At 47.9% G+C, this 125,556-nt stretch overlaps 1 protein-coding gene across 1 annotated transcript; it reads left to right on the plus strand.

The window, feature by feature from the left end:
- Window positions 1–15,520: 15,520 nt before the first annotated feature.
- ADAMTS16 (ADAM metallopeptidase with thrombospondin type 1 motif 16) lies at window positions 15,521–103,709 on the plus strand. The gene is made up of 23 exons (XM_040977319.1): window positions 15,521–15,580; window positions 15,663–15,786; window positions 19,467–19,792; window positions 40,622–40,874; window positions 41,963–42,162; window positions 42,952–43,035; window positions 45,148–45,307; window positions 46,529–46,634; window positions 51,492–51,629; window positions 59,642–59,795; window positions 67,143–67,238; window positions 70,275–70,423; window positions 71,369–71,541; window positions 72,701–72,831; window positions 74,558–74,681; window positions 74,917–75,161; window positions 75,814–75,958; window positions 87,184–87,310; window positions 97,231–97,432; window positions 97,547–97,741; window positions 98,501–98,725; window positions 102,381–102,528; window positions 102,926–103,709. Exons 1-23 carry the CDS (start codon window positions 15,521–15,523, stop codon window positions 103,039–103,041), a joined length of 3,681 nt encoding a protein of 1,226 aa, XP_040833253.1. The 3' UTR covers window positions 103,042–103,709.
- The last annotated feature ends 21,847 nt before the right edge of the window (window positions 103,710–125,556 follow it).

Below are 125,556 nucleotides of genomic sequence, written 5' to 3' on the forward strand. Positions count from 1 at the left end.
TGGTCAAGATGAGGAAGATGGCAATCATTCCTCAACTTACCCTCCAGACGGAGGGGGAACCTTGCCCAGAAGTGGTAGGGGAAATGCTGGGTGTTATGCCAAAAAGCCATGTGCAAACAAGTAACACACATTTGCAGAGGGCTAATGTTTTCGTTGGCGACCCAAGCTGCATTTTTTAACGCACTGAAGGGAAGCCAGGCTGTACTATGGCAATTCCTTTGCACTTCCTCATTCCTTAGCAGAAAAGAGACCACAAGCTAAGCCATGTGTTCAGCCTGGGAAGCCACAGCTAATGGCCCCCGCCCTGCCAACATCCCTCCCAGGTGGCTAGGGTGCTCATTCACAGAGCACCGCCAGTTGAGGGGCATGGGGCAGGTGGACACCATCAGGAAAACCACCTGCTCTTCTGCCAATAGCCCCGGGCTGTCAGCAGCACATCCAGGTCAGCCACAGCTGGAGTGAACTGGGACGGGACCAGATGTCAGCCCCATTGCCTGGCGGCCATGGAGGCCAGCCTTGGTGGAGAGCACAGTTCTCAGAAAGCCGTCCAGTCAGCAGTCAGGAGCAATGCGCCAATCAGACTCCTCCACAGGGAGCAGGATACCAGACCCCTCCACTGGGGCCAGGGCAAAGTTCTATGGCTCCAACAGGGAGAAACTGTGGGCAGAGGGCTCGAAAGCCATTCTTTTGGGTTTTGAGCCCTCTCCCACAGGAAGTAGGGACTTCTATCCATGCAGTTAGATCCTTGCCCAGTGCCTGAGCTGAGAAAAAGAACAAGGGAACATGGCAAGAGACTTCAGTTCGGGGCATCAGGGGAACCCTGTGGACAGGGCAGTCTGACATGGGAACCTGAAGGGTTTCCTGCTGCCTCCGCTGCTCCGCCCCTCCCCTCTCCTTGCAGTGTTTCTGGGCATCTTCTGGAGTGAGGAGGCCTGAACCTGCTCAGGGAGGACGTCACAGCACTCTGAGCAATGGCCCCTGCCAGCTTTTGGACAGATGAGCTAGATTTGTATTCAGTGCTGTGGCATTTGGTGTGGATGAGCAGGCTGCGAGGAGTGCGCCTTCAGCAAGAGTCTTCTATGGCAGCAGTCCCTGGCTCCTACACAGCCCAGCGTATGAGCGAGCCACAGGCCTTTGCCATCTCTGGGCTGCCCAGGGGCTCCCCATATGCTGCAGTCCAGTCTGGAAAACAGGGTGACCCTCCACTTCCACTGGGAAATCCTAGAGCTTTCTGCCTTGCAGTTTGCACTCAGGGCGCCTCTACACTGCATCTAGCAGTTTTAGTTTTTCTTGCAGACTCTACAAATGGGTAGATTATCCAATTCCCCTTTCTTAAGCCAGGAAAGTGAGGCTCCATGATGGTTAAGTGCCACACCTGAGTTCACAGAGTTCGAGAGTGGTTAGAGGTGTTGATTGCCCACAGTGGGCAAAGGGCTCTCAACACCATAGCTGTGCACCCAATGCCACCCCATATGACTGGTACACACCCTGGCATCATCATTTTGGCTAACAAGGAGTTCTGGGCCATAAGTATGGCATAGCAATTAACATACTGCTGGGGAATTGGGCTTCCTGCAAGGCATGCCTGGGAGGCAGCAGGTGATGGCCCAAGTACCCAAGTCTCTGCCATCCCCAGTACAAGCACTGGGTGGAGTTCCCGGCTCTTGGTTCTAGCCCAGGCTAGCCTTAATGGTTGCAAGCATTGGGGGGGGGGGGTGAACCAAGAAACAAAAGGTCACTCTCTTTGTCTCAGCCATTAAAATAAAATGGAAATAAATATTCAAAACATGAAGTCTCAGGGGACTCAATGGCTTAGACAAGAGTAGTGATGCAGAGTCAGCTGACAGCATATCAGACAAATGAATGAATCTGAATGAACCCTGTCCTCTGACATCTCAGAGAGCAGGCTGGCAAATCGAAAGCTCCACAAGTTACAGTCCGATCAGTAGATCTGTGCCCATCACAAGTGACCAAGGCAGGTTCCTACTTGAAAGCATCACATCCTATCTCCTGTACCCAGGCCTGGGTGAGCAGGAGTGGCAGGGTGGTGTAGACACCTCAAGTCCACCCTCCCCAGCACATCCTTCACACATATTCACGTGCTCCCCAGCGTCCATGGGGAGATGCTGGGGAGCACATGGAGAACATGGAGAACAGGGGCTATGGTTAGAGCATCAAGAACCCAGCAGCTCCAGCCAGGGTGCCTAGCCTACTGGTCCACCGACTTTGTCACCTCACAGATGCAGGGGACTCTACATGCTGAGAAATTCTCTGCAACACCACGAGAATTCTGCTTCCTCTTGCCAGGACGAATTTCTTAAGAAGGATTCTGTCAGTGGCTACAACCTCCCAGAAGACCTTGAAAATAAATCATTTGTAACTGCATCCTCCCTCATCTGGGGCCTGAGTCGGGGGCTCTGTGACGCGCTCATATGTTCACCATCAACCTCCTTGGGTTTGGGTTTTTTCATTCTTCCACTTCTCCCCACCCCCTTAAAAGTTTCTATAAGATTAATTTAAATAGATCAAGAATTTTAATGCATGTAGTTTTCTACCAAGTTCTTTGATTTTTTTTATTTGGTTCATGCTTATTACTTCACATCATGTGTATTTTAAATACTTTTCCATGTTTAAAAAACTGCCAAAAAATCCTGCTGGAATTCAGTTTTGAAAGAGGAGCAGAAACAGGATCCAGTTCTGCCAAGCAGCCACGTGCCAATGTGCACTGCCAACCCTGGCACCCAGGGAGTCAGGCCTTGCCCTGCTCACACCATGCCTGCCAGCCCAGCGCTGCCAGGGCCTGGCCTCAGGGATGACCCAATGCCTCCTGCCTCAGAGAAACTTTTCCAGAGAATTCCTTCTCCTACATGAAAAAAAGCATCCTTGTGACGAAGATGTCTGCATCCCAGAACTTTGTTCCCCCTGTAGTTGAATCTGGGTTTAAAAAAGGACTCCCTCCCCATCCTGCCAGCCTTCATTGGCAAGCCATGCGCGTGGTTCTCCTCTGGGAACAAGGAGTCCATGAGCAGAGGCAGGTGGCTTTTCTGTCTCAAATCACTGATTTAAAAAAAAGGTTTCCATCCCTTCCAGCTGAGAATCACACCCTTTCGTGTCTGTGTGGCTGTCCTGGGATGGCCAGGTGCAAGCGTTTAGCATTTGCTCCTCATTTAGCTGCATGAACACAAGTATGTCCTGGAATCTTCCTGAACATTGATGCACCTGTAAAATTGCAAAACTGTGAATATGGCTCATCCTCCTGCATCCCAGCAGGAGAACAAAATCCTCTGCTAACATCTAAGAGGGTGAATGTGACAGCTTTACCCACATACAAGGTTTAGGCGGGAGACTATGTGGAGAGGGTAATTGAGACTAAATCCTTTAAGGTACAATTTCTGGAGGTCAATTATGCCTCAATAAACCCATTTGAAAAATTGAAACCAGAAGCCATGGCAGCCCAGCAGACAATAACACAATGATGGCTTGGATCTTGGTTTCTAACACCATTCTTCCAGCAAATGGATGCAGGGTTCTGGGGAGAAATGAAAGGCTCAATCCAGATGAGCCAAAAGTCAGTAAATAGACAGAAAACAGGAAGATGCAGACATGGTTGGGGATTAGGGCAGCCTTGTCTGAAAGTCCTCTGAATGGCCAAAGCTAAAACAGCCTGAGTGACAACACAAATAACAGAACATGGTATCAGAACCCAAAAACATCCATGAGTCACATATAGGCATAAACAAACAATTGAGTAAACAAAAGGAAGGAAAACAGACAACTCTCCCATGCAAAGCAATTCTCAATGATGTATATCATTGATATAATCATTGTTTATACAACATTGTATATATAATCACTTCACCATTAGAGAAATCAAGCTTAACCACCCATCCCTGAGGGAACTGGCAATGTATTTCCAAGGAGTGCAGCACAGAGGGTAGAGCAGAGAGCAACATTGGAGAGGAGACATTTGCCAGATGACAGAGTTACAGCGTCCATGGAACATCACACTGATAATATGACTGCATGGATTCAAACATCTATTTTTAAGAAAACAAACTTATCTTTTGATCTTTTCCACAGTCTTTGGAAGTACCCATGTGCAGCAATGGTATGATGGCTGTGAAGGGCTTGTCACCCTTCTCAAAATCCATGGATGGCTGTGGCTAAGACCCAGTCCAGAAAAGGCGATCCCAGAGCAACAGCATTCTATGAAGCACCCAGCCAGGACTCTGCAAAACCACCCAGGTCATCAGGGAAGATAAGGAACATGATCCGGACAAGAGCTATCCATCGAGACATGACACCCAAATATAACACAGAATCCTCCGTGGGATCCTAAAACAACAAATGACCATTGGATCTTTGAAGACCTAATAGTACCACACTGTGTATGCAGAACCAGTTTCCTCATGCACTGATTTGTGGATGGCCCATAGGTAACCTCCATCTTTGGCTTGCTGCGGGTAAAACCGCAATGGATGTGGCAGTGCAGGTAATGTGTCACCATACTAATCTCAACTCTTTGGAATAAACACTCAAAAGTAAGATTATTGGATTATGTGTAACTAAAGGTTTATCTATTTTTTAAATTTAGAGGAAACTCCATATTGCTTTCCGTAATGACTGTACTAGTTTACATTCCCACTAGTGGTATGGAAGTCCGTATTCTCATTAATATTTACAATTCCATTTTTTAGTAGCCATTCTAACAGATGTGGGGCAAGATTCCACTGTTTATAATTAGTGATGTTGAATATCTTTACATATATCTGCTGTGTGTTTGCATGAATTCCTTGGAGAAATATCTATTACACTTCTTTGTCCACTTCCTAACTGGATTTCTATTTTTAGTATTGAGCTGCAGGAGTTTCGTGTGCTCTGGACGTTAACTTCCTGACAGACACAGGGCGAGTACATGTTTTCTCCATTCCATTGGCTTGTGCCTCCATGTTTGTAGATTCTTTGCTATGCACAAGCTTTTTAGTTTGCTGCAAATAGATTTACCTACTTTTTATTTCTTGCCTGTATTTTCATGTCAAATCCATGAAGTCCCTTCCAAGCCCAATGTCAGAAGCTTTTCCTCAATCTTTCTTCTAGAGCTCATGGTTTCAGCCCTTCCATTTGAAGCTTCCCTATCTTTTGAGTTGTTCTTTTCCTTGCATAATGTCAGATCAGAACCCAGTTTCCTTCTTTTGTTTGTGGATGCTTAATGTCTCCAACATCCTTTAGTGAAAGCTTTTGTCCGTTGTGCATTCTGTGATGCTTGTTGAAGATCGGTTGGTTGATCATGAATGGGTAGTTTTGTTTCTGAATTTTCTATTCCATTTCATTGGTAATGCCAGTGCCACATTGTCTCAGTTACAGTAGCTCTGTAATCTATTTTAGAACCAAGAAGTCTGATGACTCCAGCTTTGTTCTTTTACAACTGTTTCTAATCTAGTTTCAATCAATAGTTGGAATGCTTTTCTGTTCACTTAAAGCTTTAATGCCAACGTATATCATTTTGTTGTTTCTTCCCAATATCATCAGTTTTGTTTTTCTAACTTTTAACTTATTAAAGTTCTTCACTAAGTCTTTCTGTTATCGCTTATGTTTATTTCTCATGATAACTTTGAATAGGGACAATGGAACTCATCTAGGTGATTGGAATATATGCATGGCTCTTTCTGGCAAAGGAGTAGAAGAATCTAGGTTATCATCTCAGGAAGGGTTGAGGGAGAGACATGGAGGTCTGATGTTCCCTCAAAACATCACAGACAGTCTCTTATTTTAATGAGAGGTGCCGGTTTTCCACGGAGAGCAATTGATTCTCAAGGACAAGTCCACAGTGAGAGGGCAGGAGGGCCTGAACCGGAACATCCCAGACTGCACTTGCGCCCCTAAGAGCAAGAGCAATAAGGCTTCTTTCTCCTATGAAATTTCCTCCTATGTACTTCACCTCCCATTTCCTACTATCATTAGGATTTAAATATCTGCTTTTGTGAAATAGAACAAAAATAAACCAGACTATAAACTCCAAGTTCCATTTCTGTGCTTGCCACTCCTAAATGGTAAACCAGTGCTTTCTGGTTGTAGATTCCTGGGGTTTACTCTGTGAATGGGAAGGAAAAGCCACACTCCTGAGAGGAAGTAGCCTTGGTAACAGGTGATGCCCCATAGCCACATCCAAGTCTGGAAGTCTCATGGGGCTGCTTAAACTTACCTCAGGAGCAAGTGACAGCTCTCAATGTGAGAAACACGCTCCCCTCTGAGCCTAGACATAGCAGTCAAAGTATTCCATGTGTCAAATTCAGATCCATTCTTTGGGTGATGAAACTCCTCTGTGTCTGCCAACGGTTTTCCTCAGACAGAGAACTGGTGATAAAGGATGACAAAGGATGTTCCTCCCTGTGAACAAAGAGAAAGACATAGACCAAGTGCCTAGAGCAAGCCTGTGTCCAGCATCTGAAGTCCAACACCAGTATTGGATCAGAAGGAAGAGGAGACTGAGACTGGATATGAAACAAAAGCAGTCATAAACTACCATAGTCAGATATGTCTGTTGACTTGCACAATCTGGCCAAACACTCGTTTATGTATTGGCACATTCAAACTCCATAGCAGTCTCATAAAAAGAACTACAAACCTTTTTTCTTGTATTTTTTTTTATTTTACTTTAAAGGCAGAGGGAAGGAGGGAGAGAAGGAAGAAAGGGGGGGAAAGAGAGTGCATGCATCCACCGGTCGCTATCTAAATGCCTGTAACACTTGAGGTTGGGACAGACAGAAGTCAGGAGCTAGGAACTTAATCCACATCCAGAAAGTAGGATCTGGCATCTGCTTCTGATTTGCTCTGGACTGCCTGCCTGTGGCTCCAGAACACATCTGTCACTTTGCCACTCTGGATTTAGACACCATCTGCTGAAAACAGGAAATCACCGGACTTAGAATCCGTCCTTAAAATAATAAGAATGCAGAAATACAATTTAGCCAGAAAACTTAAGAAAGGCTTTCGTATCTGGCAAGCAAGATGACACAAGTGACCATCACCGAGGAGGTTCTGGGACCCTTTGGATATACAGGGTCAATCAGCAGGAAATGCTCAGGCTTTGTGCAGCGAAGAGGACATCAGGACAGTCACAGGAGGCAAGCTCGGAGCGTGTTAGAAGGAACACAAGCACATTACAGAGGAAAAATGGAAGATGCAAAAGGGAGACCACTAAGATGCTCAATGGGATGGTGACTGAAAGCAGAGAGCAAGGGAGGAGAGGCTGAGCCTGGATGGAAGAAGACGCTGATAAAAAGGAGGAGCCCTTGTCCATGAGAGAGCCTGAGCCAGGGCACTGCAGGCAGCACTACCCTCGCTCCAACAGGGTGTGCCTGAAGCTCACTTCACAGACATTCGCATTGAGCTCCCAGCATGGATTGGCAGACCCAGGGGACACAGCACATCTGTGTCCATATGGGAACAACTCACGTGACATCATTAGTCTGATATTGTGGAGAGCTCTACCGAAGGCATAAGCTGTGTATTCCTGAAAGTTCAAAGACATGTCTGGACCATGTCCCAAGTCAGAGCAGATGACCAGCTTCCAAACGCTGTTGTCAGCATTTGGTGTTAACGTCTCCTGGCCAGCTCTCAGCTCACATGTGAACACTAACAAGTGTCTTGTGTTTGTGTTGCTTTGATGTTGTTAAATGGAGATAGATCATTAGATTAACACATACCGTTCAAAGTCTATTATCCTGCAAGTTCCCCACTGAGCCACAGAGGCTTCTGCAAATCTGATTTGAAAGATTGGTTTGAAGTGAAGCTGTGGCAACCTTCCCAGTGCCATGTGCTTTTCTGTGCCTCTGACCTGGCTTTCACCTCCTAGAAGCACCTGGGCAACGCGAGCGGAACCACCAAGTCCAAGCCGGGGAGTAGCTTAAGATTACATCTCCAGATTCCACACGCCACCATGAAGAAATGAGATGGCAACCTGGATTCACATCTGTATCCGTAGATAAATGTGCAGGTTTAGGTCAAAATTATTTAGCCACAAAAGCTGCAGATGCAGTCACTGTCCTTGACTTGAGAGAGAGGATTCTAGAAGCTACTCAAATGAAAACAGACAAATAAATAACAGATCGAAGGAAAGTGTTATCCAGAGTCTACCCTTCTGTCCCTTTAAGAAAGACTGGCTCTTCTGCATTTCGGGAAGTCCACTTTAGGGGTCCAGTGCTATAGAAAATAGCACATGTTGGTGGACATCTGAAAGCAGGATGGACATAGTGGGTTATTTAGAGAGAACAGAATGTGAAAGAAAAGGAAGCAACATAGTGGCTCAATTGGCCAACCCCCCTTCAAATGCTGGGATCCCATAGGGTGCCAGTTTGTATCCTGACTGTTCCACTTTCCATCCAGTTCCCTGCTTGTGGCCTGGGAAAGCAGTGGAGGACAGCCCAAAGCCTTGGTATCCTGCATCCACGTGCAAGACCAAGAAGAAGCACCTGGCTCCTGGCTTTGAATCTGCTCAGCTCTGGCTGTTGAGGCCACTTGGGGAGTGAACCAGCAGATAGACAATCTTTATGTATGTCTCTCCTTTTTCTGTACATCTTCTTTCCAACAGAAATAAATAAATCTTTTTTTAAAAAGTAAAGCAAAGCAAGAGGCAGAATTCATGGGTGATCCTCTAGATGTCAGCTGGAGAGCAATGCATAGACAAGGAGGAGGATTCCCTGTCATTTCACTAACCGGTCACGGAGACCATGTCAACCAGCCCTTCTCAGATCTACTTCCTCTCAGCACACCTCAAGGAAAAAGCATGTTGTCTGCCTTTTGAGTAGCAAATATTCATTGTATACTTAGAATACCATGCTAGTAGATGCTGTAAGATGCATAAAATTAGAGAAGTCAACTTTTCATTAAGGATTTTACCAAATTGGTTGAGTCAGTTAACCAGTAAGCATCTACAGTGGAATGTGAATGCCAAGGGAACGGGGGTACTCATCATGTAATTTTATTTTCTGTGCTTTCCTCAGATGCTTTGATATTTGCAGCCTTATTAACTTGGAAAGACTGCCCTTCCTGGAAAAAGTTGTGCCAAAAAACAGTTAAGGCCTGGCATGTAAGTACCCCTTTCACGTGTAGACCCATCCACCAACCCTTTATTTGGCAGAGTCAGAGCCATTAGTTTCCTGCAATGATCCCACAGGACAAAGGGCCAGATCACTCCTCTGGGCCCCCCAGCTGGCCGGATCTATAAGCCATCCTACACCCAGCCACCCTGGCCCAGGCTGCTCCTTCCTATGGAGACCACAATCAACACTGACCCACCATGTTCCTCATGGCCTGTGCCTCCTGATGGACCAACCCTAGTGCTTTTCTCTGTGGTCCTCCACAGCACAGCATGCTCTCTGCTCTGAGACCTACAAATAACACCTGTCAAAGACAGTGGTCTCCCGGTGTGCTGTCCCCATCACACCTGAATCATACTCATCACACAACGAACTTCAAACCAAAGGCAGCAATGATGAAGAAACAGAGATGAAATACACAAGTCAGCTTCACAGCTTCAAGGAGGGTGCAGCAGCCAGTCCATAAAACAGCAGGTGTCGCAAAGGTGGAGAGGAGAGTTCTACGCCAACATCACCTGGACAGCCATGCTGAAGTCAGTGGAATTCAAAGCAAGAACAGAGGAGACCTGAGCTGTGGAAGGCTTTTTGTTAGACGAGAGAATAACACTACTTAAGAAGAATTCAAAGACCAGCGATTTTGGTCTAACCTAAGTTATCTTTAGGTTCCAACAGGAAATTCTGATACCCAGTGACCAAAGGATATTTTTATGATATATTTGTACTAAGTGTGGCAAAAAAGTGAATATCATCAGTTTATAAAGGCTCATAAACAGCATTAAGACCATACACAAAGTTCCAATAGCCACAGAGCGTTAAGACAAGGGCCAAAGGTAAGTTGCTGAAGATACATGAACGGGCAGCCCAAATGTAAAACGCTTGCTGCTGTGGTCGACACGGTGTCAGAAGCAGGGTATGGCTGATCCTTTACCAGGGCACCTTCCTCTTGGCCTGGAGGTGAAGGAACTTCTCCTTTACTCCCACAGGAGTGCTTCCCAGGTGCTTTCCCTCTCCGTATCACAGAATTCCTGCAAGTCATCATGGGGTAGGTGTGCCCTCATTTCCCTTCTGAGTGAGTTCTTGAAGACCAGGGTCCCGTTTGTGGTCTGGTGGGTTGCCCTGGCTTCCTCCTAGACCTGCTTGTTCTCAGGCTCCGGGCTCCCTAAACTGGAAGACTCACCACAGCCTCCCTCCTCTTGCCTAAATAGGTCAGTGAAATGCATATCTCCGCAGACATCCCCTAGAGGGGTGTGTACTTTGTCCCCCAAAGTCCTGATAAACTTTTAAAATGTTACTGATTCACGCTGATTTCATTTGAATGGTGGGGTTCAGTGGGGGAGAGAGTGATGCTTATAGTAGCTAGGAATGGGTGGGGTTAAGCTCAGAACTCAGTCTGGATACCCCTGTTGATGACAGAGGCCAAGGTATTGGATTAAGCATCCATCACCTCCAGGCATGTACATTTGCAACAAGCTGGAATCAGGAGCAGAGCCTGCCCTTGAACCCAGGCACTTCGGAATGGGTTGCCAGAGTCCCAGGCAGCACAGTGAGGGTAACACCACTCAGAACATCAGTGGTACTGCACGGGTTAGTTTCCCGGGTGTCCATATGTGGCTTTTTGAAAGTAGCCTTCTTGGCAATTTGGGTTCTGCATGTCTTTAGTAGTCATTGTTTTCAATCGTGCCACCCCGTATTTTATTCTTGAAACTGATATCACGCCTCCATTGGTACCTCCACGCTGACTTCATCTATTCTAACTTATACTCCAACACCTTTTGTTGGTGATATACGATGAGAGTTGCTCAGTTTAAAAGAACACCGATTTACCCTCTGTTGTCATGCATTTCTTCCTCTCATTATTTTGTTTAAATAAAATATTTTGCTGCAAAATATTTTTCAAATATTTGTCACAAGTACATTCCCATTTTGCTGGGTAGCACATTTTTCTTGTTCCATAACTTAATCTTCTTGATTGTTAATTATTATTTGTTCCATTACTGCTTTTAGTGTCTGTAAATCAATTTTAAGGTCTAGCATAGGTGATCCAGTTGGATCCCTGTGTTTTGTTAAGATCTTTTTTGGGTGATATTAGACTTGCAAATCAATTTATGCTTCTCATTTCTCAGCTCATGTTCAATTGAGATCTCTGATTAAAAGAATTCTCCCTTCTTCACTGGAAATCTGTAGACAACCCCAGATGCTGTCCTTGTGTGCATTTACAGCACCAGCCATTCAGAAAAGTCATGTTGTATGGCTGACTTTAAGATCCACTCTACTTACTTGAAACACTGAGTGGGAGAGACACATGGAGAGAGGATCTTCCACTTACAGGCTCAATCCCCAAACAGCTACACTGGCTAGTACTGGGCAAGGCTCAAGTCTGAAACCATGAGCTTCATCTGGGTCACCATGGGGATCCAGGGGCACAAGCACTGGGCCACACTTGACTGCGTCACCAGGTGCATTAGCAGGGAGCTGGACTGGGAATTGGGCACCCGGGACTTGAACTGGCAAACCTAAGAGGCCCTTGTGTTGCAGCTCACAGCTTGATCCATTGCACAGCACTGGCCCGGTGACTCCCTTTTTATCTGCCCTTTGAGTCTGTGCTCTCTGATGACAATTTTGACATGGTTGATGCCACCAGTACCACTGCTCTGATAGGATTAGCAAAAGAGCTCATAATTCTCAGCCAAAGGCATTTTAGCTTTTGAGATCATATTAAAAATAACCAACATGCTGACCAGGTGGAACAAAGCATTGTTGAACTTCTAAAGCTTGAAAGGGATTTTAGAGCAGTTGTATTTTGGACTGTATCCACTTTCTGTGTCTGCAATCAGAAGGACATCAGTTTTCACTCTCACTGTCAGGTGTGTGGAAAGAGAACAGAGACGGCTTTTGTTTTCTGAAGACTCCACTCTGCCTGTGCTGTTAGAAATTTCCCGAGTCAATTAAGGTAATCTCAGCCACATCAGGATGTGTATGGCTCTGGGCACATGTGGGTCTAGGCCACAGACAGATGCTAATGGTGATGTGCCTTTGAATGATCCGCTTGGTGCCCTGGCTTGGGTTTCTGTGTTTGCTTGGGGATCCCCATGCTGTCCCCTGCCCTCTCCCTGAGTCCATCTCTGCTCCCACAACAGACTTCCTTCTCACGCTTCCACCACTGAAGTCCCAGCTCAAGGTCCTGCAGTGTCCAACGTTTGATGCGTTGTGGCCCTGGCCTGCAGGTGACTGCTTCTCACTCTGTCCTAATACAGTGGAGAAAGAGCAGGGGAAGGAGGGAGAACAGCGCCAACCTCTGCCATTCCCTTTCTTTTTGTAAGGGCACCTGCTCTATTAATTTAGGGTCTCACCCTTATGACTGCATTTACCCTTTGCCTCCACCTCACAGGCCCTAAATTTTGGGGTACATATTCTATCCTTAGCATTCTACCCATGGCTCCCAAAATGTGTGCCTTTCTCGCAAGCAACACTCATTCATTCCATTGCAACAGCCTCCAAAGTCTATGCTCATTCCAGCATCAAGTCTGAACTCCCAAGCCTCAGATCCTCTGAACAGGACAGGACTGGGTCTCAAGGTGTGACTCAGTCCTCTACAACTGCCCCAGTGGAGACAGACAGGCTAAGTACTTCAAGAATATGATGGCAGTGCAAACAAGATGGATGTTCCCATTCCAAAGGGGGCTTTCAGGAGGAAGACAGCATGGATCCCAAGAATGTCCAAAACCTCATATGACTCTGTGCTCTGCCCTCTGGTCCTGGGCCCTTAGCAACATGTGATAAAACCTTCTGGGGCCCTGGGAATTGGGAGCCACCTGAATGGCTTTGGGGGCTTTTCCTCAGAAGCTGAGGTGTTTTGTTTATTTGTTTGTCCTCAGATCAATCCCTGCTTTTTAGCCCATGTCCTGCCCAGACTGTTACCTGTGTCTCTACTTCCCAAAGGATGGCAGGGGAGAACCTTAGCAGGAAGTAGAAGACAAGTCCAGCATGTCCTGGAAATCAACTCCAAACTCCTCTGTGAGCAACGCAGGGGCCAAGAGCAGCAGGTCTCCGTGCAGTCCACATGGCTGCAGCTCATCACGGGTAAGGGTGGATGACCAATGCTTCTGCTCACCAGTCAGGGCCAGTAGAGCCCTACACAGCCCCCACCGGACACTGGTCTCCAGGTCTTAGGGATGGGCACAGAAGGCCACGTTTCCTCAGAATCCCCAAATTTTACTTTATTTATTCTCTCTGAGATGGGTGGACTCCAGTGGCAAAGTCAGCAGGCTTCAGAAGGACATGAGAGGGTGGGAGGCTCCTGCATGGAAGCCTGGAGCTGGCATGGATGAGGGCTCCCTCCTGTGCAAGTCTGTTCTCACTCTTAGGTCAGTACAGCAGCTTTGCAGGGCAGGCAGGTTCACCCTAGCCCCTCCTCTCCATGCTGCCCCTCTCCTGAGGTTCACCCTAGCCCCTCCTCTCCCTGCCGCCCCTCTCCTGAGGTTCACCCTAGCCCCTCCTCTCCATGCTGCCCCTCTCCTGAGGCCTAGGGGCAGCTTGAGGTGCTGTGCCATGTTTTGTGGCCTTCCATACGCTCAGCCTGCCGACTCCCTGGCCTCAGCTCCGTGTGTCCCCATCCCGGAGGCTGGAGTTTGCCTTGGTGTTCATCTGCATTATCTGGGGCTGTTGAACCTGGGTTCAGTGGCCAGCTGAAGGAGCTGGAGTGCCTGTGGTCCTCCTCCTCCAGCAAGCAGAGGAAATCATTAAACACAATCTGCTCTTGTTCTTTCAACACAATCCCAAGAATTCTTCTACATCCATCTCTCTTTCATTGCATTTGTCTGAAATAAAAACACCATAGAGCCCAGCATGTCTATGTGATAGCAAGACCCGGAAAATCGGATTCCTTCTCCTGTCACATGGGATACGAGCACCTGCATGTTTATACATGATAGATGAGACCCCCATATATCAAAGCTCATGGTGCCCTGTGGTGGAGGGAATAGGAAAGTCGGTCTTGCCTGTATGACACTCTGGATTTCAGCTGTGCTCCAGTCCCAACGTCACCTGTTCCAGGCAAGGGTAACACCCCAAAAGACAATCAGAGGCAGCCCCTTGCCAGCCCCCGGGGAAGGGGACATGACAGCGAGTTTAAAGCCGCCTCCAATATAGGCCTTCACAAAGAAGTACTTGCAGTCTTGAGAAGTGGTTTCCCAAAATGAATGTCAGGGTGTGTATGTGTGCATGCGCGTTACCATACCGAGTCTGCTGATGTACAGCGGGCATGTCCCTCAGTCTTGTCCAGTCTTGCCGCTTCTGAACGGATAAAAGCAAAAGGCCCAGGGTGAGCTCCTGGGGCCACCTACAGTTCAGGCTGCCTGCACAAAAGGAGGCCAGAGACCTCTCAGAGTCTGTGGTGCAGATCTCCTGAGCTGGGCAAACAGGCAACTTCGGGTCATACTGGCATGGGAACAGGAGTTCAGCTGCATCTGGCCACAGCATGACGGGTCTGGGAGGTAGGGTGAAGCCAGAGCAGGGCTCCATCAGGGCGCTCACATAGCCCACTGGGCACGTGAAAACGTGCAGGACCAATGGCTGTGCATGCACGCTGTCACTCCTAGCTGCTACTTCCACGCACAGTCAGACCTTGCTCTGTTACCTCGGGGTCAAGCGCTGCCGAACCCTGGGGCCCAAGGCACAAGTCCAGGCTCCCTACACCCCAGAACTCTCATCCCTTCTCAAGCCCAACAGCCTGGGACATTCCTCCATACCCACCCAGGTCCCCGCGAACCGCAGGGTCCTGGCGCCCTCTTGTCTGCACCCAGCTATCTTCTTGGGTGGGAGGACAACTCCAGCGTGATGTGGGCAGGCGCTGCGCATCCCATTTATACGGCCCCGCGCCTTTGGCTGCCAAGGGGAGGTCCATAATCACCAGAACAATGCAAACTCCGGTGGCCAACAAGGCGCCCAGCCTGGCCTCCCTAGCCCCTGCTCTGCCCACCCTCTCCTGCCTCCTCCCAGGACGGCACCCCAAACTAACACCGCAGACACTTGGTCCTCCAGTTGCTGTCCTTGGCTCTGCCGCCCCCGACCCCTCCTCCTCTCCTGTCCTCTGGGCCCCGCTCTATCCTCTCACCCCCTCCTGCCCTCTGCCCTCCCTCCTGCAAGCTCCCACAGTTCGGGCGGGTACTGGGTCGCCGCCCCCGCCGCCACGGCTGCCACTCCGCCCCCCGCGCCGCGCAGAGCCGCTGTAATAACCCGGGCGCGGGCAGCGGAGCCACTGTGGGGAAGCCTGAGCTCCCGGTTGGGTCGGTGCCTCCTGCTCACCTGCACCCTGCCCGGCCAGGGATCATCACCCTTCCGAGCGTCCCTACATAACACCCTGCCTGCCCGGCTCAGGACCGCAGCGCGAGCAGCCGGTACAGGGCGCACGGGGCAGCGGGGCCATGCGGACCTGGGGCTGCGCGGCGCTCTGGATGCTGCTGCTGGCTCAGGTGGGTGGGCAGGTGAGTCTCCCGCGCTCCCGGCCACCGCGCGCCACGTGGCCTCCCGCGGCTCCGGGTCCGCAGCCCCGCCGCCTCACCCAAGCATGGCCCCCTTTTCCTGCAGGCACCTGCGTGCGCCGTGGGACCCGCACCGGCGGCGCCTGGGAACCCGAGCGTCCCGCACCGTCCTCCTCCAGCCGAGCGCCCGGACCGAGCGGAAGAGGGCGGTAAGTCTGTGAGCTGCGGAGTTCTAATCCTTGCAACTTCACGCTCGTGAAGCCCAGCAGCTGCGGTGAGCGACACCTGGAGCCTCCTGGCCCGGTAACCCGCCCGTCTCCACCGTCGGAGCGGGCACCTGAGTGAATCCGATCAGGAATGCAAGCCACCGCTGGCCGGTTGTTACCGTAACTTAGGAAAGGGGCAGGGGTGCACTTTAAGTCTTTAACCTGAGGAGCTCAGTAAGAATCAAACCCCTTGTAGGAGCCAGTGATCTCAGCTTCCCCCAGGCCCTCCCGCTGCTATCCTATAAGATTGGAACCAGGGGTAAAGGATTTTGGGGTTTTTTTCCTGCCTGCTTCCCATCTTTGTATCAAAGCTAATAAACACCACTAGAATATGGTTGCTGCCCAGGCGGCCGAGCAGCGTGCCGTGGCCTGGGCAGAGCTCAGGTCCCCCGCCGTGATTACGAGTCTGTGGCGCGGCGTGGTTTCACCTGCGCACCTGGTGGGCCCCGTGTTCAGCCGAGGTTTCAGGTGGAGGAGCAAGCAGGTGTGTGACTTTGTCTGTAAGCCGACTTTTGATCGAACTCATCCGGATTTCATCTTTTCCAGTAACACATTCCCATCTCCAATTTTAGCAGTATTGACCTTGAGAGAAATAGCTAGGTCTGACAGATTCTAAGTATTTTCATAAAATCTAGAAAGGATGAAACATTTAAAATTCTTCAATTAGTGTCATCTTGATAAAATAGTGTAAAACGCTTTTCAGGTGTTGCTGGGTCAGCGTAGCTCAGATGCTCTGCCGCAGAACCTGCGGGGTGACCACCAGAGAGCGCCAGAAGCAAATGATAGAAAAGCTTGGCTGTTCTGGGGCACGTAGGACAAAGCACACGGAGAGCTTCCCCTGCGGGGTTGCCCGTCCCCGCCGCTATTCCCTACAGTGCATTCTGCAGTGGAGCTATTCATATCGGAAGCTGATTGTCTTCGTCTGTCTTCAAAGGTTTTTGTCTGTTTATTTGTTTTACTTTTAGCTTCATAAAATCATGAACATTCCAGAGGGACTTGTTTTCTCTGCAAAGCCAAGCCACGGTTTGCAACCCCAGTGTGTTTTTCTCTTCCACCCAAAGGCATGCTTCCTTCTCCCATAAGCACAGTGGAAAGCTGCTCTGACCACTTGGCTCTGGAGCCGGGGCCCCCAAGCACTGTGTTTCCATTGACAAGTCAGTTGGTGGATTTGGTGGAGGGTGGGATCCGTCCTTGCTGACATTCTGGCTTAGCCAACAGCTCAGCCCTCACCATCCAGGAAAGGGTGAGTGGAGCACGGAGCCGGCAGGTGAAAGCCCCCCTCCTCCGTCCACAGAACGGCCTGTAGGATGCACGGTGGAACTCTGGGATCAGCTCTCATTTGGATGTCTGGGTATTCGTGATGAAAGTGTGTTTGCAATCGCTGCTTTGACCATAATTTTTGTTTAACACGTGGTACAAGCTGTGTTTACACTTTGTGGCAGTCAGAAGCAATAGGAAAAAGATCTCCTTTTCTTTTTGAGGCAATAATGGATAACTAGATTGAGATAAATTCAGGCACAAAGAACACCAATGTCCCCTTGGCGGCTCAACGCAGCTTTTCCAATTCTGTACGAGATGTGTCTTTCCTCCAGATGGACCTGGACACTGGACACACGTTTCTGTCCAGTCAGGCTCTGAATAAAGGCACCGAGCACAGAGCTGTGTGACACAGTGCGGAGTGCCCTGTCCTCTGCTGTGGTGGCCAGCTGCTGCACATGCACAGCTGGGCCTGCATGCAATCATTTCCAGGGCAGGAGCTTCTAGACTTAATGCCCCTGGTCATGAAAACCGCTGGCATCCCATAACTCAGGGTCATGAAAAACCGCCGGGACCACGTAATGCAGGGTAATGACTTCAGCAGCCAACTGTGACATTTTCTCCTGGGGGAAAAAAAAAAAAACCCTCACATAGGACCAAGCTCTTATTTAGAGAGATAAAGGGATCTCAAAAACGAGAAATCACACTTTAAAAAGTGATTTGGGGAATTCCAACCACTTGAAGTTAGCATTTTCAGCATATGGCAGTTTAATCTCTACTACCTGCCATAGGGTTGGTATGTGGCGAGACGCTGTTCATCTTTTGAATTCTCTGGTGGGGACTTTTTTCACACTCAGGTATGCCTAACTTGCAGTGCCTAGCATTCTCAGGATGACTCCCGGAACTAAGCCAGCCTCATTCCCCCGCACAGCCTTGGTGCTTGCTTGGGGATCAGCCCCGTGCTTTGTACAAGTTTAACAGTAGCTTCCAGCCACACCACTCTCCAGTTCCTTTTCTGTGACAACACAAAATACCTCCAGACTGCCAAGTAAAGTTCCAAGGTAGGACAGTGACACCAGAGTTCTAAGAGTCTGCAGCACATGGGCTAACGTCGTGCATAGCAGTTTGCATTTTATAGAGCTCTGAAGGAGTGTGCGGCTTCCCAGCACCAAAAAAAAAAAAAAAAAAAAAAAAAAATTATAAGATTTAAGGAGATAGAAATGCTACAGATAGTGGTTGGATCCTCAAATACTGTGTACATGTATCTCACCAGCTGTTACAGGCAGAGTCAACCTGCAGGTGGGATCGCTCTCTTTCTGTCTCTCAAATAAGTGCAAGTTAAAACAAAGAATCAGATAACTCCAGCTTAAGAATGGCAGCAGAGAAGCCCTGGCCCTTTTGCTAGCCCACTCCTGCTCAAAGTCTTCCATACACACTGACAAGCAACTTCCACTGAACTCTCGACAGCATAGATTGTATTATTGATAGTGGTGATGAATCAATCTCGATTAAAAATATGAAAATCAATTATGGTTCTCCAGAAGAAGTGGAAATTTCTTTGAAAGGACAGCTGCAGTGTTTACAGCAGGCCATCTGTGCCCGCTCCCGAGGCCCTTGTTGGAGCTTTCAGGGTTCTCCATGCACATTTTGCAGAAAGCGCTGGATCTCTGGATGCAGAGCTGGAATCCTGCCTGCGCCCTCAGTCCATGGACCTGTACACATGACACGAAGGCTACTAGGTCCTTGGGATTTTGTTCTATTTTAAAATAAAATAGCTACACTTTAGACCAGGGTACTTTAAATTCTGATGGGAAGAAGAGAATGCAAGACTTTTGCATGCAGAGCTGACCATGTCCCAGCAGCCAGTGCGGAGGGAAGCGTGGAGCCAGGCGGGGGGAGCCGTGCGCTCCTGAGCACTCCGCAGTGAGCATCCAGGGTCAATGTGTGCTCATCATAGTTTTAACTGTTTTCTGAACATTCACCTTGTCAATTCAATGAAGGTCTTGGTGGAAACCATTTGACTAAAGCGCTGCTTTAGAATTATAAGCATGATTGCATATCCTAACAAACTGTGCAATAGAAACCCTAAAGTCTAGCTTTAGTTTTATTTTGTCTGTCTTCCCTCCGAAGTTCCTTCATAGAATTTGTTGAGCTGGTCATCACACACTACAAAAGTAGCAGTGGCTTTAGCCAAAGGCCACTTTTAAGATTTTCCCTTTGATTGCACATGTCTCACAGATTGAATTTAAGAATGAGAAGGTGTTGACTTTTCCTGCAACATTGTAAGCAACAATGTCATGGTGTAAGAGGTTCCCATTGTGAGGCTTCTTGTTTGTTGCTCAGCCACTCTCTTCTCTGCATTGCAGAGTATGCCCTGGTGTGGGCCTACGAGGTGAACCCCATGGGAGACTACGTGTCCCATGAGCTCACGCATCGCCAGCGGCAGAGGAGGGCAGTGGCCCCAGGAGGGGGTGACTCTCTCCACCTCCGGCTGAAGGGCTCTGGGCACGATTTCCACTTGGATTTGAAAAGTTCTAGTCACCTTGTGGCCCCTGGATTTACTGTGCAGACATTTGGGAAGGAAGGCACCAGGTCTGTGCAGACCTTCCCGTCAGAAGACTTCTGTTTCTACCAAGGCTCCTCACGGTCCCACAGAAATTCCTCCGTGGCCCTTTCCACCTGCCAAGGCTTGGTGAGTACAAGCGTGTGATGGGAGGCATGTGCTGGGATTCCCCTCCAAGCATCTCTGTGTGCCCTTCTGTTATTATAGGGCAGGTTTCCGTGGTCTGTAAAAGCAGAACAAAATGTGCTGGCTGGGCTGTGTGCTTTGGCTCATTTGCAATGGTGTGCCGAGTCGCTTCCCTGAGGACAGTTCAGGGTGAAACCTGCACAGTGGGACTGTGGCCTGAGCTTGGGAGATGTTCTCACTTTAACTTACTGGGCCATGTGCTGCAACCTGAAAAAAAATGTCATTATTTTGAATTGAGTGCCAGTACTTGATGCATTGGTTATGTTGGATATTTGATCAGATGCTCGAAAGATATTGAGTACTTCCCTTTTGTCTTTCTGGATAGCAGGTTTAGCGGGTAGGGCATTCATTTACAGTAGGACAATGCTGGCTTTTACCAGACTCATGAGGCTATGGTGCACATGCCATTTTTGGGATATCTGATCTCTACACTGCATGGCCGCTCCGCTCTGCTTTGCAGGGACTTTTGGTGAGGAGCACTTGCCAACTTGTCTCTCCACCTGCACCTCTCAGGTTTACAAAGGCATCATCTCTGTGGCCCACCTTGATTGATTGATTGATTGATTGAGATCCCCTTAGATACCTAGCACAGATTAGTCACGGAGATGCCCAGGAATGAAGATGCGTTTCTGGGGTTTGAGCCGTGAGAAAGGCTGGATCCTCGGCTGTTTCTGGACAGTGAGCTCGGTCAGTCCGAAATGTCCTCCCCTCTTGGAAAGGAGGGTTCAAGCCCGTGTCCTAAGTGTTTCTGTGTGTTGTGTGTGCAAGACTATTGGCTACTGAAAGGACACTCCTAGCCAAGTCCCTAAAATGCAAAATACATGCAAATATCTTATATTTTTAAAAATACTAACATCCTGCTTTTAGAGAGAATTTGATATGAGCTGATCTCATCTCTCCTCTCATTTACACAAGCTCTTGGTTTGTGAGTGGCCACGGTGAACGTTGCCAGGGAGAGGGTGTTGGTAGTTTGGCATGCTTGTTAAGCATGAAGACAGTGCAGCTGATTCTGTCCACAGACTCCCAAGAAAAATAGGTCTTTCTTAATTAATGGACTAGAACGCTTCACGTAATGCACAAAATGAAGATATCTTTGCTTGGCTTCCCTCCACAAGGGCTTACCCAGAGATGGAAGCCAGCTGTGTGACGAGCATGCCAGGCCGTGCCAAGTGGATGGATGTTCCCATTGACCTAGTGGGAATGCAGGCTCACTGGTGATGCGTTGATCTGTGGGAACTTGAGCTCTCCCAGGAAAGGCGAGGTTGGTCCTGGTATCTGTCCCATGGATCAAGTTCACTGGCAGCAGTGTGGCTGTCTTTGAATTTGGTGGTAGTTAATAGTACAAGTTGTAAGAGGATAGTTGCATAACAGAAAGGGGGAGATTAAAAAAGTTTCTTCAGATAATAAACACGACTCTGGGATCATTGGAATAGACTTACACACACCTGCAGCAGGAATCTTCCAAGTGGACCAGCTCCATCTTCACTACCGTTGTCTCTACAGGTGCTTGTTACAAAGTGACCTCAGTTCAACTCAGTGTAACTTCACATTCATTATGTAGGTTTGCTTGAAGATATCTAAGAGGTGTTATTTTAAATGAGTCTTTGTTGAGACATAATTCATGTAACAGAGTTTCTCTATGCTGGAATGTGATGTTCTTAGTAGACACAAAGGGTTGTCTGAGCGTCACAGAATACAGTTGGAGGCTTGTAGACATCTCAAACAGAGTCTTCCTGGAGTTGGTCTTGCGGCCAAGCTCCTGCCCACTCCTAGACACCCACTAAGGGACTTTCTTTCTCTCTCCATAGATTTGCTTTGTCTGTGTATTTATTATAAATAGTGGTGTACAAGAGGTATTCTTCTGTGACTAGCTTCTTTCAGTTAGCACAGTTTGTTTAAGCCTCATCCATGATGAAGCACAGAGGTTCTTTATTCCCTCTCAATTTCTAAAAGAATCTCAATGGTGTCCTCCTGCATGTATTATTTATGTATCTATGTATCAGCTGATGGGAGGTAGTTGGACACAGTAATAGTGTTATTACTGCAAAAACACTGTTATGGACATCTGTATACAAGCTTCAAGTGGACATGTGTTTTCATTTTTTTTGTTCTTATTCCTTAGAGTGTAATTACCAGATGATATGAAAACTATACTCCACAGATTTGTAGACTTTTCCCACAGTAACTGCACCATCATGCATTCCTCCAGCGCTGGCTCTGGTTTCTCCACATTCCTGCCATCCTTGCTAACATCTGTTCCCTTAGCATAGCCATCCTAGTGAAAATGAAGAGGCATCACACTGCGCCTTTGATTTGCTTGGTGTGGATTCTTTATTTGTGGTGTAGGTCATGGTGTCTTGATGGCCAATTTGTCTGAGAAAATTCCTCACACATATTAGTTACATGAAATGACTTTGTTACTTACAAATAGGCAAGAAGCTATCAAGTTATATATTTCCAGGAACAGTTTTGTTTTTTTTTTGTTTTTTTTTTAAGAAATGGGGACTCTAGATTTTATTAATAAGCTACTTTGGGAAAATCCACTGAATAAAACTTCTAAAAAAGTTTCATTTGGAAATGTTTTCTTTTGCATATAAACCTAATGAATTCTCCCAAAAGATTTCCTGTTAAGTTCTGTACTTGGATTAACACTGTTGGTGAAGAAGAAAAAGACCATTTGTCATCTGATTCTGTTTTAAAATTTACATGCAGCATAGCTCATCCTGCATAAATTGTGATACTTCTTAAGGTTTTAACTTATAAGATCAGTATTACTTCTTCTAAAAATTCATTCATTCCTCTGGCTTCAAAAATGCTGTAAGCTTTGTAAATGCTGGGATTCTCAGTTACGCTGAAGAGTTATCTCACTTGGTGGGGACTTACTCGGGGCCTTTTTTTGTGCTGGGTTTTATTTCCAGCCACAAGCTTCAGGGATTCCCTGGAAAATCAAGTCACCAAGAGGTTTTTCTAAAGCTCCCAATAAATCCTGGGAAGCTGTCTGGAATACTGCCAAATGTCCACTTGATTTTGAAAAATGTTCTTGCACCAAGAAAATAAAATGGGAGTTAAAAAAAAGTCAATATTGAAGATGGCCAGAAGAGATAATTGGGAGATTTGAAAGAAAAGTGTCATTCTCTGAAAGAAGCGACGTGGCCTGAACAGATGAAAAAGTTGGTCTTGGGAGGCATATGGGAAGCTTGCAGTAAAGTCAGGAATTTGGAGAGAATGCTGACATGTGGAGATGATTAGAAAATGTAAAAGGTAGTCGTGGAAAACTAACTGAAAATATTGTCAGTTTCATAACTTGAACATTGATAGAAATGACTATATCTTATCAATGGCAGCACCAAAGCTAAATTTTCTGATAACCCTTTGCATTTGAAATTGACACAGATCTTTCCATTAATTTTCATTAATTGTAAAGCCCCCCAAAACAGACTAGAAAAGTTTAGCTATAAAAGCTATGTTTGTTTGTTTGTTTGTTTTCTGCTTCTCACAGTTTAGAAGTCATGAAACAAAGTCCAAAGGGTGGAGTGGCTTACAGCAGCACAAAGCTCAGCATTCGGGCAGGTGTAGCCATCTCCTCTTCAGACTGACTGCCCGGCAGTGTCCTCAGGGAAATGCAGTGGACAGTATAAGGAGGAGCCACAGGGGAGAGTCAGAGTAGCAGGTTTGACAGTTGCTCACTGCTCCTGGCAATCCCATGTCAGTAAGCAGAGACTCTGCCATCCATACAGGACAGGTGCCATGGAACCCTCGGTATGGTCAGTGTAGTATATGCCATCAGGGTCATTTAAGTGACACTCATCTCCAAAGCCAGTGTACCAGGAGTATCTACACAGCAAAATTCAAACCCCGAAGAGCCAAGGGATTCCTGGGAGGAGCAGGAAAAAACCCTACTGTCCATTGCCACTGAGGGGTGACCCGTTCTGCACAAGGGTGCCTGAATCCCACTTTTTAAAAAGGAGAGTGACTACTCAGATGAACATCTACCCCAAAGAGATTGAAAGATACCAAATCATAACCAGGTTCTGGAAACTAGACTCTGACCTTTCCCAAGCTTCAGCTGGAGCCTGATTGAGCCTGCCGACCCACACTTACCACTTTGTCCAAGTGTTAGCTTCACCAGGAGTACAACTCAGAACCACCCACCTAAATATCTGATGCACATGTTCCCATGTTCCTAATATACCTCTCCCAGCATGTATAACAGAGTAGTCAGGAGCTATAAACCTCACCTGCTATCTAAAAAGAAAGAATTCCTATGGTAAGTTTAGGTTGACAGAAGAGAACCAAAAAATGGAAAAGCAAATACTAAGTACCACTAGAGCACAGGGCATGAGGCAGCTCCTGTCCCAGGGCTGAGGAGCAGAGGAGAGAGGCTGGAAGTCTGACTGTTGTGACGTGCGGAGCAGGTGCTCAGAAGTATGTGTACAAGGAGTGCCAGGACTGTGAGGGGTCTTCAAATAAACTGCAAGCCAGAATCACCTGCAGCCACTGGAGCAAGCCACCCTCAAGGCCAACAGGAGTGAGAAACAGGAAGTCCACAGGGGACAGACAGGAACTGCAGAGAAGACAGGAAGTGAGGGAGCATATAGGAAGGATGCAGTGGACAGACAGGAAGTTCCCAGGGGACAGACAGGAACTGCAGAGAAGACAGGAAGTGAGGGAGCATATAGGAAGGATGCAGTGGAAAGACAGGAAGTTCTCAGGAACAGACAGGAACTGCAGAGAAGACAGGAAGTGAGGGAGCATATAGGAAGGATGCAGTGGAAAGACAGGAAGTTCCCAGGGGACAGACAGGAACTGCAGAGAAGACAGGAAGTGAGGGAGCATATAGGAAGGATGCAGTGGACAGACAGGAAGTTCTCAGGGACAGACAGGAACTGCAGAGAAGACAGGAAGTGAGGGAGCATATAGGAAGGACACAGTGGACAGGCAGTGCAGAGAAGATAGACAGGAAGGACTCAGTCAGGAAGCCCACAGGGGATACACAAGAGGTGGGGAATACTTTCTTCACACCCTTCTCTATCTGATGGGTCCATGTTTGTGCTATGGCGAAGGATGAGTAGGGATGAAGTGACAGCAAGAATGAGTTTTGTAGAATTCTGACTGAAACATCATAAATCAGGGCTTAGCAGGGGACTTTGGAGTGAGGAGATAAATAACAACCTACCTACCATGCTGAATATTGAAACGCAGTAGGGATGCTTAACTTTTTATTCATTAGCACTTAAAATAGTGCCTGGTAGATAGTAAAAGCCCTCCAGAAGATTTTCTTAAGTGAATGACTGAATTTTAATGAAGAAATAAGAATTTTGTTGCTTATGAAAAAAAAAAAAAACATCATTTGCACAGCCGCTGGTTTGGAGGCCAGGAAGGGAGTTCCAAGGCTAAAGGAAGGATGTTGTGGCTGGGTCTAGGCAAAGGAGCCACCTGTTTCCGGGGTGAGGTTGATGGATGCAGGCTTCTCACTGGGTCGGGATGGAGCATTCAGACCCAGCCCATGCACATCTTCCTCCCCCAGTGGCATACCATTCTTACCAGGTCTTAAGGTTTCATATAACATCGGGCCTCCTGTGTGGTCAGTGTTTCCTCAGATGGCGTGAATGTGTGTTTCATGATGCATCTAGGAATGCATTGGCACACAGCAGCCTGCATGTGCTTGACTAACTCACTCCTGACAGCCTGTGTATCACATTCCTACACTCAGCAGAGCCCTGTCTTTGCTCACTGCGGCCAAGCTGTGCTCAGCTCCCTGGACACCTAGTGCCCTGAGACTCTGAGTGGAGCTGGCCACTATCGTGGCATTGGCTCCTCTGATGATTCTTCTTTCTCCAGTTATTCAGGATATTTGCCTTTTTCTGGATGGGTTCTTTGGTGTGAGTCAGCATCTACCCTTAGTCATTGTGTTAACTTGGAGTGGGGAAGTAAGAATACCATGTATCCTAAAAGCATTACCCAGGTAAAGTCTAGTATTTAAACATAGTATCAAAATCAGGGCTAATTTGTATTCTCTGTTACTCTCAGTGAAATTATAAGAAGCTAAATTAAAATACCTGGTTTGAACAATGGCAGCTTGGAGAAGCGCAGCCTATCTGTACCTTTCACCTTTTATTAACTATAAATGCATAGTCAGCAGGACATGCATCGTCATCACATAAAATGTTAGCAGTATTGAAATAAAAATTAATCTAAACCAGGAAAACACTGTAAAAACTGACATGTTGATTACTCATCAGCTTATATAGACCATACATAGTCCAGTTGCCTTTAGTTTTTTAATTCTATTCAATTAACATGAAGCTTCAATAGTTTAATCAAATGTGATACGACTGATTGCCCTAATTTCCTGATTCTGACAAATTTTTTGTCTATCCATTAAGATATTAGAGATTTGAAGCAAGACATGTAAAGAAAAAGCATGTTTAAGCAATTTTTAAATCCTTCCCATCTGGAAGAAAAACCTTTCCCAATAACCTTGGAGTCGTTTCACTTAGTCATGATTTAAAATTGCATGTGAGTGTATTATCTTTTCTTCTGAGATAAAAAATAAAAATGGCTTATTCCTTAGATGTGGTAAATCAAAAGCAGTTCTCAGTCTTGGTTTGGTTTGTCTTCATTTAAGTTCACGTTGGGCCCAGCAGAATTACAGAATCTGACCTTTTGTGTCACCCAGCACAGACTCTTTCCAGTCCAACTCTCCAGCTTCAGCAAGTGTGACTCCTAATGTTGTCATTCATTAACAATTTCCTTTCTTTAGCAGTACAAGTTTGGGTTATTATGAGGATAAGCAAACTTTCTGGAGCAAGAATTTGCTTTCTCTTCTCCTTAACAAGCTTCCCTGGTTTAACTTGTGTTCTGCTTATCTCGCTGTGTGGGCAACACCCTGTGTCACGGCCCCTATGGTCCCAGCAGCACATGGCAGTGTTCAGGCCCGTGGAGCCCACTTGACACATTGTGGATGGGGGTGGAGCGCAGGCAGAAGGAGGGCAAGTGGATGGAAGGAGATGTCCACTCTAGTCACACCCACCCTACAGAGTGGGTGCAGGGACTGCACTAAGCCCTGTCGACAGAGGATTGGCATCATCTGCATTGAGGGCAGAAAGCATACATTAAGGAAAACTTACAACCAGGCTTTTATATTACAAATAAAACATTATAATTTTACTTTTAAATATACATTTTCTTTCTTCTCTTTTTTTATTTTATTGTTTATCACTCACTTTAATGGGCACTGGGGTTCCCCCTTCCTTAGTCCCTTCCCCTCCACACTGACATCCCCTCCAGTTTTACAATGGGTGTCTTTTGGGAACATGCACAAGTCCATCATGCTGCCCCTGAGGTGTCTCCCAACAATGCAGGCATGGACAGTGTTGGAGAATCCAACATCCAACTGTCAGGATATTATCAGCCATCGCTGTGAGTCCATCCTTGTACCGCATGCATGGTGACACACTTCTCTCTGTTTCTACCTATGAACACATTAATTTCTGCTGCCCTTACATTATGCATCCCTTTAAATACAGAGCCAGCGTACACAGGCTGCTCCACTTCCCATCCAACTCCCTGTTTATGACCTAGGAAGGCAGTTGAGGACGGCCCAAAGCCTTGGGACCCTGCACGCACCCGGGAGACCTGGAGGAAGTTCCTGGCTCCTGGCTTCACATCAGTGCTACACCAGCCATTGTGGTCACTTGGGGAGCGAATCATCGGTCAGAAGATCTTCCTCTCTGTCTCTTCTCTTCTCTGTATATCTGACTTTGCAATAAAAAATAAATAAATAAGTCTTAGGGAAAAAAAAAAAAGAACAGTTCAAGTAACTAAGTGGGTGTTCCCAGTCCTTGGCCTCTGCACCTACTCTTTGAGCATAGAAACTTGGCAGTTTTGTTCCTGGGCCTCTTGTACCTCTGTCTTCTTTAACACCAAGCTTATAACAAGGATGAGTTACCTCATGTATATTAGCATCACAAAGAAGAGATTTTCTTACCTCTCAGAATCCTCCATGAAAAGTGATGCAGTAAAGGATAAAGCCACCACCTTGACATCACCATGCTATAGGGGCGCCAGTTCAAGTCCTGGTCGCTCCTCTTCCAATCCAGCCTCCTGCTGATATGCTTGGGAAAGCAGGGGGAGATGATCCGAATTCCTGGATCCCTGCATTCACATGGGAGATCTGGAAGTAACTCCTGGCTCCTGGCTCCCGGCTCCTTGTCAATCCTGGACATTGTGTTCATCTTGAGAGTGAATCATCAGATGGAAGTGCTCTCTCTTTCTGCCTCCATAACTCTGCCCATCATAGAAATCTTTGGGGAAAAAGAGAAGCGCTGCTGCAAACTTGTTTGTACCAACATTTAGGAAAGACAAGTTGGCACTTGACCTTGTCATGTGTTTACTATAGTTGGGTAAGAAATTACAGAGTAAACAATCTGAAATCAAACTCCAGAACAGAAGGAGTCAGCATGCATTTTGGAGCATCTACAACCTAACCACTGCAGGAATTATCCTTGAAAGCAAACAAACTGAAGAGCACATGCTCTCCATGAAAACAACACAATGGGTTAGACATTCATGTGAGGATCACAATACAAGGGTGCAGGGCCTGGTCTCCCAAGGGTTAACTCCTCAGCTTAGCTTATCTCTCAAAGGGTAACAGGATGCACAATCTTGGCCCGATACATTTAGTTCCTGGCTTGACCACAAGTTCCTGCTTCCCTGCTCCTCCTTTATCAAGATGCCCCCTGGGGACCTTAGGAGTTGCTTGAGCATTGGAAAAATACTGGGAAAAACTAGGCAGAATATAAAAAAAACAGGTTGAAGTTCACATAAATGGCATGACCCAGTGCATGTTGCCCTCTTTATAACCGTAGTCCCTCCACTCGACTCGGGGTGCACGGTGACACAGGTGTTGCTGACATAAGGGCTTAAGATGAGTAACCTAACCAGAAAGCTCAATGAAGTTGCATGCCTTTGGGGTCACACAGGGCTTGATCGAATTGCACACTCTCCTTGGATGGTTGCCCTCCTGCACTCCAGTTGCCACCAAAGGTAGCTAAATTGGGCTGGAGAGGGCTGTATGTAAAGCCCTTCACCCAGGTTTGATGCAGAGAAACTGGGTGAGTGTTTGTTCCCCTGAGCCTCTCCAAGTATTCCTAAGCTATGGAACACAAATGAAATGTGTCCAGAAAAGAAGTTTGCAGCTTGTCATGCAAGCAAGTTCAATCAGTTAAGGTGCCAAGAAGAAAGCTTACGTTGACCTTCATGGAAGTTTCATAGATGGAATAAGGAAAGACTCCAAATGAATGTATTTTTTTAACACTAGACCTTTGGAATGACTTGTTGGAAGCAATTAGGAAGCTAGAGAGACATCGGGACTTTGAAATGTAAAGATTTATACCATTTTTAGAACCATTACCTTTGCCCTCGTTTTTGGAAACAAGCTGTTCCTCCAACACCTGGGAGATCACTTTATGCTAACCAGGGAATGATCAACGAGGAGAGAGCCAGAATAGTTAACATTTTGACTTTGTATTCCCCTGCAGCAGCCAAATGAGCCATAAACGGTCTTTATTTGCAGAGGCTATCTAACTGAAGCTAGGGGAATTCTAAGCAGCCCCTGTGTGGGTCATCATTAGGTAATAAAATACAGGGTGATGGACTGCAGAATGAAGAGCCAAAAGAGTAACAAGGCATTTATAGCACAGTTCTAGGTCTCATTGCAAAGGAGGAGTGTATGCGGAGGACTTGAGAGGGTGAGCGGTGATCTTTGAGAAAGCTCCCATAATCGCAGTGCCAAGGTAGCATATGTGTGTATTTGTACAAGTGAAAATCTCTTCTTTAGAAGGCTAGTAATACAATTTATACTTTTTACCAGTAAGTATCATTATTCTAAATTTATAGCATAATTACATGTTCACCACTTTTAAACTTTTGAGGATGTCATGTCCATCATCATTTCCCATGTCTCCTCCAGTTACCCAATGTGTAACCCACTGGGAAATAGCATGTAGGTTTCTGGATTCTAGTAAAACGGGGCTTGCTGATCCTCAATTGCTGAAGCTTTTCGCTACTGCCCTTCTGAAAGGATGAGTAATATGTTTTGTTTTTGGTGGAATTTTTCTAAGGATTTCCTGTGCCTACCTATTTGAAATGGTTGCAAGCCTAACCCCAGGCTGTGGAGAGACTTCAACGGGAAAGCAATTTCCTTGGAATCTGTGTTCTAATTTATTTACTGAATCATGCAAGTTTTTACTTTTATCTAAACTTGTTAAGGCTCCTTTCATTGATTCAAAACTTAAAAGCAAGCAAACACCAGCCTGATTCCTGTGTGCCATGAATGAGAACAGAGCAGGCTGGTTCCAGGGCGACCAGGAAGGTGAGAGCCCCAGGAGCATGTGCTCTCAGGTGCAGAGAACTTGGCACTTTTGTCTACAGATGTGAAGGAAGACAGTGAGAAAAATGTGTTCTCATAGAGTGCAATTTCTGAAGTAAAACTATCTTGAAATTCTTTTCTTAATAATTGTATTACTGAGTTATAGCCCTTGGTGGTGCATATATTAGTCTAATGCACAGTTGTACATATATAACTTAATGGCCATCCCTGTGGTACAAAGGCCATGTCTCAAATTTATTCCACTTAACTTAAAAGAGAATCCTTGTACTTGGTACTGATTTTTGTATTTATCAAGTTAGCATCACAAAATATTATACCTAATATCAATTTTATGCAAGGTAAGACAATTTCAGTTTTACCAAGTCCTGAGAAAGTCTGTTAATATAGGACAGAAGGCAATAGGACTGTATTTCTCCACAAAGGGGGATGTCTTTCCTGCTCTCTGATAGTGGTTGTGGGAAGAGAGGAGGGGAAAGAAGGGGAGGGAGAGAGGAGAGCAGGGGATGGGAGGGGAGGGAGAGAAAGGGAAGGGAAGGCAAGGAAATGAAGGGAAGGGAGAGAAGGGGAGGGGAAGGGATGGGAAAGAGGGGAGAGGAGGGGAAAGGAAGAGAGGGGAAGGAGGAGGAAGGGAGGGGTGGAGGAAAAAGAAGGGAGGGAGTGGAGGGGATGAACGAAAGAGGGGAGGGGAAAGGAGGGGAAGGAAGGGAAGGGAATGGGGCGAAGAGGAAGGCACAGAGGATGGTTGTGCAGGCCTGGCCTCCATGACATACAGCATGTCTGGGTATGAACCTTATTAAACAGGCACATTGTCATGCCCTACCCAGGACCTGCTGAGTCAGAATAGCTGGGGTCAGGAGGAGCTTCTCAGATGATTCTTGTGACAGGAAGTTTTGTAGTGACCAATGGGCCTGTGGAAAGTGGCCGGATCTCTAGGAAGTCCTCCGAGTGTGTCAAGCCTCACCTACAGGACAGTTCCCATTGTGTGCCTATAGCTAGAAACTCACACCTGAACACACATCATCACCTTCCCTTTCAGGTGCCCAGATGGGTGGCAGTGTGCAGGCTACGGGGAGTCAGCTGATTTCAAATCTCAAGCTGCTTTTACAGATTCTTCTACATAACCCTGCAACATTCCCCCTAAATCAGAAAAGGAGGGAGTTGGGTGCAAGCCACACTTGGGGCTGGAGGCAGGCTGTTGCTTCTAGTCTGTGTCTTTTTGTGAGATGTCTGACCCTCCCATCAGCCTTCCAGTCTGCTAGCCGACTTCGTCATCTGCCACAGACACTTCCTAGAATGATAGCACAACCCAGCTGTGTGCTGAAGAGGCCGAACAAGAATGGCCATAGTGGGGGCCACTATTCTTGAACCTGTGACGTGCTGGTCTCATTCCCAGAGCCTGACTTGGTTTTATTTTCTAATTTATTTCTAATGCTATTGAGAATAAATTTACCAAAACCAATCAGTTCAGTTTAGTTTAAGTTAGTGCCATTCAATACTTTTATAATAAGTACATAGAGTTGACCAATGATCTCAACAACCCAATTATAGATCAGTTCTGTCACCTCAGTAAGAACCCTCGTGCCATCTATGGTCATTCACTGTTCCTATGCCAGCCAAGCAGACGCACTCTGCCTTCTGTGTTTTCTGGACATCTCATAGGAATGGAGTCACACGTTATTGGGTGGTTCCTTCCCTCAGCTTCCTATTCCGGGGCTCATTCATGTTGTAGTGTTAGTTAAAATGTTATGCCATTCCTTTGCTGAGGGCTATTCTGCTGTATGGGTGCACCACATTTCCTTCACCCATTTGTCCATTGATGGGTGCTTGGCTTGTTCAAGCCTTAATTTCTTTTCCTACAGAAATACAGCTGCTCATCTCCCAAGGACAATGGGTTATAATGTGATCTGAAGTACTTGGGAAAAGGAATGGACGTGGGTGGTGGTCACTAGATGAATGCAGTCATTGTGAATATGACGGTGGAAACATGTGACTGTCCTGGAGCTTGTCTCCGAGAAAGTACTATTCTGAAAGACCAGATCTTAATACGATGGTCAGTCAGAAAGAGAAGGATCTCCAGGGACCAAATGAAATGGAGAAAACAGCTGATCTGTGAGCTAAGTGTCAACTGGATGAACTCAGCACAGATTTTACCTCAGGCCAGCAGCCGGGCTCAGAGGCAAGGGGAGCGTTGGCTTGGACACTGGGGTGGGTTGAGTGAGTATGGAAAATCATGGATGATTTCAGCAATGGCGTGTAGACTTAGGTGACAATACCCTGGAGACCCATGGCCTCTGATGAGAAACACATGTGCTCCCCCGGCTTCCTCCTGGCTCTGCCTTGCTGCAGTGGATGACCGCTTGGCCAAGTCAGCCCAGGCAATACTGTAACTCCCACACCGTCCTGGTCTTTTGACATCACGCACAGACTTCTGCACAGTTTTCTCACCTCTCATCAACGTTCCCATGCACTGCCTTCATGCTTAAAACACACGCTATGGTTTTGATGAATGGCTCTGAAATATTTTTCTACCTATAAAGTGTGTATAATTAATCTGCACCATAACCGTGTGAAATAGCTGTTTGTGAGCACTGAGACTAGATCTCAGGACACAGGGAGAGAAAGAGAGCTAACCCCCACATGATGGCCTAGGAATTTACACCACACAGCTGGCTGCTGCCAGGCTTGGCATATGCCACAGGGCTTAAATCTCATCTCTGCTCCACTATGAAGAGTGGCATGGCGGAAAGTGTGTCTGTGCCACATTATTCCAAACTGGAGGATGAGAAAAGCTGAAGCAATCAGAGGAGGACATGGGGGTTGCCAGGAAGAAAGGCAAGTGTGAGAGAAGCCCTGAGGCCAAAACAAGGCTGGCTGTCCCTAGAATGGCCGGAGTAGAGTGGCTCCAGGAGAGGTGCCAGGACAAGCGGCTGGGCAGGTCCCCCATGCCAAAGAGCCCAGGAGAGCGTGGTGCTGACAGTTGCTTGTGTGTCAAGACACGGAAATCACTCTACAGCTTGAAGCCTGGAGTGACCTGGCTTGTGCTCTTCCTGCTCGAAGTACCAGGACCAGGAACTCTTTGGCAGGAGCTCAGGATAAGGTCATCACTGCTGTTTCCAGCACATAAGCATGAAGACAGACAGGAAGCTGAGACAGGGTTTCACCCCAAACACTCCAGGAAGAGGTGCAGGCACACCAGGGGGTGATTCACCCAGCCTGGACCCCTTTTATCTAAAACTAAATCTTAGATTTACTGGAATTCCCCAGTTTAACAATAATACTGGTTTTGCTGTCGACTAGTCCATTTATTCTGAATCTATTTTTTAACAAGTTTGGTTTCTAAACATCAGTTATTACACTTTGTTTTAATGCTCAGGGTTAATGCTTAACTTGTTTATTTTCCTCATTTTTAATCAGCAATGCATTCAGGATGTAGAATTTCCCCATGTTCAACGTGAATACTTTTCACCCTTTTACCAGAGATATTTCTCATTTTATATTGTAATTAGCTCAGGCAGAAACTTTTCTCATCCAGATGTCAAAAGCTGAAGCCATTTTTCTTAGGATTGTATGTCTTTTCTTTGCATACTGCTATCAGCCAAGAAGTGATTGGACACTGTAGCTAACGTGTTGCTAAGATTTCCTAATGTGTGAACAGAGGACACAACCAACATATTGAGCCACCTGCTTTCAAATAATGACTATGAGGAAAGTGGATGAGTTTATGACTTGTCGGTCCCTGAGCAGACCCTAAAATCTGCGGCCATACTGCTTTTCTCCCAGATCTAATTGTTTCACTGACTAATCCATGTTTGGAAATTACTGATAAAAATAAAACCCTTGACAATCTATATTTTGCACCTGGGAGAACCACCAAAGAAGTCTATTTTCCATTTATACAAAAATATTATCAAGAATGACCAAAATGTATTAATCACAAAGAAAGATTTGAAGTCAGACAAACATGAATAAAATGCACATATGAAAAGTGTCTCGGAAGGCTCAGCGCTATGGCCTAGCAGCTAACTCCTCTCTCTGCAAGTGCCGGGATCCCATGTGGGCGCCGGTGTCCTGGCTGCCCCACTTCCCATCCAGCTCCCTGCTTGTGGCCTGGGAAGGCATTCAAGGATGGCTCCAAGCCTTGGGACCCTGCACCTGCATGGGAGACCTAGAAGAAGCTCCTAGCTCCTGGCTTCGGATTGGCTCAGCGCCAGTCATTGCGGCCCCGTGGGGAGTGAATCAGCAGATGGAAGATCTTCCTCTCTGTCTCTTCTCCTCTTTGTATATATGACTTTCCAATAAAAACAAACAAGTCTTTTTTAAAAAGAGTAAATGATACAGCAAGGCAAGGGGTCTTGATAATTAATATTCCAGTTAATTAACTTGGTGCTAAAAATCTAAAAATATGAGAACTGCCCAGATTTTAACCACAAGGCCTGAAAGGTGTATCCTTGAAGCTTCAGTGATGTCTTTAAGACAATTTAATACATAAATAAAAGAGCTGCAGTTTCTGACAGGGGACACGACGTAGGTTCAGGAAACGGCTGCGAGTCACAGCCGTGAAGTTCGGAAGTGCCAGGACTGAACACCACACATTGTTCGGTTGTACTTTGAAAGCCTCCTTCAGCTTTTCTGCTGATGCTTGTCTCTTGCCAGATTGGCTGATGGCTCAGGTGTCACAGATATCTCTTGCTGTTTGTGGGCAGGTATCAGGAGAGCAGGCAGTTGGTGTGTCACCCACGTGAGTCACTGCCAAGGTCACGAATTGACAGAGTTCAACAAGCAAACCGACTTGTTGGAGTTTCTCCGTTGAGGAAGGACACGTTTGGTCTCCTTAATACAAGCCTTGTATGTCTGTGATGAATCCTGCCTGTCTTTCCCCAAGCCCTGATGTGGCCTTTTCCTTTATCCTTTCCACGTACCAGCAGCAGGTGTTCAGATGTTAGAGATGTGACTTGCATCACTGTGATAGCTCTCCTGGGTAGAATATGATAATACAAATCGTATCATAACTGATAAGATTGAACTCCAGCCAGAAGCTTTGTCTAAGCCAAAATGTCCAAAGCTTTAGTCCTTTGAACCTGTGGATAAGCAATAGGAGAGTGACTGGAGTCACCTTTAATTCTGAATGAATGACTGAAGTAAGAATCCTACATTAATGTGGGTTTAAGAAGATGGATAATTCCTGTGACCAGCACATTGGTCCCACTGCCCTTAAAGGCAGAGAATTAAAGTGCAGGCCCTATCCAGGAGTAGTAGAGAGGAATTAGAAAACAAAAGCCCCTAAAGGAAGAGGGATCTTCTGATTCACTTAACTTCTTAGCAGATGTTAGCTGAATTTTAATTTTCAAAATATCACATTTTCATGTAATTATCCAACAAGACTTGGTGTGTTTCTGGGCACACATGCTAAGGGAGGAACTGTGCCTTCTTACAGTTTTGTGTTGGAGACAAAAGGGGTGAACTGGCTCTGCTACCAGGTCCATGTTTGACACTAAGGTATACAAGAACAGTTTGATTAAACAGGTTTTTTCTTGTTTGTTTATTTTTGATGAAAGTTGTGGTTGTCCAATGTTCCATAAATATAACTAAAAAGACCTAGAATTATCGGATTATTTTCCATATGATCACACTTCAGATAAAAAACAGAAATGAAACGCCTTGGGAGTTGTAAGGGATAATCAAGTCCCATGACTTCTTCACAGTGTTTATTGATGGCCGACTCACATTGTCTTCATGACAGTGTGTGGAGTCTGTTACCAGGGACAAGCCTGGAGCCATTTCAATGGAAAGCTGTCATGCTCCAGGATGCAGGAGGAAGGTGGAGAAAGCGAACTTGTGACTTCAAAGTTGAAGAATGTGCTGAGATTCGTCCTGGCCCTTCCTGAGTCACTGACTGTGACTTGAGGCCATTTGTGAATCTATAGTCCACGGAAATTTCCCAGTGTAAAAAAAACACAGAATTAACCATGAGAGAGACGCAAGTCCCCAGAGAGCTACGCATAGTACCTTAAGGATGTTGGTTTGTCTTTTCTTTCTTTTTTTTTTTTTTTAAATATATTTCTTTTGAAAGTTACGAACAAGGAGGGAATGAGAGAGAGAGAGCAAGTTTCCACATGCTGGTTACATCTTCAAATGCCACAAACATCAGCACTGGGTCAGGCAGGAGCCAGGAACTTCACCCAGGTTTTCCAGATGGATGGGAAGTACCTGTGTACTTGGGCCAGCTGCTGTTGCTTTTCTCAGGTCCTTGGCAGGAAACTGGATTGGAAGTCCAGCATCCAGGACAGGAGCCTACTCCCCCATGGGCTCCTGGGCTGGAATTACAGCCAGCAGCTGTGTTTGCCATGCCATAGTGCCAGCCCCAGATGTTGGCTTTTCTGAAATCTGGTCCACAATCTGTGGATCCTGCAGTTAACTGTGGATCATGGGCAGGTGTGCTCTGGACGTCACGATGGCTCAGCAAGTGAATCCTCTGCACTGCCAGTATTACACACGGGTCCTGGTTCAAGTTCTAGCTGCTTCACTTCTGATTCAGCCCCCCACTTACGGAGTAGGAAAGCAGCACAGGATGGTTCAAGTCCTCGGGCCCCTGAATCCCCAAGGGAGACCCAGTAGAAGTTCCTGTCTCCTGGCTTTGGATCAACTCAGCTCTGACCATTGTGGCCATTTGGGGAGTGAACCAGCAGATGGAAGATAACTTTCTCTAAGTATCTCTCTATACCCTCTATTAATTTGCCTTTCAAATAAAAAAATAAATAAATCTTTAAAAATATTAGTTTACAACAACTACTCCTGATTAAGTAAAACAAAAACTTTGATAAGGAAAAAAAAGTCTTTTAAATAAGTTGCCAACTACAAGCTCATGGTAAGTGGCCATTGTGATAGCTATAGGTACTTCCTACACAATGAAATAAAGCAATGATCTTTCTACTTTTACTTGAGAAACTCTTCTTTAGAACAGCATAAAACGGTGATTGGGAAGTGGTTAAGAACATGCTTCCATTAGCAAGCTAAGAGAGCAGAGCAGAGCAGAGCAGGGAAGGAAGGACAAGACGGAGGAGGGATGTGTCCTTGTGTTCCTGGAATGGTATCTATCAAGTATATGAAATCTGTTCTCCATATTAATAACTTTAGAAACCTTTTGAAGAAAAGCTCAGTGAATCATGGCAAGTCACGCAGCTGGCTGGAAAACGCTGCCCTGTGGGACTCCTGCGGCCCTCTTCTCATCTGTGGAGGGGCTGGCTGGAGAGGTGCTGAATAGCTTTTATTCCGGATTCTTAAGGGGCTCTTAGAAGGGCTTTGAAAAGCAAGGATTATTTGTGCATCAGAAAAGTGTTTTGAAAACAAAGTTTTTTCCTTCTTTAGTTTGTTTCATTGGTGTTTAAAAAAAACTATTTGGCAAGTACACAAAATTAAAGGCATTGATGAGGATTTATGCTGGTACTGACTTAGTTCAAATGCAAAAAGGAGGAAACCAAACTTACTTTAGCTATTATTTCATTCCAAACTTAGCTATTCATGGTAGAACTATAAAATGTGCCCCTCCTTTAATTGGTAGCTTTAGAAGGTCAGAAACACGGCCCAGTCTTTCCTGTAGAACAGAGGAGGGAAGGTTGCCTGTCTCCCTCCTCCTCTTCTACCTAGGACATAAATTCCAAGCATTTCACATTCTCATTGCTGGTGGTATCCGGGCCCCAGGAGGTCCACCCCCACGATGCTGACAGCTTTTCTGATAGCTTACCCTCCCTTCCCTCCTGCCAGCAGCAATGGACAAGGCAGTGGCCGATGGGATGACCAGCCTTTCTGCCTTTCTTTGCCATTTGCCTTTCCTAGCCCTCCTTTCTCCCAGGGTTGCCTTTGGCTACGTGCCCAGGTCTCAGACATGCTTCTCTAAGGAATCATCCTACAGTACACAAAGACTCCCCCTCCACAGCCCGAGGCCTCAGCAAGCATGCAAGCCTTGCATCCAGGGACGTCTCCCCCTCAGGTCACCAAGGAGAGTCAGGGGGGCTCCTGCAAACACAGCCAGATTGCAGCAAGTGACTCCCAGGAATTAATGAGTGTCTAACTCATTAATACACTAAGTTATCCAAATGCCTTTGAAGAAGCTTGGCACAACCTTGACAGTTGGGGTCTAAATGATCCTTGGATGTTCTTTTGTCCTCCATATGATATCATTTCGGCATTGACAAGGTTTTAAAGGTCCAGCTGTAACTCTGCACCCCAGCAGTGCCACTTAACGGATGGATGAACACAGACTTTTAATACTTGAATCATGCAGAAAGCTGTAAAACTGAAGTGTAATTTCCCAATTTGCACCTCTTCTCCTTGATTTTCTCTCCTGGAAAACAATCTGCCATCAATAATTTTTCATCAACCTTCCTGGAACATTCTGTGTGGACATACAATTTTTAAGGTGGATATGATCGGAATTCCACTGCATACTCTGTTATTGACCTTAAGAATGTAACACTTTCAGAAAGCTTTGCAAAAACACTGAGCTTCAGGTCCTATGGTTATGTTCGTTTTGTTCAGCCCTGACATTATTTGCAAGCCACATGACCCTGAAAATGTGACTTCAGCAGCCCCCTTCTCTCTCTGAACCCACCAGTAATTCTTGCTTCCTGCAATCACTGAGGATGGTAAATATGTTGTATATGGAAAATATGGACCACAGTCTCAGGAACTAAAAAAATAATAATAGTACCTGTGATTATATGGATATATAACTGGTCAATATTTAATGATCTCCCACTCTATGGCTATACTCTAAAAAACTACCAGAGTTCATTTCCATTGCTGCTGCTTTTTATTTCATGTATTAATTGCTGTTTTTTATTATAATTAATGTTATAATCTATAGTCACATGTATTGATCAATATGGAAGCAGTGCTGACAGATGTTTCAGCAGGGATCCAGACAAGTTAGATTCTTAGAACTCAGCTGTGCCCTGGCCCGTGCCCATGAGAGTGGGCTCAGCTGTGCCCTGGCCCTTGCCCCTGAGAGTGAGCTCAGTTGTGCCCTGTCCCTTGCCCCTGAGAGTGAGCTCAGCTGTGCCCTGGCCCGTGCCCCTGAGAGTGAGCTCAGCTGTGCCCTGGCCCTTGCCCCTGAGAGTGGGCTCAGCTGTGCCCTGGCCCTTGCCCCTGAGAGTGGGCTCAGCTGTGCCCTAGCCCTTGCCCCTGAGAGTGGGCTCAGCTGTGCCCTAGCCCTTGCCCATGAGAGTGGGCTCAGCTGTGCCCTGGCCTTTGCCCCTGAGAGTGGGCTCAGCTGTGCCCTGGCCTTTGCCCCTGAGAGTGGGCTCAGCTGTGCCCTGGCCCGTGCCCCTGAGAGTGGGCTCAGCTGTGCCCTGGCCCGTGCCCCTGAGAGTGGGCTCAGCTGTGCCCTGGCCTTGCCCCTGAGAGTGGGCTCAGCTGTGCCCTGGCTCTTGCCCCTGAGAGTGGGTTCAGCTGTAGACATGGCCCGTGCCCCTGAGAGTGGGTTCAGCTGTACCCCTGGCCATGCCCCTGAGGGTGGGTTCAGCTGTACCCCTGGCCATGCCCCTGAGGGTGGGCTCAGCTGTGCCCTGGCCTGTGCCCCTGAGGGTGGGCTCAGCTATATCCCTGGCCAATGCCCCTGAGGGTGGGCTCAGCTGTGCCCTGGCCATGCCCCTAAGGGTGGGCTCAGCTCTACCCCTGGCCGTGCCCCTTTGGATGGGCTCAGCTGTACCCCTGGCCTGTGCCCCCTGAGGGAGGGCTCAACTTGTTTGTCCTCATGTTTACCCACAGTCTTACTATCCAGCTTTAAAATGCTTTCATTCTAAAACATTTTTTAAAAAGACACACAATTTTGCCTAACAATGTTTTCTTAAATGCTGTTTTTGCTCTTGGTCTGTTATGCTGTGCGGATATTTTGGGCAGTTTTATAAAGCCCTTTATTTCTGTTTCTTTCTATGTCTTACTTGGAAAGACCTTCCTGGTTCCTGATATAAATTTACTCATGCTCTCTCGTGCTTTAATTTTGTAAAACTATACTTCTCCAGAAAGTATCTCATTTTATTCTCGTGTGAAAGTTCTTTCAGGAATCTGTTAGGGCTCTTGCCTTGTATCTGCACCTGGCCCTCCCAGCCCCGATCCTCACAGCTGTGGCCCCTGCTTGTGCTGTGCCTTTCGGTTTAAGTGAACTCAGGCTGGTAGGTTGCCAGGTCTCTTCATTCCAGAAGCCCCACTGGAGTGCTCAGCAGAAGTGTCTGGGAGGCCTTTCCTGCTTGCCCATGCAGCCTCCAGGTCCAGTCTGAGCCCTTTCGCAGCGAAGGAGCGAATGAGGAGTCAGGCGGGCTGGGGAACAGCTGCCCCCCAAGCAAGAGTGTAACCCTGTCTCCCTTGCTCTGTGCTCCCCCCAGTCAGGCATGATCCGGACAGAAGATGCAGATTACTTCCTCAAGCCTGTGCCTCCGCACCTGGCCGGCCAGGCCAGCAGCTCTGCCGAGGGCGGCCCTCCCTCCCACGTGCTGTACAAGAGATCCTTGGCCCCAGCTCCCAGGGCCAGCCAGGTGCTGCTGAGCACCAGCGCCTGGGAGCGGCCCAGTCCGCCCTCACGCAGCCTTCACCTGGGGCTCCCCGGAAAGCGGCATTTCTGTGGAAGACGCAAGAAATGTATGTAAGGGCGATTTTCTGTGTGTGCCGAATGATCTGGATGGTTTTCTAAGCCAGTGGGAGATACTTAGTTCGCTGGTTCTCCAGCCCATGCTGGCTGGTAAGTTGAGACTTGGGGTCACTGCTAAGTTCCAGTAGTGACCTGAGAGGGGCCACTGACCGAGTTCAGTGCCCAGCACCCTGCGTGGTGGGTGACAGACAGACAGCACTAAACCTTTTTTTCCCCGTCAAGGTCTGTTCCCTGGGCGGATTGAATGACTCTGCTCAGAGGCACAGAGGGCCTTGGCCCCTCTGCTCAGTAGTCCTGTATTTTGGAGGTCCTGCTGAGGTCATTTATTTAGATGCAATGTGCTTTACCACATCAAAAGGGCAGAGTAGGCATGACTTAGCTGATCTACCATGTATCACCAGGATCTCATGAAAGTTTATTTGTGTTTTATGATGTGTGTTTTCTGCGCTTGGCCCCCAGGCATTCCTGGGCTGTACCTGCCTCCAAGGAGCCTGTCACCCCCAGTGCCCTTGCAGAGCAGTGGGCGTGATGCAGCTCAGGAATTTGGTGATCAAGAGAGTGTGGGAAATCATTTGGTAGCTTAACAAGCAAAGATTAAAGACCAATCAGTTATCAGTGCTCATGTGGTGCCTGAACTGTGTGCTCAAGAGTACAGAGTCTAAGTTGGTGGAACGAGAACAGTGGGCCACCATCACTGCAGGCTGCAGTGTTGCATTCCTAGGCTCCAAGAGGATAGGATATTTTCTGTTCTCTAATTGAATTAAGTAAATATGTATGGTGCTTACGAGGAATCGGAGCTGAAGGGGATCTTCTTCAGACATCTGATGATCCACTTGAAATAATGCGCAAGTGGGAATCAGCTCCAAAAACGGTCAGGCCGGCAGAAATCTTCAACACCAAGACGGTGCCAGCCACTGTTGTCCTTTCCTGTAGTCATCAGCTTCATTGCTTTCTCGTGAACTTATATGACTTGGATCGGGAGCACTGGGTTTTGAGGCCAAGCCTCTGAGGATGCGTCAGCCCACTGGTTCTGTGTGATGGCATTTGCTGTAACTTGCTTTCTGTCTGTCTCCCATAGATATGCCCCAGCCTCCCAGAGAAGACCTGTTCATCCTGCCTGATGAATATAACTCTTGCTTTCGGCATAAACGCTCTCTCCTGAAGTCCCATAAAAATGAAGAACTGAATGTGGAGACATTGGTGGTGGTTGACAAGAGGATGATGCAAAACCATGGCCATGAAAATATCACCACCTATGTGCTCACAATACTTAACATGGTAGGGCCAGCCTCCCTCTGGAGCCGCCTGTGTCACTGCCCAGAATTGAATGTGTGCACACGCGTGGGCCAGCCTCCTCACTGGAGCCGCCTGTGTCACTGCCCAGAATTGAATGTGTGCACACGCGTGGGCCAGCCTCCTCACTGGAGCCGCCTGTGTCACTGCCCAGAATTGAATGTGTGTACACGCGTGGGCCAGCCTCCTCACTGGAGCCGCCTGTGTCACTGCCCAGAATTGAATGTGTGTACACGCGTGGGCCAGCCTCCTCACTGGAGCCGCCTGTGTCACTGCCCAGAATTGAATGTGTGTACACGCGTGGGCCAGCCTCCTCACTGGAGCCGCCTGTGTCACTGCCCAGAATTGAATGTGAGCACACGTGTGGGCCAGCCTCCTCACTGGAGCCGCCTGTGTCACTGCCTAGAACTGAATGTGTGCACGCGTGGGCCAGCCTCCTTCTGGAGCCGCCTGTGTCACTGCCTAGAATTGAATGTGTGCACGCGTGTGTGCCTGTTTCACATTCTACTTTTCATCTGCAGATTCAGATCTCAGCTGAAAAATATTTTATCAGTGATAATTTTGGCTTTACTATGTCCAAACCAAAAGAGCCATTTTTAGACATTTAAAGAATGAGAGAATAACAATCTGACCACTTCTGTGAATTCCTGTGAGCTCGTGAGATGCTCTAAGTAAGCGGTCCTCCACCCCTGAAGGGCAAGGGGACCCCTGGCCTCAGCAGTGGGCAAGGTAAACGTCGTCACACAAGGCTGAAGTGAGTTCTGTCCGTTTCAGGTGTCGGCGTTATTCAAGGATGGGACAATAGGAGGAAACATCAACATTGCAATTGTAGGCCTGATTCTTTTGGAAGATGAACAGGTATTCTGTCCTGGAAACCAATAGTTTTGCATTTTTCCCTTTAATGTGTTTACTCCTGATTCTCCTTTTTTGGGAGACAAAATGATTTCAAATTTTGTGACTCATGCTATGAATTTATTTTTCATTTTAAAAAATTATATTCCATCAAAGATAGTAAGAAATTGCTTTTTGGTGGCTTATACAGAAGTAGGGATGGAAAAGTGGCCTTCCTTCTGTGTGTGGGAAGCATACCAAAAACCCTAACGTATCTTCCGTCACCACCAGGTGCAAGATGCTTGCTGCTACTTATGTGTTTGTGGTTAGAACCACGTGTTGGCCCTGCACCCGTGTCCTGTTGCCTCCCACTCCTCGAGCAGATGGCACTGGCCCTGCACCCGTGTCCTGTTGCCTCCCACTCCTCGAGCAGATGGCACTGGCCCTGCACCCGTGTCCTGTTGCCTCCCACTCCTCGAGCAGATGGCACTGGCCCTGCATCCCTGTCCTGTTGCCTCCTACTCCTTAAACAGATGGCACTGGCCCTCAGAGCCTTCCTTCTCAGATTTTATTTTTGTAGGCATTTTAGAATGTTGATCATGTCGCTCTCTCTGCAGACCAAGACCCAATTATGATCTTGGTGGCAGGAGTTGCCTCCATTTTAGACCTCCCAGGGTGGGGGTGGCAGAAACACCCCTCAGTGCACAAGGAGGGTGAGTGTGGACCACTCGCTGCAACAGGAATGGGGGCGGTGGGCAGCCCTAGCTGTGAAGGTTTCCCCTTCTGTGCAGCCCGCAGCTGATCACCAGTGGTGGGCGGTGGACTCTGGTTGGGCGCCTACGTTCTCTTCCACCCTGGCTAACATCTTCTGAGGGCCCTATCAGCCAGAGACTTCTTCTTTATAACAAAGCACTCATAGATAGTAATTGAACTCTTTCGTAAGAATTAGGACAGGCTTAGACACTGGCTGTGGGATGCCTCTCGTTCTGCGTGCAGGTGGAATTGGGCACATGCAGGACTCTTCCTCGCCTCACTGGTCAGGGGACTCTTCACTCATTGTGTTTTGTGTGAGTGTGTGGTTGGGACAGGGTGCCTCGCAAGTAGGACATCTCAGGTGACAGGTTAATCATTCCTTGTATTAAAATGCTCTCACCCTGGAATTCATCCAAGCTGCAAAGAATAAGCGAGGTTACCGTTTGATCGTACACCTGTGTTAGCTTTAATTAATGCAGTTTTCCTGGAGATTTCCAGCTGCGGAATGTAAGGCATGCTTGGTGTTTAAATCCAGCCTTCGGCTTAGGTGTATCTGACTCTCTGGAACTGACAGAATCAACATTTAAGGAGAATGCACGCTGAGCGGGAGTCAAACATTTAAGTAGACACACTAGCAGAAAATACCTTTAATGAAGTGAGGCTCTGAAGTTGAGCCGTTCCACTCTTCTCTGACAATGCATGGACAAGTCCAGCATTCCTGCCAGCAAGGCCTGGACAACACAGCCTGGGCCTTTCTGGTGGTGTTCTGCCACTCTCCAAACCCCTGTGTTCCCAAGGGCTCTGAGATTCTACTTTCTGCTACGTCACTTCACAGTTGCTCAGTCAGAGCTTGGTCTGTAAAGATGAAGTTTGGGATTTTCTTTGTTGGTTCCTTCTAGTTGGCTTTCACTTTCTAGAGATAAAGTTTTACAAACTGGATGGAAACTTACTTAACACTGGATAACAAATATTGAGAGAAGCATTCATTGAAAGTTGCAGTTGTCCAGTTTGATTCTGCAAGGAACGTGTCTAGATATATTTATGTTCATGCAAAACCATCTATGAATGATTGTTGCTTTATTTAATTTGAAACTTTTTACTTAAAAACAGATTGTATGAATAAAATGTCATTATTGAGTCATTGAACATCCAGTCGGAGTCAGATGCATCCCAATTGTTTATGCAGAGGGCTGGGGAAGGCATGAATGTGTCCACATGTACTGATGATATACCCTCCACTGAATTTTCACCCATAAACGCACATATCAGCTTATGCGCTTCAAGTCCATGGCTGTCCTTGAAGTTCGTCAGGGACAGTTCCTGTGATGACAATGCCTTGTAACATGCTTTTATTCCCTTCCCATGGGGGCCGCGGTCTGTTCACAGCCAGGACTGGTGATAACTCATCACGCAGACCACACTTTGAGTAGCTTCTGTCAGTGGCAATCTGGATTGATGGGGAAAGACGGGACGCGACATGATCATGCCATCTTGCTGACTGGCCTAGACATATGTTCCTGGAAGAATGCGCCTTGTGACACCTTGGGTAAAAGCCTTCAGGGAGTTTTAAGGGCTGCGTGTGGGATGTGCCCCTCTAATGGGTGGCATTTTTTCTGTTGTTCAATAATAACAAAAAGATTTGTAAAGCACAGACTCACACCCCTGCGTGAACTTTAAGCATGAGAGTTAACTTTGTTCATCAGAAGTGAATACTGAGCAAGGAAAACATCCACACAATTCAAGAATTCCTATTTCAAAGAACATGCAGATAATTCTTTTGTTCAATTTTTTCTAGCATTTGTGAGAATGGGATAGATGGGATCAAGTGTGTCTCACTGTGTGGCAAAATAGTACAAGCATTAATGTGCAGAAATATTATAACATTTCCCATTTTGTCATCTCCCTGTAAATGTCTCACCCCTGGTGTTCAGGATGTTGAAGAGCTGTGCACAACTGAGAGGCAACACGCAGTGTTTTCTCGAGTGGTCAGTGTAAAACATTTTCGTACTTCCCAGTACCCAGATAGCCATTTTTCCCCTTTTTATTTCTCTACAAGTTCTTGGGAATTTTTTTTTATCATAAAAGCTTTCCTTTAGGAATCCATTAGCAGAGGTCAGTCTTGTTGTACAGGACCAAGTTAACATAGCACCCTGGATGCTTGATCTTGGAAGGCCTGATGGCAAGGCTGGCTCTTGGCTGGCCTCTGTGCATCCAGAACCCCAGGCTCAAAGAAGTGCCTTGTCTGCCTAAATAGCCTGTGCAAGCAGCAAAATTGAACCTTATCACCTGTTTCCTTCCAAGAGACTGGAGGTTGGGGGACACTGGGCAAACGAGGCCTATGTGGTCAGCCTGCAGTGAAAACCCTGGACAGGGAGTCTCTTGGAAACATCTGTGATAGCCAGCATCCCATGCTCATTGTCACAACTTATGTGGGGAAGTGAGTCAGCCCTGCATGACTCAGCTGGGAGAAGTTACCTAGCAGTTTCTGCCTACTTTCCCTGGGTCTCCTCATGTGTGTTCTCCATTGGCTGACTTTTCTCCATTGAATTGTGGCTGGGGGTCTCACCAATACTCACAGTTAAAAACGTGACGTTGGACATGAGCTTGAAATCTCTCAAAATGACCATAAATCATGCCTGGGACACTGGTCAGTGTTCACAGTGACAAATGTGGCTAGTTTCACTCTAGCTTAGAAACTGAATCTGCAATTCCCTCTTGATTGTATTGCATCAACACTACATGTCCTCTTGGTCTTTATTTCCCATAGGATTTGCACCCATAAGTGGAATGTGTAGTAAATATCGCAGCTGCACCATTAATGAAGATACAGGTCTTGGGCTAGCTTTCACCATCGCTCATGAGTCGGGACACAAGTAAGTAAAACTCTGCAGAGGGTGGGTCCCAGGTCCCCTCTGATGGGCGTGATCACATGGACCCCCAAGTCAGGTCTACAGAGGTAGCTCATGTATTTTGAACGAAAGAATCGGGATCACCAAATGTTGCTTTGTGGACCATTGTTACAGCCACAGCAGCCCAAGTGTTTGCTCTGTTCTGCTGTTCCATCTCTCTGGGCTCAGTGGTGCCTGCAGCTGCTCCTCTGCCTGCCTGTGCCAGTGCTTGGTGATGAGGGCTGGGCTCCTTCCCAGTGAGCAGCCATCAAGGGGCTCAGAAGAAGGTTGGACTGAAGACTCCAACCTGCCCCCCAAGTGGCAATTGTTGTGACTCTCAAGTTTGGGTTCTTATGCATTTTTTTTTTGTAGTTTGTGGACATGGTGTTTGATTGGTTTTCTACATGAGTTAGGAGATTATGGGCATTGGCAAGGGATGGAGCTTGGCAGAGAGCAGTTTGCTCCCCACTTTTCACCCGTGACTTTGGCATTATTGGTCCTGAATTGAGCAAGCAGCACAGAATGGCACTCAGCATGGGCCACGCCAGTCTTGGCAGGTAGCTGTCAGCAGTGGGCAGACTGATGTTGACATACTGTTTTCATGAAAAGCTCACATTTGTACCTGTAAAATAAAAATCTCTTAGCAATGATTTTTTGAAGCTTAGATAAGATTCCTTAGGTTAATAATTCTATAAGCTATGTTACTTACAGCACTGCTTTAAAAAATGCTTTCACAGAGCCCACTTACAGTCTAAGACTTCCCGCAGGTGCCCGGACTAACATGAAAATCAACAGCAATAATGCACACATTGTGTGCCAGACTGAACCTGGACTTGAAATTTCTCTTAGAAAATGTACAATTAGGGGTTATGATTTTTCTGCTGCTTGTTACTTTCATCCTGGTTTCAGTGGCAAAGGGAAAACAAATGCCATGATTGTGATTTGTGTTTTCCAAAACCAACTTCTCCATCTCTATTGAATGATGTGCTGAGATGGTAAGCCCCTGTCCTCTGTACCTGTTCGAAGAATCTGTGTGTGTGTGTGCACGTGTGTGTGTGCGTGCGTGTGTGTGTGTGCGTGTGCACGTGCCTGCACTAAGCAGAGTCCCACTGGGGCTCTGCAGGTCTTGCCTCTGTGAACTGATGACCCCTACGTGAATCTTTTTATCCCATTACTGATCCGTTTGCCATTACAGGTTGATTGACCATTTTATTGCTTAGAAAATTACACCTACACTTTATAAATCTTTCAGTTAAAACGTGATTGTATTTTTAATAGTCTGCTAGAGTCAAAACTTTAAGAACTCTCATTATTGTAACGACATGAGACTTTTCTGCCCTCTGAACCATACCTGACTTTAATTAAACAATGAAGGCAAGAAATATTTCAGTCACCAGGGGCTGAGCCAGTCAGCATTTGATAAGCAGTTGAGATATGAGTATTGGCAGCACCAACCATTGCAGGTGGCAAGCTTAGCTGAAGTTAACAAATGCAAGCGTTTGCACTTACTTTTCTTGGAAGTCAATTATTAATGTTTCCTTTCCTCACTCAGAGTATAGATGTAAAAATAATTTCCTCCAAAGAAGAGAAATCATGTGTTTTTACTTGCGCTGTACGTGGGCAGTGTTTAAAAAGGAGCTCCACAAGGAGAGCGGCCTTGCGGCTCAAGGCTTGGCCCGTAGAAACGACGTGAGCCTTGCCGAGCAGCTGTCTTGATGTTAGACACCAAAGACTGGGGGCTGTGACTCAGCAGCAGTCAAGTGGGGGAGACAGGACATGAAGTCATAAAGCACAGGGACACCATGCCGGCAGCCATGGCTGGCACAGGAGACGGGTTCCCTCATACGTTCGCTAGTGGCGTCACAACTGTGTTAATTGGTGTGAATGCTGTGATGTTTGCCTCGTGTGATGACTTCTTTCTCAGAATGTATCCCCTGTTGTGCAAAACGTGACTCTGTGTGCACAAAATGTTACCGTGTCTGAGAATGGTTGTAACGACAATGGCAGAGGTGACTGTGGTACCTCTTGTTAGGGGAGCACTTTTGAAAGGTTTGTCGTGTGATCACACATGTAGTTCCAACAGAGAAGCCCACCCAGAGCAAGCCCTTGTGTTGCCATCAGTGGCTTGGGTCAGGCTGAGTATTCAGCAGATGTACAAAAATGGAATACAAAGAATGAGTGAGCTAGGGTGTGAGTGAATATTTCATGCCGGTATTGGCGATACCAAGTGCTTGCATACAGAAAGGTTGTGACATATACAACCCAGAAATAAGACACCAAGAATTTTAGGTGACTTGAAGGCAAACATTTGCTCAGTTCAAGCATTCAGTAAGTACTGTGTCTTGAAGAGGGAATTGTCGATTCATGGGTCAGGCATTGTAACATAAACTGCATGCCTTTCTTTTACAACTAGGCCCTGGCTATCATGGTTTATAGGAAAAAAATTATTACCTCACTTTCTAGATTAAAAAAAAAAAACAAGACTCCATGGATAAAGAATTTCCTTGTATCAAAGAGCTCATGAATGATAGAACCAAGATGCAACTAAGGTCGTCCTGTCCGTAACACCTGCTCACTCCTGCCCTGCTTGCATGGCCCTCTCTCTCCCTCTCTGTCCCTCACACTCTCTCCTCTCTCTGTCTCTGTCTCCCTCTCATGGTCTCTTTCCCTCCCTCCCTGTCTCTCCCTCTTTCCCTCTCTCTCACACTCTCTCCTCTCTCTGTCTCTGTCTCCCTCTCATGGGCTCTTTCCCTCCCTCCCTCACACTCCCTCTCTGTCCCTCACACTCTCTCCTCTCTCTGTCTCTGTCTCCCTCTCATGGGCTCTTTCCCTCCCTCCCTCACACTCCCTCTCTGTCCCTCACACTCTCTCCTCTCTCTGTCTCTGTCTCCCTCTCATGGGCTCTTTCTCTCCCTCTCTCTCCCTCTCTGTCCCTCACACTCTCTCCTCTCTCTGTCTCTGTCTCCCTCTCATGGTCCCTGTCTCTCCCTCCCTGTCTCTCCCTCTTTCCCTCTCTCTCACACTCTCTCCTCTCTCTGTCTCTGTCTCCCTCTCATGGGCTCTTTCTCTCCCTCTCTCTCCCTCTCTGTCCCTCACACTCTCTCCTCTCTCTGTCTCTGTCTCCCTCTCATGGTCTCTTTCCCTCCCTCCCTGTCTCTCCCTCTTTCCCTCTCTCTCACACTCTCTTCCTCTATCTCCCTCCCTGTCTGTCTCTCCCTCTCTCACTTTCCCTCTTTCCCTCTCTCCTTGTATCTCTCTACCCCCCTCTCTCTCACTCTCTCATGGTCTCTTTCTCTCCCTTCCTGTCTCTCTCTCTCTCTCTCTTCCTCTCTCATTCTCTCCTCCTCTCTCTCATTCTCACTCTCTTCCTCTTTCTCTTTCTCCCTCTCCCTCCCTCCCTCCATTTCTCTCCTTCTCTCCCCCCCCCTTTCCCTCTCTCTTCCTCTCTCTGCCTCTTCCTATCACACTGCCTTTCCAATAATGAATAAATCATAAAGCTCAAGTACATGTGGAGGCTTTTCTCAGCTGTTGATTTCACTGGCATGTGTGGGGCAATGAGCTCTAAGAAGAGCATCTTCCCTCAGCAGTTTGTACATTAGCAAAATGTGGAGAGGAAAAGGCCCGTTATCTCCACATATGGGAAATGATCACCTTAAATAAGGTGCTGTGGTGCAAAGGAACCAAAATTGTGTGGCACGTGTGAATTGAACACTAAGTTACACTTTGTAGTTGCCGATACTGGCCTTACTTTTCAGATGTGTTCTGTCCATTCTTTCATGACTTTATTCATGTCACTGTTGCCGTAGTCTCCATATGACACTCTGTGGGCATTCGTTATCTTGCAACTGTGACTGTGGGAAGATAGAAGCTGAAATTTGACAGGCACCAGAATCCCCCAGGATTGTCTAGGATACCCCCAAGGCTGGATAATCTCCCAGGATGCCCTCTGGAGGGCCCTGGCTGTGCCACCTCATTAGCAAAGCTTGAGACCTGAAACTTGAAGGAACCACTGAGGTCACATGAGATGAAAAGTTGGAGACCAGAACATCCTTGGTTCCAGGACACTGAGCCTCTGAAGACCATAGTACGTCTTGCTTGCAGGTGGGTCCCAGACAGGCCAGAGACAGCGGCTTAGTGTTCCTTCTAGCTCTCTGTCTCCACAGCAGCTTGCCATCTGGGATTTCAGCTTGACTCATTTTCACAGTCATGACAGCTTTCCTCTGCCATATGGTGGCCCTGGCCTTGACTAATCATCTTTAATAGAACTTCAGAGAATGGGTGGAGACTGCAGTGACCACATCTATATCGCCCTTGGTACCCATCAGGAATTTTGCAGAAACTCAACCATCCTCGCAGGCCAGATTTCCTTGGCTCCACCCTTGCATCACGCTCAGGTTACACTGCTGCCTGGGTCTCGCCTGGGCCCTCACACTGGCTCTGGTCTTGACACTGAAGCCCTGGACAGCTGCATGTTATCTCTCTTTTCTCTGAGAAAAGAGAATGGAAATTCTTTATGTTAGATAAGGAGTTGATATATTATCAAGATTCCAGTGAGTTCTCCTCTCCACCCCACTTTTATGTAGTTAGAGCATCTGCCTCAGCAGGCTTCTGGGCAGTGCTTGGGTTAGGGAGCAATGCACACCTACAGTTTGTTGGATGGACTCTGGAAGCAGTCAGAAGCACTGAACACTCTCCACAATGTTGTGGAGGCTTTGATTTTCATCCTAAATGCAGAGGTAGGAGAGTCCTCACAAGCTCAACTTGGATTAGAGAGTGTTAGATCCTTTAATTTGCTCTTCATTGACAAGCAAACATCCCCCTCTCTCTTTCTCTCCCTCCTAGTTTTGGCATGGTCCATGATGGAGAAGGAAATGCATGCAGAAAGTCTGAGGGCAACATCATGTCTCCTACATTGGCAGGACGCAACGGGGTCTTCTCGTGGTCACCCTGCAGCCGCCAGTATCTACACAGATTTTTAAGGTATGAATTACTTGAGCTTGTGGTGTGAGTCCCTAAGGCATCGTGTGCTCTCCGCCCATGCTGGCTTCCTCAGATGGGGCCCCTTCAAAGATACTTCGAGGCAGATATTAGATCAAACACTTGTTAAATATCCCAGAGTGAGCAGGACTGCTGACTCAATCCCCTGTTCACCTGCAGGCTAAAAAAAAAATACACTGTGCTAACCAGCCCAGAGTGTCCAGTTGCACAAAAATCACCCACAGGCAACTCTGTTGTGTTGTTTTTAAAATAACGTTCTCGTTAGGTGAAAAAATTATACACACATACACACACATACACACACATATGTAAGCCTTAACCCAGCTCTAAGTCTGTTGACTTTGAATCCAATTGTTTAGAAAATATTATAACAACAGAATCCATTTAAGGGTACAGAATAGGAGATAGTAGGGTTTGGCTCTTGAAAAAGAGGCAATCTGTTTATTTATAAATTTCCAAGGAAAAAGGAATGCTGCTAATCAGCCTGACTCTACACTGCATTCTGATGGCTTCGATTTACAATCTGCCTTAAACCTGAACCCAGATCTTTGTGAGCCTCGTCAGACGTCAGTGCCGATTGCAGAGACAGGACCTGGCTTCTGGAAGGCATACACAGCACAGGTTCCCTCCTTCCAGGGGCTCTGTGCACTGATCCCGGGACACTGGAAAAGCCATTCATTTAGAATAGTAGCCCTATACATGCATAAGAAAATTGCGTGGTACAGATTCTGAAAGGATGAAATTATTTGTTTAGAAAGCAGTAGTTATTTTTCAGAGACAACTAACTGATCTGTAAGAAATAGCTTGTCACTGGCCCCGGTGCAGTAATGTAGTGGCTAAAGTCTTTGCCTTGCCTGCTCTAGAATCCCATGTGGGTGCCTGTTTGTGTCCTGGCTGGGCCACTTCCCATCCAGCTCCCTGATTATGGCCTGGAAAATCAGAAGAGGATGGCCCAAAAATCTTGAGCCTCTGCCCTCATGTGGGAAACCCAGAAGAAGCTTCTGGCTCCTGTCTTCAAATTGACTCAGCTCTTGCCATTGTGGCCTCTTGGGGAGTGAACCAGCAGACTGAAGGCCTTTTTCTGTCTCTCCTACTCTCTGTATATTTGACTTTCCAATAAAAATTAATTTAAAAAATAATAATAATTTTTAAAAGGAAAGAAATGGCAAGGTGCAATATAAATTGGACCTGTAGCTGTACTTGACAAACCATACCCTGGCTCCGCTCAGTGCCTCAACATTCCTTCTCTTCCATCCTGAACATGGTCTGCAGGGAATGAGGGGCAGCACCTGCTACAGACTGGCTTTGCATCTTTGTTCCTCATGGAAGACAAACCAATTCCTCCCTTTGCTCCTTAGAGTATATGATAGTATTGTTGGCCCCAGCACAGATGCCTACTCTTATAAAAAGACTTATTTTATTTGAAAGGCAGAGTTACAGGAGGACAGCAAGAGAGAGAGAGACAGAGAGCATTTCCAGCTACTGACCCCTGTCCCCTCCACCCCTCCCCATGAAGGCAAGTTGTAGGTAGGCCGAAGCCAGGAGCCAAGATTCCACTCGATGGGTAGAAGGAGTGCAGACGTCTGAGCCATTGTCTGCCGCCTTCCCAGGTGCAGTATCAGGAAACTGCACTGGAAGTGTTGAGTAACTGGAGCTCACACACTCTGAAACGGGGTGTGGGTGTCCCCCGCAGCAGCTAAATCCACTGGAGAGACCACCTCTTGCTGGGGATGAGAGACGCATGCACTCCTGGGGCAGACACGTGGGCTTGTGCTCTCGCTCCAGCAGGCACCCTGACTCACCACACTCTCCACTGCAACAGGCATGAAAACTGTGCTTGGAGTGCTGCCAGATCCAAAGGAGAGGCCACAGTGGTTGCTTCCCAATGGTATTAACTCGCAGTGCTTCTGGAAAATCATATTTCTGAGGTTTAGTGAAGAAAGCAGGGAAATTGTTCTTCCCATTTCACTAGCAGATTCTAGGAAAAAGCTGGCAGACACAACTGCCTGACCTCAAACACTGGTACAGAACTAACAACTCATTGGAGTAAGAGCAAAAGTTAGATGGCAAGGAAAAGGAAATGAAAACCAGAGAAAAGGATACAAATCAATACGGACACTAAGGAGCTACCTAGTTGTGCTATAGAGGCTTGAAATTTGACAAAAATAAATGAAATATGTTCCTAGTGTTAGGAAGCAGAGCAAATGCCAGCCATTCACAGAAAGCAGAATGACCTAAAGAGACGTCTTGTGACCTAAAATCAGTGTCCAAGGATCTGTATATTTGTGCAACATGATGAGTTTGGACATGTGCACACAATGGTGAATCCACCTCCATCTGGCAGACTTAGAGAAAAAGGGGATTTGCAACCTGTTAAAAATCTCTAGTTTCAGTGGCCAGCTCTGCATTTTCTGGGTCTTTGAAACTTACATATTCTGTCCGTTTAAAAAGAGTTCTTTTTATGAAAGCAACAGTAAGAGCAAGTGAGAGAAGAGAGAGATCTTCCATTTGCTGGTTTAGTCCCCAGTGGCTACACTGGCTATAACTGGGGTGGTCTGAAGCTGGGAGCCAGGAGCTTCTGCTAGGTCTCCTAACACTTGGGCTAGCCTCTACTGCTTTCCCAGGCACCTTATCAGGGAACTGCATGGGAAGTAGCACAGCTGGGACTGGGATGCCAGACTCGCAGACAATCTTAGCCCACAGCAATGGACCATACTTACACGTCTTGCAGTGAAACTGAGAGTGAGTCATTGCAGAAGGCACCAAGAGCACAGTGGCCCATCTGTGCCCGGCTCTGCAGGTGCCACAGGGTGCACAGCCGGCATCTCTGACTTGTTTTACTGAGTCCCTTCTTTTGAGTTCTGCATTCTTGTCTTTGTTTTCTGTTTCTTTCTTTCTTCTTTTTGTGTTTTATTTTTAAGTTTATCTTTGTCCTCTTCTTTTTTCAGTTGCAACACGTAGGTAGCCTTGTTCCTGGGGCGGCGTTGAAGCAGGGCCACAAGTTCCTTTCATTTTACCCCTGCCCACTGTAGGTGTGCTGCCCTGCAGAGTCCCCAGACCCACCTGCCTAACTGCCTCTCCTTGCAGTTCCCTGAACACCTGTAGCCTTTCTCATGAGCGAGCATCTTGTTCATCAGCCATTGGACTCTCCATGCCTTTACCTTGGTCCTTCCCATGAAACATTAAGTCAACATATTTTCCCACTTAACAGGGATGGGGAACGTTTAGCCCCAACCTCGAAGAAACCACGTAAGATCATTTGATCTGGCTCTGTCAAGACAACTACTGGCTGGAGTCAAAATCATTTTTAAGTTGGTAATTTTGTACGACCTACAAAGTGTGTTGTAATAAGCAAATGACTGTTTAGATCCAAAAATAGTCCCCCAGCCCTGAAATAAAGACTATTTTCTGTGTTTTAACCTACCTAGAATGAGGGAAAATTTTATGAACAATATCTGTTTCCTGGTAGTATACACTTGATCTTGCTGTCTTTCCTCTCTATTACCAAAAATGGTAATAGTAACAGTATTCAAACACTGCCCTAGCACATGTCGAACCTTGTTGAGCCCTAGCTACATTCTCAAGGAGTCAGATTGAGATGTGTGGGAATGTTCTCTGCTGGGTCTTACGGCTGTTTTGGTATTGCTGAGCATGTATGTGTGTAACTGTGCTTTCAATAATAAGCAAACGCATTTCCCTTATATGTACAATATTCTTACTTGTATTAAAAAAGAAAATTTAGAATTTTCTGAATCCTAATCCCTTTCTATATTTTCCCAGCTTCTTTTTCAGCAGAGTGAACAAACCTTTGTTACTGTTGTTGTAGTGGTGTTGGTGCTGTTGGTGCTGTTGTTTTTCTAATGGTGCTGTGGTTGTTACTATTGTTGCTGTTGTAATAGTGTTGTTGCTGTTGTAAGGGTGTTGTTGTTGCTGTTGTAATAGTGTTGTTACTGTTGTAAGGGTGGTGTTGTTACTGTTTTTGTAATGGTATTTTTGTTGCTGTTGTTACTATTGCTTTTGTAATGGTGTTTGGTTTCTGTTGTTGCTATTGTTATTGCTGTTGTGATGGTTTTGTTGCTGTTGTTACTGTTGTTGTTGCTATGGTTGGTGTTGGTGTAATGAATTTGAGGAAGGCATGTAAGCACTCTCTCCGTGTAAACTGCTCTGACAGTTTGGAAAGTGAGAAGGTACAAATGTGGATGTGTGGTGAGAACCAACATCATGGAAATCCCAAAGTTTTGAGATGCAAAGAATTATGGAGAGCCTCATAGAGAAAACAGTTACATGCTTGGAGAAGAATTATTCTGAGCACATTGAAAATGGGTTGTAATCTTCCAATCAGAATATGATACTAGAAATGATGACTAAGTTTCTGGAATCGAAAGCAACTTTTGTTCTATGATCCTAGGGTGGCTAAAAAAAAAAAAAAACCAGACTGAAGTAAACTAACTTGGCTTGGTGCTAATGACTAAGACACTTCTATGAAATTTCAGTAGTAAACCTTTATTTTCGGAAACTCTTGGAATTTCCTTTGACAACATGACAATGAACAAATATGTAAGGTTTTATATGCCCACTTATCTGATCGAAAAATTAAATTTCTTCATGAAAATCTCATCAAGGTCACTGTTTACTTGAAGATCAGTTGCAATTAGTGCAATCATGTATTAAGCCTTGATTTCTTTCAGCGATGTGATAAATCTGACACTGTCTTCCCTGACACATTTTCTGACTTCCTAATTCCCAACTACTCAGTCAACTGGTTGTACTCTCCACCGGTTAGGTGGCTGTTTGGCTTTGTCCCCAACAGTGAGTAATGACTCTTCAAATGTCCCTGCCCTCATCCATTATCTGGCTAGCAGTTGGTATATGGAGAGCACAATTGGCTGAGGCTGTCAGCACCACTTTTCTCTATTCTTGGTAGTCAAGAAGGACAGACACTCATTTGCAGTGAATTCATCAAGTTAGTCAATAAGGTTGTGTGTCATTCCATATTAATAGACAAAGCCACATTACAACATGACTCATGCCTTCATGTGGGAGGCCTATCCATTGGGAAATGTTAGCTCATGAATCTGAGTTTAGTAACAGCATGGACTCATCTTCAATTTACTTTTAAAACCTTCAATCCTGTCCTACAGCACAGTGGCTGTGCCTCCCTCTGACTACATGAACTCTAATTTGTCCATGCACAAGGACGGGGACCAGCACCGGAAACTGGCAGTCAGAAAGCCTCATGTGAGCCAAGGGCCTCTGCAGAGTGTGCTTGCCTGGCATTGGTTGCTGTGTTTCAAGTCACATCTTGCTCTGCTGTGTGGTGTTCATGGCCGACTGTTGATGTCACAGTGCCCAGGGATGTGACTTTGTAAGTGGTAGTCTGTCACATGCATTGCAGCATCGCTGTTGTCAGTGTTTAATTTTGTTCGTTCGCATGTAGTGGCACTTCACTGGTGGTTTCATGTGTGCTTCCCTAACGACTTATCAGGCTGTTTTATTTACATTTTGTTATCTGTATCTGTGTTGTTTGATAAGGTGCCTATTGAGAGATTGACATTTTTGATCTATTTATTTTGTTATGGTTGATATTTAAGTGGTATCTAGGTATTTCATATTATATTCCTTTATCAGAGCCATCTTTTTACAAATATTATTTCTGCATCTGCAGGTTTCCTATTCATTTTCTTATTGATGTATTCCACAGAGTGAAAGATTTTACTTTTGAGGCAATTCAGTTTGTCAGTTCTTTCTTTTGTGCATTTAATATTGTGTCTAAAAAGCCATTGCCATACTCAGAGTCATCTAGATTTTCTCGTATGTTCTTTTCTAGATCTATAGGTTTGAGTTTTATATTTATACATATGATTCCTTTTGAGTAAATGATCTGTGTCTATATTCCTTTTCCGTTGCAAATCTCTTTCCAATTAGTCAAACATAGTTTGATGAAAGAACTATAATCTTTCCATTCTACTGCCTTTGCTCTATCAGACCATATTTGCTAAATGTGGATCTATTTTGTGACTCCATTGTTTTGTTTGTTAATACTGTGCTGTTTTATCTTCTGTCAGCCTGATTTCAGCTTTATTGTTTTTCTTCAGTACTTTCTGGATTATTCTGCATTTTCTGCTTTTTCTAATCACCTCAGAACCCATTTTCCTATGTGTGAAGGATGATGTGCTTGACTTTTGATTGCAGCTTCATTACAGCTCTGAATCGAGACGGGAAAGCTGGCTGTTTGACAACACTGATTCTTCTTATCCATCGACACTGGCTACCTCTCCATTTATTTAGCCTTTCTTTGATTTGTTTCATCAACGATGCTTAATTTTACTCCTAAATATTTGTGGGTGTACTTTGCCAGATTTAGACTTATCTGTACCTCTTTATATGAGTTATTTTTGTGAGATTTTAAATAAATTGCACTTCTTGTTGTGACTATATACAATGGCAGTTGGCATTTGAATGGTGTTCTGTTATCCTGCAACCAAGCTGTAATTGTTTATTAATTCAAGAACTTTCTTCATGTATTCTTTTGAATTTCCTACATGTATAGCATGTCATATGAGAGTATTATTTCTTATTTCTCAATGTGTACCTCTTATTTCCTTCACTTGGCTTAATAGATTAGTTAGGCAATGTCAGTTAGTACAATGTTAGTTAGTACAATTAGTTAGTACAATGTTAAAAAGAAGTGGTGAGTGGAGATAGCTTGTCTTGTTTGTGATCTCTGTGGCAAATTTCTAGTTTTTCCTCATTAAATATGATGGATTTTTAAAGTTTATACTCATTTTTATTGGGAATAAAGATTTACAGAGATAAGGAAAGAGAAGGAGAAAGATCTTCCAAACACAGGTTCGCTCCCCAAATGGCTGCAGTGGACAGAAATGAGCCTATCTGAAGCCAGGGGCCCATGCAGGTGAAGGATCTCAAGGCTCCATGACATCTTCCACTGCTGTCCCAGGCCACAGAAAGGGAGATGGATGGAAAGTGAAGCAGTTTGTAAAAGGGCTGGCACCCATTGGAATGCTGGTGCTTGAAGGCAGAAGGTTAGCCTGTGGAGTCACCAGCCCCAGTGTATGTTGTTAGCTGTAGGTTTTTGTAGAAACTGTTTTTCAAATTGTAGGAATTTCTTACATTCTAATTTTTTCTGGGAGATCTCATTACAAATAGGTGTTGGATTTTGTCAAATACTTCATCTATTTATGTGACCAGGTGACTTTCTTTAGCTAGTGGTATAATTGTACAGATGCCGCCAAACTAGAAGAAAATGAAATGAGAGGGATGGAAGGACATGATGAAGGAGGGAGAATAAGAGGAAAGCAAATATGGAAAGGAGGAAAGGAAGGAAGGAAGGGAAGGGGAGGGGAGGGGGGGAGGAAAGGAAGGAAGGAAGGAAGGGGGGGAAGGAGGGGAGGGGAGGGGTGGGGAGGGGAGGGGAGGGAGGGAAGGGAAGGGAGGGAAAGAGGAAGGAAGGAGGAAGGAAGGAGGAAGGAAGGAAGGAAGGAAGGAAGGAAGGAAGGAAGGAAGGAAGGAAGGAAGGAAGGAAGGAAGGAAGGAAGGAAGGAAGGAAGGAAGGAACTAATATTGGAGATGGACTATTTTTATTTTGGTTTTACAGTGTTCATTTCCAACTTTTGATTGTTTCTGGCAAGAAGTATACAGAAAAGGATCTGGAATACAGGTTTTTCTCACTTTGGACATCTGGTTGTAATTGTTAACTTTCACTTTTCCCCATGATAAGTTGGAAGGATAGAATGAAGAGCAAATTGTGTTGCCTGAAAAGGGCTAAAATGTATAAAGAACCATTTCAGAAAATGTGGCCCCTGTATTCAATGCAATTAAGGTGAATGTCACATTTGGACATCACAAGAAAAATCTACCTTCTCCCCAGGCAGGATATGCTATAAAATTTCCTAAGTGGAAAAGGCATAATGAAGGGTAACACATCCTTTGAGACCTCGGCAGTCACTGGTCACCCCAACTGCTCTCTGTTTCAGCACTGCTCAAGCTGTGTGTCTGGTTGACCAGCCCAAGCCTGTGAAGGAATACAAGTACCCTGAGAAGCTGCCGGGACAGCTGTATGATGCAGACACACAGTGCAAGTGGCAGTTTGGAGAGAAGGCCAAGCTGTGCATGCTGGACTTTAAGAAGGCGAGTGCTTATTGGCAAACAATCAGGGCACAGGATTCATGAAATCGTTTCATTGAGTGTAACCGACAGTGATATATTGTGCATTTATTGGGTACCTACCAAATGTCAAATCCTGTATTGGGGTTGGTCATATATAACAGGAAACACATGTTTTACCGTGTGCAGCGAGGATGATGGTAGAGGCCGTTGTGGATATCAGTTTTCATTTGAGAACTAACTTGGCCTGTGAGGTCAGATCATTGTCTCTGATTTATCATGTGGGAGCTCAGCTTATGACAGCATTAGTTGGCAAATTAATACTCTACATTCTTTTTCAAATAGTGTTAATAAAACAATGTGCCGTCTCTGTCCTCCTGTTATAATTTATTATAAAGCAGCAGCCTATCTAGGGCTTCTGAATATTGAACTCCCAAAGAAAGTATTTATAGCCCCTCACAGGAGGCAGTGTGTGCTCATCAGCCCACAGACATCGCCAGTCGTTTCCTACATAAACTCCTCGTAGAACACGAAGACATCTGCTTTTGCTAGTCAGGGGAAATCCAGATTTAGGAACTGGGCCTGCTGAACCACACGAAAAGCTGCCCATAAATTAAATGAAAGTAACTATTTTTGAGGTTTCTCTTATTCTAGTTTTTAATGAAATCAAGAGAAAAATAGACCATCTATACCATGGGCTATATGCAGTGGAGTATTTCTGAAAGCCCTGGGAATTCTCCCAACTTCTATTTAACGTGATAATCTTCTTTCTTTTACATTCGAGGAGAGTTTCCCCAAAGATCAATTACAGCTGTGGGCCAGAACTGGCCTCTTATCTCCTCCATGGGTAATCTCAGCTTGGAACAAGAACAATAAGTCAGTCTCCATCTGCCCATATTCGTGCTGTTACCTTTTTCATGGACAGAAGAAGTGAATTACCTAAGAGAGAGAGAGAGAGAGAGAGAGAGAGAGAGATGCTGTCTCCTGATTGTGAAGAAAAGGGGGCAGAAAGTAAAGTTTTCTTTAACAGTGAGTGTGTCTAGATCAGACCTCCGGCTTCCACATTGTTTGGTGTTGCAGCCATGGACCATGTTGGAAAATGCAGATAACAGTGAGTTAAGGACAGAATGTCTTGTCGTTGAGTACACCCAGTGAGGGGCATTCATTTTAAGCATAAAGTTTGATTTCAAAAGCCTTGTTCACCCATGTTTCCAGCACCCTAACCAAGACACAGCTATTTTCAGAACATATTCTATGTTTATTCCAAACCCTCTCCCCAGAGAAAGATTTCTTCCGCTGTTAGGATTTCTATCATCATATTGACACTTGGCCTTGTCTTGAGACTCACAATTAGCTGAATCCATGTGTTATAGCTCAGCTGTATAGCATTTCACCCTTAGGTTTGATAGCAGCTCTTGGTTTGCCCAGATACCCTCCAACAAACTGAGCAACTTTCTAATGCCAAGGTTCCGAGATATTTTATCACATGTTGAATTTTGTCAATTTGTGAATACTGTTATATTGTTTTGTCCTCTTGGTGTCCATGTGATGTACTGTTTTTGTTGGCTTTTGAATGCTGAACCTTTGTTCCTGGGGTCGCCCCACACAGCCGTAGCCTATGCTTCATTTTGGTGTTCTGCATGTTTGATGTAGATTCTACATGTTGTGTTCCGAGCGTTGGTCTTGTTCTCGTGTCACCCCAGGCCGTGCTGTCCGTCCTGTCGACCTCGTGCCTGTTCTGTGATACTCTGGATGTTGAAAGAGGTAGTGGAAGATGGGGCTTGTTTCTCTATGAGATGTTTCTGATCTTTCACCGATGGCTGTTATCTGTGCAAAGTTTTCTAGTGACTGCTTCAGCCATGCTAACAGAAATCCTTAGCTTAACTGATGGAATCCACCGGAAAAGGTGTCCCACGTGAGTCTTTGCTTGAGGAACATTGTTGGATATCTTCCAAATATCATCTGCCATGCTCTCACTTGTTCTTTAATTATTGGAAAATATGTCCTTTATATATCTTCCGTTTTTTCCTAATGGTGGCAATTTTTATTTTAATGTTTCCTCCTTGATCAACCCGCCTAGGAATTTATCAGATCAATTAAGCCTTTTAAAGATATCTAGGGTTGACAGTATTAACATTTTATTTTTGCTGGATTTATCAAATTTTGTTTTGTCTTTATTATACCTCAGAACTTACTGAGACTTTTTTTTTTATAACTTTAAAAAGGATAGACTTGGATCACTTATTGAAAGACTTCTTTCTTTTCCTAAAATAAACATTAAATTTGCTCAAAGCTGTTAGTTCCCTTTTAAATACTACATTAGCCTGAAAAATTTTACATGAAGTTCTTAATATTATCAGTTATGAAATATTTTTCGAAGTAACTGATTATTTCTTCTTTAACTCATGTGTTATTTAAAAGTGTATTAATTTGGAGCTAGCACAGTAGCCTAGTGGCTAAAGACTCCACCTTGCACACACTGGGATCCCATATGGGTGCTGGTTCTAATCCTGTTGGCCCTACTTCCCCTCCAGCTCCCTGCTTTTGACCTGGGAAAGCAGTCGAGGACGGCCCAAAACCTTGGGACCCTGTACCCATGTGGGATATCCAAAAGAAGCTCCTAGCTCCTGGCTTCAGATCAGCTCAGCTCCAACCACTGCAGCTTCTTGAGGAGTGAATCAGCAGACAGAAGATCTTCCTCTCTGTCTCTGTTCTTCTCTGCATATCTGCCTTCCCAATGAAAATAAGTAAATTTTTTTAAAGTATTAATTTCAAATAGTTAGTGACTTTCAGGGTACCTTAATTTTGATTTCTAGTGTAGTACAATTTTGTTCAGAGGGTATACTCCTGCAGGCTTTGGAGATTTAGTGAGATATATGATCCATCTTTTCAAAGTTCATCAGAAGTGTATATGATGAACACCTATGAGTGGATGTAAAGAGTTTTTTTCCACATTAAGGTACATTTTCATATAAATCCATCTTACATGAGCTTTCTGAAGCAGCCTCCTGTTTTATGGATTAGCAGATGGTCTAGCTTGGTGAGTATTGGCATTGCCAGTCGATGGAGTGCCACAGCGGTTGGGCACTGTTCATTTGATACTATCTCTGTGACTTCTGCCTCTTCCCCGATGCGTGCTGCCTGCTGGGGTGATCCCGTGGATTTAAGTAGAAATGTCTCCAAACTTGACTGTGTGTGCATGTTCACATCCCCTTCGGCTTTTGCTGGTGTCTGCATGTTCTGTTGGGTTTTTTAAGATTGATTTATTTCACTTGAAAAAGTTAGAGGAAGAGATACATAGAGAGAAATATCTCTTATCTGCTGGTTCACTCCCCAAATGACCACAGCAGCCAGAACTAAGTTACTCTAAAGCTGGGAGCCAGACCCCCCTCCTCTGGGTCTCCCACATGGCTACAGGAGCCCCAGCCAGCATCCACTGTGTCCCAGACCATCAGCAAGGAGCTGGATTGGAAGTGGAACAGCCAGGACTAGACCCAGTGACATAGGCAGAGAATCGGCCTGCTTCTGCACTGGCCGTGCAGAGCTGGTTGTGAAAGGTGCGTTGTTAAGTGCATGTACATTTATGCTTCTTAGGTCTTCTGATGATTATTTTATGTACCACCTTTTGTTATAGCGACCGTATCACTTTTCTTAGCCTCTACTTTTTCTGATATTAATATAGTCCTGTTATTTTTCATTTATTTGTAAATGTGCTTGTACTTTTTGTAAGATTTAATTTGTAACTTTTCAATTCGCTGTGCCTTTTGTTGTAAAGATATTTTTATTTTGTTTTGTTTTGCTGCCTAATTGAACAGTTTTGAACCCTAACCCAGAATGTTCAGGCCATTTAATTACTGGTAGACTTTAACCTGTGTTTTGCCATTTGATTTCTGTTAGTTTCCTGACTTTCCTTTTCATTTCTTTTTTTATGTCTTCTTTTGGATTGAACTTCAAGCAAATCACCCAGACCCAGATCAGGCGTTGTAGTTACCTTCCTGTGCTTCCTAACCTATATCATAAAATATGTGACACTTATGCATTTATATAAATAAATAGAGTTAGTTAAAAAATGATGTGCTAATCTGGGTGATAGATGAATGGCATTTTAGAACAACAAACCTGTTTTAGAAGTCTTATGCTATTTTTCATTTGAAAAGTTAGCAAATAACACAGATGCAAACTCATCCTTCTTTTGGGCAAATGAAAGTGTCTTTGGTATATATGTAGATATGCATGCATATTTGCATATAAATTCACATAAACCTATAATAATGATCTCTGTCCACTGATATATAATGTCAGCAGCGTTATTGATCAGAGTTTCCCGTTGCTTGGTAAATGAGTGATTGTGATATGTTCTATATCCTGCTACAGCATCGTTAGCAGTTGTCTCCTTAGCCTGCGTTTCTGAAAACCTGACAGAACAGGTTGAACCTGATGGAGCCCTAGTCATGTTACTGATGTGCCTCAGTGCATCTCCAAGCCAGCCTTTTGAAATACTGGTTTCACTGGAGGCATTATTCGGTGATGTGAAACAACCAAGTTGAGCTTGATGAGCAGAGTTCTTTAAGTATGTGCTGGAGTAGTAGATGAGGATCTTCATTAGCCATGGCAGCCCTTGGTTATAAAGATCAAAGCAAGGCAGAGCTGTCCACACAAAAGGCTTTGACTCTTTTTCTATCCAGCTTGAACATATTCTGCTTCCTCAACACGGCTGCTGACCTGACTCTGCAGACTGAAATATAAATGACCAGAATTACTTTGAAATTTGATCATCTCAGTCATTCTGGCCATTGCTGCTGACTTGGGAGCTGCCACCCCACCCTCACAGACCCAGCGAGTCTTCCCTTCCAACCCTGGACTCCAGAACCGTGATTTAATGGGATCTTTGTTCTAAGAGGACTTAGAAGTTTCAATAAGGATATAATGACATCCATCAGCAATCTTTAATACAGCTGTTGCAGTGTGTCCAGAAGTTATTTAAGCCAGTGTGTGATAAAAGTGAGCAGATCTGTTACGTTCAAGCTATTCATTTGTGATTCAGTGTTTGATCATCTAACTCCTTAAAGCATTGGAGTTTTTGCATGTCCAGAACTGAGTGCTGTGTTTCTATAGCTGATAGCTACAGCTGTCGAGGACCAAGGTCTCGAATGCTTTTTGATGTGTTGAAAAGACAGCAACATGAATTGTTTGAAAGTTCAAGGTTCTCCTGACTCCGGGATTTCTGCTCCCCTGGAGGACTAGAATTGTGGGTTGAGCAGGTAGTAGAAGGAGGCTGCTATACACAGTTGGCATGAGCCAGGGCACAGACTGAGTTACGGAACTGTATGCTTCAGTTCTGAGCTGGCATCAGCATGCCACATCTCTGGGACATTTACAGCCTAAAGTGTAGTAGCTCTGGGTGGTAGTCTAGATCAAAACAATTGTCCTCCTAAGTCATCTTAAACTTTCCCATGATTACAGTCCCCTAGTATCTATTAGTTTCATAATACATCAAAATTGCCCTGCTCATGCTATCATTGGTTTCCAGTGGGACAACTTTGCACAATGTTCAACTTACTAAGAAGACATTTACTGAAGAGCACTTAGGCACCAAACTCAAGCCAAGCAGTGATGATGAGTCCATTACAATCATCCAAGGGTCCCGCATGTGGTATAATGGTGAAGTTGCTGCCTGAGGTGCCCACAGCCTATGTTGGCATGGCTGGGTTCATGCTGAGGAAGCAGAACCAATTGGGATCCCAGCTTCTTGCAGCTGTGCCTTGAGAGGCAGCAAGTGATGTCTAGCGTTGGAGTCACTGTATCCCTCATGGAGAGCCAGACTGCATTCCCTGTTCCTAGCTGTGGCCTGGATCAGCCCCTGCTGTCTCAGGAATTTAGGAAGTGAACCAGTGGATGGTCCTCTCTGCCTTCCAAATATATAAAAACAACAGCATGTTAGAACAGCTCTTACCATGCACATATTGTCTTGGAAAGTCTCAGAAAAAGCCTTGTGAACAAATACCCTAGTTTCTAAAAAGCAACCACAGACCAGAGGCATGAATGCAGCCCGTGGCCTGCGGTTATGCTGGCCTCTCCTCCAGCCCTGGAAGTGGCAAAGGAAGTGCACAGTGGTTCAGTGCCAGCTAAGTGCCAGATCCTGGCCTGGGCACATTACCTACAACCACTTAGCCCTAGAGCACAACACTGCTTGGTGGTGTCACTTGCACAGTGAGGCTGCCAGGCTGTGCAGCCTGCAGCCATGTCTGTAGGAGCTGCCCATCTTCCTTGGAAGCCCAAGCTCTCTGCCAGACCAGTCTCTCCGGGTGACGAAACCGCAGTTGCAGCTTCATCTTTACCGCGGCGTATCTGCTGAGTCGGAGCTATGTCCCATCCTTCCAGCAAATCTCTCTGAGCCATCACTCCAGTGCAGGTACACCTGCTTCCTCCCTTCCTCCTGTCTGGGACTGATCCACTATGTCACCATCAGGTACTCAGCTTAGGTCCACCTACCCTGCTTTCAAGGAAGAAACAGTTATATCCTTGTAGTCTGTCAACTGAAGTCCTCTAAAGAGTCTGGACTAACCATGTTTGTTTTTTTAATTTGTAAAGCATAATTTTGCTATATTTATTATTAGTAAATATAAATAACTAAGACTTCAGGGCTAGCATTAAATGAAACGTGCCTTCTGATTCCTCATCTATCATATGCATCTGCTGCAAAGTAGATATTCGCTCTTGATTAAAAATACTCCCAATGAAACTATTCAATATAACTTGACACTAGAATGCTGGATTTTATGTCATTCTCTATACCTACAATGTCAGGACACACTCAGCAGAATGCTGGGCTTGTGACTGTTGTTGAGGGACTAACTTAGATGGGAACAGTGGTTGGAAGAATGTAGGGGAGGATGGAAGGGGGCATCCCTGAGCCTAAGGATCTGTCTGTACCATGAAAAATAATTTATTTTTAAAAAATGCACCTTAGGGATATGATCTATTATTTACTTATCTATTTATCTGAAAAGACAGTGAAAGAGGAAGACAGAAAGATCTTCCATATACTGGTTCACTTTCCAAATGGCCATGACAGGCAGCCTGAGCCACACCAAGACCAGGAAGCCAGAAGCACCTCTGGGTCGCTCTCCCATGTGGCAGCAGGGACTCAGACACTCAACCACCACTTACTTTATCTCAAAGTATGCATTAGCAGGAAACCGATTGGAAAGTAGAGGTTGGAGATAAACCCATTTACTTGAAAATGGGATGTGGGCATCTCAAACATGAACTTAAATACAACATCACAGCTCCCTTCCCCACTGTCAGTGCTCATCATAGGTGTGTGGGCCATGTGGGCACTGATTGCCTTTCATTTCTACCCCTCTTCAGGACATCTGTAAGGCTCTATGGTGCCATCAGATTGGCAGAAAATGTGAGACCAAATTCATGCCAGCTGCAGAGGGAACCCTCTGTGGGCCGAACATGGTAAGTAACTAACATTTGTGCAACCTCAGACTCAGGTCTTAGCTTTTTTTTTCAGGTGTCTTCCCTCCTCTTATATTGGTGTTTTTCATACCTGTATTTCTTATATACTTATACCATTGTCAAAACTTTGTGCTTATTCTGTATGTTTCCTATGAAGAGAGCTCCTTTGGCCATTATTGTGAAAATGTAATTGAAGGGCTGTCTGGAATCCATAGATACAGAAACCAGTCCATCTGGGAACATGAATCTGCAGACTGCAGTTACCCTCGTAAGCACCAGCATCCCCCGGGCTATGAGAGAATCAGAGCTCCATTTGAGGATGCCACCGTAGACAGTAAGAACCGCTCACTGCTCCCTTGGGAAAAGGAGAGAACTACAGTAGAAAAAAGAAGTGCATCAGATATACTATGTAGCAGAGTATAGCAATTTTGTCATTAAAATGAAACAACAAATGATCTCATCACTCAAGGATAATATTCCAATACTTTAAAATTTTCTCAGAATGCAGAATACCATTGGTGAAGACAGCAGCCATTTGAGCCATTTGTTAATGTATTTAATTAAGTGATTCTAATGGTTAAGGAAGAGGATTGCGTGTCTATAGGACCTCAAATGCAGCACACCCAAACATCTGGGAAAGGATACTTTTTTCTAAGACCAATAAGGAAAGAAACTATAAGAAAAAATAACATACTTTCAGTCTTTCAACACTCAAACACACTCAAAACCAGTCTCCCCAGTTGACGAAATGATTGTGGGTGGTTGCTGTGGTCAGTGGGGATGGTAAAGCTGACGGGGCACTTTTCAGTCAGCAGAAAGCCTGGTTAGCCTGGAACTGCCAATGCAGCATGAAGACTACGTTCCATGCACTGGAAAGCATTCTTGTGTACATACTAAAAGCTGTCATGGGACAGTCTTGCCAGAAGCTCAGCCAGGAAGCTAGCCAAGAGCCTAGACTCAACTGTTTGGTGGCAGGCAATCCAGGCACACCTGTGCAAACAGCCAGCCAGGTTGAGGGAGCGGCAGACCCAGCCAGAAGCAAAAGTGGTTGGAGGACAATGGAAGAGTGAGAGACAAAAGAGCCAGGTGAGCCAGGCTCTGGTTGGATATCTGACGGTACTGATACAATAGAGATGTTGTGACTTGATGTCCTTCATTTCAGGGACACTTAGCAAAGCAGTTTTGAAATAATGATGTAACATCTGGAAGTCATAACTGGGAAAAGTGACGGTGGACAGGGTGTGGGGCAAGTGAGACTGGATCCGACCGGAGACTGTAGAAGGCATGTGTTGGTTTCATGGGGGTCCTGTCCTATTTACTTGTGCTTGTCTTTACTGTTTGAGTGTGTGTGGGTTTTAAGGTCAGTGAAAGCTGTTGACGTCTCACTGTTTCTTTTTTTGAGTCTGTGGACTTCACAGATAATAGCAGCAAAGCAGCAGCGACGTTGTGTTTGTCAGTTCGACCTAAGACTCTTTGGGGAGCTGACACTCTCCTTGGAGGACAGTGTAGCTCTCAGTTACCTGGCTCCTGTCTGCAGCTCCACATCTGCTACTGACTTTCCTGAAAGCATTTTCCTTAAAAAAATTTATTTTTATTGGAAATACAGATGTACAGAGAAAAGACAAGACATAAAGAAAGATCTTACATCCATTGGTTCATTCTCCAAATGACCACAATGGCTGTAGCTGAGCCAATCCAAAGTCAGGCATCAGGAGCTTCTTCCAGATCTCCAGGCAGGCAGAGTCCCAAGGCTTTAGGCCATTCTCTGTCGCTTTGCCAGGCCACAAGCAGTGATCTGGATGGGATGTGGAGCAACCAGGACTCGAACCAAAACCCATATGGGATCCCAGTGTGTGCAAGCGAGGATTTAGCCACTGAGCCATCATGCTGGGCCCCGAAAGTATTTTCTGAGTTACAGATTTTGTTGCTCACCACGCCCTGTGTGAGAAAGCGATAAGCAGAAGCATTTGAAAATCAGAACAAACAATCACAAGGTATCCTCCTGACTTTTCCATAGAGGGGAGACGTTCCATCGCCCAGGCTGCGGGCAAGCGATGATGGAAGAGACACCAATTTGGGTTTTTTTGCTCATAAAATAAGAGGAATTATTAGCATTTTTAAATTCAATTATTCTTTGTTAAAAGTAACTTTAATTTGGGTCATTCAAAATTGGCATTCCTGTATGTCAGCCATGGTCAAATATCTGGGCTTTATTGTGCTTTATTTGACCTAGTACATCAATTGGTAATGGAAATACTGGTTTTTTTGCTCAGTACTATGCTGGTGGTGGTTATCTGGGAGAGAAAGAATTCAGCCTCACTTTGCCCAGTTCACAGGTCATGCTCTGACCGCTTCCAACAGGCCAGTGGTTGGTAGCCAGCGTCTTCCCTCCTCTCTCAACAAAGAGCCTGGAGCACTAGCTCTCTGACGTTGACACCACGCCAGATGGGTGGCCAAGGCCATGGTGCACTGTGCTGTGATGCTAGTATATGAAGAACTGATATCTCCATGAGAATTACAGTGAACGAGTGTTTTGGGAAGCAGGCACTGGCTGTCCAGTGTTCATGAGGGCAAGTGGGATTCCACAAGGACCATTTCCTCCTTGCAAAGCTGTGTGGTCTCCTGCATACCAGATGATTGCGATCGCTGAGCCCAGGTGGTGTGCCGTGAAAGGGCCAGCCAGGAATGACAAGGTGCTGAGTCCAGTGGAGCCCCAGCTGCACTCTGTCACCGGGGCTCCTTTGTCTGAAAATGAACTCTGAAAAGCACCTGTTCAGAAAGGCCACCGTGCACAAAGGCAGGCGCGCTGAGCCTTGATGAAGCTTAACCACTTCAGAGCTCAGACGTTGGGGAAGGATTCCTGTGCTCGTCTTTCCCACATGTGGGTTTACAGAAGGGTGCTGGGTTTGGTGGGGAAAGGGAGCCACTCACGGGGGAGGGTGCCAATATCTGCTTATTTTACAGTGAACAAATGACTACTGTTAATCCATGATTCATGTGAGCTGTTTTATTTTATTTTATTATTACAATGTCTAGTGGTGCCGTGGAGGGCAGTGTGTGAAGTACGGCGACGAAGGCCCCAAGCCCACTCATGGAAAGTGGTCGCCTTGGTCGGCTTGGTCCCCTTGCTCCAGGACCTGTGGGGGAGGGGTGTCCCACAGAGACCGCCTCTGCACCAATCCCAGGTAAGGAAGCCTTGTCGCCCTCCCCCTGTGACTTGGGGAGTCTGCTTTTCTTAGGGTGGAGGTTCATCCAGTCACTTCTTCGGACTGGAGCAGACCCCAGGATGGAGCAGTTGTTCACCCATCCACTTCCCAGACAACTACTCTTTCTTCTTAAGCGTGTGACCACAGTGAAGCTAAGGAGCCCAATGGCTGTATCGGGTTTGGATTTTAAGCACGTGCTGCTGAAAAACCAGAGGTCAACTTAAAAAAAAACAAAACCATTTTAAAAAGTACATAGAAGATGAACGTGAAGCAATCAGAACAATGATTTCATGCTGATACAAGGGTGATAGAGTCCCAAGCCCCTCTCCCCACCCGTGGAGGGAAGAGGCTCTCAGCCTCCCCTTGCTGCTGGCATGTCTGAGACTGAACCACACTCCATGTTATTCTGGTCCCTCGGAAGGATGAGCCCAGCATACCTGTTTTGTCATGTGCTCTCAGCCAGGCATGGTGTGGATTCCGTGGGGGTGAGCAGGCAGCACTGGCCATCAGAGCCCACCAGGAACAGCCCCCTCTTTCTGGCTCAGTACTGCCCAGCCTTGCCACCAGCAGGCGGGTGATGGAAAGGAGTTGCGACGTGGTTGGGTTTCAGTTTCCTTCGTGCCTTCCCTCTGTGTCTGTCTGGGGAAGCGGCAGCTGCTCCTGCCAAGCCGTGAGGACTCTGCTGTCCCCTTCAGAGGGAACCAACCCTCTGCCCAATCCCAACCTGTCCCACCAGGGCTGCACATGACATGTTCAGTGGCGAAAGGAAGATCAGCCAGACCATGAGCACCTAGGAGTGCACCAAGGGCTACTTAGAGATGTGCTTTTCTTCACTGTCTGCTCTGTGTACATTAGCATCATCTGCCCCTTGTCTCCCAGGAAGCTCCTGAGACACAGGGTTTCTAACTGAGCTCCACATTGCAGCCCATCCCATGGAGGGAAGTTCTGCGAGGGCTCCACTCGCACCCTGAAGCTTTGCAACCATCAGCAGTGTCCCCTCGGCAGCATGGACTTCCGTGCTGCTCAGTGTGCGGAATACAACAGCAAGCGGTTCCGTGGCTGGCACTACAAGTGGAAGCCTTACACACAAGTGGAAGGTAACTCCCAAGTCCCACTCTCTGGGGTTAGCCCGGCGCTTTATGTCTTAACTTTTGAAAAATAACATGATTAGTCAGTAGCATTCAGATAAACCAGACATCACTCCATGAGGTCAAGTTCACGTACCTTTTCCTGGGGTTGGTTTGGTGGGGCCAATAAGGAAACTTACCTAAACTTGATCGGCACTATGGTCAGACATCAAACCCCTAGCTTCTAAAAATTAAACTGGTAAGAAGCAGACCAGTATGCAGGAGGGGAGTGCGGAGTAAAATGAACTTTGAAACTGGGCTCCAAAACTGTGTGGTGCCCCTGTGTGGTGCCCTGTGTGGTGCCCCTGTGTGGTGCTGTGCTGCCTTCCGGAAGATACATTAGTTAATTGTGGAGGTATCACACACTAAATTGGATTCTTAGAATTTTGTTGCAGTGTCTCTTATAATAATGAGGACCACATCTGTAAATGCATCTCAGGGCTGTGGGAATTACTAAGGCAGACAGAATTTTCATCAGCATCTGTCCCTTCTTTACTAAGAGGGAACAAAAGCACAAAAAGGATTTCTGCTAAAGTTCAAGTTAACTGCTAAGCCGTGCAATCTTGGGAAGAACCGAGGGGAGATGGAGAGAGCTTTCTTAAGCTGTTTCTTAACCAGCAATCTTTTCATGTAAAAAACATTGTTCCATAGAGATTTCAGCTAAATTTTACTTTTATCAGTTCAAGTGTTTTATGTATTTCAACAAATGCATTACAAAACTTGGTGACTATCTTAATTCTTTAATTATAGTCTGGTAAGAATTTTGTGTAATTCTACAAAATGGTAGTAACTTTTTGCATTTCTATAAGAGGATAGCTAAGTATGCTAGTAAAACAGTAAAATACTGTGGTTAAGTAAACAAATATCTATTGAATGCCTACTATGTGCCAACCACTGTGTCAATAAGAATTACCGAGGGACACTACAGCACAGAAGCATTGAAAAGTTATAACAAATTTAAAAAGAAAATGCAAAGCTAATGAGGCAACTGTGAGGTGCCTTTGTAAGATGTTACTGTGTGGGAGTTGTTTTATGGGGAGAAAAGAAAATTTATCTAAAATTCAGAGCAAAAATGATCAGAGCTTAAGTATCTTTCTTATTTGTGTTTGTGTGTGTATTTCTTTTTAAGATCAGGACTTATGCAAACTCTACTGTATCGCAGAAGGATTTGATTTCTTCTTTTCTTTGTCAAATAAAGTCAAAGACGGGACTCCATGCTCGGAGGATAGCCGTAATGTTTGTGTAGATGGGATGTGTGAGGTAATGCTGATCGTTCGTTCATTCAACAAGTGTCTCCAGACAGCGCTTCACGTCAGGCTTCCTGTAGGGACTTAGACAAGAGGGGTGGCGGGAGCCCCTTCTCCCAGTCGCAGCCCAGTGGGGGAAAGGCAGAACACACGTGGGTGACACAGCATTATCCCAGCTTAGCCAGGAGAGGTAATGGAACTGTTTCTCAGATCGCAGGAACACCTGCCGACTCCCAGCCCTGTCGCTAAGTGATGCAGGAACCTCATGCACAGAGAGGAAAAGGGGAGAAGAGAGGCTTTCAAAGCCCTGACTGCCAGTGTGGGGAACGGGGATTGCCAGCCTGTGTCCTGAGGGGTAAGCTCTGGGTGTGGGCACAGTGCAGCCCTGTGATTAGGTGGCAGATTCCTGGCAGCTGTAAGAAGGGTCAGGGAAGGCAGGGGCAGCTGAGATCCCAGGGCACTCAGCAGCTCATGGAGCATCTCAGTCATTCCTAAAGTTTGAAGAGGCGTTGATGTGACTGCCTGGTAGGCAGGGAGTGAAAGGCTGAGCCAGACTGGCAGCTAATTGAACAGCAAGTGGCCGCCACAGAAGGGAGGAGTGGAAGAACATTCATTCTGCTGTGTCCAATACATGGCACGTGGGCAGCAGGCTCCTTAGTAAGAAACACTTCCACCTGCTGTTCTGCTGTCATGATTCTGGTGACCTCTGAGTTGTGTGACAGCACCCAGGGTGATCCTCCACATACAGCCTGAGTGTCCTCACTTTAGGGCGTGAGTGTTAGACCAGATAATTCCAGGAAGGTCTTGTACCACTTCCCACACTCCTGCTTGCCCTATTGTTAGTTGATTTTTCAAATATTGTATGATATTTTTGTTCTGATGTGGTGTCACAAACCCTGGATCCAAAGTGCTGTGAAATTTCAGGGAGGCCTTAATTTGTTTGGTTGCATAACTTTCCTGAACTGGTGCAAGACTATTGATTGATTCATGCCACAAGCTGTAAATATGTGTGTCTTTTACCATAGAAATACTAATGTGTTTCATCACTGGTTGTCACCTTATTTCTTCCTTGGACTCCTAAGTGCACCGTTTAATGCAAGACAGGTTTTATCTTTCTCAAATTCACAAACCTCTGAGCTCTGACAGCCATCTGGCCTCAAGGATTTGGAGCAAAGGACTGTAACTTAAGAGTTATCTAGTTCCTGAATGGACATATCCTTGCAGACTGTACTCTTTGCTAGGAAATGTAAAACAAGCAACATTGTGGAAATGTCAGGCAGCCCCTAAAATTCTAAGATGATAAACAAGTAACTCCCTTTATATTATCTATTTACAGGGAGAATTTCCATGTGGCCTGTATTAATGCCCTGCCATGGTGCATACCACATCTCATGTGGTAAATGCCAGTAGAACCTCATGGTGATACCACACTTCTTATGCTAAGCTCTTTACCCCCATCTGAAGCTCACCTGGGGTTCCAGTGTGATGCCCTGTGGGTTAAACGTAGGGCTCGGGACATCACAGGCATGTAGCAGTAACTGCAGACTGGGTCTGCCTCACATGTGAAGGCTTCCCAAACAGATATAAAGAGCAGAATTACATCCTCACGGTGCGCATATTGGGTATCCAATAAATATTCGTTAAGCACCCTGTGTCACTGGAAAGGGTTCTTGCATGAGATGGTGACATTGCCTCTGTTCTTTCTTGCATGGATGACAACGACCTCGTTGATCCCACAGAGAGTTGGGTGTGACAACATCCTGGGATCCAATGCTACTGAAGACTCATGTGGAGTCTGCAAGGGAAATAACTCCAACTGCACGACTCACAGGGGCCTGCACACCGCGCACCACCGCACCAACCGTGAGTACTACAGAGCAGCTCTCCGATGAAAACAGCTTAACCTGAAACCCCTTAGCATGAGGAGGCCAAGGTGACAGAATAGTGAAGACAGCCAGCTCTCTATTCCAACTGGGCAAGAAGAATATACTGTGCTCATGGATTGCAAAACAGACACCCTAGCTTCAGATGTTCTCAGGGGCTTTGACGTGACATTACTGATGAAATAGCCTGATTCTCCCTGTTTTGCTTCACCCAGGGTACTACCACGTGGTCACAATACCCTCTGGAGCCCGGAGTATTCACATTTGTGAACTGAACGTATCTGCCTCCTACATTTCTGTGCGCAATGACCTCCAGCAGTACTATCTGAATGGCCACTGGACCGTGGACTGGCCTGGCCGATACAAGTTTTCAGGCACCACCTTCAACTACAGGCGCCCCTCAAATGAGCCCGAGAGCCTAACTTCTGTTGGACCAACAAACGAAACCCTGATTGTGGAGGTAGAGGCGTTTCTAACCATGGGTTTCCAGAAAAGCCTTCTCACTGAACCCAAAGAAAAGCTAAGTGTTCCACATGACCAGGTTTCAGAACAGAAGCTGTGGAGCCTGGTCCTATTGCGTGCGTTAAGCTGTGACTCATGCGTTGCTCAGCCTGAGTAATCTCACTTACTAACAAAATACCATAGCCTCTGGACTTGGCAGTACCTGTCAGTGGGCAATGGCCCCTGCTTCCTCTCAATCAGGAACATCCTAACTTAGCTTTGATCAGGTGCTGGTGACAAAGTGTTCACTAGAAAGTGTAATGCGCTCTTTGGGTATCACCTTCTGATTCACCAAGATGCGAAGGTTTTAAGGGGATCCCACAGAAAGGGGAGCGAGGAAGATTATCCAGTACTTGTGTTTGGTCACAGGTCTTGAACATAGAGGAATGCACTGGGTGTAAGGTGGCAGAACAGAGTGACCACACGTTTTCCTAGCAGCCCTTGAGCCTGGTCGAGAGTTACTCCCACAGAAGTGGTCTGGATTTTGAAGGATGGACAATGCTTATTCTAGCCTTACAAACAGATTTTTGTTCAGATCATTGCTGTTCAGGTAGACTAACGCAACTGCCGTCATTTTGCTCCAGCTCATTTTCCTGTTTCTTCTTTTGCAGCTTCTGTTTCAGGGAAGGGACCTGGGCATCGCCTGGGAATATTCCGTGCCTCACTTGGGGGCTGAGAAGCAGCCAGCTGCCCCACCCAGCTACAGCTACACATGGGCCATAGTACACTCCGAGTGCTCTGCCACCTGTGGAGCGGGTAGGTCCTTCTCGCCAGCTCCTGGGCTGGGGCTCGGCCCCCTTCCTCACCTAACGAGTGTGCCAAAGATCTTTGAGAAATCGGCATATCCTGACCCTTCTGAGAAGTGAGGATGCACTTTCCTCATTTAAGTGTTGCCTGAAGAGTGTCCCAGACATCAGCTTATAAGAATTCTGGGTCTTCCCTTCCTACCTTGGGTCGTCTTTGGGCTGATATGCCAAAGATGTCTCCTGTGTCTGTCTGGGACTTTAGAAATCACACAGTGATCCACTTTCCAGCCCTGAGCCCTCAAAAAAGCAGAATGGAGAAAAGCAAAGCTGTCTTCTGGGAATAGTGGGCCTGCTCCCCACGTGTGCTCACAGGTCCAGGGAAGATCGGGTGACCACAACGCACCTCGCCCCATGACTGCAACTCCTTTCCCGTTGCGAGAGCCTCTCCAGGCTCAGGGAATACCAGAGTGTCAAGTCAAGTGTACCTCAGGCCTCCTGTCCCCGCAATATTCCTGTGGTGGTCACAGCCAGCAACTCTTTACTCACTGTTGTGGGGTGTACTTGTGCACAGGGGTGTTTAGCTTACAATATTGGAATCTCCAACAGTCATAACTGCTGACCTCGAGACATGCTGTGGGTCTTTCTGGCTTTCTTGGGGGCAGTTGATGGCTAAGTGGCTGTCACCACCACCCTTTGGGCCCGGGTACTCTTTAGGCTGCCACATGCCAGGCAGATCTGCCATTGAGACACGCCTGGGAGCATTCAGCACCCAGGCAGCTCCCAGGGATCACCTGCACTGGATGCCTGACGTCCCCAGCCTCTGTGTCGCCCGTTGTCAGTACCCACACTGGGTGCCTGACTCCCCAGCCTCTGTGTCGCCCGTTGTCAGTACTCACACTGGGTGCCTGACTCCCCAGCCTCTGTGTCGCCCGTTGTCAGTACCCACACTGGGTGCCTGACTCCCCAGCCTCTGTGTCGCCCGTTGTCAGTACTCACACTGGGTGCCTGACTTCCCAGCCTCTGTGTCGCCCGTTGTCAGTACTCACACTGGGTGCCTGACTCCCCAGCCTCTGTGTCGCCCGTTGTCAGTACCCATACTGGGCACCTGACGTCCATTGTCAGTGGTATTCACAGCCCTCATAATAGAAGGAATGTAAGGTTCTCGTGAGAACCACTGCACTCATTTGCTGCTGGTTTCCCAGTTTGTCTGCTTTGCTTACAGGGTTTCTTCTTTGTCTCATTCCTTTTTTTCAAACTGTATAAAAGAAGAGTATAGCTTTAGATAACAGCTGGAATTTATTCTACAGTTAAAGTTATTGAAAACATAGAGGCCCTTTGATAAAATCATGGCCTTTAAGACTGAATGCTCCTCTTTCAGCTACTTTGGCAAAGTATGAAGATTTTTAAGTGCTTTCCAAAGAACTGGCCAGAGCTGGTCTCTGTAAAAAGATGAAAGTAGCACGCTGCTCAGTGAAGTCACCACCTCCTGTGGCCAGGATCCATCGCACCTCAGCTAATGGCTTGCTCTCTCAGAATTCCTTACTGTAGTCTCTGCACTTTATACTCTGCCCCTCTCTTATCTGTTCATATGGGTTGTCTTGGAAAGTTGGCCAGCATGAATTTGGCATCCTCGTGGATGGTGTGATTTTTCTTCCTGACAGTTAAGTGAACACCGTCAGCATCAAGAAATCACCTTCAGATGTGCCATTAGGTAGAGAATAAAACTCGACTCTCGGTTATTGTATAGTCAGTGCTGAAGAGACCCCACCACATCTGGGAGGCTCATTTGAAAACATGCTTATTCACAAGCTGGTGCAAAAACTGACCTTGGGAAACCCAAACACCGTCATACATGTGGCTGCTTGTGTATATTTGTATAATCTCATCATATTCAGATCTGTGGAAACAAAGAAACATTCAAATTCACTTTTACATGGTTTATTTATTTCTTTGTTTAAAAGCGGCAGTGACAGAGAAAGGGGAAAAAACATTTGGTTCACTCTGCAGATAGTCACAAAAGCCAAGGTTAGGCCAGGCCAAAGGCAGGAGCCTGGAACTCCAGCCAGGGCTCCCCACATGGGTAGCAGGTGTTTCAATAGTTGAGTCAAATCTACTGCCTTCCCAGGCTTTTTAGGAGAAGGCTAAGCTAGAAATGAAGTGCCAATGACCCAATCCAATACTCCATTGTGGGCTAGAGTGACACAGCTGACACCCTGATGCACTGTCCTACAACACGGGTCCCTAAAGTCATCTTATATTAGCATTGTTTGTATTGATTGGCATATTATTTGAGATTCTCCAAAATGGAATCAAAATAAGATGTATTTTTAATGGACAGCTAGTATTCTTAAAGAAAAATACCTAATGCTAACTGATTCCTGCTTTTTACAGGCTGCCAGCAATGAATGCTTTTATAGCTTCCAGATTTCCTTAGAAATTACAAATGGTGACTCCATGTTTTACAGAGAACAGTTCAAAGGGGTGTTTTCTCAGTCTAAAACCTGTTCTTTGGAAAAATACTGCCTACAATACCTATATGTGTCACATGTTCACACACAGTGCACCTTTTCCACGTAGCACGTGGGCATAAGCTCTGAGGTGGAATTGCATAGGTTTTTATTTCCCCTTCATAAGCACAGATGCCTACAAGCTGAAGATCGCTTTTTGAGATGCCTCGTGGAAAAGGAACTGGGGGCTGTTGCTATGATGGAACCCCAGGCTGTAGCATCAACATCACTGGGGGACGTGTTGGAAATGTAGATTCTTGGACCCCAGCCCAGTGCTGCTAGATCAGAACCCAGTGAAGGGAACAGTATTTATAGCGGGTGGAAGGCCATGACCCGAGAGCCTCTTTCCTCTGTGTTTTCATAGCAGAATTTCTTAGTGAGCATGTTCTATGCAGAGATGTCCTAGTCCCTGCCTTTATTCCAGGAAGCTTCAGGAGAGATACCTGCAACTCCTTGGGTATAGGAATCATGAAGGAATACCATTGCCCTGGGCAAATGCTGGTTTTAATGGAACAACAGAACCTTCCCTGAACACAGAGGTTTGGGGTCAGGTGGCTACCATTATAAGATTCCCTCCCAGGTCCAGCATGATGGCTCAACTGGCTAATCCTTCACCTCCAAGCTCCAGGATTACATGTGGGTTCTGGTTCGTGTCCTGGGTGCTCTGCTTCCCTTCTGGCTCCCTACTTGTGGCCTGGCAAAAAGGCAGAGGATGGTCCAAAGCCTTGGGACCCTGCACCTCTCTGGGAGGCCTGGAAGAAGCCTCTGGCTCCTGGCTTTGCATTGGCTCAGCTGCAGCTGTTGCAGCCATTTGGGGAGTGAGCCAGCAGATGCAGGAATTTTCTGTCTTTCCAATAAAAGTAAATACATCTGTAGAAAAAGAAAATTTCCTCCCGGAGGTGGAGAATCCTGTGATCTATGGAGGGTGGACTGAAGATACTGACTTCCTGGAATATGCCCCCAGGCCCCAGCTGGCGGCCATCAGCAGACCTTACCCTTGGGACTTTAGTTCCAGGAATCTTGTAAAAGGACAGAAACAACTTCTGCTAACAGCATCCCAAACCTGCTCATCTTCAGATGATTAAAGTCAGCCCTCTGATGACCCTGGGAGGAAGCTAGACCCATCATGGAGTATGTGTGCCCTGGGCACAGTCTACACATCTGCATGTATCGACAACAGACCCCACCCCAGGGCAGGCATGGCTGTCGCGTGTGCTCACTCTCGCTTCCTACCCCGGAAGGGAGTGCTTCTCCTTCACCCCATGGCTGGGCCTGCCCTGCTGTCCTGGATGATGTCCCCAGATTTCCCACCAGATGATCTGTGTCTATCTTTTGATGTCCGCCCTCCCTCTTTCTTGCCTCTTATGCCCTAAACAGACTTAGGTCTCTCCAACCTTAAAATTATGTCTCCCCTTCCTTCCATGGCCCCCTCCCTTTTCTCTTTCTGCCTTGCAGTGTGAAACTTTCCAAGCAGTCATGGACATTTCCTCCCTCTGTTCCCACCAAGGGTTCGCCCATGCTTCCCTAAGGCGTCCTGGCTGGGCAACCCCCCCATCAGATCCCTACCCACTGAGCAACACTCTCAGGCTTGCTCTCAGCCCCTCCTGCTAGCACTCAGCTGTGGACCACTCCTTCCCTGAAGCCGCTTAACCTCTTTTGTTTCCAAAGCTCTAGATGAGTAACTCAGCTTCGATCCTATTCCAATATTTTCCCAGTGAGTGCTAGTGTCTGCACATCTTTGTCCATCGTCACTGTCCGTGGGTGGCCATGCATCTCTGTGTCCCAGCCACCATCTTTGTCCATAGCCCAGCGAGCACCTTAATCTGGATTTGTTCCCAGCACAGCTGTCAGCTGTTACATACCTCAGAGCTCTTTCTGTCTCTTTAAATTATGCTTGGAGTTTCGTTTCCCTAGTTAAAGGATCCCTCTTGAAATCTACTCTCTTAGACACGATTATATGTACAAGTGTGTGTGTATGAAATTGTTCAGAAAGTTTATGGAAAATATTTATGATAAAATATTATGCAGAGATTTAAACTTTGCACTAAAATATCTTTTAATTCTTGTTGACAAACTTTATGGAAGCCACATGTGCATATAACCATCCCACACAAGTTTCCTCTTATCCTAATTTTTATATACCCTGTATTGATTTATCTGGTCTGTGTGTGCAAGCATCTTCAAAATAATTCTAACTAATAATGGTAATAATTAAAAATATTTTTCCACTTCTGATCTTATTAGGAATAGTGCCAATATTTTCCATAATGCTGCCTTCTAGATTTAAATAATCATATACCTGTAGAAGCTTAAGTATAAATATGCACACACAAATATACAAGTACATAGATGTGAATAAACAGTAATTGTCTCTTTCACGGACTTTCATTAAAAGGAGACTAGAGTTATCACATGCGGAATTGTATTACATTTGTGGTTAACTTCATGTTTTTCCTAACTTGTTCATCCAAAGGTTGAAATATCTTAACAAATTTTCCAGATGTTGAAACAGCCTTATATTTCTACTGCAATCTGATAACACACACACACACACACACACACATCTTTCCAATGTACTACTTGATGCTATCCTTATGTTTTTAGTATTTTTCACAGCAGTACTTTTCAATATTGTTGAGATATAGCTTTCTTTTGTGTGCTCAAAGGTATTCAATGTCTTTCAGTTCTAGAAACCTTTCTTTTTGTTTTGCTCTAGAGAAATTTAAATGGCGTTGATGCCATTTTTAACCTCTGGACTTGTTGCCTTCAGAGTTAGAACTTTGATAAATACTATAAATGTTTATAGTTCTGTGATAATTAGATTAATTTGCTTTTCTTTTTGGAGTTAGTTTTTTCTATAGAATATAAAAATTTATATGTTCATAGTACTCCATTAGTTTCCATTTTTTATATTTGAATGTTGTCTAATTCCCACTTTCTGTGTATTTTCACCTGTTTTCTTTATTGAATAAATACATGAGAAACAGCTCAGCCGGTCAAGATGCTTCAAGCAGCAAGTGTTCGTGTGTTTACCGGATAGTCCTGTAGGTGAGAGCTGAGGTCAAATAGATGGGTTCCACGTGGCTGTCGGAGTCTCTGGCTTCTAACAAGCCGGGAAACGGTAGGAAGTTTGAGAAACACTGAAGTGAAGGTGCCAGCCCAGTCAGCGCTGGTGCAGGTGACTCCCAGGAAAATGCTGCAGACAGAAGGCCAAATCTTCCCACTGGTCAGGGCCTGTGCTTGTGCCCACTGCCCCCAGAGACATGCGATTGCTTCTCATTCTCTTGAGTCTTTCGCACCTGCTGGGGGTGCCTCGCATGGGTGAGAATTCACTCACGGGCAAGGGGCTTAGAAAGCACAGTGAGACATCTAGTCTCTGAAATGCAGGGGAGAGCACCTGGTTGTTTCTTATGTTTGTGTCAAACATACTGACTTGTTTCTCTGCCAATTCCCTGCTTTCTTCTCTCCGAGGCTTCTCTTTTCTAACATCCTAACTAGATGTTTGGTTCACTTCCTTCCATTCTTCTTTTTAAAAGATTGATTTTCATTTGAAACAGCAGAGTTGCAGATAGAGGACAGACAGAATTTCCCATCAGCTGATTCAACCCCCAAATGGTGGCAATGGCTGGGGCTGGGCTAAACCAAAGCCAGGAGCTTCTTCTGGCTCTCCCACGTGGGTGCAGGGATCCAAGGACTTTGGCCATCTTCTGCCTCTTTCCCATACCATTAGGATGGTGCTGAACAGGAAATGGAACAAGTGAGACTTGAAGCAGCACCCATATGGGATGCTGACGCCACAGAAGGACACCTAGCATGCTACACCACAGTGCTACTGCAACACTTGCTTCCATACTTACTCTTGTAACAATATGTAAGCATTTAAGATCATGGTTTGTCTCTCCATATTGCTTTACCTGTATCTACAGATTCTGTTTTGCAGTATTTTCATCATTATTTTCTTAAGAAAATATTATTTTGAACCTGCTGATTTGCTTCTTGCTCCATTTCTGTTATAACACAGTACATTCTGTCTTATTTTTCCAGTTGTATACTTTCTTCTTTATCTGCTTGTGGGCTGTAAATGTTTCAACCAAAGAGTTTGCAGTTCCTTTTAAGAGCCCTATGAAGACCTGTGGATGGTTGTTAGCTGCCATGATGAGTGCGGGCGGGATGGCACTGACACGATGGATGGGGAATGTGAGAAACAGGGGATGTCATTGCCTAAAACGCCTACAGTGCTCAATTAAGATGGCTGCAAGTTCTTCAGAGTCACAGCTTAAAAATAGCTGGCAGAGTCAGAACTTGGCACACTGTTTGGACAACTCGAATGTTTTTCCCTAAGATATGCATGTATAAATATAATTACTTCATAATCACGGCACCTGATTGTGCCCCTAGCCAGTTTACAGGTAAGAATTTGGACCTTCGGATCAGGAGTCGGCTGATCCTGAGACAGTTCAGCAGTGAAGCCAAATAAGTGTCTGCAACAGTAAAGAAAAATAAGAACATTAATAAAATCAACATCTGTTTCTATTTCAAAGCAAAACCAATTATTAGTTATCTAGTGAAGGGGCTGTTGTTTCTATAGGATCATCAGTGGTGGCAAAGCCAGGATTCTGTGTTGAGACTTGAAGGGAAGGCTTGAAATCCACATGTTTTTAATTTTAAAACAGAAAACCAAGCTAAAGTTGCTATTTGTAGAATCTCACCTCCTAAAATGCCTTAAGGATTTAGCCAAAGGATTTTTTTAAATGGGCTTTGAACTTTAAATACAAGCAGAGAAACATGTTAATTTTTCTTCTGTCTTCATTAGAGTCCTCTAGTCATTATGTACTTACTCAGCATGTTCCTCATTTGAACTTGATTATTAGGACTATTAGACTTACAAAATCCATAAGATTCTCTGCAGAACAGTTTTAAAAACACATTTCTCTCCTTTTTTCTGATTTAATGGTCTCTTGTTCCTAGTTAATGAGTAAAACCATCTGAGCATTAATCCATGGGCAAGTCATGAAAACTCTGATGTGGTCCATCTAAGTAATGTCCAAAAGCTATAGATGTTTATGTACTCTTACTTGGATGATTATTTTGGCTAAGTATTAGTTCAACCTGTTATTAACTCATATGGGCTTAAAAGTTACTGAAAACAAAAAAATGGCCCATGGCTCAGAAACTGCAAAATGAGTGAAAGAACAAATTAATCCATGCAAGCTACTGAAATTAGAGAAATGAATAACACACATTCTCCACCCTCCAGCAAGTTGTTCCAATGGATGACACACTCACTCAGCAAACTTCGTAATTACAGTCATCACGTCATGCATTACCAAACCGAGATGCTTGCGGAGGATTTTACTATTATCATTTTCTAGGACAAGTGATCATAAGCCTAATTTTATCTGGCCAGGCACTAGCTCTTCTAACTTACAACATTGACAGTCAGTGGATGTGTGGAGGATTTTTTTCATTTTGCCCTTTTCTGTTCTGTTCTCCTTCTCTCTGGTTGCCCAGGGGGAATCCTACCATGGAACTCTGCCTGTGACTCCCCAGCATCAGACCACAGGTGTGAGGGCGCAGTATCCTTTACTGCCATTCCAGATGTCAGCCCTAGGGTGGGGTACCAAAGGTTCCCACACTTGTGTTGCGTGCAACAATCTGCTAGAATTGCTCGTGGGACTCAAGGAGCCTCTTTGTTTCCTGTCACAGGTTTATCTATAGGATGCAAGCAATATGGCAGATCTTGAGAGATCACGAGTGTAGGAGCTTCACGTCCTGTCACACTTGGGCTCAGTGAGACATACAAGTCTTGGCTTCTAATTTTGCCTAGAGCTGTATCTTTCAGAGTGTGGGCAGCACTTCATGATGCCTGGGCACTTCTTAGAAATCCAAAGATGCTTGGCCTCACTCAAGACCACCTAAATTCAAAAGTCTAGGCTGAGGCCCAACAGTCCAATTCTTAAACAAGTCTTATGAGGGTATCCTGATGCTCTCACAGGTTTGAGAAGCAGAGAAGAATTTGGCTCTGATTCAAAGGGATGGAGGGCAATCTTCCAGACAAGCCCAGTCCAGGACAGAAAGGACAGCAGGTGGCTGGACTTGGGGAGTCCTGGACAGGGAGACAGTCCACAGACTCACAGCATGGGAAGGGCAAGATAGAAAGCCCAAAGATCAGAAAGAAGAGCAAAGTAGGCTTTGGACTGGGAGTGGCTGCGTGAGTGTGTGTGTGTGCACATGCAAGGATGTTCACTTTCAGGGAAAGGGAAGCTGGCCTAGAACACAATGCTGCCTTCCCTCCTCAGATCCTCCGCAGGACCTGAAAGGCACTGGAGGACCCTCAGCATCGCTGCCTGTGCTGGGGCAGCAGGCTGAGCACAAGGCCACTGGATGGTGGGTCTCTGGATTGTCACGCCCCTTCACAGCGAGTTCAGGTGTGAGCCCCATGTGGCTGTCACATACTCTGTCTCCACACTGCCAGCTCAGCTCCTGCAGGTACTCCTCTGAGCCCCACCCCCTTGACTCACCTGTGGAGACCAGCGATGCCATCTCTAACCACTCAATTTGGAATCCCCTTCAGTAGCCATTTGTGTTCCTTTTCTAGTTCCTCGTGGAATCCAGGTTCAGCTTTAATGGATGCCAACAGGACCATCTTATCTTTATTAAGGGACATGATATGTGACTTAAATCTTGTTCTTCCATAGACAGACCTCCAAGAGTCTCAGTACACTTAAAGGCATCTTCTTCCATTTTTGCTGAGTACTGTATGACCTTTAACAAAGCCATTTTAAAAAAAAAAGCATTTTTGATCAGAAGAAATAATTACAGAATTCACAATAAAGAAGCAACTTTCCTTGACTAAATAGATAATTCTGTCGACAATGGAATACATTTCTTTTTTAAAATAAGATTTATTTATTTCTATGGGAAAGGCAGGTAGATCATATTTAGAGAGAAGAGAGACAGAGATAAAAAAAATCTTCTGTCCTCTGCTTCACCAAATGGCTGCAATGGCAGGAGCTGAGCTGATCTGAAACCAGGAACCAGAAGCTTCTTCCAGGTCTCTCACGTGAGTGCAGGGTCTATCTACACAGGCCATGCTCTATTGCTTTCCCAGGCCACAAGTAGGGAGCTGGACAGGAAGTGGAGCAGCCAGACACGATGAGGTTTCCATATGGGATCCCAGTGCTTTTCAAGGTGACAGTTTAGCTACTGAGCCATCATGCCACGGTCTTCTCATAGCATGTGCCCCCTCCATCAGCGGCAGGAAATGTGACTGTTGCTCAACTCTGGGAGCTCCCATGTGTCTCTGTGCGTTGAGTCCAGCAGCATTTCCTCACTCCTTTTGACCCAGCCATGCCAGTTGTCAAACGTGTTTTCAATGCATGTAAGAAACTTTAATGTTCTTTAAGAAGGGTTTGGCTGTCTGTGAAGCAGTTGGTGCACAGCTTGCTCCTTGGCCTCTCTGAAGCCCTGTCCTCACTGCTGTCCCTCATGAACAAGCACCAATGACTGGAGGATGCTAGGAGTCAAGGTGGTCAGCACACTGCTCAGTTAGCCTGAGACACAACGTGTGGTCTGTGCAAACAGTAAGGTCCTTCATCAGTGTTCCCAAGACCACTGAATCATGCCTCCGTCTTCACACGTCTGGCTCTGCTCATTTTGCTTTACTTGTTTAAGGTTTATTTATTCCTTTAAAGAGTTACACAGAGAAAGATCTCCCACATGCTGGTTCACTCTCTGGCCAGGAACTCAAACTCACCCAACATATTGATGTCGTGGCAGCTTAACATGCAGTGTCGCACGAGCCCCAACTGTGCTCATTTTAAACTGGCACAAGCTCAGTTCTTTTTCTCTGTTTTTGTCCTCTTAATGAATGACATCTTTAATCCACTCTTTAAAAGTGTGTATCTGTAGTCCTTTTATATTATTACAAAATATACATTGCATAAGCCTCGTCATTTTTAACCACTTTCCCTGAAAATACTCATCTTACAAAGCTTCTTAAATGATAACCACACGCTCCTGCCGCCAGCGCCTGACCACAACCATTTTACTTTCTGTCGATGATCTTGACTTTTTGAACTCAGTTGGAGTCATAGTTCCTTTGGTGGCAAATTTAATGATGAGAACAGCGATCACATTTGCTGACTTTTCATAGAGCCTTCAACAGAGTTTAGGAAGTAGATGTGGGGCTGAGAATCAAGCCCACTTGGATCCCCACCAACTTGGCTCATTAGAATGTGTAAGTCATGGTTGTGGAAAGTTCCTGTTAAGAACATAACCAAGGCAATAATTAGTTCTCTATCAGCAAACTGGTCATTATTTGGTTTCCTTTATTTCTTGATGACGTATTACTAGTTTTCAGTTCTCTCAGACAGAAACATGGGAGATATCGACTGAATGTTCATGTTTCTTTTGGAAAGAAAGAAAGATATTCCCATCCGAAGACACAAGTAGCATTTTTTTATCCAATGCAAAAGTGGCTTCAGTTGCAGGACACATGTTAATTTTAAAGATGTTAAAATGTTGTGGTATACATCTTAGAATTAATGAAATTCACAAATTAAAAATCATGAATACGGGTCGAACAAGTACAGTATCAATAGTTGGCTGTCAACTCAAGGATGTGCAAGGACATTTATGGCATTTGAGAACTGCTTACTAGCCCTCCATCTGCTTCTCACCAGGGGCATATCTGCCAGTCTGTGATGCCTTCTACTCTTTCCCACAGGCCAGATGACCGCCAGGGTCAGCTGCTACAGAGACCTAAGAGTTCAAGTGGATGCATCCTTCTGCAATCCCCAGACTCGACCTGCCGCAGGGCTGGTGTCTTGCAAAGTCTCTGCCTGTCCTCCCAGGTAAGACGCGCCCCGTCTGAGCAGGTTTCTCGGCTTTTCCGTTCATTCACTGAGTCTTTTGGTTCCTGATTTTGGAGAATAAGTGTGAATGACCGTCACATGATTGGTAATGGTAAACAGGCACGGGGAACCACAGAAGTGCATTTAGCCTGAAGAGAATCTACAGATTGCTCTTCTCTGGGCAGCTTTGCTAATGACATCCTTTAGTTTTCGCTTTGTCTTGACTGTAGCAGACTGGCATGAGTGACACGTGTCCTGGTGCATGGATGGTGGCACATCCTCTTTGAGCCTGCGGTTCCACTCATGCCCAATGAAACATGCAAAAGCGACTTGGGCCCAAAGCTGGCCAAGGTCACAGGGGAATCAGGATTGCTGCAATGCCTTACAGCCCGTGCATGTGTGCAGGACAGAGCCACAGAAGTCAGCACTCTGGTCATGCCTGTTCTGCCCACAGTCCAGACACACACAGAGGCCCTGGGAGGCAGTGTGGCCCTGCTCTACCCTCCTCTAGCCTTGTTGCATTGACCCTCTTGCCTCATCTTTACATGCACACTCATCACTGAGTAGTGAAAATCACCCAAGATAGTGTACTTAAGGCAGGAAGTTCTACCCCAGTGGAATCCTGCAGCCTGCCCAGAACAGATAGTAAATTGCCCTGGAAACCATCCATTTTTTCAGGCAAATACTTTAAGCAGGATTTAGGTCATCCCAAGCTTCCAGCTCTCAAGCTGTCCTGGCCTTTACGATCCTTGTTTGAGGCCTAGTCAAAAGGAGGGGGAAGAGGACCCAGGTCACTGTCTGGTCAATGAACCGCATTGCCTTGAGAAGTGGGTGTGACACCAGGTGTTTCGTTTGTGTTGACATCACTGCTCCTTTCAGCATGACTCTGAGGAACCACACCGCCTTGAGATGTGGGTGTCAGGGAGCAGGTCCTTTTCCTGCGACCGTGCCAACGTCATGTGTTTACTAAGAAAGAATCATCTGTGGTGACTTAAGGCACATGTTACCTGTGAAGCAAGGTGAAGACACGTCACTTATTCAGACTAAGGGAAGTGTGTGTGTGTGTGTGTCACTGCACATGTAGACTTCGTACTTGCCCATGAAAGTAAATCCACACCTCTCTGTACATGGGAGGCAGTGACTCCCTTGTGAAAAAGATGGCTACAGAATAGCATGGTCACTCAAAGGAGGAACACATCCTTCCACCCAGATGGGTTAATTTGCTTCCTAACCCTTCCCCCCGACACTGGTTTATGTTCATCCCAGTGTTCCTTCTGCTCTCCCACACTTGAGCTAGACCTCAGAAATAGAATTGGCTAAGCACTGACCTCTCCCACGGCCAGTGACTGACCTGTGCTGCCACCCTCTGCTCCTGTCACAGTGGACAACATACGTTGATGCACTCTGCTTTCCTCTCTGCATCATGCTTACTTATTCCTTCAAAGAAAGATTTTAAAGTGAATGGTGGATTTTTCTTTATGGCCTGTTATGAAAATCGTACACACATGCAACACACAAGGAGAGTCGCTCATAGCTTAACAACGAGAGATATGGCCTGAGGACTGCATTGTTAGACCTCTTGATAATCATTGCTGTTCAAGCATCATGGAGTGTGCATTCACCAGCCTCAGTGGTCTCCAACTGGAGGCAGCTCATAAGCTGTATGAGGCTGCTGCCAGCTGTTTTGCAGGAAACTTGTTTTTATAGAAGTGGGAGTATACGCTGACATCACAGTACAATGGGTAGTGTAGTAACTGCATGAACCAGTGTCTTGATTATTGATTATTAGGGTTAATATTACATCCTGAACATAATTTTTGTGCTATACTTTTATACAACTGGTGGTGCAGTGTGTTTGTATGCACAAGCATTGCACAAGCATCACCCTACAACCTGAAGGATGCTAAGATGTCACCAGGACTCCTTCAGCTGCATGGTGATCTCAAGGGACTCCTGTGGTACACGGGGCTCGTCATGGAGCACAGTAGGATCCTGTGACACATGTCCCTGTGTGTATGTTCAGGGCTGTGTCTACATTCGCATGTCCTTGTCATTTCCTCAGCAGTTGCCTGTTCATTAGTTAGCATTGGTCTGGCTAGTTGAATCCTTTTTGCCTTCCTACACTTTGTCTTTCTGGTGTTGAGAGATTCGGAGCCGAAGACATTTCTGGGTTCTTCTGCATCCCGTGTTCTATACTTAGCTAAGTTGGGTGCAATTGAAAATTCGATTCTGTCACGAGCATTGCATATTGAGAGAAGGTGGGAAAAGGACCATTCGAGAGGCAGTTTCAGTTAACAGACCTGGGCAGCATAGAGGAGACGTGGGGTTGAGCCTACCCCAAATTCACATAGGAAAATTCCAGTGACCTCTCTTGCAGCTAGCTGATTAATGCTGACATCTCACATCTCAGAATATTAGCGCTGTCCTCTAAAAGCAAACTGCCAGGGTTAATGCAAAACCTTCATGATAGGCACAAGGCCATGGTTTCCTAGCCGGGAGATTCTTGAAGAGGACAAAGGTGGCGTACACCTGTTGCTGCCTCAGCACAAGTTGCAAGTAATAAGGGACAAGAAGCAGTGGACTTTCTAGGATTCTCTTCTATGGGTGAGGCACAATATCCGGACCCCCTTGCCACAGCTCTCTCTTCTCCAAGGGCTGTTTGGATGGAGACCCTGGGTAGGGTTGAGGGTGAGACAGACACATGGGCAGCAGTGGTGGTGCCTGTCTCTCAGGGTGCAGGAAGGGCACACTGAGGTGAGGCACACAACACTCGTATGGTGAATGCTCCTTGAACACCAGAAGTCAGTTCACACCTGCCATCGGTTCAGTCTTGTTCTATAAAGCAGAATTATCAAGAACAAAACACAGAGCTCTGAAGCTACAGTATACATGCCAATTCTTGTGGACTGTGTTGGCATTTTCCTTTAACAGTTGAGATAGAATAGATTTTCAGGTAAAATATGGCTTTGTTTTTTCTATGAAATGTGAGCTAGTCATCCTTTTTATCCAGAATGCTGACGACGAGTTGTTCCCAACTAAATGGGCAGAAAGCTCCAGTTCTGCTTTTCCAGCATTGATACCATTCTGCCTTGTCAGACCCAGGGTCCCTGGGTGGCACGTGCAGCCCTCTCCAAACTATGGGTGCTGTACTGGGTGAGTGTGAAGGCCCCACCCTTCCACACAGGGCAGTGCTGGCCAACTGGATGGCAGAGTGTGGGCCAGGAGAGTAGACAATTCCTGCTGAACTTGACCAGGATCCTAAAAGACTTGGGAGTGGGAGCTTTCAAACATCTTAATCCTCTTCCTCTCACTTGTAATCTCCATGGAAAGTGACCCTGCTCTGCTGCTTGCAAACCTGCCTTTCCATCTCTGTCCTGAGCAGGAATCCGGGCCCTCGCAGTTGGATGACAGTGCTGGGTCCCTAGCCAGCTAGGACCTCCACCGTAAGTCATAAACACCTGCAGAGACCTGGGTGTTGGGGCCCACATTATCAGAACAGGCATCCTGGCTACATGCTGGCATGAACAGTCCCACCACTCCTCTGGGCTGGAGAGCAGCCTGGGTGCAGCCTCCATTCTTCTTCCTCGTCCTCCTTCTTTTTCTCCTGCTTCTCTCATCATCTTTCTCCTGCCTCTGCTCACCAACCCCCTTTTCCTGGCTGGCAACAGACAGCCGCAAGCAGCCCCCATGGCTCTCCTGCTTGCCTCTGTCTGAACCAACCACTCTTATCACTTGCTTTTGAAAAAGGAGTTATAAATCACAGAAGCGTTTATTTCCCTTCTATTTCTCAGTTTATCTAAATGGAGGGGCTGTGTTAGCCATCCAGTTTGGTAACTTAAACAGTAACAGCAAAGCTTCCTGGAGATACTTTCCAGATGGTAAAGGCGTACTGTCCCTTTCTTTTGCACTGCTCTCCACTGCACAATGCTTTGGGGAAACGTGTGGTTCTCATGTTCCACGGAGATGTCTGCATGGATGTGGCCTTGTGTCTACTTGGCATGCAGCTGTTTAAATCACTTTGGGCCATACAGCAGCAGCTTCTTACCAGAGCAGTAGGAAAAAGAAAGAGAGAGAGAGAGAGAGAGAGAGAGAAAGGAAGGAAGGAAGGAAGGAAGGAAGGAAGGAAGGAAGGAAGGAAGGAAGGAAGGAAGGAAGGAAGGAAGGAAACAGAAAAGAAAGAAAATTAGCTAGCTATAAACCTGTCTTGAAGGTCCCTTTTACTGTATTAATGAGCACTGCTACAATTGTTTTCTGAATGCTAGAAGCTTCACCATAAATAAGAATTTTTGTGAGACCACACAATATTGCTTATAGAATGTTCTAGGTATTTCTTACTTTCAGATTTGTGAATTACTGAGTATCACACTTCACTGTTTCTGAGTTCATGCACACTTTAGAGGGGCTTTCTGTTATTTTAGATGTTCTTGCATTCAGATCAAAGACAGCTAAAATTATCTCATTTTTGGCATTTTTTTAGACTTCCTTTATGGCTTTGGAATGAAAGTCTCAATAAATATTTCCTGTGGGAAAAAGGGCATGTATGTGCAGAGTGTAGTGGGGCTATTTGTGTGACCGTGTGATCAGGATCCCTATAACTTCAGTCGCTTACACTCTGATGCTATGCACCTTACATAGCAGTTTCTGAGAGAAATGGATTAAAGCATCACATTATGGTTGGTTATTACGAAGTGCCTTCTATCAAGTATACAAGAGGGCTCTCTTACTCAACCCACTGGTGAAAACAAATCAGTGAAGAAATTATCGTAAAACGCATACACACGTATGCCTTGGACATTTACTCTTACTTCAAATGTATAAATGCCCACTACTCTGCTAATTTTTCTAATTAAGACCACAACAAAATCTGCCTATTGAAGTCTAAGCTGATCCTTTGGAAAAAAAAAATGCTGCCTGTGATTTCCAGCTTTTTAAGAAGTTTAAGAAGTTTATTTTTAAAAGGGTGAAACTGGTCATTCATCTGAGTGCAAAATTGCTTTAGGGTTTGTATTTGTTCTCCATATTTCACTTCTGTCTCAGCCACACCTAACTCGACAGCAGTTCCATGTAATTGCTGGTTTCTTCTGAGTCATCCAAAGGCTCGGCTGTGTTTTCATAGAAACATGCTTCTCTGTTTTCATGCTCATGTTTCATGGAGTGACACCAAATCTAATTATATTACACAATTCCAATAACAAGCTCAGCTGGCATAAACGTATCTAAGGCCAACTCAGCGTGTTGCATGGAGGCCCACTGTTTGCTGGTGGAACAGAAGGCTGTTGCTGCAGTGGGAGCTCTGTGTGGCATGGTTAGCCCTTTACCAGAGGGTCTTACTGTTGGTGCAGGCTGAGGGCTAAATGGCATCCAGGGCCTGGAAGTGAACCAGAGGACAGAGATGACTCCATACCATAGTGCGTCTAATGTCCAGAGAGGATTGGAGTCAGAAAGAAGCTGAGCCAAAAGAACAGATTGCCTCATTGCTTTGCAGAAAAAGGAGAAGTCTCACGTACCAAGTGATACTGGCCCTGCCCAGTGGAAGCCCCTGGTGTACATGTGTGTGGGTGGTAAGATTGTGTAAGAAGAGTCCTGGCAATATGAGCCATGTCCCCAGCGGGGAACACATCTGTTATCACCACCTTCCAGGTCCAAGCCCAACAGAGGTGATAAAGACCTTCACCGTAGGGCTACCCTTGGCTGCCAGTGGCTCCCTGGTGCTTCTGCTCCTAGCAGGAAGCAGCTCTGGCTCATCCTAGCTTGTAAGCCACTCAGGTTGTCAGAAAGTTCTTCTTAGGAGAGGAACTTCCATGTCCTTGTGGCCGCTGGGTGGCTGGCACACTGGGAGTTGCAGAAGAGCCTTCCAAGCCAATGGGAGAGGTGTGAGAGCCTGTGCAGATGCCTCTGGAAGAAGCTAGGTCCATGAGGCTCCCTCCCAGTTCTTGGCACACCCTGGTTCCTATGTCAATCAATGCAGCTGGCGAGGGGATGGCTCTGGCTCAGACCTGCAGGGCCAAGGTGCATCCTGCATCTCTTCTGTCGTGGGCCTGTGTCCCAGGGTGAGGGAGAGAGGGCTGCACCTGCCCACTGCCCCCTGGAAAGTTAGGACCCTCTCGTCCCCTCTGTCCTATCCTTGGCCATGAGAATTTTGGAAGCCGAGTCTAGCAAAGTGAAGCATGTCATCTACTGCATCAGCACATGGTTAGTTTGCTTACTTTCAGGGAGTCTCTAGCCCAGGAGTTTTTTGGTTGATAACAGAATGTTCCTACTGAAGAATACAGAAGAAGGACAGGAGGAACTGTCCACCCCAAGTTGAAACTCTAAGCTGGGAAAAGACCCTCTTTTGTCTTTAGCACGACAGAGAGGAGTACTGGCCCAGGATGTTTGGGAACAGGGCTGCCGCTGGCATGCGTGTCCTCTTCCGTTCACCTGATTGACTGTTGCCTTGCCTGCCTTGCTTCTATGGGCTCCGGGTCTCCATAGGAAAGCCGTGGGCAGCCCTCTCTCAAGTCCTTCCCAGCTCTAACATCTTTTCTTCCAGTCTTCAGGAAAAGTGGGTTAAGGGGCAGCCTTGCCAAGAGGCAGAAGTTCACCTCCATTGGAGTTTTAATGGCTTCCCCTTGAACTTTTATGAGGCAAGGTTCAGGGGAATGGAATACAAATATTCCCAGTGTTAGCAGGAAAAAACTCTCAGATGAAGGGATCTTGTTGAAACAAGGAAAGAATAAGGGCATTTTGCAAAGCATGGAGTGGCTCTTCAGCCTGTGTGTCCCCCGCAGTTCTTTGTCCCTGCCCCTCATTGTGTGAGCAGAGCTGTGATTCCTTTGAATATAAGATCTGATGACAGGATATTGAGACAGGAAAACCAGGGAGAAGCCAAGTGTTGGTTCCTGAGCAGTGAAAAGTCACGTGCCTTTGGCTCTCACAGTTCATAAACTTCACACCCATAGTGGTTCTTTCCATGTCCTTTGCTCTGCCTTTGGGAGCCTCACAGACATGCTGTTTTTAAAGAAAAACTGCCTCTCGGTCTGTGTCTGCTACGTTACAAATGTCTCAATAGTTCCGTAAGTCCAGCAAGGTAGTTTGACTTGGTGAGGCCAATAAAAAAGTAACCATCACATCACAAGCTTGCCTGTTGCCCAGGGCCATGCTGTTCCATGCCGGCCTTGCAATGCAGTTTCTGTTGTGATAACAGAACGTGGCCCAGACCCTGGTATTAGCGCCTGGAAGGACCTGTCCCAAGGGATATCCTCAGAGACCTATCCCTCCCAGAGAAGTGGCCAGCACATCCATGCAAGCTCTCAGTATCCCTGGACGGATGGGAGGATGCACAGCATACTGCTGTCATTGTTGATGTCCTCACAGCTGGACATGGGAAGGACTCGGGGACTTGTTCCAGAAGTGAGCAGATGGGAGCACAGTGTGGTCTCTCCAGTAACTGTGCCTCCGTCCACGGTGCTGCCTCATACCTTGGGTTGCCAAGAGCAATGGAGCCTTTCTGAACCTGCTGGCACCACATGACACCGAGCAGACACCCTCTGCCATAGACCACATCCTGAGTGCCTTCCTGGGTTGGCAAAAGAAGAGGGCAAGCTTAGGAAGTGGCTGCCTTTCTTCACCATTCTCCAAGTTCTGACATTGGTGCTGCACTGGCAGTGTGTAGTCTAGCTTCCCTCTTTAAATTGTTAACTTATTTTTTGTTCCTATGCAAAGGCAGATTTTTAAACAGGCATATTTATTGTTGAATGTGAAATGTTATGTTTAAAACATTTCATTTAAAAGTAAAGTGTGGTGGATCTCGAATTACTTACACATGTGACGAATATGTGGCTTGGCGATGGAGACCAAGTCCTGGTGTCTGCAAGTCACACGATCCCCGCCCCGTGGGACCACACTGGCAGCTGTCCTGGCCTCTAGGTTGTGCAGGCCTCGGCATTGTCTGTCTGTCTTGTTGCAGAGCTCATTCAGAGCCTGTTTGAGAGCTGTGAGAGTCCCCAGCATATGAAAGTCAAGTGTGTCCAAGTCTGACTGCATATGAGGCTGGAAGAGCTCCTCGCCCTAAATCCATCCGTGTGCTGCATTCTTAGTGCTGTGCCTCACTGAAGCCAGGGCGTGGTCCCCAGGAGCCCAGTCCACCTGGCAGGGACTGACTCATTGCAACCTTGCACACACTGTGGCAGGGCCTCTGTCCTGCTACTATTCCAGTTCTCGTGAATGAGCAGACTCCTCCGCAAGACATCAGCAGCGACTCCTGGAACAGAGCGGCAGAGTGCTTGCTCCAAAGCGTCGCCAAGAGGCAGCAGAAGAAAGGGTCTGGAGCCAACAATCAGGCAGAGGCACTGGCTGTGTGCTCTCTGAAGCCTTACTGGCCTCCTGTCTGCACTCAGACTGCAGATGAGGGCCAGGACAATGCTGGCCTCCGGCTCTCGGCCGAGTCTGTGGCACACTGACCGATGCTGTGGTGGGGCTTCCTGACAGGGGGTCTCCCTGAACCCTAGTGGGGGAGTTTCTAACATCAGCTGAGTCACTACACCACCAAAACCAAGGGGTTATGTGTGTGCGTGTGTATTTAAATGAAAAGGAAAGCACAGGCCTAGAGAACATCACCGCTGGAGTCTGCCAAACATTAGAGAAGAACTAATACAAACTCTGCTTCATTTTTCCCAAAATGGGAGGAGACACATCCTATGAGTCCAGCATTACCACAATAAGGTGTAATATAAAACACAAAACTTTAGTTCTCCCCTCCAAGTACTAGCCAGGCCCAACCACTTAGCTTTCGAGATCAGATGAGATCGTGAGATCGGGCACGTTCAGGACGGTATGACCATAGACTAAAGCCGTAAGTCAACATACCTAGTGCACATAGATGCCAGACTGGGGCCAGGCATCTCAGACATACACACTGTCTATTCACCATTAGGGATACTGGGTGTTGAATGTGCCAGGAAACCCTAGAGAGAAGCATGGGTGAAAGCTATAAACCCCTGTACCTCTCCTGACTGCACAGGTGACCTGGGAAGTGGGAGTGCCTTTACAACCAAGACAAAAGAAGATGGCTTTGAGAGACAATGCTATTGAACGTCCATAACTGCTCACAGAATAAAGTGATGATTAGACAATAGAAGGCATCCATTGGAGGAGACATGTCATTGATTAAATGGTCATGCTAAAGACGCACTATACCTGAATTACACAAAGCCTCCAGCTGAAACATGACTCAGTGATAGGAAAGAAGACAGAGAGACCCATTCAATAACACCACAGGGATGTCCTTTGTAAAACTCTGCAACCCACACAATCAGCTGTGGGCAACTCAGAAACCAACACCGGCATCAACCAGATGAAGGAGGAGCCTGCAGAGTTGAGAAGAGAGACAGATTCACCCTCTGCAACATGCAGACTATGCCTAGATTCTGAATCACGCATGCAGATAAAATTCTGACATTTAGGGCACAGCTGGGAATTGGAACACTGACCCTGTATTGATTCTGAGGAATTCGCGTTAACGTCTAGACATCCTAATGGCTTTGTGGCTACATCCAGAAAAAGACAAGAAAGACCCTTTATCTCTGAGCAATGGACACAGAGACACTGGCGTGTTTGGAATTTGCTCAGAACACTCTGTGGACGGGGACCTGAATGGCTCACTGCCAAAGCTGGGTGCCTGGGAAACACAGAGGGTCTCTATTCTTATAATGTTGGGTTTTTGTTTGAAACAAGAAAATGGAAATTCTGTTGAGGTACACTATTTTCAAGAGTTAGGAGCCCTAAAATCCAGGAGGCCAAGACGGGAGCGCTGCTGGTGGAGTGGAGACATGGAAGGCAGGGTGCTGCTCTGTGCACACACTACCCATGTGCACGCGCTAACTGGGTAACCTCGGGGAGAAGGCATCATCCCTCACCCAGCTCCCTCTGTCCTCTCCCAGCTGGTCCATGGGAAACTGGAGCACCTGCAGCCGTACATGTGGAGGGGGCACCCAGAGCCGGCTTGTGCAGTGCACCCAACGTGCCCACCAAGGCACAGAGCCTGTCGGGGCTACCCTCTGTCCACAGCCCATGCCTCCCACTTGGCAAGCCTGCAACACCCAGAGCTGTCCGCCTGCATGGAGCACCGGACCCTGGACAGAGGTAACTGTGCAGATGATCACTGGGGATGGCAGCTGGGTCACCTTCTGTGGACTGCAGTTGGGGGAGGGCTGGGCCTGGGCCCCCAGTTGAGGCCACCCTCATTCTTATGTGCAGTGTTCCAGGACATGCGGGAAGGGCTGGCGGAGGAGGACTGTGGCCTGCAAGAGCACCAACCCCACAGACAGAGCCAAGTTGCTGCCTGAGGCTGTCTGCAGTGCACAGCCCAAGCCCAGGTCTCAAGGTGCCTGCCTGCTCCAGAGGTGCCACAAGCCTAGCAAGCTGCAGTGGCTGGTGTCCGCCTGGTCCCAGGTAGGTCCCCAGGGTCAGGGACCACCAGCTGCCTCGCTGCTTCCTCTCCCGCTTCCCCTGCCTCCTGCCCATGGGCCAGTCTTGTCTACCAAGTTTCTTCCCCATTACCCCACTTTACTACACCAACCCTGGGCTTCCATCAACCTCGAGACCCTAAAGGTAAAGACACTGTTTCCTGCTAAAGTAACAAGCTAAGGAAGAGATCCATGTCTCCTTTCACCTGGTGTGCAGGAGCACCAGGGACCCTTAGGGCTGCAGGGCAACTGTTAGACTCTTCTGGAAGCCAGCTCCATAGAGAGCAGGTGACCTGAGTAGTGTCTAGGAAGAAGGTGCTTTCCTTGATGTGTCATGCACACACACAGACACCTGCTCTCTAAGACACAGCCCTGCAGGCAGTCCTTCCAACTGAGTCTTCATCTTGGCACTGGGGTTCACTGAAGGCACACCTGTGGGCCTAAGCATGAGGGTGCAACACCTAGGCTCCTTGGCCCAGGAGTCCTGAGACCCAGCACCACCACAACCCCTGCTCCTGAGCACAGTCCAGCACCACCACCACCCTATTCCTGAGCACAGTCCAGCTGGCCGGGCCAGGGCCAGGACCTTCATGCCATGCCTGGTACTCAAAGGACCTCCCTGGGGGCTGGTGTTTGCAGTCTCCTTCCCGGCTTGCTCATTCCAGGTGCCAAGACATTCTGACTCATCCAGTTAGCAAAAAAGAAAAGGCATCTATCACCCAGCCCTTTCCTTCTCTCATGTTAGTGTTCTGTGACGTGTGAAAGAGGGACCCAGAAAAGATTCTTCAAATGTGCAGAAAAGTATGTTTCTGGCAAGTACCGAGAACTGGCTCCCAAGAAGTGCCTGCACCTGCTGAAGCCCAGGCTACAGCTGGAACGTACCTGCACCCTGCTCCCCTGCCCCAGGCACCCACTCTATGCTGCTGCCGGGCCCTCAAGGAGCCGCTGGTTTACATCACCCTGGTCTCAGGTAGGGGTGCGGCTTCTGGGGTTGGTGTCTCTCTCCATGGGGCAGTTTCTTCCCAGAGCCGGGGTAGGGTTGAGCTGGGTGTGGCTTTCTGTCAACTGTCCAGGCATCTCTAGGTCTCTCAGAGCACTTGTGTTCATTTCTAAATTGCCATGGACTTAGTGTAAGGAAATGTAATGCTTTTGGTAAAATCGGGAAAGAATCCCCAAAAGATGGGTCTGACTGGGGAAGAAATCTAAGCTCCAGCCTCAGTAGAAAATAAATTGACAGGTGACACACAAGACAAATAGTGCCCACAAGTGCAGAACCAGCCTGGCAGCCACCCTTCCTGCCTGAGCCCTTGAGCTGGGCCACCCCAGGCCCAGGGTCTGCAGGAAGCATCTCAGGGATGGCCCACGCCCCCCAACTCCCTCCTCCTGCACATCCTTCAACGCCAAGGGAAGAATTGGGCTGGGACTATTTTGCACTCACTTGGTGTCTGCCCACACCCACTCTCACCTGGGGCCTGGCTCCTCAACCCCTTAGTTTCTGGATGCCTCCTTGTCTCAGGATCATACCTTTGCTCATTGCACTCCTGCCCATCTCCCTGCTCAGTCCACATGGGCCTAGGACTCTGGCATGGCTCCTGCTGTGCTGACCAGCTGGAGCCTGGACCAGGACTTGGGTCTGCCCTTGACCACCCCAGATCTCCTAGTCTGTTTGGGGCCAGCTGGCCTCTGTCTAAGGCACAACAACAGAGAAATAGAGATAGAAGGAAAAGAGAAGAGACAGATGTGTGTGATGGGCCTCTTCTAGTATGAATCAACCAAAAAGCATGAGCAGCTGCAAACGTCCCCCGGCTGAGCTGCATCACTGCCAGGTGAGGCAGCAGGTGTACAACCAGGCTGAGCTTTTGCTTTTAGATGCTTTTGTTCCAGAGAAATGTGGACTGGGGACACAGAGGGAACAGGATCCTGGATTGATCCTGACTCCACACTGTGACTGCCAAGCCAGTATCTACTCTACTCTGCCCAACACAGACAGGCTGGGCAAATTTTACAAAAAGAACAGTTGAAGCAGCTTTTATTTAAACACAGATCTAAAGTGCATCTGTAATAGCTTTCCCTGGTGCAAGATACACGGTTTGTTTTTCATCTGAAGTCGACTGAGCTTTCTATCCAATGTGATTCATTTCTTGTGTTCTGAGACGGTCACTTGTGGGAGCAGTCATAATTCACAGAACTGTGTCTGCCAGGAGCATTGGTATGCTCAGCTCTGCACTCTAACTGTGGGAAATTGTCAGGCAATAATGGATGGCCAGTGCCTGGCTGAGCCTTGCAACGGCTTCCAGGAGCGCTGTTCCGGTCTTAATCGGTGTGTGGAATTTACACTGACTTCCATGTCTTTGCGCACCACCACATTCCACAGCATGCTGTGTGTAAGACTGTCATCTTTAGACTCACTGAGCTTGGCAACGTCAGTGCATGTGGCCTGGGAGTGGCTGCAGCATCACCAGCACCTGTTTGACCCCTGTCTGACTACATGTCAGGAGCAGGTGTCCAGTGTGGTCACTGCTGGGCACTGTAGGAGACTGACTACTCTGAGTCGTTCCCACGATCATGCAGATTGACTCAGGAAATCCATGGGCTCTGAGAGGCAAGGAATCACACCATCAATTTAATTTTCCACCTATTGAGATGCAGAACCAGGTACATGCACAACCAGGCATAAGACACTCGTGGGCACACAGAGGCTGACTGGTTGGATGGTGCAGTCGCCAGGGTATATTGTACCTTGCCTTGACCCCTACCTCCAGCAGCCACCTCTGCTCTGATCCTACCTCCTCCCAAACTGGTAAGTAGCACATGGAAAAATGAGACCACCAGGCTGCCGTAGGTGGACCAGGTTCCATGTGCACCCCCTGAGGTTGAGGAATATAAACTGATACAGAAATCCTCAGCCTTATCCATGCTTGCCACAGAGCTTGTCACATAGCTGCACCCTGAACAGAGGGGACACTGGTCCCTGGGAGAGCAGGAGAAGGTACAGCAGGCAGAATAGGCAGAGGCAGGTGCAGGCCATGGTCCCAGTGACATGCTGGAGAGCGTCCTCCACCTGCACCCTCAAGAGGCTGCTCAATCCCTGAACTTGGCCTTCCGGCTGCAGGGTCCAGACCCTTTGTGTTGAACAGTCTTTCCCCAAAGGTGGCATGTCACGTGACTTGCCCACCACACCCACCAGCCCGGGGGTCTCCTGGCAGCTCAGTTCCCACACAAGAGGAGAGGAGGAAGTAAGAGGCAGCAGGTGTTTCCTGATGTCAGTCTGTGTGGGGATAACAGACCCACTGGAATGCAAAGTCTAAATAGAAAAGAAGAGTTCTCATCTGCATGTTCACTCTCCAAACACTCCCAATAACAGAGACCAATTCTCAGAGTGGGAGCTCCATCCAGGTCTCCCGCGTGGGTGTCAGGAGCTCAGTGCTTGAGTCCCGCCCCTCAGGGGTCACATGAACAGGAAGCTGGAGTTTGGAGCCAGAGCCAGGCCTGGAACCTGGGTCCTGTGGTTCAGCCTTTGTGCCTGGGATGCAGAGCAAGGAGCTGCACTGTTTTCCCGCCCAGAAGGAGGAGTGAGTGAGTGAATGGCACCCTTCTTCTCCTCTTGCATCACCACCTGTGTCAGTGCAGAGTGTTTTCAAGGTCTGCAGCTGAGCATCGTCGTGGCACGGGAAGTGATGTGAGCCTGGGGGACTTTGGAGGTTTTTGTTTCTTGCGGGGCAAGTCCCCTCATCTCTCTCCGCCTGTCCCTTTCTTTGCCTGCAGTTTCTCCCCAAGGGTCCTGTTTGTGTTTCTGGGCCTGTGTTGAGAGCTGTCTCTTTCTGCACCTCCCCTCCTAGTGCTACTTGGGGACCTAGAGTGTCAGTTTTAACACAGCACCCGCAGATTGTGGGTAAATGAGCCATGGGAACCTGTAAACCCAGGTTGTGGGTAGGGTTCAGCCTCCCCAGTCTCCTATGCCTGGTAAGAGCACCAGTGGCTCATTCAAAAACATTCTAGATGTCAGAGGACTTTCCTCTTCTGCACGGAGATTATCTTAAAGAATACAGGTGTGGGGAGAGAGGTGGATAGCATAGAGGAGACGAGAAGGCTGCCACAGTCAGGGGTGGCAGGGGAGACTCCCCAGAAGAACAAGGCAAGGACACAGGTGGCCCTGGACTGTAGGCCTGGGTAGTAACATCAGCAGCTTGGTTCTTTGAAGTAGGTGAAGTTAAAACCACAGAGGGGGCACTTGTATTGGAAAGAGCGTGTTTTGCTCTTAGAACCACCTGTAACTGGAGGAGAAAACTCCCCATCCCATGAGCATCAGGAAAAGCAGTGTCTGGAAGCTCTGGGTGAGTCTCTGGGTGAGGCTGCAGTACCCAGGCCCAGCCTGAGCAGGTACCCACCACCCAGGCCACAGCACAGGCAGTGGCAACCACATTGTCGGTGGTGCTAGAACACTCTGGGCTGGCTCAGGCACACCTTGGAAGAAGAGCAGAAATGATTTCCACCCTCAGAGCAGCAGAGTAGATGCCCCTGCCTGTGCAGAGGTCTCCCTGAAGATGCCCTTCAGCCAGCCTGGCCGGTGGGCAAGGACACCATCACCTCCAGCAGCCGGGTGACGGAGTGTCTTGCTTCCACAGTGTACAGCCAGCTGTGGGGGTGGTGTCCAGACTAGGCTAGTGCATTGCCTGGCAGCCGGCCGGCCATCCTCTAGCTGCTTCTCCCACCAGAAGCCCGTAGCCGCCCAGGCCTGCAACACTCGCTTCTGCCCCATCACAGAGAAGACAGGTGAGTGCTGGAGGCTCTGGGCTTGACCTGGGCACCTAGGGTGGGTGTCAGGCATTGGAAGAGTCCCTGAGAGGGCTGGAGGATGTGGGTGCAGAGGCAACAAGTTTGTTTGGGCTCATAATCCTGGAGAGGCACAGCCCACACAGGCTGCTATGAACTACACTCCTTAACGTACCCCTTAACTGCCTCCTGTGGCCTTCCTCCTTTCCCCTATGAAACCACCAGAATCCAACTGTGGGGAACCCATGCTAACACCCCAGTCGTGTCATCTTCAACAAGCACCCGGGAATGTCCCACCCTTTTAACACTCACCTAAGGCTTTGAGAACTGGACACCTGTGTGAGTTTCCAACCACTGCAGCTGGCATGCAGTGCTAAAGCCATCTGCTCCTTTTCAGACACCTTCTGCAAAGACCACTTCCCCTGGTGTTACTTGGTGCCCCAGCATGGGCTGTGCAGCCATGAGTTCTACAGCAAACAGTGTTGCAAGACATGCTCCACATCCAACCTGTGAGCTGGGACAGTCCCGCCTGCAGAGAAAGCTGACCCAGATGAGCTGCTGCAGCCGGCTCAGGAAGCAGGGAGCCTGTGCTCGGTTCTTGGGCCTGGAGAAGTGCTGGCACTTTGCTGTGAACCCTCCTGTGGGCATAGCAGGTACAGCCCTGGCCCCATGGGACTGAACAGAGAAGCAAAGTTCCTCCGGGCCTATCATTCTGCTAATGCAAGTTGGTAGGGCAGGCTGAGCCGAGCTTGCCAATGCCAAGCAGCTGGTGCTTCCAACAAAGAAACAAAGGACATAGCAAGAAGAGAATGAGCCAACTGCCTGCTACCAAGCATGGCAGCGCTCTGCCCTACTGCACCTCAGAAGCGCCTGAGCCACCAGGAATGACCTCCCTGGAATAGAGGAGCAGGTGCTGGGGGAGCCCCAGGGTGGCCCGGGATCCTCCTCCCACCCCAGCACCCCAGGCATCCCTATTGTTCCTAAGGGCACCTGTTGGGACTTGGCTATGATTTGGGACTCAGTTTTTGGATACTGGAAATCCCAGCTGGGGCTTGGACCCTTTCAGACCCAAGAGCTGGGGAAAGGGTATGAACATTTTATGCCTTATCTTTGTCAATTTCATACAAGCACGTGTTCCTGGAGAACCATTTTTCTTGCTTTGATTTGTTCAATGGCAGAGGCACAGAATACGCTGGGGATGCTGCTAGCCCTCAGAGGGTGAGGCCCACACTGGCAGGCGTCAGGGGTGGCCTGTGGGTGTCCGGGGGTCTCTAAGTGCTTGCCTGGAGGCTGGCGGTATTGGCACCACAGGTTCTTAATAAATGGGGGTGAGGACATGAGTGCAGAAAGCTGCCCCAAACCCTCCCTCACTGTAACTGGCCCTGCAGGACTGGTGCTGCCCTCTGCCTCCCTGCCCGTGGTGGTGCTCCATTCCCAAGGACCTCTGGATATTTAATGTGCTGAATTTTGATAATAAATTGTCTCTAGTATAGTGTGCTTCTGAGCTGATGGAGGATTTTTATGTGGGATGCTTTGGAGCAGGCTGGCAGGTGGGCGGGCATTGAGTCTCAAAGAGGAACCCCCTGGAGCTTCATCTGGGGCAGAGCTGGGTGTGCAAGGCTAGCCTGGGAACCCCAGAAAGGCAGAGGATGCTAACACAGGGAAGCCTGCTTGTCTAAGTCAGAGATTAGTCAGAGATTGCCAGACCCAGCAGGCAGGCAAGTTGATTCCTAAGATTGTAGGGAACTCTGACATCCGAAGGGCAGAGCAGTGGGCCACAAGTTCAAGGAAGTGTGGAGAGACACAGCAGGCCAGAGAGCTGGAAGGGGTCTCCATGGTGCTGTCCCAAGGGAGTAGCCTTCCTCCCCAGGATGATGGCTGTTTGTCCTCAAGGCCCACGTCCAGCCACAGGAGGCCTCCCATACAACAGAGAAGCCGAACCTTCCTCCAAGTCAATCACTTGTCAACAGCACCCTCAGCACGGAGTCCAGGGAGTGACCATCATGTAGCCCAGCTGAGCTGATGCAAATGCATTCACCACCACCCTGTTCATGGCATTGCATCAGCCAGTCTGGAGCTCCAGTTCCTGCCCACCTGGCCTCTCGCCCTCAACACCCACCTGGCTGGCCTGGCACAGTAGCCTAGTGGCTGAAATCCTTGCCTTGCATATGCTGGGATCCCATATGGGCACTGGTTTGTGCCCTAGATGCTCCATTTCCCATCCAGCTCCCTGCTTGTGGCCTGGGAAAGCAGTCAAGGACAGCCCAAAGTCTTGGCACCATGTACCCACGTGGGAGACCCAGAGGAGGCTTCTGGCTCCTGGTGTCAGATCAGCTCAGCTCCAGCTGTTGCAGCCACTTGGGGAGTGAATCAGCAGATAGAAGATCTTCCTCTCGTCTCTCCTGCTGTGTTTGTATCTGACTTTCCCATGAAAAAATAAATAAATCTTAAAAAAAAAAAAAAGACCTGCCTGGCCACAGAGAACAGCAAACATGCCGTTCTGAAAAGCAGATCAGCATGTCAGCCAAGGTGGAGTCTTCTACAGGACATGGCCAGCACTGTGGTCACCATCGCCCTCAGCTCTCCTTGTGGGGTCAGCCTGGCTGGGCTAGAGATGCCAAGGGGGCTGCTAAAATGTAGTGTCTGCAAGAGATGGGCATTTGCATGGGCAGACATGGCAAAAAATCTGCCCTCACCATTGGGGGTGAATATGGGATTCACCACCGGATGCTGGCATGGGGTGAATCAGCAGAAGTGTGGGCCAGCCCTGCTGTGGACCCCCACACTCTGTCCTAGTTCTCAGGCATCCCCACTACTGGCCTTCATGCAGGCCGTCTCCACAGCGGACCCGTCCCCTCCACCAGCTTCCCTGGCTTTCAGCTTACAGGGAAACCGTGCCTCCCCAGCCCCTTGGACCCTGGGGTCAATGCCCAGGATTAGCATCCACGTAAACCTCTGGTCTGTATCTTGTGTCCTGTTGATTCTGTTTCTTGGATCCCAGTTAGGCCAGCTGGGTCTGCTGTTCCCCTATGCCCTACAGCGTGACACTTGAGCAGAGGAGGCTGGAGCCCCCCTGGGAGGACAAGGAATCTTCCGCCACCAGGCTGAATCCCTCTCAGCTGAGCAGTCAAGGGACCCAGCCTGAAGCCAGATCCTGTCAACACGGTGCTGAGAGAAGGGACTGGCACAGAGGGGAGTGCTGCCCATCTGGTCATCCGCAACAGGCCACCCCCTGACCCTGAGCTCACAGGAGTGCCATGCCCCTTTGGGACAGCAGGGGGCTCGAAGTTGCCCTCCCTGGAGCCAGGCATGCATCCATCTCCCTGTGTGGCCAGGAGCCCTGGCGTGAGAGCTCAGCCTCCTCCAGCCCTGCTCACTCAGTAGGCAGTGCAGCAGCTCGGGGAGGGTCCCATGACACTAGTGTTTGCCTGAAGCTTCTCTCCTGCCCCCTTGCAGATCCCAGAGGACTTGGTATCCCCTGGCCCCAAGCCCTACAGGTTCTGAGATGATGTGTGTACCTTGATCTGGCAGAGCTGGGAGTGTGAGAAACCTCTTCACACACACTCCGCCAACACCACACACCGGCAGATATGTACAGAGCAGGAGAGCAAACAGTGTCTTCTGGAAGGTTCTTAACTATCTGGTGAGTTCATCTGGCAGTGGAGGAGACCAGGAATGGCAGACAAGAAAGGATATATGCATGTGTCTGACCCCGATGCCTTGGCAATGATACAGTAGGGGTGAAGGCAGCAGGCAGATGCAAAGTCTACAGTCCAGGATTGTTGCAAAGCAGATGAGCAGACCCCACACTCATGTGCCCACGAGCCCACAGCCAGGGAGAGGGACCAGGCAGGGAGACTGTGCTGGCCTTTCCCTGGAGGTGGCTCAGAGACAGGCCAGGGGCTCTATGCAAGTGAGGTCAGACTGTGTCAGGACAGGTGGTGTAAGCGCCATGCGTGAGTCATCTCTCTACCACTCCCCGGCCATCACAGGACAAACCTTTACACAGCTCCTGCACTGTGTCATGGGAACTCGGGGCCCTCTGAACAACAGGCTGGTCTGAATACAGATGCCCCCTCAGCCCGTGTGCCAGGAGTCCCCAACCTGGGGTCACCCTGGGTCCTGCTCACAGGCGGCCTCACCCTGGGTCCTTGCTCACAGGCGGCCTCACTCCAGGCAAGGGACACGTTGCTGAGGCTCAGCAGTTCTGTCCTTAGCACCAAGGCTGTGGTTTCCAGGGCCACGGGAGCCAAGGAGCTCCTCACCCTGAAACCTCCCCAGGAATCTTCCCCCATTCCTGCTTTTCTTTGCTTTCTTCCCTCCCTCTCCGTTCGCCTGTTTCCCTCCAGGTCTCCCCACATGGAGTCGTTGGAGACAGCCAAGCCTCAAGCATCAGTGACAGAAGTGTTTACACAACATGGTCCCCATGGTCACACAGGCTTAGAAACACACAGGCTCTGCAAGCATTGGGATGAAGCCAGGCAATCTAACTCACCAGAAGTTCCAGCTGTGCTCCTATTGTGTGAACCTCACAGGGCCACCAGGGATGGTGGAACCAGGGGAGGCTGTCGTCCCAACTCAGGCCCCGAGCTGCTCTCTGACTTTGCAAGGAGAGGCTCAAGTAGGAATGTGCATCAGTGAACACAGACACAGCCGTACTGTTTTGGGTGAGGGAGAGAAAGAAGGGGAACTCAGCTGGAGAAGCTCAAGATCGCAGGTGCATGCACGCTGCATGTGCAAGGTTCCCATGCAACCCCGAAACCACTGAAACACGTCTGGAGAAAAACTTGCATGCGACCTCGAGAGCAGTTACCACACTGCTGCATGTCCTCTTCAAGCCCGAGAAGAGCCAGCTCCAACCCGGCAGAGCCGCCCTGGTGACTGGGGCAAGCACAAGGCACATGCCTCTCCCAGATCTGCACCCAGCGAGGGGGTGCCTGGGACAATCCTCCCACAAGCCCCCTCAAGCATATGGCTGTGTCCCCATGTGCACCACTGGACTTGGCCAACCCAGGGTCCAGGAACAGGACAACTGCACCTGTCCCCTTCCCGAGGGAAGCGGGAACCCCAACCACCATTCTCAAGTCTTTCGACGGCAGGGTTCTTTCGTACTCTGAGATTAGTTCCATGCACTCTGTACTCTTCCTTCTGCAGGAACATCCGGCTTGGCAGACCCTTCCCAGGGCCTCCCTCCCTCTCCCCAGGCAGCCTGCAAGGCCAGGAATGGTTGCCAGTGAGCTTCTCAGTGAGGGTGGCCAGGCAGGCAGAGAAGGAACTCAAAGGTAACAGGAAGGCAATAAACTTTGTGCTCCTCAGGGACCAAGGCTCCATGGTGAGGCGTGGAGAGGAGCCCTTGATGAGCAGCAAGGGGATTCCAGGCAGGAGGATCCCGACCTCAGCACGCTCTTCCCAGACCTCCCACTTGCAGCCCCACACTCTGCCCCCTGTGGCCTGGCCCAGCCCAGCCGCTCCGTGCTTCGCATGACTCATCTCCGGCCACTCAGCCTTCACACGGCAAGGGACCCATTCAAGCCTCAGAGAGCCAGTAGGGCGCTCAGCCCTGTCCTCCTCCCTGAAAACGTCCTGCTGCCCACTTTGTGTAGGTGGTACTTGCAGCATCTTCCTCCCAGCTCCGTGTCTCTCTCCTCTCGCAATCAGCCAAATCTCATAGCCACACATGTGCTCCTGCACACAGGCCCTGCACCTGGAACCATCACCAGCCCTTGCAATGGGAAGAAGAGCCTGTGTAGATGGACATAGCCCCTGACATAATGCATATAGAATCTGAACTGCAGAGTGCTGTAAAAAAGTGGCCCAGCAACCTCCAGGTCCCGTGCTGCAGCTCTGATTGTCCTGGGAGTGAAAGGAATGACAGACAACAAGATAGCCCAGCACATGCAAAATGCTGGAGGAGCCGGATGCGAAGAAGAACCGCTCTGTGTCTTACTGCCTGTAGCCTTGGAAACAACATGGGGCCTGCCCAGCAGTGCTCGTTTATACATAAGCTACCTGATACTGCACCCACACCCTCATCACCTTGTTTATCTGACTGCCTCCCAACAAGCCACTCTTCTCCATACCCCACGTCGCCTCAGCTGGACCCAAGCCCTTTGCCTGCCATGCCTCATCTTTCACTTGTGGCTTATCTTCAAGAGCCTCCCACCAAACACATACATACACGCACACACACACACCTATTACAACCCTGACGGTATACCCCTTGACACACATCCCCACCAGGCTCCCAGGCTCCCAGTTGGAAACAGGCCATGTTGTAACCCAAGCGGTCAGCACTGGAGGCACATGTGGGCCTGGACCTACAGCTCCGTCGCGATCTCAGACTCTGGCAGAGCCAGGCCAGGCCCAGCTTGGTGTGCTTCCTGTCTGGGTTACTTGTCCACTGAGTCACTGGTGAGAGCTGCAATGGCAGATGGCCTCCAGCAGGCACACTGGACATGGCAGGCTATACAGGGCACAAGCCTTGCCTGCTGGAATCATGCATGTACTCGAGGACTGGGTATTTGTTGGCAGCCTGCAGCTCCTTCAACTCACAGGCTATTGGTGCATGCTGCCTTCTTCCTCTTTCTTTGCATGAAGATATGCGTCGTCTCTCAAATCATGGAATCCATCCTGCTACAATGCACACATCCTCCTGAGATTTTGGTGGGCCAGCAAGCACGTATCATCTTCAAGAAAGACAGGCAGCACAAGAAAATGGTATGGGAAAGTGCGACAGGTGGATTCACTCTTTTTAGTATCTCTGAGAGGTTAATGTGCCAGCCCAGAAGCAGATGGAAAGCACAGGGGACAGAGTCCCGGAGCGCACTGCCTATCCCTGCCTCCCCGATGCTAGGACTGGAGGTTCGGAGTGACCGCCTGGCCCCCACGTAGCAGCTGCCCAGTGTCTTCCTCTTTGCATTTGACATTCTCTGAGCATGTCGAGGCATGAATGCAACGGAACTCCACATCAGGCCGTTGGGGCTCACTATTGCTTCCATATTCAGGAAATTAAGAGAAAGCAAAATAAAACATCATGCAGCCCACACATCCTGCCCAAGAGAAACCCAGTCATTGTTCTCGCTGGAGCCACATCTTTACCACCCCCACATTTTCACAGATTGCATTGCATCTGCCCAGGGGGCCAGGCTTCTCATTACTACAGCAAGTCCTGGAGCGGCAAGAGTTTGTTTCTCTGTTGCCAAGCCTGAGGGGGAGAGCAGGCAGTTAAAGCCAGTTCCTGGCACTCAACCACCTTGCATTTCATCCCTGCACGCTGCTTGTCCCTTTTCTCAACTCAGCCAGGGACTCAGGAATAATTACCCAATGCCCATTAACCAGCAAGTGCCGTGCCTCAGTACAGGCAGATGAAGCCCCTCTTAGTCCCCCACTTCCCCTAGAGCGGCGTGGCTTCTCACTGAGCTGAGCTTGGCAGAGCTGTTAATAACATAAAAAGAAGCCACTTCTGGGGTTTTGCGTATGTTCGGAGTCCCAGTCTCTGACCTACACCAGGGCTGAGATCAATCAAACTGAAGGTAAAATGCAGGAATTACATGGTGATCAAGGGGCCCACCCAGAAAGAAAGTCCCCAAAACCTCTGAGAGGGGGTGTCCCCTTCCTGCAGGAAACACAGAACCAAGAGAAGTTTCCATACAAATGTTCAGACAGTCATGTTGATTTTGATATTTAGGCAACATAAACCATCAGCAGGGTTAGATTACTCACAATTCTTGTTGGTAACAAACCACCAGCCATAAGCCAAGGAAAATGCTGAGTGTTTACCAAGAAGAATGCAGCATTTGTCAAACAGCACTAGCATCTTAATTTGTAGCAAGTGTGGCTGGGTCACTGGGACAGTCTGATCCTCATGGCTGCTCTCCGGGAAGAACACCATCGGAGAACAGCTATGGCTCTCTCTCTGCCTGTGAGATGCAGCCTGTTCCTTCCTCATGTCCTGCCCAGGAATGCTCATGTTCCCTGGAATAGAACCAGAGTGCTGGGAGCATCCACTGAATCCTGACTGGACAAAAGACTTGTTTTGAGTTCAAATGGTGCAAAAGGGTTTCATCACCATCCTGTGTTCATTTATGCGAGGATGACTGTGAATGCAAAACAAACAAACAAAAAACTCTCCAAGATCTCTTTGGGCAGCATGTGAAAAGCTTCAAACTACAGATCCGTGATTCCAAAAAGAGCCTCTAAATGCATGTCACTTTGGATTCTCTCATTATGTCTCTCCTTCCATTCCCAGGGCCCTGGCTGTCTCCTTGTCAGACATGCAGCTGCATCTTGGTTTCCTCTGTACCCCTTCTTTCTAGCACCCTAGAAGGTTGTACTGCAGTGTCCACAGCAGACACAGGCCCGGCTAAATGCACAGGACTGCATCTAGGAAATGTATCCAATCAGGCTACATCTTAGTGGTCAAGGAAATACCTCCTCCGTGGGGTGGAGATAGGAAGCACAAATTCTGGAAGATGCTGCCTGTTTTGTGTTCTGAGTTCTTCCAAAGGGGCCTTTGCCTCCACCATCCATCCCGAGAGATCGGGCCGATACTTCCTCCCCAAACCACAACACAGCCCACCGTTTTCAGGATGCCCTAAGCAGCAGTTAGGCACCCAGGTGTCAAGGATGAAAACTGAATGTGCAGGTCTGATACAACAGCTGGGTGAACTGCTGGCTCCCCTCACTGTTCACATGCACATGTACACACACACGTAGAAAAAAACAAGACTAGCACACTTAGAAATCGGGGGTCAGTGGAAGGAGAGCACAAGCAGGCAACCTATCTCCTCTATAGGTCAGAAAACTGAGATCCTCCCCCAAAAGTCAAGAGCAAAAAAGAGCTAGTTACTTCTGTCCCGCTTCTCTTGTCTCTGCGTCCAGAAAATAACTCGTGTTTCTCCACCATGCGCTCGAGAACCCCAAATCCCTGTAGTGGACACAAACCAAGGAAGGGCCTGTCCAAGAACCTCGCGAAGAACGAGACAGCGGGAGAGTAAAACGGACACGCAAGTTAGGTAGCCCTTCTGCCCGCTGGAAGTCAGGGCTGCCCCATGCAGTCGAGGCTTGCAGTGTTCATGTGCGACTTCAACCCCAGACAGGGAAGCAGGGGGAGACACTGGGAGGCATCTAGCACGGAAGGGGTAGATTGGGCCAAGAGTGGGCAGGGGCCACAGTGAGAGCCCTTCCTGGGTCACAGCATCTCCAGCCGTGTGGGCTCTGGAGCGCAGAGTTGAGGACAGCACAAGAGTGGGAAGTGAGGCCGTGGGGCCACATCTTAGCTGTGGACAAGTGCTGCCCCCGGGGTCTCCAGGGAATCGAAACTCTGCACAGTTGTTGCCTGGGAAGCTGCCTTTGTCTTCACAGCTGGGGGCCTTTCCCCCTTTTATTTATGCCATGTTCCCATCCCCAGGACCTGTAGACGCCCCCAGGTGCTGTGCTTTAAGATCCTAGCGACAAGCCGTGGCTGCCATCCAGAAGAGCGAGTACTTCCACAGCCTGTATGAATCAGCACTAAATGTCTGGGCTGTGAGCATCTCAGGTCTTTCTCATACTGCAAGGGTGATAGAAGCACTGTTTGTGTGCTCATGTGTCGTGTTCTTCTTGCTGCTTACTCCCAACTGGCCCGGGGGGCTGGGCAGGGGTGGTGGGGGCTGGGCAGGGGCGGTGGGGGCTGCAGCTGGTGCCAGGGGGAGGCTTTGCTGCCATTCTCTCCTGCTCATGACAAACGCTCCATTGCCCAGTGAGTCACCTCTCACTGCAGAATACTGGGAATCACTCGCCCTGAATGGAGAGCTCCCCACAGTGCCAGGTGCACATGTGCACACACATACACACCCACACACACATACAGGTGAGAGCTCACTCTGCTGAGCTCACTGCAGCTGCGGCGTGGTCCCTGCTGAGATGTGGCCTACACAACTCCGTGGCTGTGGCATGGTCCCTGCTGGCATGGTCCTTACACAATTCCGTGGTTGGGAAAGACACTCGGAGGTTTTGTCACTCTAGGACAAGGATTGTGCAGTTTCATTTTTCTCTGGCAGGACTTCTCACTGAGAAAATCTTAAGGATGGGTGGAAAGTGACGCTCTAGTCAGGCCTCAGTGGGGGTTTCTAGTTGGTCTGTAAACACCAGGCATTCGTCCCTGGAAGACGTACCTACAGAAGCAGGTCCAGTGTTTCTCCAAGTCTCCAATTTTCTCTGCAAGGTCTGCCTTCCTCTCCTGGAAATTGCCCCTGGTCCTCACCTGTTTGCAGGTGCCCTGACTTCTCCCGAGGCCCTGGGCAGGTTGGCCATCAACGCTCCCCACTCAGCCTTTGCCAGGCTTCTCCTTTCCCTGCTGTGCCCGAAACTTACTTCTCTCAATATTATAAACATCTTCTTATCACACTAGTGCTATTTCCCATTAGCAAGGCACAGCTCTTTCAACTACAATCGCCTGGCAGAGACTAACACAAGCACCCCTTGGTTTACTGTTTTGACATCAGATTTGTTTTTGCTAAATACATCTGCACAACTAAACAATACTGGTTGGAAAAAATGCTTCTAGTTCATGGGATGCCAAGGAAAATCAGCATCTATTGGTGTCTGGTAGTTTGGCCATGTGGGAGATAAGGCCTTGAAAACACTAGATGTGTTGGTATTTTTCAGGTTTCATATATTTGAGAAACATCCTCCTTCCATTGGTTTCTAAGAAAATCGAGACACTGCTGTGGTGTGGGAAGGCAGCTACTTTGCGCTCCGTGACACAGTGAACACCTCCTTTGATAAACACACAACCTGGTTCTCCACAATCAACAATGGATTCTGAGAAGATGTTGGGTGAGAACCACCCCGTGTCAAGTGCCAGGGCTACCCCAGGAGGTGCCTTAGTGTGCACAAACCTTATACTGAGCCAGGTTCCTGCTAATGCCTCCTGGGACTCCTGGAGATGTGCGTGGAGTTCCTGGCTCCTGATGCAGCCCGATCCAGCCCTTGGCTCTGTCATGGGCATAGCAGATGGAAGTGCTTTCTCTGTCTCTGTCTCCCTTTCTGTGTGTGTGTGTGTGTGTGTGTGTGTGTGTGTGTGTGTGTGTGTGTGTGTGTGTGTGTGACTGCTACTCTACCTTTAAAGTATACAGAAATAAATATACGTTTTTAGAAAAACTCTTCAGGGCCTGGCACGGCAGCCTAGTGACTACCCTGGTCACCGGCTTGACCAGCACTTGGAAGCAGGCCCTCAGGGGAGAGGCTGGTGGCATGCCAGGGGAGGGTGTTGTAGCTTCCTAGTAGTTTTATTGTGTGGAATGTTCTGACTTGCAGATATTCCCAAGTGTGCTGACAAAGCAAGGGGTGAGAGTTGGGAGACATGACGTTTATATAACAGCATCAGATTTCAGAAACAGATGTGGCTTCATTCTTTCTTGGTAGCCGCATGGAACTCCTTCACACTCCTCCTACTGCTGGCAGCACGGAAAACTCTGGTGGCCGGCCACTTTCCCAGACATGCCTTCCCGTCTGTCCAATTCTGACTTTGTCGATGATGTTCTGTCCTCTAAGCATCCACTGCCTTCTTATTTCACAGGTGCAACCCAGTGTCCTGTGCCCCAGGTCCCCACTAGATCCCCACGTTTCCCCAGACTCTGCTCTGCTGAGCTGTTCAGGCCTGTCTCCTGAGCTGTTCTCATGGCACAGTGTTGGTCTCTCACCACAGCTCTCATTAGCTTTTCCCTGGCAATAGACAGTGGTGAGCTCTTTTCCTGTGTGCCACTTTGCTGTCTCACCACCTAAAGCTAAAGCTCCCACTTGGATTACATTTGTTTTCTCATTGAGTTTTTGATGGTTTGGCATACAGGACTTCAGTGGTCATTGTTCTGCGAGTCTTTCTTTCTTGTCTAGGACCTGCTTTTTTCAACTCAGGACATCCCCTTCATAGAGCACAATGTGGCAGTGTTGATGAAGTACAAACTATCACTCTTATACTTTTATGAATCATGTTTTTGGCACTTCATCTACGAGTTCTTCGCTAAACCCAAGGTGATTAATATCTCCTGTTCTCTTCTGAAATTTTTCTAGTACTAGGTTTGACAAAGTTAGGTCTGTGACACAGTCCGAGAGTCTTCTTATATAAGATGGGAGATTCCTTTTTCCATGTATGGACAACTGATGGTCACAGCACCATTTGTTGCACTATCTTGTTCATATTGTGTGTTTTCACACATGGCTCTGGACAAGGTCTGTTCGTGAACTTCCTCAGAGAATCCCTAAAAGAAATGGCAGTAGGGCTTGCTTTGGCATCAGGGCACAGAGTCCTTGCCTGGGGTCATCTGTGCTCCAAAAGGCAGAGCTGGGACGTGCGGCCCAATCCAGGGTCTCATGCATATGATTCTGCACAGGAGCAGGGTCAGTCCCGGCTAGCCGCTTTGGTCGAGGTCCAGCAACCACCCCCAAGTGTCGGCATCCTTGGAGGACACCCACAAGGCAACATACCTTCACCTGGAAACTCCTCAGGGCTCAACATCACAGACAAGTACCCTCCTTCCACGCCGACCACGTGGCTCACGAGCTCCCCCTAGAGACAGGAAGAAATTGGAGCATTTCACAGGGAAACAGAGGGACTCCTCCAATGCCAGGGCTTGAGCTTGAGAAAAAGGAAACGTGGTCCACTTGGGGCTAAACATCTTAGTGAGAAGGCCCAGGGATCTGTGTTCTTTTGCATGTTCAGGCTTCCTCTGTCTCATTCTAGACATTGGCTTCAGGCAGGATGCTAAAGCCCCTCGCCTATTTGATCTGACCCTTTGTAAACTCATGTCCATCCCAGTGGCCTGGTTCCACCTTTAAAGTCTTCAGTAAATAGTCATGTGCAGTGGTCCCCTGTGGCGTATCCCCACAGTCATCAGACACAGGATGTAGAGACACCACTGCTTGGCAAATGGCCCTATAATTCTACATGTGTCTGATATTTTGTTGTTTAAGAAAACCATGGACTCAGCTATGCAAAACTCACTTTTCATCTTGGATTACTCCAGAGAACTGCTTGCACACTGAAGGTTGGAAATATGTGAGCCTTTGATTTCCAAACCTTTGATTTGTTGAGAGCAACTATGACCTAACATCAACCACTAATTTTACCCTGTCAAATAGAAGGGCATTTAATGTTGGTCTTAGCCCTTGCACTGAGTTCTTCTTCCAGCTTGGGAGATTAAATCCCTTTATCTGAGAGCTGCAGTTTGGGTATAACGTCAGTTCTTGTGATGTGCTAGTAATCTCCACGAGGATCTGTGAGCCATGAGTGGTCTGGAGCAGGGGCCCACGTCTGGCAAAGTCAGGTAGGCAAGGACTTGGTGGGTTCTCTGTAAACACAGAGACCAGCCACACCCTGGGCAGCAAGGGCAGTGGGAAAGGTGGGCATCCAATGAAGGACCTGTTCTTTAGTGCAAGAACAGATTCTTTCTGCATGGATCCAACCTATTCTTGTCACAGTACAAATAGAGCAAGATACTGGGGCCCTCACCAGGTCAGGGGAAGAAGCACCTGGCCAGAAGGAGGGAGGCCTAGGCAGGAGAGCCCATAGGATGCTCCAGGATCGGGCTGGGGAGAGGCACAGAGGCCTCCCGATGTGAGCTGGCAGTGGGGATAGTGGGAAGGGCAGGTTCTCAGGGATGCTAAGCTGGACGCAGATGCCTGCAGGATGACCTTGTAGGCATGGTACAGAGTGAAGCAGGCATGGGTGTGGCAGAGCTGACCGAAGCAGCTGTCACTCCCTACCCTGAGATTTAGAGCCCATTGGTGCAAGACAATGGTGCACCAGACTTAAGGCAGAAACGCATCAATTTGTCTCGCTGTGAATATGGCAGGGTTCTAGGTCAGGTGCTGGGCTCCAATCTAAGCTGCCTCTTTCAGGGCTGGTGTGCTTAAAGGGACCACAAGGATCATTTAGGCACCTCAAGTCACCCCATGCTGAGGAGTCCATGTGCTGAGACATTACAGCTATTGAGAAATCCTGGGATGCCCCTCAGTCTTTATTTCTCACAATGGACTCCCAGCAATGGGATACATTTAGCTTCCCGCTGGAGCCAGCCACGCCAAAGGGAACAGCGCAAGCACAATGTTTCAGATCATGTTTTTTGTGTCTCATCCTTCTTTGCCAACTTGTAATTCTTCCTTCTCATCATCCTCTGGCTGATTTCTCATCTACATCTCTCTCCTCTGCTCAGGACCTTCATTGAACTGCTCCAACGCCCAGGAAGTGGTGGAAAGAATGAATGGGTTTGGCTTCAAATACTCCTAAGTAGATGGTTGGAACGTGGTCAGAAATCAAAACCAGGCAGCTGAGTGAGATTAACTCAGCCTATTCCAGCATACAAGCCTTGGCCCTGCTCTCTGAGCCCAGCTTCCTCCATGAGAGCCGAGCTCAGAGGGATGGTGGGGCCAGGAGCCTGCTGGCGATGGGCCCTCCTTCCAGTGGGAGTGGTGCAAGAGGGCTGCCAACCCTCCCAGCCCCTTACTGAGTAGCTCAGCATCTTCACTGGCAGCTGGGAACTCATAGCCTCCTGTGTCCTGGGAAAAGCTGTCAGGTTCTGCAGAAGGGAGTTTAGGTGGGGGCCGAGTAGGGGGACAGCCCTTCAGTCTCACTCACAGGGTTCTCCCACGGTGCCTTCAGATGGAGAGCTACCACCAACCAATCAGACTGTGGGGAATCTGTGCGGCTGTGTTCTCTCTGCTGGCATCTCCCTGGGAACTTCCCAAGCAAGCGACCTTGGCAAACCTGCCACTGAGGGTGCAGGAAGTAAGGTCAGGCCCCACAGGGGAGTGGGGTGGCTTGGCAAGGAGCTGACATCCACGTCACAGAGTCTTAGCTTGTGGGGTTTGAGAGGCTGGTTTCTTATGCTTTATTACTGAAGGCAAACAACAGCAGAATTATATTTTGCTCCACAAAGAATAATAGCTAATTGCCCCGAATGTATTGAGCATAATACTAAAGATTCCCAAAATGCCTACAACGCCAGGGGGTGGGCAGGGCCAAACATGGTGGGTGTGCAGCACTCAACTCTGCTCTCTCCAGTGGACGGCAGGGATGCAACCAGCTGAGTCTCCACCTGCTGCCTGCCAAGGGTCTCCAGTGGACCGCCAGGGTGTGACCAGCTGAGTCTCCACCTGCTGCCTGCCGAGGGTCTCCAGTGGACCGCCAGGGTGTGACCAGCTGTCTCCAGGAAGTTGCAATGCGGAGCAGAGGCAGGACTCGAATGTGGACACTTTGATGCAGAGGCAAGTGTCTCAAATGGTATCTACACCATGCATCAACTGTTCACCCACATTTAAAACTGTATAATCTCAGCTGATCCCAGGTGACCAAAATGGCTGTCATGGGGGCACTCCTGGGAAGCGACCTTAGAGATGGAATTGAGACCCAAGGGACAAAGATGACCCTGGTCATGCCTCACTTATTCTGGTGAGTCTGTGCAGATGGACAAGAGGGGATGAAGATTGCTAGATGCTGGCCTTGAGGGCTGGATGGGCCATCATGACCAAGTGTGTACTGGCCTGTGGGAGTGCACATCCCCCGTGCTGTGACTCCAGCATCGCAGTCACCTGGCCACGCAGAACAGGCTGAACATGTAGTTTCCAAGCCTCAGGACGGACAGGAAGCCAGGTCAGCACTTGTGTCTCCCCCCACAAGGCCCTGAACAGAGAGCTCAGTGAGCGTCATGGTGCCCAACTTTTAACTTACGGAACTCTGCCATGGCTTAAGCCCTCTTATCCACAGCTGCTGAAAACATGGGGTACAGGTCCTCAGGAAGGTCCAGCCACCGTGCAGCTGCATGTCAGCCTCAGGTGCCTCTTGCAGAAGGTGCTGGGAGGATGCCTGTGCCCACTCATGGTGCTTCCCAGTGACTCAGACCTGAGGAGCAGTTGCCCTGTTTTCTTGTGCTCACAGAGATGAACATAAACTGTGCAGGTTTATATGCACATTGTGCTGCATGGTCTTCTGTGTGTTTCTCAAGCATATCTGAGCGGCCTTCGAAATCTTCTTGGGAAATGTACAGTTTTTAATCCCATTTCCCATGGGTCCCTCGAAGCACCCTCCTTCTGTGCGATGCTGAGCCTGGGGCTCTGTCCTTGGTGAAACAACCGCTAAAACGTCAAACCCGTGTGCTCCTGCAGAGCACGTGTTAACTCTGTCAGCTGTGCACAGTGTGTGAGGTGCAAGGTGCACTGGCCGGCTGGCCTGTTCTCAGCATCACCTAAAGACCAGGCAGCTTGTGCCGCACAGCTGGGGGAGGGCAGCTCTTAGGCGACTGCTCGGAGAAGAGCTGAGACCCCTGCTGCAGCGGCCCTGCGGGTCACAGACCTAGGGACTCCCAACACAAGGTGTGCCCGCAGCAGGGAAAGACGCTGTCTTTCCTTAGGGCGCGGGCTGGGGAGCAGGAGGAGAGAGGGGACAGCTCTGATCTGTCTTGTGACTGAGATCTGCCAATACCTTCAGTTACAATGAAACGCGGTTGGGTTTTCTGCAACAGCAAACCTGAAGACGAAGTGGCTTTGCTTTAGACCGAATAGCCGTCTCAGGACCCAACACTTGCAGGGTGTCTCATTAGGGTTTAGCACAACGTTTTTCAAATCAGGGCCTGAGCATGGGGACACAAGAACGTCGCTGGCCAAAGGTGTTCGGTCATTTGATCTAAAATTCAAACAATCGCTGGCGGCTCCTCAGACTGACTTGTATTAATTCTGCGTGGCGATGACTGACTGGAGAAGCTGCAGGATGTTTGTTCTCGAGACCTTAGACTAAAGCTCTCCCAGCTCACTGTCACTTTCACGTCGGTGACAGGAAAGCTGCAAGGATTAGGACTTCTTAAAAATGGGGGGAAACGCCAATCTTGTTCCTTGTCAGAAACTTCCATCACTCTGGATCTGGATACTTGCTCACTCAATCCAGTAACGGCCTCTCTCCAGGCACAGCCCCCTGGAAGCTGCTTCCCGCCTGGAGCACCCGCCTTGCTCCTAGCTCGGGACATGATAGCACCCACCCAGCAGGGGTCGCTGCTTCCCACTGGGCAGGAATCCTACAGCTGCCTGCAAGTCTTACCCTTCCTTTAGTCCCATCCACACCCCACAGGATCATCCTCCCTCATACACAGTGCTTCCCAACTCCTGTGCTTCAAGCTGCCCAGGCGTCCTCTGGTCAGCATCATGACCCGGCTGTGCTGCACAGAGAAGGTGGCATGGCAAAGTCTCTCAAAGGGACCTGGCTCTGCCTTGCCCACCTTTCCCAATACCAGAGGCACAGTTCCCAAGACAGCCTGTGGGCATCAGCAGGCCTGCCCTCCCTGGCACAATGCTGGCCCATAGGGCGGCCCTGTAAACGCCTGCCCAGTCTTTAATCACCGCCCACGGCTGCCACAACTGCTTGAGAACAACACAGACATTCCCCCATCTTCTCATCTCACACATTTCCTCTTGGGCTCCACACTCCTTCGATGGGAGAGCTGGTATCCTGGAAACTGACCATCCCTGGAACAGATGCAACCCCCTCACCATAGCCTATGATATGAAGGAAAACTCGAGCAAAGGCAGCCTGAGACCAGCGTGGCAGCCTGCCCGTGCAGGCAGTTCCCACAAACACCTCACCAGGATGTCCAGAGGACCCACTCTCCTTCCCTGAGCTCCGACCTGGCTAGCTAAGGGTGCAGTCCGTTTGTAAAACACAAACAGGTAAAGACCTCCACCTTGTGGCCATGTGTCAGTACTGCAACATGGGCCTGCAACTCCGAGGGTACAATCTGATACAATACTGAATTGCAGAGGTTAGAGTGGCAGCAAATCAGAGTAAAGTATCCAGCTGGCACTGTGGCAAATAGGGCAAAGCCGCACGTGCCATGGGGCCATCCAGTGTGGGTGCCTGGTTGAGCCTTGGCTGTTCCACTCCTGCTCTAGCTCCACGCTAATGTGCCTGGGAAAGCAGCAGCTGGCCCGAGCCCTCTGGCCCCTGAATCCACATGGGAAACCTGGAAGTTCCTGATCCTGGCCTCGATTCGGCCAATCCACTGAACCAGGAATGAACCAGCAACCGGAGATCTATTATTTAATAGTGCCTTTTAAATAAATAGAACATATTTTAAAAATGGAACCATGGAAAATAAACTCAGTGAAGATCATTTCATTAATTTAAGAAAATATCACTTTGATAGACAGAGATGCAGCAATCCCATCTGCTAAGACTGCTCCTCAAACACGCTCAGCTGTCAAGCCTAGGCCAGCCAGAAGCAGGGCCCTCCCAGTAGGCTGAGCCCACACTGCCTGCCTGGGCTGGAAACGGGACTCTGGCAGGAAGCCGGGCCACACAAGCAGGAGCTTTCCCTCTATCCCAGACTCCTTCCTCGCTGCCAGGCTTTCCAAGGAGCAGGGAGGCGTCTGACGTGCCAGAGTAGCTCTTCGCTTGAGGCAGGCTGTGGGAACTTGGAAAGAACAGCCGGTCTTCCCCCTCTGACGGCAGCCATCAGCCATTGTGGTAGAGGCACGCGGCCATACACTCAATCCCCAGGTACCTCTCAATTAGCTCGGACCCCAAGCTTCAGCTTACCGAGTGGCTGGAAGCCACCAGGGTGTGGGGCGGGCGCTGAGCCTTGCTGGAAGATTCCTGAAGCTGCTGCTGCCTGGCCTACACAGGTGCAAGAAGGGGACCCAGAACAGGGCTGGCAGGAGAGGTCCCTTCAGCATAGAAAGCCACAAACACTTTCTCACAAGCTTGTCAAGACAAATGCTTGAAGTCCCCTCCCCCTTTGTCCCAGGAGCGGGCTGAGGCTGTGTCTTAGTTCTTTTCTGCTGCAACAGCACCAGGCCACAGGCCTGGTTAAGTTAGCTTAGAAAGAGGTCTCCCAGGTACACTGGAGGTTTCAGTGGAAAGTACCACAACCCCCACGGCTCTGCACTCTGCACACTTGCCAACCGAGGCCAAGGGGTACCTGACCCTGTGGGAGGCTGGGGGTGAGCGTGTCCGGAAGAGATGAGATGCCCTTGGCATCTTCGGTTGTCTCGAAGGTTAGTGAGCCGGCCGCTCCACCTGTGCCCTGCGCTCCATCCCTGGCCAGGCTGTGTGGTTTCCTTTTGGTCCCAAGGCTCACTGTGGATCCAACTAAGAGCAGCCAGTAGGATCCACGCCACAGCCTGAAGGATTTGTTTGGAAAATTTTCATCAATTTTTAATTTCGGCTCTTCATGGAGTCCTAAAGGCATGGCCACAACACAGCCAAGTTCTTGACTTGGGGATAACAAGAGTGGCCATTTCTGCAGCGGCTAACAGGATCCCCTCGGGTGGGAAACAGGGAAAAAAACTGATTTTGAGCAATCCTCGAACAGGGGCCGACGAAAAGCCCACTGTGGCCTGTACCAAATGCACACAAAGGATGGATGCTTATTCCATTTTCAACACGTTAAAAAACAGACAATGGAAATCAGAATGAGGTGTCCCACTGTGCGACCTGACAGTGAGGAGCAGGTGCCAGAAGCCTCTCGCGCTTCAGAATTGAAGCTAGTGACCACAGGGGTGGGGAACCTTGACGGAAAGTTAGCCAACACTTGAACTGGAGAAATGACACCTCAGCTTTTCTCCCCACGTCCAAGGACCCGGATTCGAGAGAGGGGGAAACAGCACTCATTCTGTTAGCTTCCGTTAGTCACACTGGGTTGGATTCACTCAGCACCTGTTCTGTCTGTGCACAGCTGCAGCATCCCTCTGCACAAGTGTGAACTGGGTCTGGAATGTCAGACTGGGCTAGACTCCAGCACCCACTGGTGCTCATGAGGACCAGGGTAGGTGTAGGACGGGCTCGGCTAGGTCTTGCCCCTGCTGAGCCATGTGTGAGCTGTGTCTGGGTGTGGAACAGGCTTGGCTGGGCTGTAACATTCAACAGCAAAAACTAGAATGGGTGAAGGCCAGTCAAGAAAGGTCACTGTTACTGCTAGGACAGGAGGTGGATTAAGTAGGGCTTGCTCATGGCCCCACTGGTGTGAGACCTGACTTTAGGAGAAGTTCTGGTGGAGGAACTTGGGAAACTTTTGTCAGGACAGAGTCCTTGCAGGTGAGCGTAAGAACCATGTTAGGGAGCAGCCCAGACCAGGTCAGGGAATGGTACCGACCAGCATATATTTGGCTCAGGTCAGGGGCAAACTAGGCTGGGACAGTTCATATCCCCCACTGATGAATCTGAGCACCAAAATGGAGCATGGGTTGAGCCAGGATGGGTCGCAATACAACCAAGTCCACATGAGGGCCAGGACTGAGTCTGGCTGGGCTAGGCTGTAGCCCTCACCAGTGAGTTGGAATTGTGGGTGGGAAAAGCCTGCTGGCAAGGCTATAACACACACTGGCAAATGTTGAAGAGAGGTGGGCCATGCCAAACTGGGTTGCAGCACCCAAGAGACTAAGGGGGCAGGGGGTGAAGTTCGTAGGGGGCTGCAAGGGGCTCTCCTGCTGGACCACCACTCCCACTGAAGAGCCCGAGTTGGGATGTGGGCAGACCAAGCTGGGCAAGCCTACAACACCTGTGGGCCTCACGTGAGCTGGATTAGGGGAAATGCCAGGCTGGATTGACTGTTCCTACTGATACATGCATAAGCCAGAGTGGGTGTGGGCTGGTTGGGCTTTGCTGAAATATTAGCTGGCAGATGCTGGCACGGGAAGGCGGGGGACACATTCCGTCACGGTAAACTGCAGAACCACCTGCAGATCTGGGAGTGGGAGTGGGCCAAGAAAGGAAGCAGTGGGCACCTCCCTCTTGGGTTGCCACTCTGGTGAGCACGAGAACCAGGACTGGAGCAGGCATGGCTAGACAGAGAGCGGCACGCACTGGCATGTGTGTGGGCTGGAGAGTGGGGTTTGTTGAGCTGAACTAGGCTTCAATGCCCATCGACATGTATGAGAGCTGAAAGGGATGTGGTACAGGATGGTCAATCACGGGGAAGCAGGGCAAGGGGTGGGCCTGGTGGGAGTCAGTGTGGGTGACTGACTCGGTGGCCACTCGCACTAGTATATGTGATGGCCAAGTGTGAGGTGGGCAGGATCGGGCTGGGATGCAACACCTATGGTTTGTGTAGAAGACAGGGCTGGAAGCAGAACTGATCCAGCAACTGGAACCACAGACTGTGCTAGGCCTTGTATTGCCAGGCACACACAAGAATCAGGTCTGGGATCACCTCAGATGAAGAGATGACATTTCTTTGGGGATCACCAAAGATTCTTTGGGATCACCCCAACTGAATCACTGGACTCAGAATCCCAACCACGAAGAGAATTGCAGGTTGCATGGTCTGACCCTGGAGTACACGAGTCAGAGCTGGGCCTCCTCAGTGGCTTAGACGGAGCAGCGGACAGCATGTCCAGGTGCACATGGGGGTGTGGCAGTCCAGTGGCACCTGCAGAGGATACCTGGTACGGGGTGTGGCAGTCCAGCGGAACCTGCAGAAGACACCTGGTACAAGAGGCTGGAGGACAGCGCAAACTGATCAACTGCCAGCCAATTGTTGGCAGTGATTATCTGGGAAAATGGACTGTAAGGTGGACTGTCAGCCAGAGGATTCTGGAGATTTCCTCGGCTTGGGGTGAGTGGTGAGACTGACAATAACTCAGAACTGTTGAACTACTGAAACCTCCTGAGCAGGACTCTCGGAGCGTGCCCCACATCCGGGACCCTGGAGTGGTGTGGGTGACTGTCCTCCATCCCAGGGTGCAGAGGCGTGTGGGAGGCTGGGTGTGGCTTCTCCCCTTATCTCCTTATCTCCCCCTCCCAGATACAGCAAAGAAAAAGAGAATGTGGAAATGGTGATCTCACCCATCTTCCTGTAGCCCTGACCCTAATCACCCTAACCAACTATGTAAAAATCATCAGAACTAAAAACTACAAAAAAAAAAAAAAATACCTCAGCCCAAGAGAGATTGTTCCTTGGCAGAGGTAATGAGGAACCCAGGAAAGCCAGGGAAGGGTTCCATGACCAGTGCTTCAGTGAGGGCGCCAGAGGGAGAGGGCAGCAGGGAGCGGCCCAGGCCTGCGGTGCAGGGGAGACCGTGTGGCCAGGGAGAGCATCGCGTCAGGCAGCCCAGAGGCAGGCTGGTCCTCTCAGGACCCCCGACACGTCCTGCCCCCGTGCACCTGCTGACTTCAGCCTGGTCTCCTGCTCAGGCTCCTTGGGCTCTGTAGTCTAGTGAGGCGCCAGCTTGCTTTGCTTGGAGGGGTCAGTGGCAGCACTTCCAGCTGACCCTTCCATTGTGCAACAGATGTACGGGCAAGGCGAGGCAGGGGCGGACAATCAGAAGGACACGCCCACTGCTCGGACTGAGCAATGGCCACAGCCGCGGTCCACCCCGGGTGCAGGTCGTGGACCCGGAGCCCACCGGGCCAGCGGGACCTGGAGGCTACACCGCGAACCAAGAGCCCTGTTCTTCCTTCCCCTGCTGGACTCGGGCAGCACTGGGAGCCGTGATCCTCCTCTCCGTGGTCCTCCCTCTCCGTGGTCCTCCCTCTCCGTGATCCCTCCTCCCCGTGGTCCCTCCTCCCCGTGGTCCCTCCTCCCCGTGGTCCCTCCTCCCTGTGGTCCTCCCTCTCCCTGTGGTCCTCCCTCTCCGTGGTCCCTCCTCCCCGTGGTCCCTCCTGCCGGTGGTCCTTCCTCCCCATGGTTCCTCCTCCCCATGGTCCCTCCTCCCCGTGGTCCTCCCTCTCCATGGTCCCTCCTGCCTGTAGTCCTCCCTCCCCATGGTCCCTCCTCTCCGTGGTCCCTCCTGCCGGTGGTCCCTCCTCCCTGTGATCCTTCCTCCCTGTGGTCCTCCTGCCCGTCCTGGACTCAAGAGGAGGAGGTCCCCCTCCAGCTGATCGCGGATCTGGACGCGGGGGTCCTCCCTCGGACAGGCGCCTGCCGATCACGTCACCGACGGGCCTCTGGGTGACTTTGGGTGTCTAGAGAGAGCCTATCGTGAAGCAGGCCGGCCAGAAGTGACGGACCGCTGCCGGCGGATGAGCGACACGCTGGACTCCCCCGCGGCGGCTGGCCTCGCCGGGAC

This window comes from Ochotona curzoniae, unplaced genomic scaffold (genome assembly GCF_017591425.1).
Source record: "Ochotona curzoniae isolate NIBS_2020 unplaced genomic scaffold, NIBS_Ocur_1.0 contig_2754, whole genome shotgun sequence".
NCBI lineage: Eukaryota > Metazoa > Chordata > Mammalia > Lagomorpha > Ochotonidae > Ochotona > Ochotona curzoniae.

What these genes read in the sequence shown, in the direction of transcription:
- ADAMTS16 (XM_040977319.1), top strand. Translation starts at nt 15,521, where the DNA reads ATGCGGACCTGGGGCTGCGCGGCGCTCTGGATGCTGCTGCTGGCTCAG. An exon ending in CGCCTCTGCACCAATCCCAG is followed by an intron (nt 70,424 to 71,368) that starts GTAAGGAAGCCT and finishes TCCACATTGCAG; the next exon opens with CCCATCCCATGGAGGGAAGT. An exon ending in GCACCGGACCCTGGACAGAG is followed by an intron (nt 97,433 to 97,546) that starts GTAACTGTGCAG and finishes TCTTATGTGCAG; the next exon opens with TGTTCCAGGACATGCGGGAA.